This window comes from Miscanthus floridulus, chromosome 18 (assembly GCF_019320115.1).
Source record: "Miscanthus floridulus cultivar M001 chromosome 18, ASM1932011v1, whole genome shotgun sequence".
In the NCBI taxonomy this organism is placed as follows: domain Eukaryota; kingdom Viridiplantae; phylum Streptophyta; class Magnoliopsida; order Poales; family Poaceae; genus Miscanthus; species Miscanthus floridulus.
Window position 1 is genome coordinate 67,188,819 of NC_089597.1, and position 144,179 is coordinate 67,332,997.

Genomic DNA, 144,179 nt, shown 5'->3' on the forward strand with positions numbered 1-144,179 from the left:
GAGTTGCTTAGCAAAAACATGAGAACACAGCATGTCAATTAAGTGGTTACTAATCCTGGACTTAGAATATTTCTAAGTCTAAAAACAGCCACAGATTCAATCTTCGAGCCTCTGTTTGATAAACTTTGATGGTGATTTAGGATTGAGTCTTTGAACAAAGTTTGTTGTACACATCTTGCTCTACAACTTTGCTTAAAGGATCATGGACTGGTTCAGCTCAGTTAGGAATATACAAATCTCCAAAGATAGGTAGATGAAACTGAAATTTGGATTTCAGAGTTTTAGCAAAGTGTGACCGAATTAAGTGAACTTGCCATTTTGAAGAGAACCTTTGAATGACCAAATTAGCTCCAAATCTACTGAGACTTATTTTGTTGTTTCCTTCACAAAGTGTACTTTAACTCATATTAAGGAATCCAGTTGAGTTACCATATGAATTTAGAAGATAAAAATGGCAGAACATGTCAACTCGCTGTTGCCGATCAGGGACTTAGAAAGATTTTGAGAGCCCCAAAGGAGCACTGTATTCAAACTTGAGGCCACTATTTGAGTCACTTAAGAGTTGAATTAGGGCTCAGTCCAAAAATAAAGTTTGTTGTACTCTACTCAAACTTCAAATTTTATTAAAGGTCAAACTTCACCACTAGTACTAAAATCATTGGTTCATCTTGGTCAAAGCAGCATCATGATAAACCCTAAATTGTCCTTTTTGATCCATTGAAGTGTTTTATGGACATTTGCTCAACATGAACCCTTCATAACTTTTGTTACTAAGTTTAAGTAGAGTTGTTTGAGCAAGTTTACAAGGTTTGGTTGACACCACATGTTCTCATTCACATAATAGTTCAATTCAACCAAGAATATAACTTATCATTTCATGTGACTTCTTGGTTCTAAACTTCATGAAACTTTTCCAATAGTCAATGTAGATGGAAATAGATGTGAGGCACATGAAAGGAGCACTTTCAACATTACTCAGGCATACCTTTTAAAAAGGGGCCAACATAGAAGTAAAGGTGTGTTGTCCAAGTTTAAGTTGGGGCTCATTGTTAGAGAGTTGATCCCAACACCTTTCTCACCACTTACAAGTTTGAACTAGAGCTCTTGATTACCACTTACAAGTTTGGGGCTCATTCTTAGAGAGTGGAGATCAAACCCACTGCTTAACTGGTGACAAACACCTAGGGTGTTACATCAGCCATGACTCGCGTGGGTAGCAAACTATAATCCTTCTTTCTCCCTTTTTAGCATCAGAAAAACCACAGAAAACACCTTGAGTTCCATGTAGCCTCCCATTGCCATGGCCTCGCTCCTGGACACCCTCTTATCCTCATGTGAAATTTGCACCAACGTGAGATGCATTGTGCTAATGCCAAGTTCTCATGAGGATAAGAGGATGACCACGAGCTTTCTCATGAAGCTGTTGTGACCTAGGTGGGGCTTTTCAACCTCTTATCCTCATGATGAAAATTTTCCTCATGTGGTTGTGATGCTAGTTGCTATGTCATTTATATATAGTTTTTGCCATGTAGTGGTATTTAGGTTGCATTTTCTCCGTTGCATGAAAAGCCGAACAAACTAGGATAGGCATTATGGCCATCGGCCCTACATGACCATTTTGTCTACCAGCAGTAGTAACTTTAGTGTGTGTTATTTTCCAACTACCCACAACACAGTTGCATCACCATTACTTCGTATATACTTCCACTTCTTCATCTTCAAGGTTGGCGCATTGTTCCTCTCTCCCAATTTATGTGAACCATTGCATGCCTCGTGTTGCGCTGCCGCCACCTCTTGCACGACTGGTGCATTGTTCCTCTTGCAATTTATGTGAACCATTGCACACCTCGTGCTGCCCCGCCGCTAGATCCAAAGGCAAGGGTATGCTTTCGCACTTCACTGATGGATCTTTGTCGGATTATTTTCCTCTTTAGATCTCATTAGTAAGGAAGCTCTCATCCTACTGCACACTGACGATCACAGGTTCTTTGAAATGGAGGAGGCCCCCAACCAAAGGAACATAGTGGCTAGCCTCACAGATGATCTCCTTCTCAACATTCTCCGCTGCCTCCTGGCTCGTTCCATGTGCTGCTGTAAATGTGTCTGTCGTTCCTAGAAGTGCCTCATCTCTGACAATCGTAAGGTGCTGCCCCAGACTATGGCTGACTTCTTTTACGACACCGAAAATGGTAATCAAAACTTCACCAGCATCATCGGTGAATGCCCCATCTTGTCCTTCTTTGTGGCAGAACCTCCTAAGTTATAGGGCCCACATGCATCTGTCACTGTCCGACGACCTTTGACATCTATGCATATGTTTCCATTAACTTAAAAAGACTATCGGGTGTCCTCGGGGAACCCCGAATCATCCATAATTTCTGAGCAGGATCATGTTATAGAGTCATTGCAGTATTACAACATTTATTCAAATATATGTACATCAGAGTAAAATAGCGGAAGTCTTACGATAACTTAGTTTACAAACCAGTTGTTTCAAACCTTACAAACTAAGTTCGATAATTATTACAAACCATAGTAGTAGTGGAGTGGCATAATTAATATAGACATATCACACAAAATAAACATCCTGCCCAAGGATCACACATTTACTTCTCGTCGTCAGAACGAACGATAGTCATGTAGCACGATCCAAAATAGATCTGCTCATGAGGCTCACCTGCAACAAGGGGTCAACGAACCCTGAGTACAAAAGTACTCAACAAGACTTATCCGAAATATTAACTGATAAACTCAGTAATGCAGGCTCAGGGATTCAAGGTATAGCTTTAACAATGATCAAAGTTCTTTTGCATAAAAGCTCTTTTAACAACATTCTTTATATAGAAAACTTCTCAAGAATTATATACAAAGCTGACATGATCCGCACTGAGATCCTGAAACTTCATATCCAACACCTTCACAAGCCTTATTCAAGTTCCAGTTATTAATTCTACGATGATGAACAGTGAGTTGAGTCTCCTTAACCGAGGAGCAACGACGATTCGAACTGATTAAGAACCCAGCTGGGGATTCCAGACCACACGACATATGCAGGTCCCCAACCTACATATACCAACCTACCCTCAGATCCCCTAAAACAAGAACGGGTCCGCGCCATCCGAGAACACAGTACTCCACCATTCTAGCCCATGGCCACGTGGGTACATGCTATTCCCGCCATCTCTCCACTCCCAGTGCGTGAGTAGCCATTCTCGTAATAGAATTGCCAAGTTCAGGCTTACCGGAGTATGTGGTTAGTACTACAAATTCTCACCTCATGCAATTCAACAATGGATGTGCCTTAATCGACACAGGCAGAAAGACCCCGCTCACAAGACCTCCATGTCTGGTGACTCACACTCACCGAGTCCGCCCGATCTAGATTTATTACTCCACATTCCCATATCACATGCTAACATAATTAACCAATGTTCCATTTAAAACTTGTAGGTGGAAGGTAGTCACCCGACTTTCATCGTTCTACGCATAGCTAAGCAAAACTAGGCATATACGAGTTTAAAAACTGGTAATATGGTAAACATGGAATAACAAGGGTGGTAATGCACCAATTAGGCTTTTACTTAACTCCTAATCACTTAATGCAGTAACAGAAAGCAAAAGCAAAATTAATTTGTAAAACACAAGGTAGGGTTGTATGCATCCGGGGCTTGCCTTCGTTGACAGAAAAGTCCGGTTCCTGTGACGTTGCACAAGGATTCGATCCGACCTTAACAGATGGATTAACCTCCTCAACAGCTTGATTAACTACCATGTTTTCACCTTCGTTCACTACACGTAATAACAATGCCATGTTTAACTTGATGTGGAATACGAAACATGATGCTCGATGATGGATGCAAAATTAACAATTTGAATACAACTTTCCTTCGCGGTATAGTTGCAAGTCAAACAACTAACTATTTTTTTCATAACACATACATCAATTGCTAAGGACCATCATCAACTAAGGACCCAAGGTCATCACTCAATCCAAAATTTCAAACAAAACCTAAATCATTAAAGGTTACTATTTGCTTTTATGAATTAATTATTTAATTCAAAATTATGAAATAAATCAACTTATTCTGATTGAGCTAAAAATTTTTGTAAATGTTCAGTACATGTTAACTAAGTGGTAAAACAAATTTCATAATTTTTGGATAAATAAATAAGCCTAGAAAAAATCATGGAAATCCATTATTAATAAATTGAGCAATTTTTATCACATTCAAAAAATACTGAAAAACATTATTTCATATTTTTCTTAAATAATATACATCATAGAGAAGTCACACAAAAATTTTCATAATTTTTGGAGCTCTAAATAAATCTACACAAAAATAACAAAAACAGACACTATTCATTTAATTTTGAAAAATAGAAAATCCACTTAGAACGCTGAGTCACTGACACCCGGGTCCCACATGTCATCTTCAACCTCCGACGTTGACCACGGCAGTGACGGCTCTGACCGGCGAATTCTCGCCGCCGGTGAGACTAACGGTGATGGTGAAAGCACTACCACGTTCCCTACACCACTACGCTCCGATTGGTGGCACAAATGAGCCTCGACACTAACTGGACCAAGCACCATGGCGGCCATGGCGGACACGACGGCACGGCCATGCTACGTCGGTGACACCAGTGTGGTAGTGATTAAACAAAGGACACAGGAAGCATCAGGAGCTCACCCCGAACGCGTTGGAGCCAAAGACCGAGCCGGAGGAGCAACAGCAAGGGGGTTCGACGATCAGCGCGGGCACGGCGGAGCAAAACGTCGTCGCGATGGTGTACCGGCAACTACAGTGGTCAAAATGAACAACCAACTATGGAGTAAGCACCACAGTATCGAGATGAAGCCATAGGTACCTAGAGCAAGGACAGCAGCTCACCGGAGGGCGCTGACCACGGAGATGCGCTTGCGACGGGAAGGTCGTCGGCCACGAAGAAGAAAGACGTGGACATCGAGTTTCTGGTGGAGATAAACTGAATTGGTGGGGCGGTTGGATACGTAAGGTTAAGGCGAAGCTAGGACTAGCTTATCAGCGATGGTGGAGCACGACAACGACGGTACAGGCTCGCCGGAGTGGAGCAGCGGCGACGGAAAAAACAGAGGGCGAAGGAAGAACAACGACGACGGCGTCGGAGCTTTATAGGGTGGCCAAGGAAGCAAGGAGAAGCCACGACGATGCCTTTCCTGCGCCAGCATGAAGCCAAGGCCGCCACGCGCGCGCCTGGAAGCAAGCCGAAGCTCGCCGGCGGTGTAGCGCAAGCGGTGAACACTGTTCACAGTAATTACAAGTTTGCCATTCGCCAAAATTCACAAATTACTCTCAAATTTTCATAACAACTCAAAAATCTCCAAAAACAAAAGTTGTTCAAAATCAAAAGTTCTACAACTTTGCTTCTATAACCATCTCCTAATTCGGTCTAGATTTTGAACTAAACTTTTGAATTTGAATAGGGAAATTTAACAAATTACGCCTTTTTGAATTACTCAAAATTTTTCTAAACAACTTGAAAAACTCCAAAAACAAACTTTGTATAACATGCCAAGCTCTACACTTTTGCTTTTGGGCTCAACCTTAAAATATGCTTAGATTTTGAAATGGATTTTTCAGGGTAGGATTTAAATGTCGAAAAGCGGGGTTTTCTCGAAAAATTCAAAACCCAGACAAACTTTGAACTTGAGTCAAACAATACAATTCAACACTCATTACACAAATGTAAACTTGTTTTAGTAAATGCACATCAAAGTTTTCACCAAATGCCAAATGCTTTGCAATACATATGATGACATGTCAGATTTTAATATTTAAACACCCGAGGTGTTACATTCTTGCCCTTCCTCACTGATAATGTAGCTATCTCAAATTGTTGCAATGGCCTCATCCTTTGTTGGTGCCTTGGGGCTACTGTTGGATACCGCTATGTCGTGTGCAATCCAGCAACCCAGAAGTTTAAGGTACTACCGCCTAGCATCCATAGGGGTTGTGAGGCTCGCTTGGGGTTCGATCTGACAACCTCCTCTCACTTCCATGTGATTCAATATGTGGTGGAGGGTGAGTGCATAGGTGCAGAGATCTACTCATCTCAAACTGCAGCATGGATCTATAAGCAATCTCAATGGGGCCAGGGTACTAATGTGACATGTTTTAGATCAACAAGTGTGTTTCTTAATGGTTTTTACACATTATGGGGTACTTAGATGGGTACTCTCAGATACTTGCTATGGATATGGAGGGAAACACATGGAGGAGAATTCGTAGGCCTAGTGGTGCTCAACCCTCCATCCATCAAGCTCAGGGTCACTTGTGTGTATGTACTGTTGGTGGTCGTAATATGTCCCAGCTTTCAATCTGGAGCTTTGAAGAATATGGTACTAATGAATGGACATTGATGCATACTGTCAGCACACTGAAGGTGTTTGGAAAGACTGATATTTAATTTGGTTTCCTAGATTGTGATGTGGACTACACAGCGATTGCAGTTCACCTAGAATGGAATATGATTTTCTTTGTTGGGGAAGAAAGAACCATCATCACATATGACATGGACCGCATAAAAGTTCATGTCATCCCTGCCCTTGTCATTAGGTATCATAGATGTAGGGTCATGAAAGAGGACATGAGCAGACCATACTATCTTCACTTTGTTCCCTTGTTCTTGGAGTCATTAGGAGAGCAGTAAATTAAGTTGCATTTGATGTATCTCTCTGTGATGACATGTTTAAATGGACCAATATTGTTTGATTGTCTATGGATATGTTAATTTCCTCTATGATGGATGTTGTTATTATTGTAGCTAAATTAGTGTGCCACCTTTGTTGTATTTACAAATTGGATTATTTCTCTAGCGCAAAGAGTAAGGTGGTGTGACAGCTCCTATCATCGTTTCATATGGTGATTCAGTGTTAGTTTTACGTAGCCTAGAGGCCCGCATCCTCAGATAGGAGGTACTAGTTAAGAAGGATCACAAGACAATGAAGAAGGAAGAAGCACTATAGTAGAACACTTATATTGAACTATGGAGTAGTTTCCTATTCACTCTCGCAACAGAAAATCAAAAGCTAACTAATTCACTCTCGCATGTAAAGAGTGAATTAGTTTCCTATTCCAATTGCCTTTTCGAACAAAATAATTTCACGGCAAAGCCTATAGTCCTCGCTGCAAAACAGAGTCCTTTCTTCCCATCCTATTGGAACGTCGCAGTCATCGCCTACGCATGAAAGATCGCCGCGCAACTATGCCACCAACAGCTACAGCCACTTATTGCGCCACCCCGTCATTTCGTGGATCACATTCGCGGCCACCTTGCGGCACAGCTAACACCCCTTGTTGCTTAGCCGCCTTACTCATTGGTCCACTGCCATCACCCGCTGCCACCACCCATGATTCTTCCTTGCCCTTAACCCATCTTATGTACCGCCTCGTAGTGTTGTCATCATCGCCGGCATCGCCATTGTGCACATAGAGGAATATGGCGACCAGATAGGCCACCATATTATGCCCGCCATTGATGGCGCAGGTGAGATAGTCAAGGCATGGTTGAGGGCTATGGTTTTCCACGAATATGGTTTGTATCCCGGTGAGCAAGCAAGCCTCTAGGTTGCCGACTTGGGTCAGCCTAGCAATGAGGGTGAAGTAGTTGATGTGGTCATTCGATGACCTCGCCCTATGTCTGCACCGATCCACTTCCATGAGCCGACCGATGGTGGGGTCACCACAGATGCGGCACATGGATGAGCACATCACCCATAGGCTATGGAGGTCATCCATGGGCTGCTCCAAGATCACAGCGAGGTGGCCGGTGATCTCAATTTGCACCTCATTAGGGAGTGCCGTCAGCGACATGGGGTGCCACCTCGCCACCATGATTGCCGGTGTGGATGGAGGTATGGTGTGTGGATGGCAGCAAGCTAGAGGGCTAGAGAGGTCTAGTGGCGCAACGTACATTGATTGATGAGGAGTTTTTTATGGAATTTGATTGAGGAGTTATTTGTGATGAACTTATTTCCTGATTATTTAAAGAGTATTGTCCGGCCACGTAGTGCACCGTGCCACTTGATCTTGGACATTGGATGCAATCTCGATGGCATAGTGATGGGTCGAGATGGCGACTAGAGGGGGGGTGAATAGTCTTTTCTAAAACTTAATCGCGTCGGCTAACCGATACAAATGCGGAATTAAAACTATCGGTCTAGCCAAGACTATACCCCACTCTATATGTTCACTAGCACCTTGCAAAGATAACAATTATGCAACAAAGGTGCCCGGCTAGCTAGAGCTCTCCTAAACAATTCTAGGAGCAAGGTTATACAAACCTATGCCACTAGTACTTTAAGCAACAAGGGAGCTCCTACACATGCTAGTAAGCAAAAGCACAAAGCTAACTAAGCTCACTAGCAATGCTCAATAACAAGGCAACCAATGCCTAATTAGAGAGCACAAATACTTAGCTACACAAACTAAGCAATGTGACTAACAAGGTTACTAAAACCAAATTAGCCACACAAGGGAGCTACTTCTATGCTACACAAGCAAGAAGGTAATTAGCAAGCTACACAAGCTATCTAATTACAAGAGCAACTACACAAGCTTAATATGTATAAAAGTAATTGCAAGCTTGTGTAATGGGGATGCAAACCAACGGGAAGAACAAGGTTGACACGATGATTTTTCTCCCGAGGTTCACGTGTTTGCCAACACGCTAGTCCCCGTTGTGTCGACCGCTCACTTGGTGGTTCGGCGGCTAATTAGCATCACCCGCTAAGCCCGCACGTCGGGCGCCGCAAGAACCCACCCCTTGAGTGAGGGTAGCTCAATGACACGCTTTACTAGAGTTGCTCTTCGCGGCTCCCGCGGGGCGAGCACAATGCCCCTCACAAGCACTTCTCCGGAGCGCCGCACAAGCTTCTTGCGCGCTTCGACGGAGACCACCACCAAGCCGTCTAGGAGGTGGCAACCTCCAAGAGTAACAAGCACCACCGGCTTACAACTCGATCACCTAGTGCCACTCGATGCAACCTCACGATGCAATCGCACTAGAATCGCTCACTCACACAATCGAATGATCACTATCAAGTATGTGTGTGATGGAGGGCTCCCAAGCACTCTCAAGCATGGACACAAAGTCCCCCAAGGTGCTCCACACCAGCCATGGCCGAGGGCCACTTCTATTTATAGCCCCAAGGGCTAAACTAGCCGTTACCCCTTTACTGGGCAACGGTCGGGACGACCGGACGCTCCGGTCGTGTTGACCGGACGCTGGACCTCAGCGTCCGGTCGCCCACAGACGACCACGTGTCTCGGTTCCAACGGTCACTTGACCTGACCGGACGCTCCAGCTTCAACTGACCGGACGCTGAACCCCCAGCGTCCGGTCGTTTCCAGTAAGCTCCCGAGCATGACCGGACGCGTCCGGTCGAACGCGATCGGACGCAGCCAGCGTCCGGTCACACTCCAGCGACTGCTATACTCCACGTCAGTGCGACCGGACGCAGCCTGCCAGCGTCTGGTGCATTTAGATCCAGCGTCCGGTCAGTTGACCGACGCCAGCATCTTCTCCATTTTCTTCACCCTTGCTCAAGTGTGCTAACCACAAGAATTTGCATCCGACGCAATAGAAAATAGACATTCCATTTTCCCGAAAGCGCCGAATCCTGCCTCACAAGCTCGGCGGGAGGGAGAGAGGGACCCAAACCCATCTCACCCCTACAAACACCACCGCCTTTGTAAATGTGCCAACACCACCAAGTGTACACCACAATGTGTATGTGTGTTAGCATTTTCACAATCATTTCCCAACGGATGTTAGCCACTCAACTTGCCACGCCACTCGATCCTAGCGACAATGCAAAGTTAGATCACTCGAGTGGCACTAGATGACCGATATGCAAACAAGTTTGCCCCTCTTGATAGTACGACCATCTATCCTAAACCCGGTCATAAACTTCTCTACACACCTATGACCGGTGAAATGAAATGCCCTAGGTTATACCTTTGCCTTGCGCATTCCATTCCATCTCCTCCAATGTCGATGCAACACATGCACCAACACGATCAACAATGATATGATCCACTTCATATCATCACATGATCATATTGGTTCATCGATCTTGACTCTACTTGCTCTTCACCGTTGCCATCGTCCATCGGCGCCAAGTCTTGCTCAAGCTTCACCGCCACGCGGTCCATCACTCCAAAGCCTTCGACTTGCCCTTCACGCTTGCAACCGGTCCATCAAGCCAAGTCTTGTCTTGATCTTCTCCACCTTGATCACATGACTCAATGTCATGTCTCATGTGTATTTAAGCTCCTTCATCATCACATGTGTGAGCTTTGCAACATCTCCAAGCCATTTTCACCTTCATGGCATATGTTGCTCACACACATGTACCTGTGGACTAATCACCTGTGTATCTCACATAAACACAATTAGTCCACCTAGGTTGTCACTCAATTACCAAAACCAAACAAGGACCTTTCAATCTCCCCCTTTTTGGTAATTGATGACAACTCTACAAAGATATATAAATTAAGCTCTTTTGGATTCATGTTGCTTGCCCAAGCAATTTTACCATGTCAAAATGATTTTGGACAAGTACCACAAACCCGAAATGGTAGTATTAGCTCCCCCTACATATGTGCTAGAGTATTTCATTTGAAGCTTGCACATATGCATAGATGGAAATTGTGGGAGAGTAAATACTACAAAATGATGCTAAGGTGTATAGAATAAACCTTTGAAGCGTGTACCAATCGGAGTTGCACCTTTAAGTTCATCCTTAGCACCATGGTTAGCTAGATATCACTTGGAAATAAAAGCACTAGATACCTCATGAGATCAACATTAAAATCATGGTACTAGCATTACTTGAAAAGCATACCAAGTGTCTAGCTATCATCCTATGCATGCTAGTTATCAAATCATCATCCAAGTTCTATAACTAGCATACACCACACAAGCATGCATATTGAATTTGAAAACTTATGCATTGCATGCAAGCACATGAATATGCACATATCAAATGCAATCAATCAAAGTTCATGAGCTTGCTCCCCCTACTTGTGTGCTTCTCTTGTCCAAGACTTGTGATCCATTCTTTTCTCCAATGTTGCTCCCTCTTTGTCCATGTCCACCCTCTATGTCTTTTGTATCTCATCTCTTCCATTGTACATTCTCTCCCCCATTCAATCAAGCTTCATATCTTTGTACAATCTCTGCCCCTTTGTCATCAATTTCCATAAAAGGTGTGCTTCTCATTGATGCAAAGGTATGCTCTTTGGGGTAGATGGTTGAGATTACAATTTTACATTTTTGATGGACCTTATTTGAATATTGGAATGACACCGCATGTAGATACCATTTAGAATTTGTAACTTGTATTACTTGTATCTTATCATTCAATGCATGGGTCATCCATTTTATGCACTTAAGCTCTTGTAGGTGAGGGATGCATTCTTCATTTGATGATCACTTAAAGTTGAGGATCACTTGTGGAACCATCATCTACTATGTATAGATACTACTTGTAGGAAGTGAATACCATTTGAAAGAATCTTCTAGTATGGAACCACTTATTTGATTTATCAATAAAGACCATTTCTTGAACATTTGCTATCTTCATGAGTACCACTTATAAGATATCACTTGTGAGTTGATCTAGACATCATTTGTAGATTCTTGATAAAATACTTGGGTCTAGATACCATTTGAAACATATAAACTAGATATCCATTTGCATTGTTGTCTTGTGCTTGTACTCTGATCACTATCATGAGCTTCTATGATTGACTTGAGCTAAAATGATTTGCCTAAGCTTCCAAGTTCGGTTTGAACCAATGACAAGCTTCTTCACACCTCTTGCAAGGGTTATCTTGCCAATGTTGTACTTGTCACTTGTTAGCAATCCAATTTAAGTCAAGTACTTGGGTTTACTAGCTCATGAACCAATTCATATACTAACCACTAGATCAAGTAATCATTCAAGCAATAGTGGTAGGCTATGAATTTCAAACATTTCATTTGTAATGCATGATCCTATAAAGTATGTACTATATGCACTAACCGCATACTAGTAAGGGATGAAATGATCATGCACATTATAATGATACCTTTGCTATGTTGGAGTAGAGGATAGTCATATAGATTCCAATTCATTACTCCAATAGCAATGTAAAGTCCAATTATAAGCTTGGTGAAGACCAATGGATACCAATTTGAATCTCATTCTTCACCCATATGACATGAATACCACTTATGATCAAGTGCACTTTCTTGTTGTGGTTGACTTGCTTTATCTTTTGATCTTTGCTTGCATGAGAGCATCAATTTGAGAATACCACTTGAAATGTCATGACTAGCTCTCTTTTGGGTGTTGCTTGCTTTTCTTGATCAACCCTTTTGATTTCTTCAACTAAGCATCTTAAATGTTCCTCGGATCACCACTTCCATGTTAGCCTTCCAAGTACCACACTTGGTTTACCTACACATAGGCGGCAAGCCCCTACACTAGGGAGAAGTGACCTCTCTCCAAGAACCATTCTTGATACTCATTTGAAATGATTTGATTTATTGATCCAAGTGATGGACTTATCTTGATGAGTAAACTTGATTCCTTCTTTAAGTCCTTTTCTTTCTACTTGTTTAAGTCCTTTTCTTTCTACCAGATGATCTCCAATCACAACTAGAACTTAAACTTTATTTTCATCTTGAGTTTGATCTTGATCTTTTAATTTGAGTACCAAAAGTGTGCAAAGTACACTTCTCAATCAAATGGCCTTGTACTCTTTGTTTAACATGTTTCTAGATCATCTCAAAACCAAACTTAGGTACCTCAATCACTTGTAAACATGTTTCCAACTTGAGGACCTTTCAATCAAAGTGACTCTAGATCAATCCAATACTTGTCACTTTTATGGCAGATTCTGTACTCTCCAAAGAACTAAGCATATTTCTCAAAGTACAAATCCAAATACCACGAAATTTGGTGGAGATGTTCTTTACTAAGTTATCTATCAGCCATAAAAATTTTAGCTTCATTTGATCTCATATGGACTGCCAAATTTTAATTCTTCCACCACTGCTACATGCTGAAAACTGCTGCACTATAGCTGACAAGAACCACTCCAAAACCGAAGCATTTCTTATCTAATTTCCATGAAATTTATACAGCATCTCATACCATAAATCTAGAGCATGTACACCAATTTTCATGCCAATCCAATAAGTTTTCAATACTCAAACATGGCTATGATCACAGCTAGCTCAGATTTTGAATATAGGACAGATTTCAAGCAATTGAGCTATTCTTGACCAAATATGAATCAAACTTGATACTAACTTGTTTGAATACTTCCATAAGACATATATCCATTCAAACCACTTACTAAATGTCATCTCATGAATTTATCCAACACAAATCAATTCAAACTTGATTACTAAGCAATTATCCATTCAAACATCTCATAGCAAGCAACATTGCATATTTATCTAATTCAATCAACTCATATGCACCCAAATGAAATGATCAACTAGAGATATACCTTGGTTAGCTCATGATCATCCAACTAGCAAGCTTTATCTCAATTATTTGCAAGCCATCAAATATATCCAAGGAATTACCAACAACTTGAAATTTACACTTGTATGTTATAGCACATTTGGACTTCATTCAATTTGTCATGGCATTGGGATAATGATCATCACTTAGAAATACTTGGCTCAACTACATGATCAACAAGATGAATATCATTTGAACCAAGCCTCCAATGCCGATGGTACCTACAATCAATCATCCACTTTTTGATGGTACCCAAACAACTTTGGGTCCTCTCAAGTTAGGAGCAACATACTTAGGCAATGCCTTAGTATGAATAGCGGGATGCTTTGCAATTGCAACCAATGAGGTACCATTGCCATCCTTTCTAAGCATATCATGATTATCAATTGAAATAGGCTTAGAAATTTTACCTAGGGGACATGAATGTGCCATGTGTCCCCTTTCCCGGCATGAGTAGCACTTTCTCTTTGCTTGAGCCTTCTCTTCTTTGCTCATGTGGTGCTTCTCATTGCCTTGCCTCTCATGGATTGCTTGAGCCTTCTTCTCAAGCTTGTTAGGACACTTAGAGGCAAAGTGTCCCGTACTTCCACACTTGAAGCACTTGATGTGGGCATAGACTTTCTTCTCAACTTCATTCTTGCTCATCATCTTGGCATCTTGAGTTTGCATTGGATGCCTTGCCTTTCCACCCCTTCTTGTTTTCTTCTTCTTGATCATCAAATCATCACCATCATGTTGGTTGATCTTGATTTGCTCTTGGGGTGTCTTCTTTTGCTCAACTTGTGGCTTTGGTTGAGGCTTTACTTGTTGCTTCACCAATTCCTTGGTTGGGCACATTGAGGTGAGATGACCCCAAGTGCCGCACTTGAAGCACTTGACATGCTTTAGCCTCTCTTCTTCTTTCTTCAACTTGAGCTTCTCGATGTTAGGGCAACCATTTGCAAAGTGTCCCGCTTCATGACACCGGAAGCACATGGTATGAGAGAGCTTTCTTTGTTGTAGCTTCTTCATCTTTCTTTCTCTCTTCATTTCGCCCTTTGTCATCTTCTTCTTGAAGCCAAGGCCACACTTGTCACCATAGTTTCTTTGAGTTTTCAACATATGCTCAAAGGTGACTTTTGAGTTGTAGCACCTCTCTAACTTGTTGCTCAATTTCTTCACTTCATTTTTGAGCTCACTGTTCTCCTTCAAAAGGTTAGTCTCACAAGACATAGAAGTAGAACAAGCATCTATATGTGAAGAGCATGGCATATCTAATAAATCATCACAAGAGGTGGATACATGCTTCTTGACTACATCACAAGGGTTAGCAACAACATGTGATTGATCATTTGACCCATGTGATGAGCTCTCATTATTTTTAAGTTTCTTTGTAAATATTTTAATGAGAGAAGCTTGTTTTTCTAATAATTCATCATGAGATGCAAGTAGTGTCTCATGATTCAATTTAAGCTCATCAAGTGAAGATTTATATGCATCAAGTAATTTCTTATGATCTTCACAAGAGTTCTTTAGAAATGAGTTCTCATTTTCTAATTTTAATGTTTTAGCTTTCTCATTTTCTAAAGACATGGTCATGCTAGCAAGTCTACTAACAAGCTCATCATATGAATCAATATGATCAACCACATCATCATTTGATACCTTGGTGTCACCTTGTGACATGAGACAATGTGGTGTAGTGGATGGGCTAGTAGTAGCATCATCATGGTTTGAGCATGAACCATCATCACCATCAAGTGTGCATGGGGTAGCATCATCACTTGCAACACTTGTGGCATCATCATCAACCTTGTCAAGTGAGCTTGTAGTGGATTGATCATCATCATCCTCACTTGACAATGAGGTGGAGCAATCTTCCACAATCATCAAATTGTGGTTATGCTCAACACACTCATGTGCCTCCTCCTTGGGCTCATCATCATCATCATCGGAGACCGTCCCATACTTCTCATTGAGATAACTCCAAATCTCATGGGCGGTCTTCATGTCCATGATCTCTCCAAATATGCAATCATGCAAAGATCTATACATGATGTTAGTAGCATGGATGTCGAGATCTAGGCATTTCTCTTGTGCTTGAGTTAGATTATCTTCATCTAACACATGAGAAAAGCCTACATCTACCATCCACCACATTTGAGGGCATACATACTTAAAATTACATATCATCCAATTTTTCCATCGTGCAAAGTGTGTGCCATCAAAAATGTATGGACAATCATCTAGCCCATTAGACGCCATCCTCTCGGGTCGGTGAAGACCACAAATGAGAGACCGGGCTCTGATACCACTTGATGGGTCGAGATGGCGACTAGAGGGGGGGTGAATAGTCTTTTCTAAAACTTAATCGCGTCGGCTAACCGATACAAATGCGGAATTAAAACTATCGGTCTAGCCAAGACTATACCCCACTCTATATGTTCACTAGCACCTTGCAAAGATAACAATTATGCAACAAAGGTGCCCGGCTAGCTAGAGCTCTCCTAAACAATTCTAGGAGCAAGGTTATACAAACCTATGCCACTAGTACTTTAAGCAACAAGGGAGCTCCTACACATGCTAGTAAGCAAAAGCACAAAGCTAACTAAGCTCACTAGCAATGCTCAATAACAAGGCAACCAATGCCTAATTAGAGAGCACAAATACTTAGCTACACAAACTAAGCAATGTGACTAACAAGGTTACTAAAACCAAATTAGCCACACAAGGGAGCTACTTCTATGCTACACAAGCAAGAAGGTAATTAGCAAGCTACACAAGCTATCTAATTACAAGAGCAACTACACAAGCTTAATATGTATAAAAGTAATTGCAAGCTTGTGTAATGGGGATGCAAACCAACGGGAAGAACAAGGTTGACACGATGATTTTTCTCCCGAGGTTCACGTGTTTGCCAACACGCTAGTCCCCGTTGTGTCGACCGCTCACTTGGTGGTTCGGCGGCTAATTAGCATCACCCGCTAAGCCCGCACGTCGGGCGCCGCAAGAACCCACCCCTTGAGTGAGGGTAGCTCAATGACACGCTTTACTAGAGTTGCTCTTCGCGGCTCCCGCGGGGCGAGCACAATGCCCCTCACAAGCACTTCTCCGGAGCGCCGCACAAGCTTCTTGCGCGCTTCGACGGAGACCACCACCAAGCCGTCTAGGAGGTGGCAACCTCCAAGAGTAACAAGCACCACCGGCTTACAACTCGATCACCTAGTGCCACTCGATGCAACCTCACGATGCAATCGCACTAGAATCGCTCACTCACACAATCGAATGATCACTATCAAGTATGTGTGTGATGGAGGGCTCCCAAGCACTCTCAAGCATGGACACAAAGTCCCCCAAGGTGCTCCACACCAGCCATGGCCGAGGGCCACTTCTATTTATAGCCCCAAGGGCTAAACTAGCCGTTACCCCTTTCACTGGGCAACGGTCGGGACGACCGGACGCTCCGGTCGTGTTGACCGGACGCTGGACCTCAGCGTCCGGTCGCCCACAGACGACCACGTGTCCCGGTTCCAACGGTCACTTGACCTGACCGGATGCTCCAGCTTCAACTGACCGGACGCTGAACCCCCAGCGTCCGGTCGTTTCCAGTAAGCTCCCGAGCATGACCGGACGCGTCCGGTCGAACGCGATCGGACGCAGCCAGCGTCCGGTCACACTCCAGCGACTGCTATACTCCACGTCAGTGCGACCGGACGCAGCCTGCCAGCGTCCGGTGCATTTAGATCCAGCGTCCGGTCAGTTGACCGACGCCAGCATCTTCTCCATTTTCTTCACCCTTGCTCAAGTGTGCTAACCACAAGAATTTGCATCCGACGCAATAGAAAATAGACATTCCATTTTCCCGAAAGCGCCGAATCCTACCTCACAAGCTCGGCGGGAGGGAGAGAGGGACCCAAACCCATCTCACCCCTACAAACACCACCGCCTTTGTAAATGTGCCAACACCACCAAGTGTACACCACAATGTGTATGTGTGTTAGCATTTTCACAATCATTTCCCAACGGATGTTAGCCACTCAACTTGCCACGCCACTCGATCCTAGCGACAATGCAAAGTTAGATCACTCGAGTGGCACTAGATGACCGATATGCAAACAAGTTTGCCCCTCTTGATAGTACGACCATCTATCCTAAACCCGGTCATAAACTTCTCTACACACCTATGACCGGTGAAATGAAATGCCCTAGGTTATACCTTTGCCTTGCGCATTCCATTCCATCTCCTCCAATGTCGATGCAACACATGCACCAACACGATCAACAATGATATGATCCACTTCATATCATCACATGATCATATTGGTTCATCGATCTTGACTCTACTTGCTCTTCACCGTTGCCATCGTCCATCGGCGCCAAGTCTTGCTCAAGCTTCACCGCCACGCGGTCCATCACTCCAAAGCCTTCGACTTGCCCTTCACGCTTGCAACCGGTCCATCAAGCCAAGTCTTGTCTTGATCTTCTCCACCTTGATCACATGACTCAATGTCATGTCTCATGTGTATTTAAGCTCCTTCATCATCACATGTGTGAGCTTTGCAACATCTCCAAGCCATTTTCACCTTCATGGCATATGTTGCTCACACACATGTACCTGTGGACTAATCACCTGTGTATCTCACATAAACACAATTAGTCCACCTAGGTTGTCACTCAATTACCAAAACCAAACAAGGACCTTTCACATAGCCACAACATCATTGTTGGGTACGACATGTTCTTACATGTAAATTGCACTCCTTATTGATGACAATTGTGGTGGTTGCTTTTCCAATGTTTTTGTACATTTGGGTACGCTGCCAGGCCAAGCGATGTGAAATACGCACCTTGGGAACTCAATGCTGCCATGTAATTGGTCGCCATTGAATGGACACATTGGGTACACTACGATGTGAGGCGATGGGAAATATACACATAGGGAAGTCGACGTTGCCATGCGAATCGTCGCCATTGCTTCGTATAAGAAGGGGGTATGGTGTGTTGCTTTCTCCACTCTAAACTTGCAAAATTTTGTAGTTGATCTTTCTCTTTCTTTCTTCCACTTTCTCCGCAAGCATGGCAGGCCATAGTGACTCCGAGAGTGAAAACTCATATTTAGATGAGGCTAAATTCGAAGAGAAGGAGAGCAAGATCCTACTCGGCTTCTCTAATGGAGGCGATAGATTTCATGGTCGTGGTGAGGGCACCTTTGTGTGTCCTTTTTTGCTATGGCAAGAAAGTGCCATCATGGACTCTTCATGAGTTGTTGTAGCACTGTGAATGGGAAGTCTCGTAGAGGCTAGGGGATCTCTAGGCCTAGAGCATAGTACTTTAGCCAAGTATATCTTGAGCAACGACGCAATGGCCCGCGACTACGAGCTTGGTGGAGTTGGGGACTACAGTGGTAATGAGGTGGTGAAGGCTCGCAGGGACCAGTGCCACATGGCCAATAGGGCCGACAACAAAGCGCACAAGGAGAAGGTACTAAAGAAATAACTCTGTGTCATGATGTTTTTTTGTGATCAACCTTCTTTCAAATTTTTAAGTTATGTAGTTCCTATCATCAATTGAAACTAACTATATTTTAATTAACACAGCAGACTGAGCGCCGCATGGGAAAGGGCTCCTACTACAAGCCTAGCAGAAGGCCCGATGGAGGGTCATCCTGCATCCCGCTGAAGCTAGTCTTGTAGTAGGATTTTTATTTTATGTACTGAATTTTTAGCGTAGAATATGTATATTTTATTTACATGAAATATGAAATGTTCTTAACTTATGTATTTTTTGGGATCTTCCTTATCTTTGTTGTGATGTTTATTTTGTGTGATGGGGAAGTGGTCTTCTATGATCGGCAGTGTGATGGTACCCCTGTGCACCTTAGATTTTAAGATCGTATGACACATCCGTCGTTAGGTGATATTCGTAACACGCAACCACCACCATCGATAGGCTTCACCGCCACTTCTAGATGGTCTGGATGGCACCGCTATCAGTCAATTTCCAAGCTCACCCAAGTCTCCCGCATGCCTTTACAAAGTTTCATTCAAATTTGCATTCCCGTAGCTCCTACTTTAGCTTACAAAGACCGCTTCCCCACCATATCTGCCTCCTCCTCAATGCTACTATTCCCCATCACCACCACTCACCACCGACAATCTAGTGCTCCGCGCTATGGCACCGGTATGCCTCATTGGCCCTGCATAGATCCACCAGTGACAAAGGTTGTACTCACCGCCATGCCCACTTGAGCTCACTGTTGCAAGATCCAAACGCAAGGGTAATGCTTTTGCACTTTCCCTTATCCATGTTTCTTGGATTTTTATTCTCCTCTTCACTCATGTAAGTAGGAAGAAAGCTTCCATCTAATTAGTGTGTTTGCCGCTCCAATAGATCCTCATCAAGATGGAGGAGGTCCCTAACAATATGAACGAAGTGGGCATCCTCACAGACCATGTCTTGGTCCTCATCCTCCGACGCCTCACCGCTCACTCCTTGTGTAGTTGCAAGTGTGTCTACCACTCCTAGAACCACCTCATCTTAGATATCAAGTACCATAAGGAGTTGCCCCAGATTGTTGCTAGATTCTTCTATCGCACCTAGAAAGGCAAACGCCACTTCATCGGTATCACCGGTGAACACCCCTCCTTGTCCTTCTTGCCCTTCCCTATTCATGATGTCATCATCTCAGCTTGCTGTAGCGGCCTCATCCTCTGCTGGGGTTTTGGGTGTCACTATGTTGTCTGCAATCCAGTGACTAACAAATGGTTGCTACTGCCGGATAACCTCGTTCTTGTGGTGAGGCTTGCTTGGGGTTCGATCTGACAGTCTCCTCGCACTTCCATGTGTTTGAATATGGGAAGATGAGGGAGGGTGAGTCCATAGGTGTGAGCATCTACTCATCTAAGAGTGTAGCTTGGATTCTTTAAAGAATCTGAATGGGGCGACGGTATTATAGTATCCACGTATGCGAGAAGTGTGTTTCTTAATGGTTTTATGCACTGGCTCAAGTTCTCCCAGATCGTTTGATGAGGACATGACACCCATGCATATGACCATGTTTGGTGCATGGTATGGAGGGGTAGGAGCCCTAGCAAGGGTGTCCAAGTCAAGAAGGAGGTCCAAGGCTAATTCGGTTCGAATCCCCGAGATGGAGGCCCAAAGCAACTCAAGTTCGAGTCTGCCTCGACCTCCAGGACCAGTCTGCCTTAAACTGGTCACCCAGGACGCATCCGGACTCCGTTTTCGACGATCCACATATGGTTGGAAAGTTCATTTGATAAGGAAGCCAATCCAAGTGGTATCACAGCAAAATATCTTCGAAATCAACGGGAATCATCAAAACAAGTCAGCATCTAGAATCTGCCAAGGTGCTGCGACACCGTCTTTTGGTCCGTTGGACCGTGTATCGTGTTTGGGCCCATTAGGGGGCATGTCCAGGGGGTAACACCCAAGACTCTATAAATAGGAGTCATTGCTCTCCTTAGAGTTTGGATTTTGTTTATTTCTTGATTTCCTCGTGAAACAGACATCGTTTTGCTGCAACTGTGCCACCAAGGCTACTTGCTATGAATTAGGGCCCCAATTCTTGATCTTGTTTGTCTGTGGCGATTAGTCCTTTCGAATAAAGACTTGAACTCCTTCTTGTTTTCATAAGCCTCATATTTATTTGCAATTTTAGATTGCGTTCATCTTGTTCTTGCTTGTGTTCTCGATTTGCTTGTAGGAAAGCCTTCTCGGCGAGGTCAATCGCGTTCGCGTGGTTGATAACCAACGGAGCAGTGGTGTAATAGTTGCGGGGTCCGACTCAGTCTTGGTTTGAAGCCTAGATCATGACGTTGAGTCTCCATCAATCGACGCTATCATACCTATCGGAAGATCGGGCCTAGTCTACATCAAGTGGTATCAGAGACCTTGTTGCTCGTTAGGTATAACTTTGTTTTTCCCTTTAGATTGTTACTGTTTTTGCATTACCTATTGTCCAGAAAAGCTAAAAAATATACACCACCACATATTCCCTGTCCTATAGCCTTGTTGTGCCTTTGTAATTTTTTTAATTTTAGTTTGCTTTATTGAACTGTTGTCCCTCATCGTGTCTTAGTGTTCGTTGTGTTCTGATCTTGTTCTTGGTCTAGTGTCAAGTCTTGTCTTCCATTGTGGTGATAGTTTATTCCTTTTTGCCAAATCTTTATCCTGATCCTTATTTCCACATTTAAAAAGGATATCTCATTGGATCTCCATAGTTGTAGCTGCATTAATTGGCAGTTATAGTCTCCTTTGGAAATAATATGCACACAAGATTTTCTACTGTTGGTTAATTGTGATCCTTGTTGGGCATCTCTTTGGTTTTTCCTTGCACTAATCCAAAAGGAAAGTTCCTATCAGGGTGTCCACTGCCTAGGCAGTCCTACTGCTGATATTGCTTTGCTGGCCGAGAGTTTAGATCACGCTACAGTGCAGCATCTTGATATTTTTATTTACAATTATTTTTGCAAGCACTTTTCTGAGTAAAAAAGAAAGAGTTAAAGACAAAGAGGTGCAAAAACCAAAAGAAGAAAAAAAGCCACACCTAAAAAAAGAGAGAAAAAAATAAAGAAGGAAAGAAAAAGAAAGTGAAAAAAAGTTTAGAAGTGCTTGCATCCTTTTGAGTACTTGTGCTGAGTTGTATTGTATTGCTTGCTTGAACTAGGTCCAGGACGAGTTTAGGCCAGCGACATAGACTAGCTTGGGACTACTTTTCAATCTTGCAATTTCTGAATTAAATTATTGCTATTCCTTGCGACTATATTGTGCCTATCCAAGCTCCACTTTCTTCTAATCAAGTACAGGTTCGCCTTGCAACTGTTACACTCAAGCTACAATGGTATCACAGTCACCGACCGATTGCACCGCCTGTTGCTTTGGTAAGAACACTTGTAAGACCGTGGTAAGATGCTTGAGAGTTGAGTGCCTTGTTTTTCCTTGTCCACAACCTAAGTAGTTGGTAGGGATAATACTTTTTGTGTTGTCTTTTGCTATCTTCTAACAATGACAGGTTGTTCATAATCACCGACTTATGATGGTATAGGTGCTTGATGAGTATATGGAGTGGGAAATTGCCATAGACAACATATTTGCTACTCGCTTTATGTGTCCAAGGAGGAAGGTAAAAAATGCAGCTAGTGTTTTGCGATATTCTGCTTTATCTTGGTGGGAGTCTTTAGATCCTTCTGATAAACCTCAAACTTGGAATGATATGAAACTCCTTATGCGAGAAACCTTTGTTAATCCACCTCCTGTTTTGGCTTCATATGCTAAGGTGCACCATTTAGAGGAAGAGTCTATTGTTATTCCTCTTGCTATGACTAACCTTCTGCAGGATAATGTACATAAGCGAGAGGATGACATGGAAGAAAATGAGGAGCTCACAACCTCATATGCAAATTCAGAACCATCACTACACAATGCACCAATTACTCCTGCTGAAAATACAGGTAATACCCATGGTGCTACACTCACGGAAGGTGAGAATTATTTTAATGTACTAAATTCTTCCACAAACCATGCTATCATAGAGCAATTGTTAGTGGAAGCCTCTCTTTATTTATCTTTGTCTCATGATAATTTGCTTGATGTTCCTTGTGATAAAGATGAATTGGTTGATGATGCTTTAGTTTTACATGTTTTGGAACCAGTCACTTATGCTGAAAATAAACATATTATTCATATTGCTACTAAAACTGATGAGTTCAAACTATTGTCTTCTTTACATACTTTGGGTTACATTGAATTTGATGTTTTGTGTAACCTAGATTGTTTGGAGGAGAACCTTTTTAAATATACTGATTTGCCTTGGTTTTCTAAACACACATGTCATGTTATTGGCAAATATAACAACAAGGGACAATATATGATACATCGAGTATACATTCGTAGTAATATGAATTCTCCTTTTGTTGTACAAGATTATGATCGTTTAGAGGGCGGCCATAATAATACAAACATTTTCTCATGTTCCTCAAAGAAACAAGTTCACTTCCAAAAAGGGGAGCATTGTTGGTTGCTACCTATGTCTGCTAGACCATCTATTCCTGCATTGTCTTTGGTTAGTTCTAATCTTTTGCAGGATAGTGTTGACATACATCGTGTGCATTCGGATCATGGAGTCTTCATGCTTGCTGAAATTTTTATGCGAGATGACATGCTAGAAACTTGGAAACATGGTCACGTTCCTTCTCAATATTATTTCAGTTCCCTTTGTCTTCGCAACACCGTTCTCCTTTATGTTGTGCAGGATCAGTTTCAAGCACAATCGACGCCGAGGGCGGTTTTTGTCAAGAATGGGAGGATGTTGAGGACATGACACCCATGCATATGACCATGTTTGCTACATGGTATGGAGGGGTAGGAGGCCAGCAAGGGTGTCCAAGTCAAGAAGGAGGTCCGAGGCTAATTCGGTTCGAATCCCCAAGGTGGAGGCCCAAAGCAACTCAAGTTCGAGTCTGCCTCGACCTCTAGGACCAGTCTGCCTTAAATTGGTCACTTAGGACGCATCCAGACTCCGTTTTTGACAATCCACATATGGTTGGAAAGCTAATTTGATAAGGAAGCCAATCCAAGTGGTCTCACATCAAAAGACCTTCGGAATCAACAGGAATCGTCAAAACAATTTAGCATATAGAATCTGCTAGGGTGCTGTGACACCGTCTTTTGGTCCGTTGGACCGTGTATCGTGTTTGGGCCCATTAGGAGGCGCATCCAGGGGGGTGATGCCCAAGACTCTATAAATAGTAGCTGTCGCTCTCCTTAGGGTTTGGGTTTTGTTTAGTTCTTGATTTCCACATGAAACAGACATCGTTTTGCTGCAACTGTGCCGCCAAGGCTGCTTGCTGTGAACCAGGGCCCTAGTTCTTGATCTTGTTTGTCTATGGCGATTAGTTCTTTCGAATAAAGACTTGAACTCCTTCTTGTTTTCATAAGCCTCATATTTATTTGCAATTTCAGATTGCGTTCATCCTGTTCTTGCTTGTGTTCTCGATTCGCTTGCAAGAAAGCCTTCTCGGCGAGGTCAATCGCGTTTGCATGGTTGATAACCAACGGAGCAGTGGTGTAACAGTTGCAGGGGTCCGAATTAGTCTTGGTTCAAAGCCTAGATCATGAACATCGAGTCTCCACCAATCAACGCTATTATACCTATCGAAAGATCGGGTCTAGTCTACATCATCGCTGTTGTTGATATGGATGGAAAGACATGGGCAAAAATACAGAAGCCACGTGGTGATACAATCTCCATCCATGAAGCCCAAGGTCAGTTGTGTTTATGTACAACTGATATTTACACTATGACTCTGTTGGCACAAAATTTTTGTCCCATGCCGGGGCACACGAGCAAGCCAGAAGGGTCCGCTCGATGGAGCTAGAGATCCGCCTAGCTTCAACGCAGGGATTATCGATCATGCGTACTCCTCCGAGACATGCCAGTCAATTTGACCCTGCAATTGACAAGGAGAGAAAGCTAATCAGTAATTTGAGGTGGAACATGCTGGTGTTGCCAGACAGTCCCAAATGTGCAGCTCTGAGAGCCGATGTGGAAGGAGATCGACTAAATAGCCGATTCCAGCATACTCATAAGAATAAATCAGTTAAAGCTCATGGAGTTATGGAAAAAAATCGGTTATCATTCAGGATGAATATCGTTATTTAGACAAATATGAGTCAATGGCAACAGGATGTCAACACTAATCAGTTTATGCTAAGCCAATGACTGCAAGTAATCGAATCCCTTTTTTACATGAAAAATTCAGCCCATCATCATTTAACCATTTAATAGAGATAAATCTATGAACATATTAGATCTCATCTATCACTATGACCAATGGGGCATGAGGCAAAATCATGCAGGCCATAGAAATAGCAATAAATTCGATGACCCTAACCTATTACTAATATCAGTGGGGCATGAGGCAGAATCATGCAGGCTGTAATACAATAATAAGATCATGGGGCTAACACATCTTTTAATTTATCATTACTTTAACGGTCTCATGACGTGAACTGCATATGTAAAAACACTCGATATCGGCTAAAATAGCTGATTCAGGCATAGCGCACAATTAAGTTCATGCCCTATCAGGAACAGATCTACCAAATAACGATCCCCACTCCACGGGGCTAACAGTGGGGTGTGAGGCAGAATCACACAGGCCGTGATAACGGGCCATGGAACGGTTTTCGCTAGCCAATAGATCTATTCAATACCAGACATGCCTTAACTGCACACTATGCACGATCAAGATTGACATAAACCAGCCGATAAAACATAACTCATCGTTTAAGGTGCAGATTAGATCGGTTCAGATTAATAAACGATGGGTTAAACAGGATATAAGGCCGATCAAAATCAATCCCAATCGGGCAAAGTGATATTGCTGTAATTAAATAAATAATGAAAGCAATAAGCAATATCGGTAACTTAATGGATCTATCCGAAGGACGCCACCCTTAGATAGAGCCGATAACTTGACCTTAATCTAGTTCGAGCAGGGGAGGTCGACCGGATCGATGTAGCCTTACTTGAACTAAACAAGAGTCGATAACTAGTTTATACCAGAGTCGCAGTGGAGGTCGACCGGATCGATACAGCCGTACGAACAGAAGTATAAGCCATGACGGTACTTACAGACAAGCCGGAGGTCGGCCGGACCGATGTAGTCCTGCTTGCTGAAGAACTCACCGAGATCTACTCTACTCCTACTCCTAAGGGGTGGCCGGAGCCAAAAAAAGTAAGTAACTTGTATTTGATTGATTGTGTGTCTTCTTACAATAGCTAGGGTCCAATATTTGTATCCAGAGACTAAACATGAATCCTACTCTAGCACTGACTCATCACAATCTTCGGTATAGAAGAAAACATTCCTAATTTAAGATAACTTGGACCCTAATCTTTCCCTTTTGTAGAGTCCGATATGTAGTTTCCTGGTGCCAATTGCAGCTCATCATCGTTATCTACTAACGTCATCCTAAAGAGATCCGATACCAGAGTTGTATCTAAATTAGCTGATATCGATCCTTATGCAATCGATTCCTTGATTGGCACAATCTTGGAAGCCTTCGAATTCCCATGATCTTCTCCCAAATTTTGGTGTAAACACATGCCCCCCAATTTTGGGATAAAAGTGATTTTATTTCAAAACTCCTATTTATCCGTTTACCACACCGCAACCTTTCTATTCCGTGATTTACGCATGATTCCTGACTTCTCGGCCCGAGTTTTACATAATATCCCAACAGTACCTCTTCTAACTCACACGACCTGTTTTCTATTCCCCTTTTCCTTGAGCAAATCTTAATATCCGACGCCATCATCGCCAAGGCCTCAAACCCAAGCAAATCCTATATCTTATCAAGTCGTTATTCAAGCGTTCTTCGTCAGACTCAAATCTACTTCGGCTTTAATGGCGACCAGCGACCACGTCTCTGAGGAATGCCTTCCAAGTTTCCCATTCTCCAAGTACCGGTCGCTACCCTGTATTTCCTTTTCACTTAAATTTATTTCATTTGATTTCTAGTAAATGAGGAATGAAATCTTGATTCCATAAGATGTTGCTTCCAATGTTTATTTTCTTGGGCCTATGGGTGATCCTGATCCATCTGTCAAGAAACTAAGCAAATCCCCTTCAAACAGTCTGCAATGGATTTGTCCTCTTAGAATACCAAAACTCCCTTCAGAAATTGGCCCAAAATGCCTAAGGGGTGGAGAAATTGGTTTCGTAGGGTGTCTGAGAAAAAGGGTGGAGATTGGGAGCTTTATGATTTGAATCAATGCTTGACACTCTCATTGTCCGGGATGGAGAGGAATGATTCACTCTTGATTTCCGCATCTTATTTCTGGTCCAATGCCCTTAATTCCTTTGTATTTGGTCACGGTCCAATGACCATCACTTTGGCTGATATTTATATGTTGACCGGCCTTAGAATTACTGGATCAATGCAGCCTTATGAGTACCTAAGCGCTAGATCCAAGAAATTAGCCAAGATATCAGACTGCACAGGATGGGCCAGTTACATTCTAAACCATATTGGAGATGAATCGAATGTTAGTGAAAGGGAATATGTAGCTTTTCTGAACATGTGGCTTGAGAGATTCATCTTCTGTGGGTCATATTGTGGCCTGACTTACAATCATAAACTCATGGCTAAGCATCTAGCAGTAGGCAAGGACATCCCTCTCAGAAAGTATCTGTTAGGAGCCGCTTATCATCTGATGTACCAGGTAGTTGCCCAATTACTAAAGAATGAACCAGTGCATGCTATTAGTGGCCCCTAGTGGTTGATACAATTGTGGCTTAATCATGTACACGCACAAGATTGTAAGGCTTGATCTTAAAAACTTGAGTTTCCCTTCCTCCAACTTTGATGAGGAATATAGAGGCAAAGAAGGAAGAACCCATCAGTGTACAAGCTATGGTGAGGCTGCATCAGCCATAACAATCAATATTGACATTGGTCATCTCTTCAAAAAGTTTTATAGTGGGTTTGATATAGACATCCTAACTTGGTTGCCGTACGATGAGGATGAAAACAACGAGTTGATCTTCCCATTTAAATTTCGATTCGAATCTGGCTGCTCGGATGAGACGGCAGCTGCAGTCTTCAATTCCTTTATCAAGCCCTGCTTCCTTTCAGCCAACTTTTGTCATGGTCGTGGCAAAATGGCCATAGGTTCCTTCCTCCCAGGCAACCTTCCAACCTATGAATTCTACAACCCCTCTTTTGTAGCTCGTTCAGTTTGGCTTTGGTCAATTGCCTCCTCAACTTTTCTTCAAGGATATACTGAAGCCAAGAGAGGATACTAGTGAAGTATTAGAAGTGATGTAGACTAGGCCCGATATTTCAAAAGGTATGATAGCGTCGATTGGTGGAGACTCGACGTTCATGATCTAGGCTTCGAACCAAGACTAATTCGGACCCCCGCAACTATTACACCACTGCTCTATTGGTTATCAACCATGCGAACGCGATTGACCTCGCCGAGAAGGCTTTTCTGCAAGTGAATCGAGAACACAAGCAAGAATGGGATGAACACAATCTGAAATTGCAAATAATTATGAGGCTTATGATAACTAGAAGGAGTTCAAGTCTTTATTCGAAAGGACTAATTCGCCACAGGTGAACAAGATCAAGAACTGGGGCCCTGGTTCACAGCAAGTAGCCTTGGTGGCACAGTTGCAGCAAAACGATGTCTGTTTCATGAGGAAATCAAGAACTAGACAAAACCCAAACCCTAAGGAAGAGCGACGGCTGCTATTTATAGAGTATTGGGCGTCACCCCCCTAGGACATGCCATCTAATGGGCCCAAACACGATACACGGTCCAATGGACCAAAAGACGGTGTCGTAGCACCCTGGCAGATTCTAGATGCTGACTTGTTTCGATGATTCCTGTTGATTCCAAAGAGATTTTTACAGTGAGACCACTTGAATTGGCTTCCTTATCAAATTAGCTTTCCATCCATATATGGATCATTGAAAACAGAGTCCGGATACATCCTGGGTGACTAGTTTAAGGTAGACTGGTCCTAGAACCCGAGATGGACTCGAACTTGATTTGTGCCTCCACCTTGGTGACTTGAACCGAATGAGCTTCAGGCCTCCTTCTCGGTTAGGACACCCTCGCTGATCTCCTTGGTCTCCATATGGTTCTCCAAGCATGGTCATATGTATAGAGGTCATGTCCTCATCAGGAAGCCTCTAGAGTTTTTCAACTGGGGTCAGATTTTCCTTCCCTTTGCTTGCATGACTAGATCAGAGTCAGCTTCTTTTCCACTCTCTTTGACTCCTAGTGGTAAGAATGGCACTCTCATCTTTTCTATGGGTTGGTTCACCCTTTGTGTATAGCTTTGGATGGGGGATTTGCTTCTGACAGAGAGGTAACCTGCCATTTCTTTTCAAGAAAATTGCTCGACAAATTCCTCTGCCAACTATTCTAATCGACCTTTTTAGGATGCTGAATTTGATCCTCCAAGCTTGGATAGGAAGTGGCAGTCCTATAGATTACCAGCCACCATGCCTAGTTTCAAGAATGGGATCGGATGTGCCTTCACTGAAGAAATTGGTGAAAACTCACGCTGCCTTCACTATTATAACATATCATTCTTCAAAGCACAAGGCGGCTCAAGGGACAACCTAGAAAACCACTACTAGGGAAGAGGCTCCACAGAACGAGACCATCAGCTGCTTAGGTAAACAATTCATTTCCTTCCCAAAATGATATTCAATTGCTGACCCCTTTCCTTCATAGTTATCAACCATTGCATTCCAATCGGTCCTGGGTGCGGAGCTGTTGTCCTAGGCGTTCGGTTTGGCATCAACTAGACCCTCATCAACCAATCCCCAAGAAGAGCCAATTTTGGTTGAAACAATAGATGCTTCAAAAACGGCAGAAGACGTGAGTCCTCCCATCTCATCCTTGATGCTGCCGAAGCATTTCTTCAAAAATTCCTTATTCAACTTTTATTCCTCATCTGATTTCTTACCATGCTAGGTACTTCTTGAGGAAGCACCGACACAAGAGCAGGAATCTGACAGTCCCCTCATTGAAAATGATCCTGCCGTCACTGATGTTCAAACTATCGACTCCCTAATCCTCCACACAACTGATGGTAGGAAAGTTACGTGCTCAATTTATTTCTCTATAATAAATATGAACTAAAATTCTTTCTGATGTTTGCATATGTCAATGTTGAGAGTCCAGAGCCAATGCAACCAGATATTACTGGTGCATCATCAGCCATTCCTCCTCTTTAGATAGAAGCTACTATAGAAAAGGTACTGTATCTTTTTCATCATTCATTTTGTCATAAACTGATTCAAACCTCCTAACCAAGATTTTTTATACATAGGCACTTGATCTTCTAGCCCTAACCTACTCTTTTAATCTTGAGGAGTATCTCAATGAAGATGAAATCAGCTCGTCAGACACCTCATCTAAGGAAGCTTTGTCAGAAGAGACCAGAAATCAGCTAAGAGACAAATTGTCAATGTTTGAGAGGAATATAGCCAATTTGGTCCAAGACACTGATTCAATGAGGAGAGTCTTCTTATCTATTAAGGGTAACCCATCCCCAGTTCTTTCTAGAGTCTTGTCACCTTTATCTACTTTTGAAGATCAGGCCCAGAAGGTGAAAAAGGCTTAGAGTAATCTATCTGACCGTGAAACTTTATTGGCCAAGGGGAACTCCAATAGGCAAGAGGACAAAGAGTTGACATAGTTGATTGGTCATTTGAGGAACTCCTCCCTCAGTATCAACCTAGAATTGTCTCAATTGGAAGTCAGGCATGCGAAACTTGAGAAGAAGCTAGAAAATGTGAAGGCTGCCATTGATCATCATAATTCCATCCTGGCTCAAATACCTAACGCCATTAAACAAAAGAAATAAGAATTATTGGCCAAAGTTAGAGAAGGCAGAGCCATCCAGAGTAGCCTCGAGAACATTCCTAGATCAGTCGAAGAGGATAAACAACAGATCGCAGAAGTTGACGCTATCCAGCTAGAAGTGTTGAAAGCAATCCAAGATGTTCTAGACTTGTAATTCGTGTAGCAACATATGCCTTGTGTAGAATTAATGACAACCATACTTTCCATCACCTTATTGTACTTCTTACTCTCAGCTAAAGAGCCAATTTGAAAATAGTTGATTCTAGACTTCCAACCTTAATCCAATTAAGTCTGAAAACACGGCCTTTTTATTACAAAAAACCCTCGATCTTTCATCCTTAGTCACCTAGCGCTGTATTCTCTTCGGTATTAGTGGGGTGGCGATTCACCTTCTATTAATTGCAGTTGCCTTTTGCATGTCTCAAGGTGTTCACCTCCTCGCTTCGTGTCTTCAAATACCAACCAAGGGCTCCAGCCTCGAACACATCTACACTTGCAACCGTTCCTGTTCCTTTGCACCTCTCCGCCCTCGCAGACACTGCAGCGGTTTTTTCTCTTCTTCTTGTAGACCCAAACAAACCCTATGGCCGGCAAGGACAATTACAGTAAATGCGCAGCGGAGGAGATTCTAAAGGAAGCCATGCCAGTGAACTAGCGCCTACGACGCATGAGGTGAGATTGATATCATCTGTTGGTGACGATGAACTGTTCTGATTTGTCTATAGATTCATTTTGAATGATAGTCTTTGTCCTCTTCCTAGGGCTGGTGAGCCCTCTGATGCTGCATCTTCTACGCTGGCCTCGTCGTCGGATTCATCCGACTCCTACAACGGCGATGATGCCCAGTGTTTTCTCCGAGAGTGGAGGGTAGCTTAGAACCACTATTTCGAGGCGACTCAAGAAAATGGCTAGCTCGAGATCCATCTTGGGGTCTCTCAGGCTACCCTTCATGTGGCCAAGGAGGAGGCTAGTGTCGTTCAAGCGCGGCTGGCTGAGTCCGACACCACAGTGGTGGGTAAGATGAACTTCAGGAACGCCTTTATTCTGATTTTCACTGTCTTTATCTTGATAGCTCTTCTATTTTCTATGATTGTCAGCCCTAACAGTGCAGTTGGAGTCTCTCCAACTGGCGGCAAATGCAGCCGCGTATGCCATCAATGCTTGGGGTCCTCTCATCAATGCTCACCTCCAAGACATTCTAGCCCGCGTTCAGGAAATCACCCTCCACGGCATTCGTCACGGTGCGTCGGTGGCGCTGACCGCGGTGCAAGTCTAGACCGGGTATGAGCTCCATGCCATGGAGACTGACTTCTTGATGGGTGACGGCCCTAAGGAGCATGAGGATTTGCTTAAGGAGTTTGTCGTCGTGGCAGAGGCCATTATGGACATCACATCTGCTCAAGATGTGGTGAATAAGGTCTTCGATTAGCTTGTATCTAGGGCAAACTAATGAATGAAACCTTCTATTCTTTCATGAATGTGTCTCAGTGCAATGCCCCTGTATGTGTCATGAATGTCTTTATTTTTGTTTTTGCTCTATAGGCGATACATATCGTATCGGCTTTTTCACATCTTTAGGCTTATTTTTGAACTAGAGGCGATACCCTTCTATTACCGGCTATTAGAGCCGATGACTAAACGAATCGGCTATCAAGTGTTGATCAAATGTGAGGATAATGTCCCTTCAAATATTTCTCATTGATCGCTATTGATAGGTTGCTTCAACACTTTTTAGACCAAAGGTTAAACGATCGATCGATCTAGGCCAAGCATGTCATTAAGCGAAACAAAACTTCCTTTAATAGATCTATCAACTCTAAATTGCATTTATGTTTTGACTTAGCGTTCACATACATCGGCCAAAGCCTATCTCTAGGACCAATGCTTATTCTTCTTTAATCCAATGGCCGACGCAAAGCTATGACTATCCACTAAAATAAACTCTCAGAGCCGATTGCTTGAACCAACTATTGGCCTTCATTATTAATTCTAATGAAGCCTCCTTCCCATATCTTGCTAGAAAGGCATTTCGAAGTCGCCTAGTTCGCAGAAGACAAGATCGGCTATTGCGATACTCATAGATTCATCAGCGTGAACCAGCTCAACATCATCTCCTATGCCATTGAATCAGACACTGATGCATGGTCGATGGTACACAACAGTTTCACATGAATCCAGTCATGACCAAGGAGCAAATTGTATGACCCTTTTCCATCAATGATGAAGAACGTGGTAAGCAGAGTCTTACTCCCGATTATTAGTTCGACATTCATTGCCCCCGCGGGTTTCTAGACACATTATCCCTAAAGTCCTTAAGCATCATGTCGATCTCAATCAGATCTCCTAGTCCCTTGCCAAGTTTACGAAAAGTGGTGTAAGGCATAAGATTGACAGAAGCACCTCCATCCACCAACATCTTGTTCATTGGCTTTCCATCAACCAAACCTTTTACATATAAAGCCTTTAAGTGCCGATGCTTGATTGGTTTATCAAATATAGCCTGTTGTATAACTGTCAGCTTGGCAACTATCTCTTCATACTTTGATTCATCAAAATCTGAGTAAACTTCTTGATCTGCTGGAGCTCTGAACTCTGATGGCAATAGGAAAGCCATTTGAATATTAGCTGATGGTTCCCTTTTATCGGCTGTTTGCTTAGCACACCATACTTGAAGTTTACCTGGATGCCTGAGCCTGTTCCAACTCTCTATTCCTTAGGCGTTGCACCCTTCTCTTCTGGCTTCTTGTCAAACCTCCTGGACACTATTGGCCTTCCTGCCAAACATATTATCCTTCATTACTTTATTCTTCATAATTAGCCCAGTTTTGATCAATAACTCTTTTTCCAAGCTAATTATGAACACTTCCATTTTTTAAGTGTCTATCCATGTTATTATGATGATATGTATCTTGAGCATGGATAGACCGGCAGGTTGGCTTGAGATTGCCTAAACTCCCAATATTGATTGCTGCACTATGGATAGTTATTCCTAGTAGGCAACTTCAAACCTTCGTTCTAGCAATGTCTGAAGAAAGGACAATTCCAATGTGATTCAGCTTGCTTTCTTTCATACCTCTCTTTTTCCTATTGACGCTGGTATTCTTGCTCTTCTAACTAATGCTGATAATCTTTTCCTTCTGTCGTTGCCATTTATTCAACAGAATTAGAGATGTAACCCATGGCTTTGTCGCCCCATCTTTTGACACTTCTCCCTGCTCATATCGGCTCTTTTGCTTGTCGCGATGTCTTCTAATTTCTCTGTATTCATTAGCCGATATTTGCATCTTGGGATCAATTGTTCCAGCTTCTCTCAATTTGGTTGATGTTAGGACCTTAGTCTTTCCTTTGAGCAGCCTAGCATCAACCATGTTTTGATCTCCTAGGAAAGGATTATCATCAACTTTCATTTTCTGAGGACGTATCAAATTTGAGTCTTCCTTGCTGAATAGCCCTCTGTATATGCTGTCGAAAATTCTATATTCATTAGTGGAATGAGAAGTAGCGTTATAGAACTTGCAGGACTTCTTATTCTTCAACTAATCAGGGGGCAACATAACATGATTATCGGGCAACTTGATCTGTCCCTTCTCAAGCAAGAAATCGAAGAGCTTGTCTGATTTTATGACGTCAAAGTCATAGCTCTCCTCGACTCCTATTCCCCAAGGATTTGACACCATTACTGTCTTTTTGCCCCAATTTTGTTCAGTCCGCGCAACCTCTTCTTCCTCATCTTCATAGCCGTCATCGACCGAATATGGATCATAAGGTTCGGCCACTGTGGTACTCTTCTAGAATCAGGTATCTCTACGCATACTCTGGAATTGGCTATTGAGCTGCTACCACTCGTTGAGCCAATTGATCCAAGTTGTCAAATTCTTGTCTCCAGCTAGCTTTTCTTTCCATGTTGGCAGCATCCCTTGAATGGCCTAAAGCGGCTAGTTGATCATCAGCCAAATTTAATGAGAAGCATAAATTTCTAGTCTCTCAGAACCTCTGAAGAAACTCAGTACCCGATTCGTTAGTTTTCTGCCTTATAGTTGTCAAACCTGGTAATCTTCTTTTCTCTAGTCCCTAGTATAAAAATATGTATGAAATTTCTTTTCCTGGTCAGCCTAATTGGCAATGGAGTTGACTGGCAGTGATGAAAACCAAGTGAAGGCTGGCCCTGACAGGGACAAGGAGAAGAAAGGAACTCGATGGGCCTCTTCAACGGAAGCTTCACCCAACTGCGTAAGATACCAACTGACATGTTCTATTATGCTTGTGCTGTCTTAGCTAGTGAACTTAGCAAACTCTAGGAGCATGTAATTTGTAGGAAGAGCGACTAAATCATACCATTCTAGATATGGGCATTTGTACGAGAAGGTTAGCCCTTTTGGCTTCAGACCGAACTGATTCTTCATCATCTCGGTCACCTTTAGCAACAACTCGTCAGCATGTGAATTTGGATTTCTCTACTACTTGCTGACCCATCTGTGGATTGAAATCCGTGTGCCTTGATACCCTGGATTCAGGAATCATGTGAATGGTATTATAATCTATGCCATAATGATACCTCTGTGGAATCTCTATCTGCTGGGTCCTTTGCTAGTTTGCTGCTTAAAGTCTCTGGTTATAGACATTAGGATCTATATCTCTATGGATCCTTTGAATTGATGGTGTTATTTTTTGAGCCAACGACGGTATCTGGCCCTAATGTGCCAAAATTAATCACCTGGTTCTAACCTTGCCCCATTGGCCAGTTGCACATGTTGCACTCACGATCTAGGATTATACTATATCTAATTTGTAGTAACACCTTGAGCTTGTTCAGATGAACTCTGAACTACCTGGACATCATCATTACTAGTTGGTGCTGCCTCTTGACGGCTGGTACCGATTTGATTAGTCTCTTGAGTCGACGGATGTGGAATGTTGTAATAAACCTGGTCCAACCTGATCAACTAGAAACCATGAAACAACTCTTTCATGGTATTATGGAATGTGTTCAAGAAAATTTCATTATAGTTTCGATATGGCATCATAAACAGACTTGTTTATAGCTTCCATGAAGAAACGCCTATATTTAGTCTCATCTGCATCTGTCTGCCCATGCAACAGAACTTTGGGTAGTGGATATTTCTAAACAATTGTATTGTCACGTATTTTGGTGTAGGACAACAAACACTTGTTCTGAAATTCTTCTATAGCTTTGTCGATGACATCTTTATCTCCATTAGGTAGGTCTTCATAAGGTACCATAACGATGTTGGTGTTGTTGCAAGCCGCCATGACGATTGTGGCAGTCCCACCGGGTGGGCCAGAACGTGTGTCGATATGAAATTTTTGTCCCGTGTCAGGGCACACGAGCAAGCCAGAAGGGTCTGCTCGATAGAGCTAGAGATCCACCTAGCTTCAACACAGGGATTATTGATCCTACGCACTCCTCCTGAGAATGTGTCAGTTAATTTGATCCTATAATTGATAAAGGAGAGAAAGCTAATTAGTAATTTAAGGCGGAATATGCCGGTGTTGCCAGATAGTCCCAAATGTGTGGCTCTGAGAGCCAATGTGGAAGGAGATCGACTAAATAGCCGATTCCAGCATACTTATACGAATAAATCAGTTAAAGCTCATAGGTGTTATGGAAGAAAAATCGGTTATCATTCAGGATGAATATCATTATTTAGACAAATATGAGTCAATGGCAACAGGATGTCAACACTAATCAGTTTATGCTAAGACAATGACTGCAAGTAACCGAATCCCTTTTTTACATGAAAAATTCAGCCCAGCATTATTTAACCATTTAATAGAGATAAATCTATTAACATATTAGATCTCATCTATCACTATGACCAGTGGGGCATGAGGCAGAATCATGCAGGCCGTAGAAATAGCAATAAATTTGATGACCCTAACCTATTGCTAATATCAGTGGGGCATGAGGCAGAATCATGCAGGCCATAATACAATAATAAGATCATGGGGCTAACACATCTTTCAATCTATCTTTACTTCAACGGTCTCGTGACTGTGAACTACATATGTGAAAACACTCGATATTGGCTAAAATAGTCCGATTCAGGCATAGCGCACAATTAAGGTCATGCCCTATCAGGAACAGATCTACCAAATACCTAGAGCCTAAACATGAATCCTACTCTAGCATGACTCATCACAATCTTCGGTATAGAAGAAAATATTCCTAATTTAAGATAACTTGGACCATAATCTTTCCCTTTTGTAGAGTTCGATATGTAGTTTATTGGCTTTAATCTCAGCTCATCATCGTTATCTACTGACGTCATCCAAAGAGATCCTGATTCTAGAGTCGTATCTGAATCAGCTGATATTGATCCTTATGCAATCGATTCCTTGATTAGGCACAATCCTTAGGAAGCCTTCGAATTCCGTGGGTTCTTCTCCCAAATTTTGGTGTAAACAGACTTAGCTTTCAATCTGGATCCTTGAAGACTATGGTAGTAATAGATGGACATTGAAGCATATGGTTACTGGAGATATTTGGACAGAACAATATTTAATTTGGTTACAAGGTTTGTGATGCGAAGTACAGAGTGATTGCAATTCACCTTAAATGGAATTTGATTTTTCCTTGTTGGGAAGGATAGAACATTGTTTGCATATGACATAAACCATAGAAAAGTTTATGTCCTCCCTACACAGGTCATCCGCTGTCCTAGACCTACCTAGAGTCTATGTATCAACGAACCACTACTATCTTCCTTATGTTCCCTTGTTCATGAAGTCATTAGCAGAGCAGTAAAGGTGCATTTGCTTGTATTTTGTTTGTTTAGGTAGGTAGTTGTTTTGATTCTATATATAGGCCAATTTGGGCTTGGTAACTAAAGGAATGGTGTGTTTCAATATCATTAATTATGTTGCTTTGTGCAGGTGGAGTCTGAGTGCTTTTGAACAATTTTGCTGCATTGGCTAAGGGAGGAAGAAGAGGGGTTCCATGGTGCATTGGTTACCAATCTAAAGGATACACTAATTATATTTATTTTTGCCTAGCAAGCAGGAGTGCCACATGGGAGGAGCACTAGCTATGTCAGTTTTGTTATATAATCCTATAGAGATTAGTACCTTTAGTTTGCAATCTATGTACGGCTTGTGTTAGGACATCAGTTGAGAAAGATATTATGGTAAGCGTACATTGTTATTGTAAGAACTTGGTTTATGGATGAAATAATTATATTTGTATGCTTTGTGTTTAGTAAGCAATTAAGGGCCATTTATTGTTTTGTTATCACCAGCGTCAGTTGGTGGTGCAAACGTCCAACACCTGTCGCTATACGTATTATGCGGCAGAAATCAAAAGTGTATCACCGCTGAATCAGTTTAGTAACCTGACACTGACTAAACGATCATCAAAGGAGGATCGTGGTCCAAGGCGAATAGTGATCATGACCTTTGTACTGACGGTTCATACGTTGAAGCGATGGTGATGTTTACCTCTACAGATGTCTCAGGCCATCGAAGCAACAACTGAACTTGCACCAGTAGATAGTCGGGTCGAAGTACAAGGTGACTGGTGCTTGTGACCACTACACAAGCGGATGATGTGCCCACATGACGGTGATGATAGCCTCCAAATAGGTGGATCATTTGCAAATGTGGTGGTGTTAGTGTATACCCACATAGACGGATCGTGCTCCAATGTGACTGGAAGTAAGGACCTTATCACGAACGGATCATAAGCCAATATGATGGTGTAGTATACACCATAGCCAGGTCTTAGATGCCAACGGTGATGGCTATGACCATCACTGCTGACTAGCTTACTACCGAGTTCCAAAATTGGGCTACGATGGGGGTTACGGCGTGGCTATGAAAGGTCTGAGTGTAGTAGTGAACGCAATCGACCCCTAGCTGGTCGCATGCTCAAAGTTTCACTACCTACCTAGAAGCTCTCTCTCAAACTTTGCCTTTCGAAAAGGTCTAAAGAACAATTTGTAGGCGTGGTTGCAAGTGGTTCAAACTGGTAGGAAGGCCTCTATTTAAAGGCCTAAGGGCAGGACTATGCAGCCTGAGACCCCACGCCGCATGGTGAACTACTGAGAGGTCACAACTAGTGTTCAGATGCCCACGTGAGGTCGGGGTAATTGAGATCCTCCTATAGGCAGAGCCAGTATAGCATCGATGAGACCACTTGGCCCTACATGGATCACGTACCCCGACATGCAGCACACTTGATATGGCTAGGCCCTAGTAGAATAGTCACGTACCACACCGTTAGGGTGGCTTGACGAGACAGGACATAAATAGCCACCTAACGCATTGAACACACCAGCCCACAAGGGGTCAAGCTCTGAGCTCAGACCAGCTGTGACTTTGAACTCACACCCGATACGCGTAGATATTAGCTGCCTTCATGATCACTTCGTGATCATAAAGACTGCTTGGGGGCTATTATCGGAGTTATGATACCCCGGATATCTCAAGACATCGATTATTCAGCCGCTCAGGCGGCCCATGACAAACTAGCTAGTACAAGCCCAAATGACCATGGCCCAACTAAGCCATGCAGGCCTAGGGCCAGGTGCTGAGACAAAGAGTTGGCCATGACCTCTTTCCTCTCCTTTCACCGCACGTTGTCCAGCTTCGCACTGACCTCTCCTCTGTCCTAGCCCGTGGGAGGGATGGAGAAGGGTCAAGCTCCACCAAGTACTCCTGCTCTAACTAGGGTAGGCACGCCCCACTCACTCCACTAGGATTGAGGGGATAGCTATCCCCTCGGTCTAGATGAATGCCATCCCTACGCCACATCGCGCAGCACCGATAGGAGGTGATGACAAGTACGGTGAACCACCATCCAAATATGGCTTGATCAGATGGGCGTACGGCCCCACCCACCACGGGATGGGGCTCATGACTACAACCTTGACTTCCAAGGTCAGCTAAGCCAACGAAGGCCACAACCCCAGAGCTCGAGGTCGTGGCCACCGGCTCCATGACCAGCAAGACTAACCGATGACCCGGGGATGGCTACCAACTCCTGTACAATGCCTCGAGAGATCAGGAGATGATGACGAAGGCCACGGCGAGACCACAGTCGCACAGGACGGCTAGGCAAGCCACTAATGTGCCAATAGTACCAGTCACTGACCTGCACTATAGCACCATGCCACCCCATGCCACGACGTGGGCATAAGACCATGATAACAACCATGCCCGGACGTGCACTACACCATGACAAGATGGCCTTCCTTGCCGGCCAAGTGAGCTAGTTTCCCTCTCCTTAGGCTCACGACCGCTCAGTCAGGAAAACCTAGTCTCTTTGTATGTGGCCTGGCCCTAGACTTTAATAAGGGCGGCCAGGGCACACCTCCAAGGATCATATCCATCTTCTTCAACACTCCTTCCTCATTCACCCTTCTTGCATACCCCATTGTAAGAACTTTAGAGCATTCAACCGTGGAACACGCACTCGATCTTTCTCTATGATTAGGACGGTAGGGCTTCGGCCTGAACCAGTATAATTCCTTGTGTCTTTGGATGCTACCATTAGTCTTCCTAGAGCAGCGTGACATTCATACAAATTCACTAGTTGGTTGATGAAACACCAACAAGGTTATTTAGCTTAGAATTTAACATTTTTCAACTTTTCAAAGTTTAGATTATCTTGAATTCATAGGGTAAGAGATATAAATTGACTCCACAGATCTCCATTTTGTGTTCCTGCTCTATAACTTATAGCAAACTCTATGGCTCTCTCCCTGTAGCAGAAGTGCAGCACATAAGAATCTCCCCCTTGTGGCCAACAGTTGTATACAAGTATATTTCATATGTGATTATGTTAACATTTGTGCCTAAATTGTGATTATTAGCATACATTTAAATTCTAAGGATCCAAACAAAGACTTAAGTTTTTTATGAATGCATAGTATAGACATATACAGACGCCCACATACATGCACATATACTCACACCTGAACATATACTACTCATCCCTATAAACATATGTATACTTAGCAGCACCTCCAAGAGTACCCAAAAGAGACTCAATCTAGGAATTTTGGCAAGATTGAAAAAACTAATCTCCAACAACTTCCAAACCCACCTCCCAATCTTTAGAAACTTGGAAAAAAACACCCCCACGCGTGTAAAGTTATGTGCGTGTATCGTCGCCCCTAATCTGAGGTGGAAGGACGTGGAGAAGAAAAAAAGTAGGACAGAGTTCCTGATGCAAATGTATAAGAAAGAAATAAAGTATAAAAGTGGTTAGTGTGATTTAGAAATAGTTTATGATTTCTAATGGAAAATTACCTTCTATCTGTTAGGCGTGAGATTTTGGAAACTATTGGAGTTGTAACTTTCTATGTCTTCCAATATATTTTGCAAAGGTTGGAAAACCTACTTTTGGGGAGTATTTTTTTATACTGTTGGAGATGCTCTTACTCTTATAAACATACACACATAAGATACATTTATGAGGAAATTCGAAAGATAAAGGTGACGCTTAAAAACTTAGAGATTGATATGGAAAACTAGTTTATCTTGGTTGGAACTCTTTATACAACCACTTATTTCCATTGTAAGTGCCTTAGCTTTTGATTTGGGCCCAAATAGTTAGGTTCTGTGTAGTCATACACCTCGCCCATCCTGATCAATAGGCCTAAAGATTGTTATAAATAAAGGCCTGAAGGGGTGATTTTAGGGTATGTATATATATAGGGTCCTACTATTGGGAGCTCGGGGCTTCCAATAGCTAATGGAGAGCCCCAACCAGCCATCCCACCCAGCCCCCCACGAAGCTAACACGTGCATAGGTGGGGGACCCCGTGGGGACCCAACCGATCGGACGCATAAAATCTTAGGTCAAGCTGTGTAGAAAGGTTTTTATCGCGATGATGCATAAAATTTAGTGGTTGCATCAATTAAAATTAATTCGTTACTGCATATAAACCTCTCCATGAGCTGGAAGTTCCACCTAACAAAAACTGACACACCTGACGCATGCTTGCATGCATGTAACCCAATCCAATCTCTTCCATCTTTTATTATAATTTCTCAAAGAAGCATCCGATTCAGAAATAGTTTTCACAATTGAACTTCTGACATTTTTGTGCACGATTCAAGATCCATTGTGAATATATTTTTTTTTAAAATAAAATTCATAAATTTGAAATTTGAATCATGGCACGTGATGGCCAATTGGATGCATAGAAACAATGGTCAAGATGTGCAAAAAAGTTTTTTGCGCCCACGTTGCATAGAAATTAGTAGTTGGATGAATAAAAATTAATTTTGGTACCACGTAAAACCTCTCCGCAAGATAGACATTCCACCTGACATAACTGTGATTGCCTCTACCAACATCATGCTTCTCATTATGGAGGTGTATAATTAACATGGGAACAATACATGGAACATGGAGACCACAAGCGTAAAACATGGAGATGATCTCATCTTCTCCAAAATTTGAAATTTGAATCATGGCACGTGATGGCCGATTGAATGCATAGAATCAATGGTTAAGATGAGCAGAAAAGTTTTTGGGGGCCGATGTTGCATAGAAATTAGTGGTTGTATTAATAAAAAATAATTTTGTTACCGCATACAAACCTCTCTACGAGATGGACATTCCACCTAACACAACAGTGATTGCCTCCACCAACATCATGTTTCTCACTATGAGGTTGTATAATTAACATAGGAACAATGTATAGAGCATGGAGACCACAAGCGTAAAACATGGAGACGATCTCGTCTTCTCCAAAATTTAAAATTTGAATCATGGCACGTGATGGACGATTGGATGTATAGAATCAATGGTCAAGATGCGTAGAATTTTTTTGCGCCGATGTTGCATAGAAATTAGTGACTAGATGAATAAAAATTAATTTTGTTACCGCGCAAAAACCTCTCTATGAGATGGACATTCCACCTGACACAACCATGATTGCCTCCATCAACATCATGCTTTCCATGTGGGGGTGTATAATTAACATAGGAACACTGCATAGAACGCTCACAAAACCCTCTCCTCAGGGTATTATTGGTTTGAAAACCATAACTGCACGCACCCACACCATGCTTTCCACTAGGGGATGTATAACTAACATAGGAACAATGCATAGAACCCTTACAAAACCTCCCCTCTGGGTATTATTGTTTCAAAAGCCGTGACTGCACCAACCCACACAATGCTCCCCTCTGGGAGTGTTCAATTAGTAGAGAAATAATGCATACAAACTTGTAGAACCCTTCCCATGGGGTGGGCAATTATAACAAACATTGTAACGGCCCCAACACACACCATGCTTTTTACTAGAGGATGTTTATTTAGTACAAGAACAATGCATAGAAACACACAAAACCCTTTCTACTAGGGGAGGGGCGTATTATAATCAACACCGTAACAGCCTATACCCACACCATGCTTTCCAACAGGGGATGTTTATTTAATAGAGAAACAATGCATAGAAACCTTACACCATGCTTCTCTCTAGAGGATGTTTAATTAATAAAGAAACAATACACAGAAACATACAAAACACTAAATACTATGTGTGAACTATCCATATTGGTCCCAACTCACAACATGCATACAAACTCATTCAACAAAATATTGAAACCCAACTGAGGTTACATAGAAACCAATAGTTTTGCTCACGTGGACGTCACAAGCCATGTCCTATGTCTGAGCCACCATTGACCTCTCACAACAATTGGAGAGGAATACTTCCAACCATCCTACATCACAACAAAGGTATATAAACATCTTTGAATAGGTGCAAAAAAACTTACAACGACCTCGTCAAGGTGCGTAGAAAAGTTTGTTGCACCGACGTTGTATAAAATATAGTGGTTGGATGAAGACAAATTATTTTTGTTGCTAGTTTGCGTCTCTATTTTTATTGTATGCATAGAAACCAATTGTTTGATGCATAATAATCCATTCAGCTAGAGTCAAATATAAAAGTGTTCATGCATAATAACCCACTAGGGGGTGTTTAATTAATAAAAGAATAATGCATAGAAATCCACAAAACCCTTCCCATTTGGCGGGACAATTATTACAAACATCTTAACGGCCCCAACCCATCAACTACATAAGATCACACTATGCCACCGCAACGAGCAAAGGAAGTCAGTGGACGTCACAAGCCATTTCCTATGTCCGAGCCACCGTTTACCTCTCACTACCAAATTCATTCCAGCCATCCTACATCACAACAAAGGCATAGAAATATATTTTAGTAGGCACAGAAACCTTACAACACCAAAAGAGGAATATAAACATATTTTAGCATGCGCAGAAACCTTACAGCGGCAAAAGAAAGGCATAGAAAAATATTTTAACAGGATAAAAAACCTTACAGGGGTAATAAATGCATAGAATCATCTTTTAGCAGGCACAGAAACCTATGGGTAAAATTAATATTTGGTACATTAATGTAAAAATCATGGCAAAAAACTAGAAGAAATTATAGCTTGCTAGATGAAACCAACAGATCATACAATCAAAAGTACATGAAAACAAACTAGTAAGAGTCATTATTGAAAATTGTATAAAAATCTATAACACCAAAGTATAGAAATGTCATCCAGTGATGTATAGAAGTCTTCCAAGAATGCATGAATAATTATTAATACAATGTATAGAAATGTGTTCCGACATTAAATATAAATATGCTCCAACAATGTATAAAATTATGTTCCAACAATGTATAAAATGTGCTCCATCATTGTATAGAATTCCAGATGATTTCTTACACTGGTGCCTCAAGAAGCATAGAAATAAAAAAATCAACATACACGAAAACAAACTGCGAGAATGATTATTTTTCTAGTATTTTTAGAAACATGTACTGACCATTATAAATAAATATTTTATTTAGTCAAATTGCCAAATCATAATTGCTATGCATAAAAACTTACGTATGCAAGCACATAAACAATTTGTCTCTAAATGGATGCATCAATATTGCATAGAAAACCATGCTTGCATTGGTAGCTCTTCATTTGCCGCAACCCCATGTTCCTGCAAAGCTACGACCAAATCGAATTAAAACATGGCATAACAACTATGGCTTAAGAAGCAACTACTTCCTCTCGACTGCATAGAAACCATTCTTGTTCATGCAAAAACCAATGGTTGCTTGCTTACATGGTTGGTTCAAGGTGCATAGAAATAAAAAAAATAAAATGCACATAAACCTTGTTGCGACCGAGGTGAGAGGCAAGGTTGGATCCGCAAGGGGAAAGGGCCGTCATCGCCATCGGTGAGGGAGAGGGGAGGGGCGTCATGGCAGGAGGTGCTGCCAGGTGGAAGGCAGGGGCTGTCACGGTCGCTGTAGATGCCACCAAGGGGGGAAGTACATGGTCACCAGAAGATCCTCAGCAATTAGTGATGCCATATCACCTGCAGCCAATAATAATGTATAGAAATATGCTCCAATAATGCATAGAATTTTTTTCCAATAATGTATAAAAAGAATCATGAATAACTAATGATATGCAGTGAAAGATTGCAGCAAGACGATGGCCTTCTTGCCCTAGACGCAACGCCTTGCTGCAGCGGGCCAAAACTTAGCACCTTGGCTATGAATCCCACGTATTGCACTCAAATCTTAGCAACTAGCAGATGGGCTATGCATTTCAACAAACACCTTGGCTTCAGTCATGGATAGAGCCATTCATTCAAACTTTCAACAGCAAGTGAATTCATCGAACACTAGCAGGGCATAAAAAATCAATTTCTGGATACCTGCTAGTATCTCCATCCTGTTGGTCGGAGTAGCTTGCTAGTCACTCGAGCTAGAGAAGCTTGACGGCAATGAGCACCTGTAGCTTCATCTTTGATGGCAACTGTTGCTCCCGCCTGCCGACCAGATCTGTGGGGGCTCGGCCTCCTGCCTATGGGATCTGAGGAGGGCCTACTAGGCGACGAGCATCGGAGTCGAAGGAGGGCCTATTGGGCGACCTGTACGTGTCGGAGTCGGCAGAGGGCCTGCTTGGCGACGTGCGTCGGAAGCCCAAAATCGGAGGGCGAGTTGCCGCACATCGAGCCTACTCTGCGACGCGGCCGCGTGGGCCAAGCTTCCTACTATGATGCCTCACGCCTCCTCGCACCTTCTATAGCAGAGCCGCACCGCCGGCACTGTGGCCGCTCTCCAGCCAAGCCACCACCGCCACCTAAGACCCGCAGTGGCCCACGTATTTGGCCGCACCGACTCCAGGGGCCGCGCGGCTGTCTACGCCGACGCCGAGGGCCATGCATCTGGTGCCGTGGTGGGGAGGGGCCGCCACGAGCCATGGAGGGGAGGGGGCGCCCTGGACCTGAATGGTTCACCGAGCTCGTAGTCATCCTCATCGCGTCCCGTCGCGTCCACACGGCCGAGCTCGTAGCTGCCCCACCGTGCTCCCGACATCACCGTCCCCGTCCACCGCGCGCCGTTGTCGCTGTTCGTGTAGCCGTAGCGCGCCCGCGTCGCCGCGCACCCCCGCTCCCATGCCCCTTAGCCCGCGCCGCCGTGTGCTTGTTCCCTGTCGGGGTCGGAGGGAGCCACCGCCGCCTCCATGGCTCTTGCCGGGGGTGATTGGGAGCTCAGTTGCCGCCTCCATGGATCTCGTCGTGTGGGTGGATGGGCTGCTCGTCGCCAGGAGAGGAGAGCCGAGGCGCTGCCGCTCCCCGTCGCTAGATCCGGCGGTGCGCGCTCTAGGGGGCGGCCGCAGCGGTCCAGGGGGCAGCGAGGGGCTGCAATATAGGGGGCGGCGGCTGTCTAGGGGTGGCAGCCAGGTGGATTGGTGGGGATTAGGGTTTAGGAGAATATATATAGGGCCTGGGAAGGTGGACCTGGTGGGCCGGTGGGTGGGCTAGCGGGCTGGTGGGCTAGCTGTGGCTGGTTGGGTGGGAACCTGGTTTGGTGGAACCAGCAAACACAGGTTTGGTCTGGGGAAGCCCTTAGCTCCCAATATATATATATATATATATATATATATATATATATATATATATATATATATATACAACTAAAACATTCATAACTATTCCGTTTTCAAAGGTGCGACACCAAAGCCGCTTCATGCGATCAGATTAGAAAGGCAACGCGCACTCGCTCCATGCGATCAGCTCAATCTTCATAACTGCCGCAGCAAATCAGAAAGGCAAAAAAAGAAAGAAAATCAAACGTTGCTAGCAAACAAAAGAATAATAAAAAGGAAAGAAAATCAACCATGAATTGCATCAACGATTTCCACAAGAGATTACAGAAACGAAATCGACTCCGAGTCTGAACGTCTGACGCGAACGGACGTGCGGGCGTGGAGGCCGTAGACTGCCGGGGCCAGGGGTTGCCATTGCCGCTGGAACAAACGCCGCAGGACGAGGAGGCCAGCGAGGGCAGGGGCATGAGGCCAGCGCGGGGATGGAGTGGTGTCTGTTGCGGTACGCGGAGGAGTATCCCATGCGCGAGATGGCGTCCCGGTCCCGTGCGGTTAGGAGATGCCAGAGAAGCGTCCCACGACAGCCGATGGGGATATATGATACAGGAGAGAGAGAATAAGAAAAAAAGAAAAAAAGGAATAAAAAGAAAAAAGAAAAAGACATTATAGACATTTTATATGAAATCTAGAGACTTAACAAGCTGGATCTACGGAGGTAAATAACAATGATCACAGAGGTCGCTCGTCCGTATGAGGTTTAGTCAAAAAAAAAAATTATAGCTCCGGTGCAACGCACGGGTATGTATCAGGCATGGTGTACTGTTTGTATAGTGGAGAATCTATAAATGGCATTGACGTTGGGACCTCAGGGAAAAAGGAAAACTATTTTTCTTTAGGTTCTGTTGGGAATGCGAGAATTTTTTTTGTTTCTATGTTTTTATGAAATTAAACTGATTCACGTGAAATTCTCTATAAAGTTCCTGCGTTGCGAACCGGAGATAGCTTGGCTCCGTTCGCTCGGAGGAATTTGAAAGAATCTGAATGAATTTGGAGGAAATTTATGAGAGAAAAATATTGTTCTAGATAAAAAAAAACAGATCAAGACAGATTTAAGACCACGGAAACGGGCCCTTGTACAGAAGCTCCATAATTGCAGCGAGGCAGCGACGCCCTGTCACGCGGCGGCCACAGAAAATCAGCGGGCCCCAAAAAGGAAGACAACAGACCTCCACTCCACCTTCTCCTCTTCGCTTTTGTCAATTGTCATCCCCAGCCCGTTACGCTGCTGCAGCCGCTGCTCCTGCTCCGCTTCGTCTTCCTTCTCCCGTCTCCGCTTCGCAATCGCCGGCGTTCCTCAACCCTAGCTTCCTCGCCGCTACTGGCCCACGGCAGCTTCCTCCTCCTCCGAGATCCGAACGGCTCACTGTTCCCGCCTCGTTGCCCGCACCCAGATCCGCAGGTGCTCCTCCCCTGCCGCGGCGGCGATCTGCCAACGCCGCGCCGGTGCCGCCACTACTTGCTGGTGGCGATCCGCTGCCCGGAGCGCCTCTCCGCACCGTGTCCAGGTAACGCTGTTCGCCTGGGGATCGCGTGCTGTGGTGTCGTAGGCTCGTAGCGCAGTGGTGAAGCTCTCGGGTACCGCGATCTTAGGCTTAGGTACCGTGAAATGGGATCGACCGTCGACGCAATCGCTGGTTCAGCAAGTGATTGCTTGCTGCCGCGAGACGTTTGGATTGCTTCTTTGCGCAAGTATAAACCGAGTTTAGAGCTTAACTAAGTTGTGTGCGTGGCACCTGCTAGGCATTACTAGTACACGGACCCAAGCTTCATTTATTGAGCTTTGCACTTCACTAACCTGCACGTTTGGAGATACTAGCTACTAAGCTAGGATATTGATTAATGTGGTTGCTGATATTGGGGGATTTTTACTTAAAATTTTCTTTAGGTTGTAACTAGGCACTATGGCCGAGTATTGGAAGATCAGCACATATATGCTTTGGATTTTCTTTTCTTTTCTTTTGAGAACTGTGGGGCGTATTTGATGCCTTGTTAGGAGTCTTGCTTCAAAACAAGATCTAGGCTACATTATCTATTTGTACAGTTGCTTATCTCTTTTAGAGCATTTTAGCACAAAAGAGTTGAATCTGGATATATGGCGCTATGCTGTTTATGATGTGTGTGCCTTTTAATGCAGCTATGACTTTTCTCTATACTAGGTGGCTAGGTGCTCCACAATGTTGATGCTTTCCTATTCCCTGCTTTGCAGCTTATAATATTCTGCCACATCGCTCTAGGTGAAGCAAGATTGGGTAGCTCTCCGGTGCCTACTTCATTCTTGAGTTTGTCAATATAAGCCACTGAAGCAAAGGATGCATGAGATTAACCCAATGAAATAAATGCTCCTACATGCGTCCAAGCATTTACCTATCAAACTTCACAATGCTGGATGCTATTCTCAGGCACACCTATATGGTGATCTTGCCATTTACTGCCATGTTTCTATGTTATGGAAATTTGAAGAGCGCTGATGTTACCTGTAGTGTTCTCTAAAATTTGGAACATGGAGCATGCACTGATCAGTAGAAGGTTCCCAACTGATCCCAATGAGTATAAGTTATATGAGGAAATTGGAGAAGGCGTTAGTGCCACAGTATACCGAGCTCTTTGTGTCCCAGTTGACATTTTGGTTGCCATCAAAGTGCTTGACCTTGAGAAATGTAACAATGACCTGGTAAGTTATGTTCTATGGCAAATTTCATTTGATTCAGTTATGCTTATTAACGTTTCAATGCAAAATGTTTATTTTTTGGAGAAATAAGTGTAAATTCTTGTTTCTCTAGCATAGATTGAGAAGTAGATTAGCCACAAGGGCAGTTATGCCACCGTAAGTTTCTTTTTCGTTCATGCTGAGCATTGATGGTTTGTTTTATCATGTGGGTAGGCTTAGACCTTGGTCTTTTGGATGTTAGTTGTTTGTACAGAGATTCTAGAATTCACAGTAGGTTAGAAGACACATTACAATTTTCAAATAGACTATAAGCTTTGTATAAGATACTTGGTTTTGATATCAAAGAGACGTTCTTTAAGGTTTTTAAGCTGGTGTTTGCTAAAAATCCCAGCTATTGCAGATTGGAGTTTGCATGAATGAGTGTGGTGGATTGAGTGTTATTAATTGAAGGTGGGAGCGATAAGAGGAGTAGATATGTCATGGGTGGAAGAATTGATTGTCATCCTGTTGTGTTAGGAAAGCTAAAAGAACATTTTCTTAGTAATGGAGTATTAGAGCTTGTCCATGCACTTTCACTACATGCATCTTATACCTTGTATATACCAGAAGGCGCTGAAAGCATATTCATATTTCTTGAAGTGCGCTGTTGAGAGTTGACATCGAAGGCTATACAATTGTTTCTACCTTAATAATTTTAAGGCAAATTCTTGGTGATACTACATAAACATACATGGGTTTGATAATAACATTATGTGTCCGAAATGTGGGATCCTCACTTTGAAAGCTATTCTCCAATTTTACATGTGTTCAGCGTTAGTAAGATAACATGGTCAAAGACTTTTTATTGATTTGTGCGGTAGTTGTCAGGATCAGATTATTCTTGCATGCAAAGTACAAATGGCACCTTGCAAACATTTGTCAGTCTTTTGCTGATCAAAACTGCCACACGAACTTTAAACATCATTCCTGGCAACACCATGACTCTTTGTAATATTGATGGAAATGCAATACATACTGTCTCGTTTTGTGCTGTAGGTTCAGATATGTTCCTTTGTGCATGTGTTTTTTTGTGTACCATAACTTGTAAGCTATATTCATCTTTTATCCTCTGACGAAGACAGTTACTTCTTATTTTCTCTGTGAGCTTGATAATATCAAACTAATGTTGAGCTGTTTTCATATTTTGGGATTTATGTTTCTGATCCTTTTGGAATTACCAATCTTTAGGATGGGATAAGACGGGAAGTGCAAACTATGAGTTTGATTGATCACCCAAATCTTCTTCGTGCATATTGCTCATTTACAAATGGGCACCAGCTTTGGGTTGTCATGCCTTACATGGCTGCTGGATCTGCTCTTCACATTATGAAAACTTCTTTTCCAGAAGGGTTTGATGAGCCAGTCATTGCTACTCTTTTGCGGGAAGTTCTGAAAGCGCTTGTCTACCTACATTCTCAAGGACATATTCACAGAGATGTCAAGGTAATACATATATATGTATCTTCAAATCTCTAGTTATGTATTAGAGCAGAAGCATTACATTCAGAATTTGGATAAACTTTTCCGAAATTTAGCTACATACCATCAGTGTCTTCTGCTTTAAAGAGATGCCACTTGAGAAACTCCTTTAATGTTCTACGCCACTAGTAAAACATCATTTAGTTTTTTTTATTTTGATTTGAATTTATTTGTATTTCCAATAGGACATTACCCTTTGTGTTCAAGGCATGCACTAGTCACCACTAGTAAAACATCACTTGGTTTTTTTATTTTGATTTGAATTTATTTGTATTTCAAATAGGACATTACCCTTGTGTTCAAGGCATGCACCAGTCCATTAATTAGAGGGCTGGATCTGATGGACTGTATCAAAACCTCTTTTTTATTCCATTGTCCTTTCTAGAGGTGACTGCATATCCTTGTTGCAAGTGCTCTAATTTTGCCTGCAAAGATTTTGACTCTTGTGTTTATAATAGAGCAGATCATTGCATGTGTGGGAAGATTGGAGATGGTAGTATAATGATGATAGAGCTGGCTTCAACCAGTTCTAATACGGCTGTTGTTATGACCGGAAAGACATATGGTAGGAAGATGAAGAGAGGGGGAGCGTGAGGCCGCACGGCATCGCTCGTGGCCACGACCCCAGAAAACCAACCGGCTCAAAGGCTGAAGGGGCTGAGATTAGGGACTCAGTTAGAGAGTTGGTTGTGTATCCATTAGATTGTAATATAGGCTAATCAGGGAATCAGTTGGAAATCAAGCAGGACAAGTGGACAACTCATAGGAGTTGCCCCCTGTGTCTTGTGCCCGTGTTGTGCTCTGCGCTCGCTTTTCCCTGAAGCTTGACAGCCCGTGCATTATGGCAGTTGTGGAAGCACTGGCCTGCTCCTTCCCACGCCTACTCCCTGTGGGGGTATTAACCCCTATACCCTTACGGCTAAGCTTGGGCCGGCCCGGATCGATGGGTCCGGTCCACCCGAAAGACGACGTGCGGCCTAGCCAACCTGATCGGAGTCCCGCACAAGGAGTCAAGGCGGATTTGGCGATCAAGCAGGATCCTGGTCGGTTAGAATAGGAATCCTTATCCGGCCACATATGGCAATTGTAATTGACTAGGATTGGTTTCCAGATCTGTAACCCTGCCCCCCGGACTATATAAGGCGGGCAGGGGATCCCTCTAAAAAACATCTCTCATTGACATACAGCAATACAAATCAGACGCAGGACGTAGGTATTACGCCTTCTTGGCGGCCGAACCTGGATAAAACCTCGTGTCTGTCTTGCGTCACCATCTTGTTTGTGGCTTGCGCATCTGTCTGCCGACAATCTACTACCTTGGGCATACCCCTAGGTAGACTGCCGACTATATTTCGTCGACAGTGGAGCGCCAGGTAGGGGGTGTGCGTACTGCTCTCCAAGCAAACAGGATGGTCATCATCTCCGGCTCCATGGCTACGCCGAACGGCCTCACGTTCACCGTCGGCCAGATCACCTAGACCACCGGCTCCGACGACTTCATCGCCATGACCACGGAGGAGGCGTGGATTCAGTCCGCGCCGACCACTACTTCACCTGCATCGGCTACGGCTCCGACCACGACGGATACGGCTCCGACCACTACGGATACGACTCCGACCACGATGGATCTGGCTCCGACCACGGTACATCTGGCTCCGACCACGCCTACGTCACCTTCAGCCACGCCGACAACCCGTCATCCGCTTCCCCGCTACAAAGGGAAGCAGATCGACAACACCGACCTGCTCGACTCCATCGATCGGGTCGGCACCAAACTCGCTGAAACCCTAGCTCTGGTAAGTACGATTCAAAGTCAACCTAATGAGCAGGTAATCGCTCCCCACAACAGATCTACCCGACCAGCTCGGACCAGTCATCCTACGTGACTTGGAACAGATCTCGTGGTCATATCTACTCCTGAGGGGCGCTCCGTTCGTCGCCAGACGGCCTCCGCAACGGGCCTCCGACTCTCCGAGTACGAAGCCTCGACGGAGAACCACCAGGTCCAGCCCTACGGCCTGCGAAACGCTGCCTCCAGCTACGCGTACAACTTACAACGCCGCTCGGATCTGCGTTTTATGCACCGACCTCGGCCGAAGCCACGCAACTTCGTCAACATGATTCGGATTGAAGATTATCGTGAAGGATCCGTCCACACGGTCCAAGAGGGTGACTCCAGCTCCTCGTCTGGCATCGCATCTGATGCCTCCGTCCACACCAAGCTCCAGCATCACGGAGATGAAGGCGTCGAATACGATCTGGATATCCCGGATCACGCCCCGGGGTTCCCGCAATTCCCGTCTTTCCCGCCAAGGCGAGGGGGTTTGATCAACGTTGTCAGCAATGACGAACCACCGGCAGTTGGCGAAACAGAACAAGAAAGGACTGCACGCGAGGCACGCAACATTGACCGGTTTAATCGCCGGCAAATTGAAGCCGAAGCAGACCAGGAGGCACGGCGCATAAGGGTCCAGCCACGTGACCTCAACGATGCTTTCGACAGGGTGGGAGACAAACAAGTCTTCAGGACTCCAAGTGCTAACGTAGCCGTCGCCATGGCGACAATGCAACGGCTACCGAACACCCCGGAAACCCAAGCAGTTCGCGATGAAATACAAGCCTATCTGACGGCCGCTATGGCCCAGACCGCGGAGATCGCAAACCAAGCTCGGGCTCCATCCGTATCAGTCGAGTCAAGCCACAGCCGCCAGCACCCAAGTCGTTCACAGCCACTCAACCAACGTGGCTCGCGCAACAACGATGGCCATGACGGTGGTCGGGATGACAATCGCCGTCGGGAGGACAACCGTCGCGACGTCCGGGACGATAATCACCGAGACAACCGCGACAACCGCCGCTGATAACCGCGGTCGCAGGGCTAATACAGATGGCAATCGAGATCGCCGCGATGGCAATAACGATCTCCGCCATTACCTCGGTGAACGCGACCTGCGCGCTCGCATCAACCAGAGAGCCGACGATCGAGCATCCCACGAAAGCTATCGCCGTATGGAGTATGACACTGCCCACGGTCCGCCGGGTTTGAAGCAGTTTACTCCACACCTTCGCCAAGTCATATGGCCCAAGAATTTCAAGCTTGAGAAACTTCAGAAGTATGACGGCAAAGAAAACCCCGAATTATGGGTCATGCTCTACGAAACCGCGTGCAGATCAGCCATGGCTGACGAGCACGTCATGTCTAACTACTTCCCAGTCGCTGTTGGCCATGCAGGTCACCAATGGCTGGTCAGCTTGCCGGCGAACTACTTTGATTCTTGGCAGGAGCTTAAGCAAGTCTTCATCGACAATTTCATCGCTACTTGTGAACAACCGGGCAACAAGTACGATCTGCAACGGATCCGAGATCGGAAAGATGAGCCACTGCGCGAGTACGTTCGGCGTTTCTCGGAGATGCGCATCAAGGTCCCGTCAATCTCCGACAACGAGGCAATTGAGGCTTTCATCACTGGCCTCCGCTTCCACGACGCCCTAAGAGACAAGCTCCTCCGGAAGAGACCTGAATCAGTCACAGCGCTCTTGGCCACCGCTAAGAAATATGCGGACGCCGACGACGCTAAAAAGATAATTGTTGAAGAAGCAGCAAGGGTTCCACGCTTCGACCACCCTCCACACCGCGACGATTACCGCGGCAATCGTGGTCGGAACGACAATTTTGACCGCCGCAACCAGCGCAATGACTCCCGCGACCACCGTGACCAACGTAATCAGCGGCGCAACCGCCGTGACGATTACAGGAGCAAGCGTGCCCGGGAAGACGACGGCGAGGTCAATACCTGTGAAAAAGGGCGGCGGACGTCGTAACTACGAAGACGACTACGCCAAAGCATTGAAGGGACCCTGCCAGCTCCATCCTAAGTCGAACCAATGGAAGTTAAACCCAAAGAAGTGCGTCTTTGGTGTTCCTTCTGGTATATTGCTAGGCAACGTCGTCAGCTACGACGGCATATGCCCTAATCCGGAGAAAGTCAAAGCTGTCTTAGACATGAAGCCCCCCAAAAAGGTAAAGGATGTCCAGAAGCTTACCGGATGCATGGCTGCTCTCAGCCGTTTCATATCAAGATTAGGAGAAAAAGGGCTACCGTTCTTCAAACTGCTTAAAGCATCCGAGAAGTTCGAGTGGTCGGAGGAAGCAGACGCTGCCTTCACGCAGCTAAAACAATACCTCACATCACCTCCGGTCCTTACTGCTCCCAGAGAAGACGAAACTCTCCTACTTTACATTGCGGCAACCAATCGGGTGGTCTCCACTACCATGGTGGTCGAGCGCGACGAGCCGGGCCACGCCTACAAGGTACAGCGGCCAATTTATTTCATCAGTGAGGTCCTCAACGAATCCAAGACCAGGTACCCACAGATTCAGAAACTGCTCTACGCCATACTGATAACATCCCGAAAGTTGAGACATTACTTCGACGGATATCGTGTGGTGGTCATGACCGAGTATCCTTTGGGGGACATCATTCGCAATAAGGATGCGAACGGGCGCATCGTCAAATGGGCAATGGAGCTATGCCCCTTCTCCTTGGAATTTGCAAGCCGTACTACAATCAAGTCCCTAGGCACTCGTTGATTTCATCGTCGAGTGGACAGACTTAAGCACGCCTGCCTCTCCGGGATCCGACGAATATTGGACGATGTACTTCGACGGCTCTCTCAACATTGACGGTGCGGGAGCAGGAGTTCTTTTCGTGTCACCATCCAAGGAGCAGCTCCGGTACGTTCTCAGGATTTATTTTCCAGCATCTAATAACGCCGCCGAGTATGAAGCATGCCTGCATGGTTTACGCATTGCGGTTGAGCTTGGTGTTAAACGTCTCTATGTCTACGGAGACTCGGCTCTGGTCATCAACCAACTCAACAAGGACTGGGACACGACCAGCGAAAAGATGGACGCATACTGCAGATCGATAAGAAAGCTGGAAGGCAGGTTCTATGGCATCGAGTACATACACGTGGTCCGGGACAAGAACCAAGCAGCGGATGCGCTGTCAAAGTTAGGATCATCCCGAGCCAAAATCCCGCATGGCGTATTCGTCCAAGACCTGCTCACGCCTTCCATCGCAGAGGAAGATTCCACGGTCGACAAGGCTCCGGACCAGCAATTGGTGGCTACGGTTCCGGCGCCGAGCACAACCTGAGCCGCCTCCGACCACTCATGAGCTTGACTGGAGAGTACCTTTCATCAAGTACTTAACAGATGGCAGCGGTTATACTGATCGGACAGAAAACGAGCGCCTGATGCGTCGCAGTAAGCAGTACCTGCTCGTCGATGGCAAGTTATGGCGCAAAAACGCAAAGGAGGAAATCTTGATGAAGTGTATAACCCAGGAAGAAGGCGAACATCTCCTGGACCAAATCCACTCTGGCTCCTGCTGGCAACCACGCGGCCTCAAGAACACTGGTCGGTAAGGCTTTCCGAGCAGGGTTCTATTGGCCGCCAGCAGTAGCCGACGCAGAGAAGCTAGTCCGCCACTGTGAGGGTTGTCAGTTCTTCGCCAAGAGAATCCACGTACCAGCACATGAGATACAGACGATACCAGCCTCTTGGCCCTTCGCATGCTGGGGACTGGATATGATCGGACCCTTCAAACCGGCTCCTGGGAAATTTACATGCGTTTTTGTGCTGATTGACAAATTTTCTAAGTGGATAGAATACATGCCTTTGGTACAGGCATCTTCAGAAAAGGCTGTCACGTTCCTCGACCAGGTCATCCACCGTTTCGGCATACCCAACAGCATCATCACTGATCTGGGTACTCAGTTCACCGGGAACGCTTTTTGGTACTTCTGCGATGAAAGGAGCATAGTAGTAAAATACGTCTCGGTGGCGCACCCTAGAGCTAATGGACAAGTCGAGCGGGCAAATGGAATGATCTTGGACGTATTGAAGAAGAGGATGTACAGAGAAAACGACAAAGCTCCCGGAAGATGGCTCAAGGAGTTACCAGCCGTGGTCTGGGGCCTCCGAACTCAGCCCAGTCGTAACACAGGCGTCTCACCATACTTTATGGTTTACGGCGCTGAGGCAGTCCTCCCTACCAGATATAGCTTTCAGATCAGCACGGGTAGAGAACTTCGACGAGGGCAAGGTCAATGAAGTACGGGAGATAGAAGTTAACAGCGCAGAAGAAAAAAAGGCTCGATTCTTGTGTACGTACGGCCAAGTACCTTGCTGTTTTGCGCAGGTATTACAACAAGAACGTTAAAGAGCGTTTCTTCGTGGTCGGGGACCTGGTCCTGAAGTGGAAAACGAACCAGGCTGGCGTCCATAAACTCGCAACCCCATGGGAGGGACCCTTCATGATCAAGGAAGTCACACGACCAACGTCTTACAGGTTAGCTCACCTGGACGGTACAGACGTACCAAACTCGTGGCACATCGACAAGCTTAGACAGTTTCTATGCTTAACTACTGAGATATGTCCTCCTCTTGTACTTTCAATAAAGCAATTATGATTTCTTCGACCACTCTAATGTGTCACTTCGAATTTTATGATTATTCTAACTTAGCCAGTAAAAGCCGACCACCACTCCTTCTACGGTTTTCGGAGCAGGCCTTGTCTCTGGTTCCTCCCAACACGTGCATGGGATCCGCTCTCTACGTTACGGGTGATCGGCAGGTCCCCCTTGGTTTGACTTGTCCGCGTCTATGTGTGCACAGGTCACCGTACCTCACACTCCGACCACATGACAAACTAAGGCCGCACAAACTATCCAGGATGATATGTCGAGCAAAATGGTACAACTAAACAGAACGTTAACATGTTCTCACTTAGTTACACCAACATAAAGTTTCAAGCTTAAATACGTTTTATACAAAGCAAACAAGCTTATAAGGATATACAGTTACGTTATTACAAGCTTGCCTGAAGAGGCTAAAGTTTACAATAACACAACTATGTTCTCCTTCTACAGCTCTAAGCCTATTACATTGGCAAGTCGGGGCGCGTGGCACTTACTGCTCGCCGATTCCGACATCCTACTCGAGTCTCGGGGACTCTTGTGCTAGTCGAGCTGAAGGGGATGGCCCCGTCGATGCCTGGCTTGGTCGAGACCGCAGGCTTCGTTGGTTGGCTTACAACTGATGGCATTTCCAGCTGACTCGTCAATGGCGTACCCTGTACAGGTGTTGCCCCACCTCCACACAGGTTAATGTCGCCAATTATCTTCGACGACAAGTCCAGCTGAGCCGTCCGAAGCTCCTTCGCCTTGTCTGGGTCTACCTCCTTCGGGTACCCAGCCTCCAGGCGCTTGAGATCGATCAGGGGGTAGTGAGCACGTACCATGCTTAGTACATGGGCACCCGTGTACTCACCCGCCTCCTTCACGAACTCTTGGAACTATCCCCACGCTTGACTGCATCTCTCGACCAGTCCGAGCTGGGGCGTCTTTGGCTCTTCCTCTGTGAGCGCCGGGTCGATAAGGTCGAGGACGGGGACAATGCCAGTTGCCACTTCTTGGCACCGGTTCTTCCACGTGTCCCGCTCCTCAGTGACCTCGAGGCATCGTGCTTTCCAGCCGTCACGCTCTTTGATCACGGCCTCCAGATGTCTCTTGGCATTGACTTTTAAAACTGAACACCGTACAAGACATCAAATGTTATGGCACGACAAGACAAGGCGGGCAACAGAATGAGAAAGGTGGTCTAGAATACTTACTTTTCAGTTCCTCCTTCATTTTGGTGGTGTGGTCCTGGAGTTGGGACTGGCTGCGTGCCAGTTTCTCGTTGTCTTCCTTCAGACGACCACACTCTGCGGTCACGCGGCTATTCCCCTCTTGGAGGCGGGTTACTTCAGCTTCTAAGCCTGCATTACAGCTGTCACTACCAACAACACAACAATACGTGTTACACACTTGCTGTGATAAAGTGACAACTTACTTATTCTTTCCCGCTCTTTGTTATTAAGCTGGCCGACCAGGTCCTGGTTTTGTGCCTCTAGCTCTGCACTCTTCTGGTCGGCGGCTTCAAGTTGGCGGCGCAAGTGTTCCACCTCGGCCACCAGTTCTTTATTATTCGCGGTGATCCCCTCAATCTGGTCGAAGCACCTCTTTCGGTACTTCGCGGTCTTCATCAAGTCCTGCACATAAATAAGCTAAGTCAGACAGATCGACTACATAATAGGGTCAAGTGGTCAAGCCAAACATACCTGGACTTCTGTCACCAGACGCTTTGCCGCCCGTTCGACTCTTAGGGTCTCTTCGACCTCTGGGATTTCTTCGTGCATAACCCATTCGTCGTTCCGCCAACGCGACACATATACATGTTGTCGCTTATCTTGGGGACGGCCCAGGACCTCTTCTATTTCGTCCTCTTCGGCCTCCTGTTCGGGGGGCGGCGCTGGTCTGGAGTCTGCAGTCTCCGCGACCACCATGGCTTTTCCACGAGCCGTTGCATCTGCACGAGTGCTCTGTGCCACTTCCGGCTGCTGCTCCTCGGCTTGATCCGGCTCCCTTGGCGCCAAGGTATCTGCCTCAGCAGGGTTTGTGCTCGGAGCACTTGTACTCTGCTCGGCTGTCTTCTCGACCAGCCGCTCGGGGACTAATGTCTGGTCGTCCGCCTGCTGAGGTCCCGGCGGAGTTCCTTCTACAGGCTCCTCCACTGCTGGCTGCTGGGCAGTTTTTCCCGCCATTGTTGGCGAAGTTGTGTCACACCCGGCTAGCTGGTCGGGGTTCTCGGTGGACGCCGACCTAATGTATCAGAGAAAAGTTTAGAAGATAATAGTATTCAATACAAATTACAAGCTTACATCAAAGTTATAGATACTTACAACTTCGAAGCGCGGAATGATGTGGCGAAGGAGCGTCTCCTCGACCGCCCCTGCTCCGCGTGCTCGGCAGGTTCCACCGGAACTTTTTCCACCACCGGCACAGGCGTCGGGGTTTGATGCTCGATATTTTCCCTCGCTTGTCCTCTGTGTTGCAGTGGTCGGTGATGCGATCACTGCCGGTACAGAGGAGCCAACCTGCTCCGTCGACCCCATTTGTCTCCTCTTTCGAGGGACGAGCCGGAAGATGTCCGCATCCTCTGTTTCGTCGTCCGAAAGGGGGAAGATGGCCTTGGCGTCGTTTGTTGGCAGCTGGACGCTTGCCAGCGGCTCTGGTCGATGCATCCTCCACAGCCTCGAGTGCCGCCCAGTGGACGTCCGTCGGTCCTGGCGCTGGTCTGGGCGGCTGGGCCGGCAACTTGCGGGTAATCCACACCGGGGGGTGGAGACACGAACACTGCTGTCCCGGTCACGACCATTAATCTGAGACACATAACTGGAGACAACAGTCAATTTCTTGTTACAACATGAATTCTACAGTTAAAAGGAAGCATCATTTACCTTTGGTGGAGGTCGGGTCAGCTTGAAGGCATGCTCGATGTCGTTCAGCCTGACATAATTGGGATCGGCCAGGTTGAATAGCTCCCCAATCCTGGCCTTGATTTCTGTCTTGTCGAACGCCTCTTTCCTGGTCCTTGTTGGATCTGCGCTCCCCTGGTACTCGAAGCCAGGATGAACCCTCTTCTGGCAGGGCTGGATCCTTCGGCTGATGAAGTTCCCGACCACACTTGGGCCATCTAGCTTTCCCCACGGGATCATCCCGAGCAGTTCGGCGATCTGCTCCAAGTTCTCGGGCTTCTCTGTCCAGCTATTCTTCTTCTCCGGAATCAGCCCCACGTCGCACAGGGTGATGGTGTTCGGCTCTTCACGGATGTAGAACCATTTCTTGTACCACTCGTCCAGTGAGGTGTTCCAGGGGCAGTGCAAGTATTGGGCTTTCATACCGTCGCGCAGATTCAGGTAGACGCCTCCGGCTATCTTCGAGTCCACCGCTCCCTTTCTTCCGAAGACAGAACAGGTGGCGAAAGAGGTCGAAATGGGGCTGGAAGCCACCATAAGCCTCAGCAGAGATGGATGAAGGTGGAGACAAGAAGAATCGAGTTGGGATGCAGATTGCAAATCCCAATCTCGTAATACAAGCAGAGACCCTGAAGGAAAGGGTGCACTGGAATCCCAAAACCCCGTTTGAAGAAGTCTTCGAAAACCACAATCTCACCTGGTTGTGGATCGGGGAAGCTTTCTCCTTCCGGCGCACGCTATCCCGCGAGTGCCTTGTTGTGGAGCACTCTCATGGCGACGAGGTCTTCGATGGTCTGCTCATTGCTCCGCGACTTCCACCACTCCTTCGCCATGACTCCGCCTTTCTTCTGGGCGTCTCTTCTTTGCCATTAGTCTGTCCTTACTAAGGGGGTGGATGCGGTGGCGAGGGGATTGGCGATGATTTTTGGAAGGAATAGGGTTCGGCGAGAAGAAGAAGAAGGTTGCGGCGGCGAATGACAATGGGGAACGGTGTGAGTAACTTACCAGATCTACATTATAAATAACAAAGAGCTCCGTCGTTTCGTCCGCCCGAGATTATTGGGAGACGTGTGCACGCGCCGCAGACGGTTGTTCACACAACCTCGAGATCTACGCCAATAAACAGCGCCACTTCGTTATCAGTGTACGCGCCTCTTCGTTGATAGTGAAAGAGGGCCCACACTGACGCACCTCCATACAGGTGCCAAGCGACTGTTTGCCAGAAAGGAGTAAGAAGACAGAATGATGTACTATACCCATCTGCTTTTTTGACCAGGCGTGTCAGACTGGACTTGGCAGAGAAAGGAGATAAATAAATACACCAAATAAATACATCAATGGTGTTCGTATTTTCGATGCTTGTTTTGTGCTCAAGGATGGATCAGACTCCTACAATGCTCGGGGACCGCCCAGACCACTGCCGTGCTCGGGGACTGCTCAGACCACTCCCGTGCTCGGGGACTGCCCAGACCACTCCCGTGCTCGGGGACTACCCAGACCACTCCCGTGCTCGGGAACTGCCCAGACCACTGACGTGCTCGGGACTACTACGACCACTACCGTGTTCGGGGATTGCTCCGACCACTGACGTGCTCGGGGACTGATCCGACCACCACCGTGCTCAGGGACTGCTACGGCAACTGATGTGCTCGGGGACTGTCCCGACCACTGCTTGGAGAATTGTTCTCCTCGACTACATGTGATTTGTACTCACATACAGTCGTGAGACATTTATTTAGACCTTGCTACAAGGCTCATATTTCGCCTTTTCAGCAAGCTCGGGGACTACGCCGGTACTATGCACCTGCCGGTGCATCTTATATCGCCTGTACAACGATTGGATTTTTGACTTAGGTGGAAATTCTTTTTTAGACCCTGGCACCACGTATCTGTGTCACCTACTACCAGGCTCGGGGACTAAGTGGGCAAACTTCACCTTGTGGTGAATGTGTTTTAATTGACCCCTGTGCTTTGAATGATTGTAAGGATTATCAATGTGCTCGGGGACTGTCCCGACCACTGCTCGGAGAATGTTTCTCCTCGGCTACATGTGAGTTGTACTCACGTACAGTTGAGAGACATTTATTTAGACCTTGCTATAAAGGTTCATACATCGCCTTCCAGCAAGCTCGGGGACTACGTCGGTACGATGCACCTGCCGGTGCATCTCGTTTTTGTTTGTACGACAATTGGGTTTCTCAACTTAACTGGGAATTCTTTTTAGACCCTGGCACCACGTGCCTACGTCACCTACTACCAGGCTCGGGGACTAAGTGGGCACACTTCATCCTTGCGGTGAATGTGTTGGTTTTTTCGACCCCTACACTTCTGACGATTCAAGGACGCTATGCTTCAAGACCACTTACATTTCTTTCCAGAAATACAAGTGGGCACACTTCTCAGGACGGAAATCTTTTTCTTTTTTCTTAAGAGCACCATACATTCTTTGGACAACTTCTTCGGCGATGACTGGTGGTCAGAAATGTCAAGAACTCAAGCCTTACTTGTCGGAGAAGGTTAAAATGGCGTGTCTCAGCATAATACATGGTGCTCGGGGACTAGCTGTGGGGGTATTAACCCCTATACCCTTACGGCTAAGCTTGGGCCGGCCCGGATCGATGGGTCCTGGTCCACCCGAAAGACGACGTGCGGCCTAGCCAACCTGATCGGAGTCCCGCACAAGGAGTCAAGGCGGATTTGGCGATCAAGCAGGATCCTGGTCGGTTAGAATATGAATCCTTATCCGGCCACATATGGCAATTGTAACTGACTAGGATTGGTTTCCAGATCTGTAACCCTGCCCCCTGGACTATATAAGGCGGGCAGGGGATCCCTCTAAAAAACATCTCATTGACATACAGCAATACAAATCAGACGCAGGACATAGGTATTACGCCTTCTTGGCGGCCGAACCTGGATAAAACCTCGTGTCTGTCTTGCGTCACCATCTTGTTTGTGGCTTGCGCATCTGTCTGCCGACAATCTACTACCTTGGGCATACCCCTAGGTAGACTGCCGACCATATTTCGTCGACACTCCCTGCGATCACGTGCATGAGGACTCATCGGCTTCTTCTCCAGCCACAACATATGCGACGCATCGACCCTTATGACTGCGGGGATGTTAGCTTGTCAGCTTCTTCTCCAGTCTCACCGTCTGCCACGCTCCCGCTGTGACTGTGGGGGGATGTTAGAGTAAATAGGAATAATACCACATTGTGTACCCACATGAGGTGTTAGTCCTATGTACCCTATATAATCAGTCCATGAGGCCCAATGCAATACAACCAATATTTTTACCAATTCTATTCTTCTACAGCTCCAACAGTTGTTGCCAAGGGATCACTCCTTCACCCCAAAAGAAAAACAAAGAAACTTAAGAGGGTGGAAGGATTTAGGAGTTACGACTCCATCCCTACACTTTGTATGTTGATCTGTCACTTAGTTTTTTTGCAAAATTAAATATAACTGGTTGGGAGACAGTCGCTTAAAATTTATGAGAAAATCATCTGAAAGTTTAGAGTTGGCACCATTTCCATTAGCCGATGCAAGGGACATTTATTTAGTCAGTAGGGCAAGTTTTATTGTGGCATGATCCTCTTGATTATGTTCTCTCCAGTGTTTCTAAAACTTGCATACACAAACTTCCCTTATCAGCATCCACACCCATGATATATTTTTTCTCCAATGTGGTGTGATGCACGATAGAGGCTCTGCCACAAGTATAGCTATCATACTGCCGTGGAATGGCTTTGCATGGATGTAGTGAGGAAGCCAATAAAAACCTCCTGAGACTTTTAGTGGAGGAAGGAAGGAGGGAGAGATACGAGTTCTGCTCTTTGGACATGCTTAGTTGAGGGGTTTGGGAACCATGCATGTTCCTAAGCATCATCGTAAGGGTTTCAATTCATTGGTCGTCCTGTTGGCACGGTAGATTTGGAAGCATAGAAATTGTTGTCTTTGAGGGATCTCGGCCCAATTTAGTTCCATCATGCGGGATATTAGAGATGAGGCCAAGACTCATTGGTCATGCATCATCGTAAGGGTTTCAAGTCATTGGTCATCCTTGGTTTTATTTAGTTTTTGTGTTTTCTTCTGTTGTACTGGTCATGCCCTTCTTAATATGATGATACGCAGCTCTCCTGCATGTTCGAGAAAAAAAACCAATGGCTTATACATATCGTGGTAGATGGTGCTTGTATGGTGCATTTCATTGCTGTAGTGTTTGAGAATTTCATATTGTAGCCTTAGGGGCTAGGGCTAGCCACACCTTAGAGAGAGGAAGGGGTTGGCAGCAGCAGCCGGCTGCAGATGTCTGGGCACAGGGAAGGAGGCATGCCCGCTGGCGGTGTGGGGAGGCTAGAGAGCTTTAGGGTTTTACCCCTAGATTACTTAATAGTTACATTTCCCCTTATATTTATAGGGAGGACCCAACCTGACTTGACTTACCTTAGAAGCAATCAAATTTTCTGGATTCTTCCTAAACCCAGATCGCCAAGGGATGCTAGACTGGCTGGTCAATTACTCCGGGTGGCACCCTCGCGGCCTGGGTTCGATCCCCCACGGGGGCGAATTGCAGTGCTAGAGGTAAAAAAAACCCCCCTCGTCTGCTCCGCGTTACTCAAAGCACATGTTTATGGCACCTGCCCACTCACAGGGTAACGGGCCCTGTGTGCGGGCGGGGTACGAGGTTCGGTGGTTTCTCGGACTGGGTGAGGAGTCCTCTACTTAATGCGAAATGCTCGGGGGTGTATGCTATTCCCCCGCAGTCCGAGTTTTTTTTCCTAAACACAGACCTAAATGGGCTTCCAGTATGGTAGCTACAGTACATAGAGGCATGATGCTTGAGATTTTTTTTGGTTCCTTTATTGAGTGGTTGTATCTATACTGTATTCCTCTCGAGTCACATAAAGTGACATTTTACTGTTTCGGAGAGAGTGCAGTCAACAAATTTTAAGCTAATCCATGTCCATAGTATCTTCTGATACATCTAGTGTTGTAAATTAATTAGCACTCATAGATTCATTTAACAACACTTTATTAATATTATAATTTTATTTTAATTGCAAACATATATATTAATAGACATCAGTGGTTAAAGATGTTTTCGTGCACCTTGCGTTTTGTCGATTGGAGGTGAAAGCGTATTAGATTTGGTATAATGCGTGTGATATATTGCATTGAGCCTCTCGGGTGATATATATAGAGACTTGGGGGGCAAGACTTCTCTCTCCATACATAAGGCAATACCATGTTACAACACTAACTACCAAATATACTCTTAGCATCCCCCGCAGTTGTAGTGGTACCATCGTAGTTGATTAGACTAGAGAATCCCCACGCAGTCGTAACATAGATGCTGCTCCATTCCTATGGATTTGGTAGTCCAAATGTTGCAACAAGTTTAGGGTGTTCACCTGGATATTGTTGATGGACGGACTCAATACCAGAAATATTCTCAAGAGGAAGAAGCACAAACTTGAAGGAAAGAACTACAATTGTGTCTTGTGCAATCAGAATGTCGAAGAAACAGCTCTTCATCTTTTCTTCACATGCCCTTTTAGTCAGGCTTGTTGACAGCACCTCGGTGTTCAGTGGAACCTTGCGGTTTATTTCTTCCATATGCTGTTGCACGCGAAGCAGGGGTTCTCACACCCTTTTTCATGGAAGTATTTGTCATCAGTGCTTGACAAATTTGGAAGCAAAGGAACAACTTCATTTTTAGTAGAGGCCAACCATCCTTCCTTGCTTGGAGAACAGGTTTCGTTGATGAAGCTCGCTTACAAGCTCACAGGATATCTGAAAACAAGCATGCTCCCTTCCTTTCTTGGATAGAGCTGTGTGCATAGTTTGGCCCAGCTTGCCTCAGACTACCTATTTCCTTCTTTGTTGCTGTTTTTTGTTCTGTTTCTGCTGTACAGTTGGTTCCTTTTGATTTAATAAAATCCTAACAGTGGGGGCTCCCCCTGCTGTTTATTTTTTCGCGTAAAAAAAGAGTAGAAACTGACAAGTAGCTCATGCCGATGATAACCTTTCCAAAGTAGCCGAGGTTGAGGTGGGCGTGGTCGAAGCCATGATGGGGACATATCCAAAGCAACAACTGACACACAGAGTACACACAATCACTAGCTTCCCGCTGACGAACCGCAACAGGACGATGAGCCAACCGAATGGCGAAGGTAGAAAGGGCTGCTCGGACATGTCAACAAATGATCACATGTCATCTTTTAGCGAAATTGGCGGCGATGTCCCAGAGGTGGTGGCAGTAGGCACAGACTAGGATCAAGAGCTAGAATGACGAGGACTAGCGCCAGCCTAGAGAGATGGCGACCACAAAGATGGCTTTGGCCACGTGCTGCCTAGGATGGCACACAATGAAAACCTCGTCCTTGGGAGAGTCGACGAACGAATGTTGAGGGATTGGTAGACAGGGTGACACAATCACAATCTCTGACCGGGGAAAAGAAAAACATAGCTTATCGAAAAGATCTCGCACGTTACAGTTGATTCAGATGGTGGCCACGGGCCCAGCTGCGATGGCCTGATGTCCACTTGTGCTGGCGCGACGGCCGGCCACCACGGTGCACTGGCTTGATGTACCCAACGGTCTTCTCCTCAGCCATGTGCTTGCGCTCAAGGGCAGCGGTAGCAGCAGCGTTGGGGGAGGGAGTGGAGGCACATTGAGCGCAGATAGGGAGGGGATGATGGTTCCTGATGATGGCGAATGGTTAGGAGTTGGTGGGGTGGGGTGGGGGGGGGGGGGGGGGGGGGCAGAGGACCGACGACGAAGAGCTGTATGGCTGCCCATTGACAATGCCCATGGTAAGCGTTCTTCTGATAATCTATTGCTGCTCGGCGCTAGGGTGGCGGCTCAGTTAGATCCACGGTCAAAAACCTTCTACCAAGGTGCTGCCCCTGGCGAAGATTGAACTACCCTGGGGTAGGCGTGGTGACTGCAGCTGAAGCCTCGGCTCAGGATCAAAACCTAAACTTGTTATACCAGGAAAGCATAGTAGATTGGCTATAATGCGTGGGATATATTGCATTGAGCCTCTCGGGCGGTATATATAGAGTAGAGACTTTGGCAACACAACTCTCTGGATACATACAGCAATACTGGATTACAATCCTACCAAATATACTGTAACAGGAGGTAGTACTTGATACTTTAAAATATTTTGAGAATAATCTATTACTGATGAGCCTAAGAATCCCTTCTCCCTGGTATGCTGATCTGGACGCCAACAGGATGAACACCCATGTCAGATTCAAACGCTTATACTGATTCAAACACTTGAACCCATGGCAGGGTACAAAGCTATTCTCTAAACAGAACTTAGTGGCATATCGCATAATTTTAATGCAAGAAAACACTAAGGGAACAGTGCTCAATGAAAAACACTAAGGGGAAAAATGAAGACTTAGGATACTAGTCATCTCATGTCTTAACTGTTTGTGCTAACTAAAATACCACGGCTGGGTATTCTGACGTGGCTAGATCATGCTATATGTTTCAGTTATCTGTCTTTGATCATCATTGGGTGCATGTTCTAAATTATTTTCGACATTACTAATCAATTTCAGGCTGGAAACATCTTAATAGATACAAATGGAGCTGTTAAGCTAGCAGACTTTGGAGTGTCAGCATGTATGTTCGATACTGGAAATAGGCAAAGAGCAAGAAATACATTTGTAGGGACGCCTTGCTGGTGAATATTTTATACCTATTAATTTGCATATCATTATGTTTAGTGTGTAATGTTATTTTCATTCTTTGCTTGAATGAACCTTCTATTGATGTTACATTATCCCTTGCATCTTCAGGATGGCTCCTGAAGTCATGCAACAACTGCATGGTTATGATTACAAGTAAGTACATGGCTAGAGCCTGTAAATGTGGATAATGTTCTTGCTTTCTAGTCTGTATATATGTTTCCCTTTTCTCTTATTTTTTTATGTTTTGTAAACAGAGCTGACATTTGGTCCTTTGGAATAACGGCATTAGAACTAGCACATGGTCATGCTCCATTTTCAAAGTACCCTCCAATGAAGGTCAGCACAAAGTACATTTATTTTGCATTAATTTTTCTCCCAAACTTCAGAATGATATTGATACCTTTCCTCTATGTAGGTGTTGCTTATGACCTTGCAAAATGCACCACCAGGTCTAGATTATGAGAGGGACAAGCGGTTTTCAAAGGTGTGTTCTATTATTGAATTTCTTTTGTGTAATGTGTAGATTCTATATGAATACACCTCTTTTATTTGTAGTCTTTCAAGGATTTGGTTGCTACATGTTTAGTCAAGGATCCACGCAAGCGTCCTCCTTCTGAAAAGCTTCTGAAGCATTCTTTCTTTAAGCATGCTCGCTCATCTGAATATCTGGCACGGAGTATTCTTGATGGCCTCCCTCCGTTGGGTGAACGTTTTAGGGAACTGAAGGTGCAAATAAATGTTTATCAGGTGTCATGACATTGCTGTAACCAATCTGACCTTTGTTTTACTTCCTTTGTAGAGCAAAGAGGCTGAGTTGCTTCTCAATAACAAGCTTGGTCAAGAGAGCAAGGAGCAGCTATCACAGGTTAGAGTTTGCTCTTTTGTTCTGTGATATCGTACATCTTCACAATTACTAGAAATTAGTGTTTTGTACCCTCGGCTGGAAGCTCCCATGGTCTTAGGTTTGAGTTAAAATAGTAGGATGGGATCTATTGTTTATCTGAGGATTGCCTACTTGATAGAAACATTTTTTGTATCCTATAGCGCGTCTCCTATTTATTTTGAATTGAAGGAAATTAAACAAATTTTCCATTTTAAAATGTGGCAATCAGTTTAAACAATGTTTATGTGAAATTTTGGAAGATGATCTCATCTGAGTTTTTAGAGCTGCAAGAGAAATATTTTGTAAAATTGTTTGGTGCTTGGAACTGTGATGTTAGCAACGATCTTATGTCTATCAGATTTCAGTATCTTTTCAATTACAAACTAAATGAACATTTCACGGTTGAAAATTGAACTATGCATTCACATGTTGTCTTTGCTGTCACTGACAAAGTTTTTGTGACAGTTTTCTCTGTTGAAATTTGAACTATGCATGCACGTGTTGTGTTTGCTGTCACTGACAGAAGCAGTTATTTGTCCTTTCAGAAAGAGTACATAAGAGGCATCAGTGGCTGGAACTTCAATCTAGAGGACTTGAAAAATGCAGCTGCCCTTGTAAGAATCCAATTTTGGGTGCCAGATTGTACTAGCTATTAACGGTTGACATAAATCAGTCGAAAGAAAAAACTGATTGCTAAAAATCTGTGTTTTCTAATTTGAGTGTGTATTATTTGACAGATAGACAGTTCAAATGGCACTTGTTATTTAGATGTCAGGGAGAACAAAGTTAAGGATGACTCACAAGATGCTTACAATGCCCCAGAACATATTTACCAGGAAAGGCTCAACCATGTTGCTTCTAGAAGGCCTGAAGAGGTACTCTGTTTTTGTCATCATAGTTACCCAACCGAGACTCCATAAACTAGCTTCATATGTTACATTAATTGCCTCATGGCTCCAACTTAGCAGGATGAGATACAAGAAGTCGAAGCTTTGAATGATGCTCTCTCCTCTTCGTTTCCAAGCCGCCCCCTTGAGGCACTAAAGTAAGCTCTTCTCACTACAACTTTATCATCATGTTGACCCTTACTCTCAGCATGCTTTTATAAATTACGTTGTGTTGTCTGTGTATACAACCTGTTATTGTCTGAACATTGGATTAAATCATGTTTACCAACCTGGAAGTTAGGGGGAATATATTTTTTTTGATGCTATGAATTTCCTTCAAAAGTCAGGGATGATCCTGCCTATGTTACTGTTTGTCTTGTCTGTGTATGCAATTGGTTGGTGTGTTTCTTCTAGACGAAACAAGTCATCATTATTGTCTTTTCCAACGCTGTAGAATAATTTTCTTGGCATATTTTGTTTGGGGTGTATTGTGAAGCATCTAGGTGCAGATATATTGATGTCTGAAGCTATCATACATGATTTAATGATGTTGAGCAGTAAATCTCAATGTTAAATCCTTCTCGAACAGAATTCAGAATGTTGACTTTTACATTCACTTTTTTCCTTTGCTCTATACTATTATGCTATCTTTACCATGTTCGAGTTCTGTATTATAAAGTTAGTAGTGAATTATGATGGATCTTTACCATGTTCGAGTTCTGAATTATAAAGTTAGTAGAAGTTCTGTATTATACAGATCTTGCTTTGATGTTTGTGGTGCTGATGATCTGGACCCTACTGCTACTGATTCAAGAGCGCAACCAAGTGTCGGAACTTTACCTTTCGAGCAGTTGCAAAAAATTGAGCATTGTAGAAGTGCCAACTGCAATGGTGAAAGCTTGGAAAGAAGCGTTTCTGTACGTACGAATCTGGTCACTAGTGTATACCACAGGCATTCAAGTGGTTCTCTTATACCTGAGCAAGTTCTTTCTCCCTACTTGAGCAGTGATTTGGAAAGGTATTTTGTTTTTTCTAAAGTTTATCTTTTTCCATGGCCAGTATCAGTTTTTCCTAGTCTATGATACAGTATATAATAATAGGATTTTGGAGTGAAAGTGCTACTGTGCTCAGCCTTAGGTGTGAGGGCGAGTTTCACTTTGTTTAATGTATTTTCCATCATTCCATGTCAACTTGTATTTTTCCAAGTGATTCCTTATCTAAAATGTAGAATAGTCAATAGTGGGTGTTTTGGCCTTGGGTGGATTATATTCACTTCCCCATAAAGGATTCTAACTCTGTATTATATCACTGCAAAAAGCACCTGTTCTGAAAAGCACTACTGGGCTACATCTAGGTGTACTCAGTAGCTTTTGGAGCAGTGGTTGCTGGTGGTACATGCTTTTATGTGGTGGTGGCAAAAGAAAATAAAGAATGAAAATAGTGACAAAAAGGGTGTTGCTAGCACTGGAAGGCTAGTCAATGTGCCTAGCCTAGTCCTTGAAACACCATATGTTATTTGCATATCTGTTGAACTGCTTGGTGTGAGCTAGGTTTTTTATGAACATGTGCATTGAAGGTAATTGATGTGGCTACATATCTTAAGTTTCTTTGTAATGAATAATGATCTCTAGGCTTGAGTCTTTCTGTGCAGATCCCTTAAAACTCTCAACCCCTGACCTAGTCCAAAGACCCTTTTAAACTTCCACTTGATATTGCAAAATAAAACTGTTCAATATTTATTTTGGCAACTAAGTTGTTAGAGCATAGTCTATACTCTATAGGAATATCTAGAGAACCTAGAAATTAAGAACATAACAAAGAAGCATGGGTCTATCCATACATTTTTTCGCATCAATGTTCCCTATTATGCATATTGTTCTCCGTATATATTTCTGCCATTCAAAATGACTATTCTAGGCTGGTAACACTTGTACTTTTGTCATGAAAGGGATGGATTTCGTCAGAAAAATCCAAGCAGCAGGAACCGTAGTGGCCCTTTATTGTTCCGCCAAATGAAGGATTCACGCACACATCAATCTGGTATGATTGATACTTACACAACCCCTTGCTGTCTCATATGTGTGTGGCGGTGTGAATGTAGCAAGCATGATCTGACACCTAACCAGTTCTGCGGTGGTTAATTTTGGATTTAACTGAAAGCTGGGTTATGATCTTGCTTTTACTTGCTACTTATGCTCGAATTTGGCTTAGCACATCCATTTTTGAGAGCAGTTGCACCAGAGGAGTCATCAGAAGGGAAAATTATCCGTCGAAGGGGGCGCTTCCAGGTTACATCAGATAGTATTTCTCAAAAGGTACTGAATTATTTAGTTGAAATGTCTCAGTTGACCAGCATAGTAAACTTTTATTGTATTTCCCTTTTCGTCTTTATTGGATTCTAGTGAAGATAACATTCTTTTACAGTCAAGAACATGTGTAGCTTGGAGTCTTCGATTAATTCTGACTGATATGAATTGTAATCACTCAAGTTCTGAAAATAAATGCATTAAATTAAATAATTTAGCAGCTTAACATCCAGCTATTGCACTTCTGTATTTCCCAAACTCTGGAAGATTCTTTATATGTTGAATGAGTTGTTCAAAGCAATAGTCTCTTTTCTACCTTGTGAGAGCACATACACCTTTAAATTGTCCTTTACCAGAAGAAAAAAGTATGGAAGTAGTTTTAAAACTAGTTTTCCGTTTTAGGTAGCTGCATCAGCCTGCAGCAGCAGCAACAGGATAAATCTACCAATTGAAGAAGCACGTTCAAATCCCAAGTTGCCTGCAATTCTTCCAACTTTGCAATTCTTGATGCAGCAAAATACTATGCAAAAGGTATTACTATGTTTATCATTTAATTTTAGAAAGGAAGAATTTTTGGCATATTAACAATCCTTTATTTTGGCAGGAAGTACTCAGTAGGCTGATTTCTTCAATTGAGGAAACATCTGGTATGCATGAATACAGTAGTTTATTTTGAACTTGAGTGAAAAGCTTCGATCAATGCTGATATTATGGTTTTGCATGGGGCTATTGTCAAACAGATGATTCTGAAGCAAGCACAAGCTGTTCATATCAGGTGTGTAACATTTTAGTGTGGCTTGTAGTCTTCTTTTGTTTTCATGTTTACCTGACATCTGAACTTTAGAAAGAGCTGAACTGAGTGCTTGAGTCCAAATACCTGTGGTGTGTCTCAGTTGTTATGCAAACATGAAGTTGTCTTGTATGGTACAATAAGTGTTTGATCTATCTGCAGTCTTCTGGTGGACCTGCCAGAGAAAAGGATTTGCATTCATATGTTCTCCAATTGCAGCGAAGGTATGAAAAATTTGTGATGATGGTTCAGCATATTTTCAGACAATTGACAAATTTGTGGAAATTTCCAGTGTCACTGAACTTGATGAGGAAGTGCAAAGATTAAAGCTCCAAAACAATCAGGTATTGATCTTCCTGCAATATATTTTTAATACTTGCATTTCTTTCAGTAAGTTCTGCAAAAACTGAACCAAGAGAATTTGTCTGATATTTTGAAAATGAATGTAGTCTAATTAAGGCGTTTGAGCTTTGATTCTTAATTCTCAATTTACCAATGTATGTGTGGAGAATTTGTCTAAACATAACATGGTTTCCTGCATGACACTTGACAGCTTGAGCAGCAGATCAATGTATTGTCAAGAAAAGATGAAAGGTCGCAAACACAGCATAACCGACAATGATGATATGCCCCTTCTGCCACACTGTATAATTCGGTTCCCCAATTTTGAACTTTGTTAGAAAATTATTTGTATTCTGTCTGCAGTCAGGGTTGTATCATTGTAAGCTGTAAGTATTTAGCGAAGGGTGAAATCATAGTAATTTTGATTTGTACAGCTTTGTTTGGTTAACCAGGAAGAAATAGTTCTCTTTGGTTTTTAGGCAATGTGCTGATAATATTGTTTTGCGTGGAAGTTTGTGAAAGTTTACTTTGAGCATGGAACATTGTGTTGCGTGAAGTGGGTCGGAGTAGTACCTGCGCTGGCAGTGGTGTTGGATCCGAGCATAGGGAACAATGTCAGGATCTGGAACTATGCTTGCTAATTTTATTCTCTATTTATTTCCAGAAAGTGAAGCTGTGATCCTTTGGGACTTGCTGTAAATGTATTTCTCGCTTATCAGGATTAGTTCAGTTTATCAGGATATTGAGGAATGTTGTGGCAGTTGGGGGATTTTGTATGGCCATTGTACTGTGCTGTCAAATCAAATAGATTCTTTTCATTCTTGTAGGTAGCATTAATGTTTGTTGAGACTTTTACCTACGCACCACTAAGAAGACCATGTTCTATATCTGCGGCTAAAAATGTGGTAGCCCCTAACAAACCGTTGCTGATTTTTTTTTTGACTTTCACCTATATATCACAACTGTTTTTTTTTTTTTGGACAACAAGCAAGGTTTATTAACAGCAACGAACTGTTAGGAGCTGCAGGTGCTCCCAGTTTACAACAGACAGTGCATCCCCGAGGGGGCACAAGTTACAGAGAGAGTTGAAGAGTTGGAGAACATGGTTACATATGCTTTGCCTAGCTAAAAGATGGGCAGTTGAGTTTAGGTTTCTCCCAATCTTGTAGATGTTTTGTTGACGCCCTCTGTTCCAGTTGATGAATTTATGGGTGAATTCTCCAATCTGGTGGTGAAGAGAAATCTGTGCCATTGAAGAAGGTTACCAATTATTGGATGTCTGAGGTGTAATTTGGACCTTGTAGATTCAAGAGTCAAGAAGCCATCGCAGCCAAAACAAGAGCAGCCGCTTCTGCCATGATTACAGAACTGGTGTCGCGCTTTGCTCCCTGTATGTATACCGTTTGGGTTGGGTGGACCTAGGTGTTGATGACGAAAACGGTTGGGTGTGGGCCTGGGTGTTGATGATGAAAACTCCGAGACTAGCATGTCTGAGAGACTGTTGTGTGTTGTCTGGAGGAGTAGCATCATTTTAGCACCTAGGCCCTGGCAGGAGTGCTGGCAGGGTGATCCTGTAGAAAGGTGCCCTTGCCTCGTGTAGGCATAGGGGGCGTTTGTGTTAGGGATATGGGCTAGTATTTGTAATAGATATGAGCTTCGGATATGGGCCTGCGTGTCTCTACTGGTTGGTTGGGCTTGGCCCATACATGGAGCGGTATATATTTACCTTCGACTGTGGAGAGAAGGGTACGAAGAACAGAAATACTATACAACACACATGTGTTTTAGTAAAAAAAAAACACATGTATTTTTTTATCTCTCTTCCTCTCTCTTTCTCACCGGTGACCACCGGCGCCGGCGACGACGGTGAGCTCGCCCCGGCGCCTGCGCGCCTCCCCACGCCCGCGTCGGCCATGGCAGTGGCGGCGGCGGTGGCACCCGCGCCCGGCGCGCCTCCCTGCGCCCGCGCCGGCCATGGCGGTGGTGGCGGCGGATCTGTGATTTGTTCTTCCATAGAAAAAAAATTATAATATGTGATTTATGATCTGTGCAGGCTGGAGGTAGAAGAAGGATTGAGGCTGTTGATCTTAATCCTACGGTGTAAAAAAAAATCATGTGTTAAAACTACATAACTACTCCTCTCGTGTTCATCTTCTTCCTCCCAATTCCTCTGCTTTGCTGCTATTTCCTCTCCAATGCTTCCCTATCTATCCCCGCTACCCTGCTGCTAACATCTGGTATTCAGAGCCAATCCTGGAATTCCACCGAAATCATTCACTAACCGATTCCGATTGCAATTGAGCACTATGGGTCTCGATTTTCAGTTGATCCTGGCCGAGCTTTGCGAGTTTCGCAAGGAGTTGGCATCCACGAAGGAAGATGTCTCCTCGACCGTGCAGCTCCTCCAGGCCGACCAGGGCCACGCCACGGGCCCCACCATCAACGACCGCCCCACCATCGTCGATGCCATCACCGACGTCAGCCTCGGCGCGGACGACAACACCAAAGGCAGCGGCTTCTCCGTCCCCAAGCTCGACTCCGAGGCCGCCCCGCCCGTGTAGAGCCGCGTTCCCGTCGACACCACCCTCTTCTCGGTCGACCAGGACGAGATCCCCAACAACCTCGCCGTGCAGCCGGGCTCGTTCCGCTGCGTCCGCTCCAACTCCGATGACGCGGAATTCTCGCCTCGCACCTGTGCTGTTCTGGTGCCTTCCTCCGTGCTCTGCTCTGCCCTGCTCCCCATGCAAGGACCACCGCGCACCGGAGCCCTTCCCAGGGCGGCGCCGTAGCGTCCCTGGCCCCGCCAGCTGCCGTAGCTAGCGCGCATCAACGCGATGAAGCACTCCTCGTACCCCGCCGAGGACGACGGCGCCGACGACCTCGCACCGGTCGACCCCGGTCCCGAGTTTGGGTCACAGACCAACTTCCGCATCCGCGGGGGTGCGGAGGACATCGCCATCTACCAAGGCTTCCAGCCCCCTGACAGCGGCGTCGTGCTCACCTGCTTCCTCCGCGGTGACGCGCTCCACCGCTTCGAGTACGGCGTCCCCACCGTGGCGTTCCTCGCTGAGCTCCTCGGGGGCACTTGTACCACCGGCCGCCCGGACCCTCCGGACGCCACCATGCACCGCGCCAAGTACCTCCTCCACGACAACGACTTCGCCGACGAGCTTGGTCGCGAGGAGGCGGACTTGGACGTGAAGCTGCTGGGCCCCGCAAGGTACTGCGCCACCAGCGACCAGTTGGTGATCGAGTGCAAGGCCCTTCTGGACGCTCGACTGGTGTTTGAAGAAATGCCAAGCAAGTACACCACCACCGTGCACTCTGTTCATTCTTTGCAGCATTCCATTCTTATTTTCCTTGGTGTGCCTAGTATGCCACCCTTGCCCATGAGCGTGCTGGGATCTGAGTCCATTGCCTCAGCCAAGCTGTGCATCCAACAGTTCAAGGACCTTGTGGTGGCGAAGCGGTGGCTTGTGCTGGAGATGGGTATGAGTTGGCCAGAAACAACTGCCCAGTCAATTATTGTGGGCTGGCCGAGGAAAATGTTTTGCACCTTGTTATTCGGCTGTCTAAGCTCTGTGTGATCAACAGTGAGACTGCCACTGGAGAGAAGTTTCTATTTCAGGAGGAGGCTCCTAGCTACCTTGCCCAACAGGTGTCTGATGAATTGCCTCATCCTGATGCAGAGCTGTTTCTCGCTTCCATTCAGATGCAGTGCTATACAGGCAGCACAGGCCATGGCCTCCACCTTCAGAACTCCGTTTGGTGAGCTGTGAGGCTAGGCTGCGTCCTCTACCATGGTCGTCGTTCAACATGGTTGAGAGGTATTCTGTCTTGTGTCACTTGGGTCGACTCTGGAAACCCCCATGGTTTCCATCACTTCGACAACTGATCATGTGTGTACCAACTACTGCTCATCAGAAGCTTTTGACATGTATGATGGTGCTATCAGTGAATATGACTAGCTGTGTACTGATTCCAGAGCAAGTGCAGCGGAAATATGGTGGCAATTGTCAGTGTTTCTTGCTTGAAGTGACAGGACAGAAATCTCGAGTTGTAGGAGGAAAAGCCAAGGATCGTTGGCCGACTAAGCAAGATTTGTTACAGCAAAAATTGTTTTATGGTCCTAGCTCAGATCTTAGAGGGGCTTGGCATCAATCAGTATCTCTCAGGTTCTTGCAAGTCTCATGGATGTCATCTGTTTGGACATGCAGTTCAGTGGTTTGGTGCTATCACCCGCATTTGCCAGTCTCTGTTAGTGGTACTAATGATTCTGATGGTGTCCATCTAACCGCCCTGATGTTTCTGATGGTGCCTGACAGTCTCTCCTATGACATATCGTGTGGAGTTCAGCATACTAATTCTCTACAGCTGGACTACAATCTGACCTCAGTACATGTGTTGGACACACATTTGGCAGCTCCTTGTTTACTCGGAGCTGGACTAAATTGGCCTACAGTCTGCTGCATTGTGTTCCAACCTTGCTTCGTTGCCAGCAAACTGACTGTTCTTGATTGGATGCTCATGGCCGCAATTCAACTGGAGATCGTGTGTGATGGAGCTCAGTTGCGACCAACACCATGGCCCTCTTTCAGTACAGTCCATGAAGCTACTGCAGGGTGGTGTTTTAATTTGCTCGTGCTGCCACAATATGGCTACCTTCATCTTGGTGGAATTCTGGGTACCAAAGTGAGGTGCCGTGGCATAGTTTCCTCTCATCCCATTCGGACCCCTCGGCCACCACCATCTCCAGTTCTGTTGGTGTGCTTCATTTATATCCTCAAGCGGCAAGTTCATGCAAGCACTCTACTGTCCTTCGTGGATTGGTGATCAAGTGGCCTCAAGTGTTGGTGCTCACGGTAATTGCAAATGACCTACTGACACCATGGGATCCAGGAGCCAAACATGTGCTGTTTTTCTGCAGTAAGCCATTTCGAGTTCTAGAGCTGCAGCATAAGTGGTATCGTCTTGTGTCGATTCCTGGGAATATTTCATGCTTGGAGACCACACGTGTTGGGATTCTGGTGGTGACATGGCTGCTACTCTCCGAAATCAGCATACCAGCTGCCAAGTTGCTAACATTGATAATGCCAAAACATAAGATAATACTCACTGGACAGAGTTTATGGCTGATGAAGCTTCCTTTCTATCACCTGCTGGTTGAGGACCCTTGATGGCTTTGGTCGCTCAAGGAGACTAATTGCTCATTCCTCTACCAGGAACACTCGGTGCTTATCCAAAGATGGGAGTTTTTAACATCTTGGGGGCAAGCTGTTGCTTAAGCGGGGGAGAATGATAGGGATATGCGCTAGTATTAGTAATAGATATGGGCCTTCGGACATGGGCCTGCGTGCCTCTATTGGTTGGTTGGGCTTGGCCCGTGTATGGAGTGGTATATATTTACCTTTGGCTGTGGAGAGAGAGGTACGAAGAGTATTGTAATCAACCATCAGATATATCCTAATCTGTTCTAGCTAATTCTCTCGTGTTCATCTTCTTCCTCCCAATTCCCCTGCTCTGCTGCTAGTTCCTCTCTAATCTATGATATTTGATGCTTCCCTACCTCTCCCGGCTACCCTGCTGCTAACAGTTTGGTATGGATTCTCCCACAGCTCCTGGAGCCATTTTACCTCTTTCTCTACCAAACGGGTGAAAAGCAAAGTGCTCCTCGCGTGAAGCTCCGAGAAACCCGTTGAGACAAGCAGCTCACGCACGGTGAAGCTCAAAATAGCGGCTTCCCACCGCTCCCTCTGACACCAAGCGGGCCCGGACCCTTTTACCCCGGCGCGGGTGCGACGACGTCAGGCTGCGGTTGCGGGCGCACCGGCGATACAGAACGCTGGCGCGATGGCGATGCAGACCGTGTGGGCACGACGGCGATGTGGAATGCGGGCGAGATGATGGAGACGCAAAACGCGAGCGAGACAGAGATGCAGATCGCGGGCGCGGGTAACAACGGTGAGGCAGAGCGCGGGCTCGAACTCCTCCGTGCGCGCGGTCGAAGCCGCCTCCGTGCTCCATGCGTGGGAAGGTGCGGGAAGAAGGTTTCACAAGAGAAGGAGAGAGAATACGAGGCGTGCTTGCCCAGTTGCGTGTCTTGCCCTCTTGCATGTGGTGAAGAGACAGGAGGAGGGAGAATAGGAAGGAGGCTTTTACACGTGTATCATTAAAAAAGTATGTAATTATATATAGGTCATTAAAAAAGATAACCGCACACATATGTCACCGTTCTGAACTTTTTTTTTTTTGCTCTCTAAGCCATTTCATCCGCATTCTGTTTATTTTTCACCATTTGGGAGTCCTGACAAGTGGGTCCGGTCAGTCAAAAAGTCCATAATACCCCTCATCCCTATCCTCTCTCTCTCAAACTCAACCTCATCTCTCTTCTCCGCGCGCGCCCCCGTGCCCGCGGCGGTCGGAGCTCACCTCCTCGCGTCATCTCCACGCGCGCTGCGACAGATCCATGGCGAGGACCGGCTGCGGCAGCTCCACACGTGCCTCCTCCGGGCTCTCGCTGCCGCCGTTGGGGACGAGGGCGCCTCCCTGCACACCGGGGCCCTCGCCATCGCCGTCGGGGCTCGTGTCGGTGTGTGTGGGGGAGCTCCGCCCTCGGCTGCTGCAGCTCCCCTCTGCTCACATTGTCCATCCCCGCCATCTCCTTCTTCTTGGCCGCGGCGGCGCGGGAGGCGCGCCTGACCTCGCCCGGGCGCGGAGCGCGCGGCGGCACAGCGCGGCGGGCACACCCACGGCCGCGAGCACGACGAGCTCCACCACCGCGAAGGGGAAGCAGCAGCACACCGCCTGCGCCGCGACGACGAGCAGGAGCACGGGGAGCGCGGAACGGAGGCGCAAGAGAAAGAGAGAAAAAGAGAGTTTGGGTGGCTGACAAACGGACCCCACCGTAGGTAAAATGGTCATTTCATCCTGTCGGTTTGATACCGTTAAGTAGAAAAACAGACGGAATGGCTTGGAGAGCAAAGAAGTTCAGAACGGTGGCATATGTGGGCGGTCGACTTTTTTAATGGCCTGTGTGTAATTACAAACTTTTTTAATGGCACACATGTAAAAGCCTCAATAGGAAAGATGAGAAAAATAAGACTGAAAAAGATAAGAAAGGAAAAAAAGAGAGGACGTTACGGAGTATGGACAAGGCCAAAGCCGTCCATGCGACGACCGTGTGCGAGGGAGGCAGCAGAAAAAAAGGAAAAAGGGCATTATAGTCATTTCATCATTTTTATGAATCATGTGAATCTGTTTTGCTAAACGGTTTAAAAATCTGATTCAGTTCCTCAACTGAATCTGCTTCATAGATGAAGCTATAACTAAAGTTGTTTTTGTTAGAACCGGAGCTCTAACAAACATGCCCATGGAGTAGCGTTGCCTCCATTTGGAATATTCATACCTCGCTGTTGTGGCGTCGCTGCTGCTGTATTGTCGTTTGAGTTTGAGGTGTTTCCTGTTGCGCCTGTATACCCGTGTCTTCCTCACATCTTGATTGTTGCGCTGGTTGCGCAGCATTTGTACCGTCTGTGCTTCACCTGTAGTGGAGTGAGGGGGGAGTGGTGTTGATTACCTGCGCCTCAGTTGGAAGGGTTGTGCTTTGTTCAGTTGTTCTCAGTGTTGGCGTGGATGAGTCCTGTTCGTCATCTACACTCAGAAGTGAAGCGGCTGCATGGATGTCTGCTGCTATAGCATGATGTGCTTGCCATGTTGACCAATTTTTATGGTTAAATCTCTTATCATTTCTAGCTTTCCAGATGTATCACAAAGTTGTTAGGTCCTATTTGGAAGAGCTCCCCCAACTTTATCAAACATAGCTCTACTCCACAAAATGTTTAGTAAACGGTCTAGCTCCACAAAATTCAGATCCATCCAAATAATGGATCTGAGGGCCAGTATTCATCAAAATGGTAGAGCTGCAGGAGGGCTGCTTCACCGAACTCGAATCGGTGGGGTTGAGGAAAAATTACCGACCACTGCCTCTAGCTACACAAACATACTGCGTTCTGTTTCTTTCCCGTCTCTCTCTTCTTCTCCCGTCGGACCACGTGCTTGCCCCTCTCCTCCACCGTGGCAGGTGACCATGCGCCCCTCCCCGGCCATCGCGGCCGACGAGCCTCCCCGGCCATCGTCCGCCCTTCCTAGCCCCGCGCGCTCACCCTTCCCGGCCAGGCTCTGGCCATGTGGGATCCGCGTGTGCAGGCAAGCCGCCATGGCCGGCCGTGCCCGCCTCCGGCGAGGACACACCAACCATGGCTGGTCGCGCGCCCCCGCGAGGCCGCGCTGGCCCCCTGCGAGGCCATCTTCCCCTCTTCTCCCGTTGCGACGCGATCATCTTCTCGTTCAACGGTGGCCGACCTCGCTCCTCGCCCCCACCCTGCATGCCCCGCGGCCAGAGTTCCCCTCCCGGCCGCCGTCGTGCTCGGTCCTAGTAGGCCTCACCTGTCGTCGCTACGTGCCTCGCCTGCCGTTGCCCCGCCCTCGGAGGCCGTGCCTGCCATGGCCAGCTGTGCCCGTCGTGGTTACGCCCGCGGTGGTCGTGCCCGCCTGTGGCTGTGCTTGCCAGGGCCACGTCGGCCGGTGCCACGCCGGTGCTACCGTTCACCATGGACGAAGAAGAAGACCACGAGTTTTCTCTAGACACTGACACGTGGGGCCTATCCAAGAGCAAATCTGTTCACTCCGACCAAAATGCCCTTGTGTGGATCTGAAGTTGGTTGCGTAGCCAAATAGTTTCATTGTAGATCTGAGATCCACTGGTGGAGCTGCTCCACGGTGAATCCTAGATCTAGATTCACTTTATGAGTGCAGGCGATGTCCCATACAGGCCCTTAAATTTAGTTGAAAGTGGTCATCAGAAGTAGAGGATTGCAGAATGGAAGCTAGAATGTGTTGCGCACCATCTTGTTCATTAAGTAGAAGGGAAGTGCGCAGAGGTGGGTTACTTGAAAACCAAACTGCCCAGGCAAAGTCGCAGTGAAAGAACAGGTGAGCATCATTTTCATTCTGTCCACATGAATAGCAGTGCTTACCAATGTGCAATCCTCCATACAAAGGTCAGCATCATATTGGAGTATCTTCTAGCCCTCTCTCCAGTCATGAGCACCCTCCTAATTAGCCTCCATACAAAGGTTTTGATGTAGGGTGGTAGAGACGTGTTTTTCCATGCCGTTTGTAGGATTTGAGTGGCATGCACCGAGATGCTGCGCGATCCTTGTTGCGGTAGTTGAACCTGTAGCTGTGAGCTTAGAGATCTAGACATTTTTTGTAGTGCAATTTCCTTTTTTGGTTGGCGTCGACCTAAGGATGTCTTCTTCTCGATTTTCAATTGTTTGTACCTGCATAATAGCTTGAACAGCCTACTGGTTGAAAATGTTGGATAGAAGATTAAGGTTCTAGCTATGGGTATTGGGTTGCCAGAGGTCAGCCACAACAGTAGGCAAGGGAATATGGGTGACAGGAAGAAGCAAATGGTCATGGATTGTCTCCAAATTGAACACCAAGGGCTTGACCAGATGGAAATGTTGCCAAAATGAATTTGGTAAATGCAGTTCTGGAATAGGTCATCCTTGACCTGAAGAATTGAGGACTAGAAAACAGAGCGTGACCCTTGGTATTTTGCTGTCTAGAAACAATTATTTGGGAAATATTTGGCTTTACGGATGCTAGTGAGGAAGTTGTTTTTATTGGTGGCCATGTTCCAAGCAGCATAGGTGATAAGGCTTTTATTGACGGTGTATAGGTCCCTTATGCCCAGGACTCCATTCTCTTTTGGTTGGCAGATGTCTTCCTCGGAACAAAAGGCAATGGGAGAAGTGGGATTATCGTCTTGGACACTAGCCCACCAAAACCTTCTAATGATGGTGTTTATGTTTTCGATAAAGGTCTTAAGAAAAGGATAGTAGACATGTAGTAGACAAGAATGGAGGCAAGGGCAAAGTTGATATAGGTGAGTCTGCCAGCATGGTTTAGCCTGTTTGCTTTGACTATGGTCAATTTGGCTCTGAATTTATTTTTGATAAACTCATAGGCTTTGGTTTTGTCTCTATGACTGAAAATCATCGGGATACCCAGGTGCGTGTTGTTGGGAAGCAGGTCAGCTACAGGGAATAAATTTGATATCAGTTTTGATCGGTTAAGATTTGGGGTTTGGCCTAAAAGAGTACAGAAGTCCTGCAGAATGGTCTTGGTTAGGGGCGGAGCTCAGTGAAGACGAAACTAGGCTTCAGCACCTTCTTGCCCCAAGTAAATTTTTCAAGGCCCAATAGTTTTTGACAGAATTCCTTATGAGCTATTAAAAAAGATCGCAATCCCCTGTGAGCCACTGGAAAAGTTCAGCGGTCTTCAGCGTCACTGCTCCAATTTTTTTTTGCCCTCCATGCCACTGCCGTCAGATTGAGCTCTAACGGTGTCGAACTGCAGGTGTGAAAAGTCGAAAATACCCTTAAATTTAAATATGTCATTAATTTTTTTTGAGCATCTTAACAACTTCAAATGAAAAAAACGCAAAACTAGAAAGTTGTAGATCTCGTCGAGATATATATTTTTCATATAAAATTTATCTTCTTTTAATACCGCAAAAAAGATATGATTAATATATCTTAGAAAAAATAATCATATCAAATTATCTTCTTTTTTGCGGTATTAAAAGAAAATAATTTTTATTTGAAAATTATAGATCTCAACGAGATCTACAACTTTCTAGTTTTGAGTTTTTTCATTTGAAGTCGTTAAGATACTTAAAAAAATTAATGACATATTTAGACTTAAAGGTATTTTTGACTTTTCACACTGCAGTTTGACACCGTTAGAGTCCAATCTGACGGTAGTGACATAGAGGGTAAAAAAAAAAGTTCAGAACAGTAACGCTGAACTTTTCCAATAACACATATAAGATTTCGATCTTTTTTTTAATAGCTCACAAGAAATTTCCCGTAGTTTTTTTTTGGTCTGCTGCCTACTCCACATGCCAGCCAAGCCCACTCACATATGCACAGGAAGCTAGGAACGGAGGCACGACCTTGTCGAAAAAAGGTACAGAGGCAGGGAAGGACGGAGCGACGATGACCAAATGACTCCACGCTCCGCTTCATAGCGTACTCGCATCGCATCTCCCGATCTCCGTCTCTTCGCCTCCGGCCATCTGGCGGTCTAGCCCTCCGCCACTCCACTCGGTGCTCGAGCTTCAGGCTCCAGTTGCTCAGCCAGCAGCTCCCAGCGGTGGAGCTCCATTCACCTCCTGTCGCGCCGCTACGGTGCTCGAGTCCTCGGTGTGGGCGAGACGACGAGATCCCGATTCCCGACGGCCATCCGCCGCAGCCGCGTCCAGCTTCTAGAATGTAGGGGCGCTCAACGCTGCCCCTTGTTGGCTTGCTACAGGTTAAATTGCCCCCCCACCACCCCCCCCCCCCCCCCCCCCCCCCCCCCCCCCCCGTATAATTTAGTTCACCTTCCGCCACTGTCTTGATGACAATAGCTTCAGCAACCGGAGATTGGCCACAGATAATGAGGTCATCTGTAAAGAGGAGTGAATGAATGGGTGGGCATCCAGGCACCAAGGAAACCCCCTGGACTGGCTATTCTACAAGGCTTGTTCTAACCTTATGGATAGCTCACTGATAGCAATAACAAACAGGTAAGAGGACATAGGGCAGCCTTATCTGATTCCTCTCTCCGGGTGGAAAGGTTGGGTGGGTTCACCATAATTGAGAAGGCTGGCGTGGAAATGCACGAGTGAATGAGATTAATAAGGTGAGAGTGGTAACCCTGTTATCTAAGAGCAGCATCAATGATATTCCATTCTATATGATCGAAAGCTTTGGCTAGGTCTAACTTAAGCATGAAGGCTGGTTGTTTCCTAGTTTTTAGTCTAAAAGAGTGCACAAGCTCTTGCTAAGATGACATTGAAGAAATATGTCTCCCTTGGATGAAAGGCGTCTGGTTGGGGTGAACAGTATTAGGGAGATGTGGTTTTAGTCTAGCAGACAGCAACTTGGTGCTGGTGTTTGTTAACGCACACAGAAAAATCTACAAGTGCACGAATACCAATGTTGCTTTCACCTGGGAGTATTCTAGAGTATCGATTTCCACGAGGAACGCGAAGTGTTCTAGTAAGAATCAAGATCGTCTCAGGGTAAAAATTGAAAATTGTTTTTGTGGGTAGATAGGGATTTTCTATGTCTTATACTAGATGACTATGGATCAGGCTTACTATACTTTACTTACTTTGGAGCAACAGTACCTTTCCGACTCTCGAAGTAGGTGAGAAAAGGGTAGTCAGGGGAAGGCTGCCTAAGCTCTACGAAACACCAATTCTAAGGTGGTGGATTACAACGGCCTGACAGAGCTGTCACCTCTGGGGCTACCACAACTAACCGTAGGATTGGGTGCAAACTCAGGTAAACTCTAGCCAAGACACCACGTCTACACTAGGGTTTACTACTCTAATCACAATTTATAATTAGAGCACTCAATGCAAGCGGAGTTCCCATAATAAAATATAGTAAAGATTAAATTCAATTAACTAGAGAACTTCAAAATACCAATAGAAGAACCTTGATGAATCAGATCTGTAGAGGTACAAAGTCGAGAAGAATCTGATAGATCTGGCTCCTCCTCAGATCTCTCTACTCTCCTCTCTCCCTATTTTCTATAATTCAACTAGATGAGAATCATCTAGAGGGACACTACTACAATTAGGGTATAAAATAATGAAGCACTGAAGCATAGGGTGTGTAGATGTGTGTCTTCTGGAGGGGGTCTGGGCGTCCTTATATTGGTCGAGGTGGAGTAGGGGCAAGGAATTGCCACGTCAACTCCCTCCATCACCGTTGGATGAATCGACTTAAAACCGCCTTAAAATCAACGGTGTAGATGTTAGGAATGCATACGAGGCAGCGGAGGGCGAACAGCCTCCCTAGTGGGCCGGCCAGCCCACTATTGTGGCCATTTGGCCCAAGCTTCGGTGTGGTGTCCTCTGGAACCTTCTAGAGTTGTCTTTCGTAGTTTTCGCAGGTTGAATCACTTGTTGTTATCGGTTTGCTTGTTTTGAGTGTATGACAGTGGTCCTAAGGCTGTTTTCTAGGTAAATTCTCCTACATACAAATATTCACCAAAGCTCGTGGAATCCATTAGTTTAGACCTCTATCCTATGTTTGGTGATTGAATTATATATATATGCAGGCTATGTTGATGGTTTATGATTGTCATTTATAACCGTCAACACTTGGCAATGACTTTATAGATAAAATTACAAAGGCTAATAGGTCTAAAGTATTGAGGAGCGGTTGGGCTGGCTTTTTTGGGGGAATGAGAGCAAGAAGAGTATGATTTAAGGTTGGTTGCAAATGAGCAGAAAAGAAGAATGAAGAAATTACCTTGTGGATATCTTTAGCAATCCATGCCCAAGCAACCTTGTAGGATGCTACATTGAGGCCATCAGGTCTCAGAGCCACATTACTTCTTATTTCCTTGATAATGGCATGAAATTCCTATGAATTAGGGATCAATTCATTGTGAATGTCATTTATAGTTACCTGTTGTGGAATGCCTGGTGGCGTACTTTGTGCTACTTCATCATTGCACCGGGAGGTGAAAATGGATTTAAAGTAGTTTGTGAGGGTAGTGGATAGTTGCTGGGGTGTGGTCGATATTGAGCCATATTAGGTTAAGTCCCACATTGGTAATTGATGGCGGGGGAGTACAATATACAAGGTGGGGGGTAGCCCTCACCTATTAGGCTAGTTTTTTGGGTTGAGTTAGGCCTAAGACCTTGGTATGTTGTGGGATCCAGTGGACCTAGGCCCGATAGGCGTTGGCTCGTGGGTATAGCGAGCTGGGTTGGATTCCACTGCACACTCTAACAAGTGGTATCAGAGCCCATGGTTGAAAAAACCTAGAAAATCTCAGGGGTCACATGGTGACGGGGGAGCCCGTTAATGTCTCGGAGGTAACGCGGGTTGTGTGATATGGAGCGTTGGACTGGGGGCCTAGATAACGTCTTCCAGAGATTGCATGAGGTTGTGTGATGTGAAGAGTTGGGTCCGATGTGTGATGGGGGAGATTGTTAGGTTTAGTCCCACATCGGTAATTGATGGTGGGGGAGCACAACATACAAAGCGGGGGTAGCCCTCACCTATTAGGCTAGTCTTTTGGGTTGAGTTAGGCCGAAGACCTTGGTATGTTGTGGGCTCCGGTGGACCTGGGCCCAATGGGCGCCGACTCGTGGGTATAGCGAGCTGGGCCAGATTTCGCTGCACACTCTAACAAGCCATCCGGGTTTGTGAAATAAGTGATCCTATTTCTCTCTGTTCTTTTGGGAATTGCTTGCTGAAAGAAGACATTTTTGTCTCCCTTTAGAGCCCAAGCCTTTTTGAAGTGCTGCTTGTGATAAACTTCTTGTTTGGTGAGAATGAGATGGTGCTGGTGGGAAAGCTCTTTCTTATGGATTGGTTTGGAGGTTGGGGGGCTTTGTTTGTTGTTGGAGAAGTTGTTCTATGGTTTCAAGTTGATCATAGAGTTTGGGTTTGCGTTTCCTCTAGGTTTTGAGATCTATAGCTAGGTACTTTGTTTTTTGGTGGAAAGGTGGTGAGCAGATCGGCTCCAACTTTGCTGAGCAACCTGTTGAAAGTCATGTTCAAGAGCCCAACAATTTTCAAATTTAAAAGCTTTGTTAGTTCTGATGCGTTTCGATTGGAGTACTACTACGATTGGAGCATGGTCACTTCTCATCATAGGCAGGTGATACACCGTTGTTGTTGGGTAATCTTGGCACCATTCTACATTTGCTAGAAAACGATCTAAACGTTTGTAAGTGGGATTAGTATTAAATCGGTTGTTGGTTCAAGTGTAAGTGGGGCCGTTGTATCCCAAATCAAAGAACCCACATTGTTTAACCAAACAACAAAGTTCAGAGATATGCCTAACATCAGCTAGTCTAGGACCCAACTTCTCCATAGCGTTCATAATTTTATTCATATCTCCCATACAAAGCATAGACATTTTTGGACATTTTACTACAAAATTTTGCACCTGCAGCCAATTTTAGCAGTGGCCTAGTGATGGGGATCACCATACAAATAGACTAGACCAAACTTCTTGAGATTCTGCTTATTTACACATAAAGCCAAGATGAAGTTTCGAGAGGAGTCAACTACATTCAGTTCTACCTGATCATTCCAAAGCAACCATAGGCCTCCTAAAAGGCCCTGTGTTGGAACTACAAAAGCATCATTAATGTTAAAATGATTAATCAAAGTGGTCTTTGTAATTTTATTGTTTCTGGTTTCTGAAATGAAAGTTTCCTGAGCTGTTGTCGATGTGATTAGGTGGGCCAAGTGCGCCATTTAAGAGCTACTAGGGCTCCTGCATGAGCTCCGATAGTTCCAGGCAGTAGATCCATGGTGTCCGTGGCGCCTTGAGGATTGGCACCAGAGCCTCTTTGTCATTTTCTTGAGCAAGGTGAGGGTGGCTATCAACCCTCTAAGTAAGCAGCTTGAGTGCATCGTGTGTCAACACTTCGTTGGCTACTGGAACGAAGTGGAGCCTGAATTTCCTGAGCAAAGGTGATGTAGTCATTTTTGCAGTGACTAGTGCATTAATTTGCTGTTGGACCTGTTGTCTCAGAATCTCTAAGATGTGCGTCATCTAGGGCCCATACACCTCGAAGGAACATGTTCTTGACTACGAGCATGTTTTGGAGAAAGCATGTTGCTATGATGAATGTTGCATTCTCTAACATTGTGGAAGAAACCAGCAGAGAAAGTACATATCTTGTGATTCTTTTCTTGGTGAACAAAAATTGTGATTGTGTTGTCTAGGGCTATCTTAATAGGGATCTTTTGTTTTGTTGGTTTGGTGACATTGAACTTAGCCATTGCTGAAATACAATCTTCCTCTTGTGGAAATGTTTTAAATCTAACAATGTACCCACATGTTCTAACATATATTGAACTAGACCCATGTCTCTATCCTCTATCAGAATTCCAAAAGCTTAACCGAGACATATAGGGTTTTGGAATGATAGGCTTCCATTTCTTTTTCTAGATCTACCCATTCCATCAGCAAAGTTTGTCTTCCTATATTCCAAAGCTGTCTCCCCCAAGCAAACGGAATACTCACCGAGATGCGAGATGTGCTACACCAGCACAAATGCACGGGAGGGGGGTGGGGGGGGGGGGGGCAAGCAACGCTAGTGATAGCCTATAGCCAGCTAGGCAACTTGGCAGCTACCGGCTTGGGTGTAGTCCCGCAGGGTGCCTGCTGGTCGTGGTCGGCCACAGAGGAGGAAGCATGTAGGAGGGTAGTGACGGCCGTCGGGGACTTGGGATCAGGGAGGACGGGTGCAACCTGGAGGGGGTAGTCCTTGTAGTCCCTTGGAGGTCCCCCACCTTCATCAAAAGGTTGTATTGTGAGGCCACATCATCTTTAGACCGCATCTCTTGGTTTCTTTCTGTATGTGCGGTGTGCTGCAAAGACTGCATGGACCTCTCAAGGTCCACTTTAGGTGGTTTGGGCGATGTGGTCGATGGGTTTGGCATAGGTGTTGGTGAATCTAGTGGTGTGGGAAGCATTGGTGGGGGGGGGGGGTCTCCCATGAGGCTTTCGACCATCTTGTTCCATGATAGCAGAGGAGAATAGAAGCTTTGTTAGGAGTGAAGGAAGAGTGAATCAAGGGGGTTCACCATCAAGGTAAAACATGGTGGATTGGTGGGGAAAGGAGTTTAGTCGTAAACAATTGTTGTTCTTCAGCAGTGGGATAGGATGTGTGCCGATTATGGATGAACTCCAATCGTTGAGCGGTGAGCAGATGTCAAACAATGGGATAAAATCGGTGGAACAATTGAAGATTTGAAAGAGGCATGTGTCGATTTGGGTTGGATCTTGAGGCAGATGGAAGATGGATTCAGCTCTGAGAGGAGCAAGAGAGAAGGGGCTATGAACCGACAGTCCACCTACTACTGAGACCTTCCCGCATGCAGCCGTTGTTCCGGAGAGATTGTCCTGCCTCCAAGGCTCCAACTATGGAAGGAAGCAAAGGGAAGGTGTATCACCACTGTTAGATTTGGGGGTTAATGTCAGCTAACTGATGGATGGAAAGATGATTTTTCCTTTGCCTTGCCCTTGCAAAGGGATTGTGTAAATATGCTTTTGGGGAATAAGTGAATTCTCAATATACATGTCAAAAAAAATTTCCACCCCAATTAATGGACCCCAAAACAAGCGGGGCATGGATTACACAATAGATAAGGAGATGATGTAGAATAGGTACATCGGCACACTACTTTGCACACCAGGTCTAAGGTCCTATTTGGTATAGCTCAACTTCACCAGTGAATCGGTTTTTTTGGCTTCAGCTTTATGAGCAGCTTTACCGATAAAACTAAACCTGTTTTGGTGAACCATTTGGCAAAACAACTCTACATGTCGATTTTCTTAAAACATGCTCTTATAGAACCCCACAAAGGGCCCCCCAAGTGTGAGGTGAAGCGGTGAAAAGCTACCATTTTTAGCTTCATCACATCCCATTCCAACGCAAGAGCATGATTTAAGGAGCTTTATAGGTGAAGTTGTTTGTAAAAGATTTGTTTTGTAAAAAACAGCTTCAAACAGCTCATGAAGCTAGAGGTGAAGCTGTTCAAACATGCCCTAAATCATTATTTAGAAAGTTATTTGAATGGAAATGACTTTTTATATATTTTCACCCTCTTACTGCTTCTCTATATCTTGTGTGCATTTTAGAGTGTCAGTTTTGCTATTTATCTTTAGCCGTGTATTTCTAGAGATCTAAACTACGATGCGCGGATACTTCAGTAGGGGTCCGTATCCCGTATCCGACACGTATTGGATATGGATACGTCTTGGATACGGCTCGAATACATATCCAGGCCGTACTGAAAATATTGGATACGTATTCACTCAGATACGTGTATCGGACACGTATGGACCAAATTAGATACGGCCTGTGAAGGCCCAACATCGTGCGTGAACGTAGCAGCCAGCACTTCCTCGGTTCCTCCCCATCGTCTTGATGACACCTCGATTGCTTGCAGCCGCACTTGGCACTCCACTCAGGCTGTGTGGCAAGACGCTCGACGCTCAGGTTGTCAGGCAAGACACAGTAGTACAGTACAATAGTTTTATTTATTATATATATGTTCTCTGATTTTTTTCTTGTCTAATATTTCATTAATACGAGTAGATGAACCCACGTGATGATTGCTGAGTTATTAATATATGAAATTACTGGTTTTATAAATATACTAGCCGTATCCGTGTGTCACTAATTTTTAGCAAAATGCGTATTCACGTATCCGATACATATCATATCTGATACTCGTATCCGTATCCATAGATTGGTGAATAGGTTGATGTATAACGATGACATGTTTATGAAGGGGAGGAGGTAGTTGAGGGCAATGTTGGTCTAAGGAATTAAAACGGAACTTTTATGAGACTTGTCCCACTTGTGGTAGGGCAGTAGTGGTGGGGTGGTGGCTAGTAGGAAGCTTGAGTGGAAGAAAAATAGCATGTGTTGTTGGTAGTCGTCGGTGCAAAGCTCTAGCAAAGACCCTACACTGCTTGTCATAGGGTGATAGGGTGGCATCATGTGGGATGGTATTGAGGGGGAAGGGAGCTTAGGGGAGGAAGAATTAAGGCTGCCGCCGTTGTTAGAGATAGAGGAGAATAAACCTTGACATCAAATTGAATGTTGGTGTTTGTAGAACACACGAACACTCAAATGTTCTTTTTTATATATAATGAAAACATGAGGCTTGGTTCTTGAAGGGGAGGAATTAGACCAACTTATTATAAAATAACTCTAAGCTACTAGACTGATTTTACATAACAAAAGCAACTCAAAACTCAATTATAGAAATAAAAGCCCATCTGAAATACGCATAGCCACATTCTCCAACTTCTGGTAGTGTCGACACACAACCATCTCCTTCTGCTACTCACACCATTGCAATTGGGTTCAACACTCTGAATAGAACCTGCAAAAGAGTTGTGTCGACATTTGTTAAAAACAATACCATTTCATGTTAACCAAATGGACCACCATATCTCCGCTGCTTCTGTTAATAGAAAGGATCTGAAAGTTATATTCACATTAGACTAACAACTATTAAATAAGTTAAGATCTTTTAGGGGTGATTTTAACCGTAGCACCATATGAACATAACCCTTTGTAGGAAATTAATATACTTTTTAGAACAGAAGCTTCATTCATTAAGGTGAACTATTACAATCGAATTGTAGACAATTCTGCAAGAAGCTAGGGAGCGAGATTGCCAAACAAAATCATGAAAAGAAGCAAAGAGTCTTGGGCACATAAATGAGCTGCGTGGTTCATTTCTCGTCTTGTATACACCAGTCTGAAGGATGTGAAGCTCGCCACCAACTCTTCCACCTCGTTTAGAATTATCGCAATTTCTTAGCGATGTGCACCCTTGTTCTTCAGCACCTGGCAATCTGTCTCGGCTATAATATGGTCTTGAGTGCCTGTTGTAATTAGGAGGAACCCCTTCTCTAAGAGCCTCTGCTTCAGCTAGTAAGGCTGAACCAACTAAGCTCAAGCGACGTGCAGAGGCCACTCGCAGTTGGCCTGAGCTCCCGCGCACCACTGCTCCAACTGCTCCCACACATGAGTCCTGCACAAAGGCCCCATCTATGTTGTCTTTCAGAAAACCTTCACCCGGTTTCTCCATCTCTCATGTTGCTGTGCCAATCGTCTCCCATCTTTTGGAGTTTGGGAGCCAGCTGATAGGTGGAAGCATGCCTCCGGCACCCATTCCATCGCTAGCCTTGGTTCGTTCGGAGATTTTCCATGTAGCCGATCATTCCTGGAGTTCCAGAGCGACCACATACCACATGTACACATTCAAATGAGTGATGATGAATGGTTTCTTTCTTCCAACATTCAAATGTTTATCTTCGTTCCAATCCTCTTTGAAAAATCTGGTGGTATCTTTAGTCGCTGTACTAATTATGAAACTTTGATCCCATTTTTTATTAGAAATTTATACATATAAGTAACTGAGAAAAAAATCATGTTATGTAGACGCCAAACAAACACATTGGTACCAAAGCTTTAGATTATCATTTAGCCACTCTTGCAATTACATTATTCCGTTTTATCAATTTGTTTCCCATTAATGCTCTCCTAAAGGAAGCAGTGAGTGGTGTTGTGGACCCTGCCATCTTCGCATGTTTCCTACATGATGTTATATAATGTTATGTATTGAGTTTTCAGAGGATAACTATCCAAATCAAGCATCTTCTCGTAATCTGATTTGGTATTCATCTTATAATCTAAAAGCTCCTAGACTCAAAAACTACCCATGAGACTCATCCAAAAATGAGAATTCTCTGCCTTCTTACAAACTTATGAAGTGGTTTTATCTTTAATATATGTTTTTCTTAAAAACTCTTGCCAAGCCCCCTTTTTATTATATAACTTGAAAGATCGTTTGCTCGAAAGACATTTATTTTGTATATCTAGATTCTAAATACTTAGAGAGTGGATTATGTATGCAATTAGCATTTTGCTGGATTAATTTATTTTGGAGCAGTTTCACATATTTTCCACTTTATAAACAAGTGGAGATGTATATGACCAAATTGGCCCGCGAAGAAACAATGGTCTGGATTTACAACTGCTCGTACCTCTAGAGAGGAGCTCCTGAACCAATTATAGTAAGGGTTATAATAATTTGGCGCTATTTTCCCTTCTATCTTCCAGCTTTCACATTTTACCCATTGAGGCTAGCTAAGAAGGGAAATGCCTAAATATATAATACTTGTTCCTTAATTAGGTTGGATCTTTTTGTTGCTCTAGACTCTCATGGATCCTCCTAATCTTAGGCATTTGATGACAAGAACGCATCTTCCGTACCTCTTGATGAGTTGCAATTTTTTTCCTTATATTTTCTTACTTCATCAACAACAAAATCACTTCTCTGGAGTTTCAGGCTACCAAGTAAAATCTGGAGTTTGTGTTGGCTCACTGTGAAGATAGGCAAATCTCCCGACAAGAGCATATGTGAAGGTATTCAAGAAGATGTTAGATGCCGACCTGTACTAGAAGAGAATGGGGAGAAAGAAATTTGATGATTGCAGTGCACATCGAGGAGCAAAGGAATCAAAAGAAGGATCTCAAGTTCATCAGGACAAGCTGCTTGATGTTTTTGGCGTCAGAGATACATAATTTGGATCTTCAACTAATAAAGGAGGCATATCTAAGAAAAAGAGCATGTCCGACATAGCACCGTCGCCGAGTTCGTCATCATCGAGTGAAGGAAATGGAGGTGGCAACAATTCCAACGCTCCTCCACCCCGCGGTTCAAGTTCAAGCTCACCCCCTAAATCGAGGAATGGCTGGTCTAGCCCACCACCATCTCCAACCTCGGGAGGCTCAAGAACAACGCCACCATCAGATTCGCAAGATTCATCGTCGTATAGCCCTCCTTCACCCTTAGGAAGCCCTCCGCCATCACGATCGTCACCTCCACCGCCCTCACAACCGTCACCAAGTCCACCACCTTCGCCATCTTCTTGGAGCGGTGGCAATTCAAAGTCTTCACCACCACCAAATCCACCTTCAGAACCTTCATTACCACCCCCGTCGTCGCCTCCGCAACGGTCAGAAGGCTCCTCACCTTCGCCTCCACTGCCTTCGTTCTCTAATCAGGCCCCTCCCACACCATCAGGTGGATCGCCATCGTCGTCGAGACAATCTCCTCCTCAGTCATCTCCATCACCGCCACATCAGAGCGATGTTGATCAATCAAATTCCCAACCTTCGAATTCTCCACGTAGTCCGCCACCATCTTCTTCTTCTGCATCGCCTGCGCCGCCGACGAACCAATCGGTGGTCATAATTCCTGTCCCTGTGTCGTCGAATAATAGCCCGCCGGGAGCACTGCCACCACCCGGGTTAGTGTCCACCGCGCCTGGTGCCACTGTGATGTCTAATAACAGCGTCCCGGGTTCTGCATCGTCATCCCAAGAAGCCAATACTAGCGCATCCAATGGTGGCGGTGGGAGCACATCAACAAGAGTAGGCAGTAGCCATGTTGTTGCAGCCATTGCCGGTGCAGCAATCACGGGCTTGATGTTTGCTATGCTGGCTGTTTTCTTGGTTTCCAAGAGGTGGAAGAAGAAAAAGGGCGGACTAGTTTATCACAACGGTAACCATTTGCTCAGTTCATCATCATACGATCCACGTACTAGTTCACTTATTTGTGACCATGCATGCAAAATTATTCGCAAAGGCCGGGCTGCACTACATGCAGATGGCAACTATAACTTGGCGTCAGGTCAGTTGGTGGGCTCCTACAACCCGTCGGACACACAGCCGCCGGGCACATCGGCGGGCCCGGAAATTGGTGGGGGAGGGTACTACCAGTCTGGTAGCATGGAGCCGCCGGGTTCCAAGTCGTCCTTCAGCTACGAGGAGCTGACGAGCATCACCAGCAACTTCTCCCGCGACAACGTGATCGGCGAGGGCGGGTTCGGGTGCGTCTACAAGGGGTGGCTGCCCGACGGCAAGTGCGTTGCCGTGAAGCAGCTCAAGGCCGGCAGCGGGCAGGGCGAGCGCGAGTTCCAGGCGGAGGTGGAGATCATCAGCCGCGTGCACCACCGCCACCTCGTCTCCCTCGTCGGCTATTGCGTCGCGCAGCACCACCGCATGCTCATCTACGAGTTCGTGCCCAATGGCACCCTGGAGCACCATCTCCACGGTACTACTAGTACATACATATATATACAATGACAACGTGACGATGAATTCTCGATCTAGCTTTACTTCTATTGTTCTAATATTAATGCAAATCCAAGGTTTCGATCGGCATCTTCGTTTGATGTAGGTCGTGGCGTGTCGGTGATGGACTGGCTGACGAGGCTCAAGATAGCCATCGGCACGGCAAAGGGATTGGCGTACCTGCATGAAGATTGTATGTTTTCTTGTAACGATCTACTCCTTCCGTTCCAAATTATAAGTCGCTTTGACTTTTTTTTGGTATATCTATTTTGCTATGTATCTTGATATAATAATATGTCAAGATACATAGTAAAATGGATGAACCAAAAAAGCTAAAGCGATTTATAATTTGGAACTGAGGGAGTAGTAGTTAACAATCGACAATGATGACAGTTGACACTTTGCGGCAACTAATAATCCACTATTCATTTCATTTATGCACATGTATGCTAATTTTTCTAGGTCACCCAAGGATAATCCACCGGGATATAAAGTCCACCAACATCCTGCTTGATTATTCGTTCGAAGCACAGGCATGACTGACGAGGATTCATATACTCCCTATCCCAAAATAAGTCTTTATTATATCTAGTGTTTCAATGAGCCAACCAATTTTAACTTTAACTAAATTTATAAAAAATAGTATAATAAACATTTATATCACCAAATAGACTTAATACTGTGAAAATATATGATACAATTAATCAAATTATGTTTATCTGGCATCCTAAATATTAGTGATTTTTTAGTATATATTTAGTAAAAGTTATGATTGATTTCTCGAAATACGAGATGAAGACTTATTTTAGGACGGAGAATCATGTTATTAGAATGCATGTTATATTAGCTGCTGCTGTCTGAGCTCTCACGTATGACCCGTTGATATGTCGTGTGTAGGTTGCAGATTTTGGGCTGGCTAAGCTCTCCAACGACACGAACACGCATGTCTCCACTCGTATCATGGGAACATTTGGGTGCGTCCACTCTTGTCCAATATTCTATCAATCTTTCTTCCCATAAATCATCCATAAAACCAAACCATACTAGGCTGACACTCCATTTACTTTCTCCGTTCTAAAAAATATATATAAATCTAGGTTTTCGAGAAGTCAAGGAATCTGAAGTTTAACTAGATTTATAAAAATATCAATATTTAGAATTTTAAATATATTTATTATAAAACCATATTTAATATTTAATAATACTTATTACACATTATAAATGTCAGTATATTTTTTATATACATGTATAGTTAAACTTGATAGTGTTTGAAGTGAAATTTATATTTTTTTAAAGGAGAGAGTAAATGTTTTGATTACACGCCGAGAATGCAATGCAACGCAGGTACCTTGCTCCCGAGTATGCGTCGAGCGGAAAGCTGACGGACCGGTCTGACGTGTTCTCCTTCGGTGTCGTGCTGCTGGAGCTCATCACCGGACGGAGGCCAGTCGACCAGACGCGCCAACTGGGGGAGGAGAGCCTCGTCGAATGGGTACGACGACCTACAGTCCTACACTGAATGAAGCACCCATTCACCATCAGTGCCTTCAACTTCTTAAGCTTTAATTATTTACTTGTAGCCACTAATAATATTCTCACCGACGCTTGCTTGCTTGTGCTGGTGCTGCCAGGCACGACCCGTCCTCGTCGACGCCATCGAAACAGGTGACCTCGATGAGCTGGTCGACCCCCGGCTGGAAGGCGCCTACAACAGGGGCCAGATGATCGTCATGGTGGAGGCCGCGGCCGCGTGTGTCCGCCACTCGGCTCCCAAGCGACCGCGGATGGTGCAGGTAAATCTGCAAAACCGTTACGTTTTACGATGCAATAGTGAGAATGAGATGTTTGCATTTTCGTGCTATTTGTATCTCATGTTATCCCATCCGCCTCGTCAGGTGATGAGGGCACTGCACGACGAAGGGAGCATGTCGGACCTAAGCAACGGGGTGAAGGTGGGGCAGAGCCGGAATTTCGACTACCCTGGCCAGCAGGCGGCCACCATCCAGCAGCTCCGCATCACCGCCTTTGCCTCCGAGGAGTACACCGGGGAGTTTGAGCAGTCCGGGGAGTACCGCGGTGCCTACTCTGAGGCGCAACCGATAAACCAGAGATCGCGGTGACAGTCCAAAAAAACTAATCCATGATTTTGTAATTCGTAGTGGTGGAAAGGCTATCTCCTGTCTCTGAGCTCAAATTCTGTACACTTGCCCTCCCATGTATCAGAAGGCATAGCAGTGCTTGTAGACTACAGTAAGAAGAACAAGTTCTTTCAAGAACATACCTGAAAATGAGTCGCACAAGATTTCAACTTTTATGAAGAAAGATTTTAGTACTTTTCTCGCCCCCCTCCCCCATGTTCCTCTCACCAGCCACCAGGGCGGCAGGGCCCAAGTGTTCCTCTCACCAGCCACCACCGTAGCTGGCTGCTGCAGGCTTGGTGAATGCAATGATGGCGGTGGCAAGGCCTTTCCTCGGTGACCTCTGGTGCAAGGTGGCTACAGCATCGACGACCTGGTAGGAGGCAATGAGGGGCGGCGGCTGGATCCGACCGGGCGAGGGCTCCGAAACCTAGTCTGGGGGGAGCCGAGGGGCCTCTCGGCTACGGTGGCTTGCATGGACATGGAGGGTCTTTTGGCATTTTCTTCCCCATCTTTTGTGCCACGATCGATGGCGAGGGTCATGAAGGCGGTGGCGTAGCTTCGAGGTTGCGGCGGCCGATGTTATAGCGGCTAGATCTATCGTCTCTCAGGCAAGGCCTGCATGCGTTGTAGCACTATGTCATAACTGCAAAAAGAAGACACCATTATCAGTGACATGACATTGAGACATGCCTATGATAGTATCACATGCATGTCTAGTTATTACATGTCTCCGAGATTCAGTCACCCATGTGTTGGCAGTCCTTAACGACCATATCCGACCGCTAAATAAGATCCAAAATAGGAGAAATAAATAAACTTATGACACATATGCTTTTACTATTGACATAGTTCCACTTGTATTGCAAGATTACTATTTTGCAGGACTTACACTGTAATACAATGGAATTATAGTCGAGATGCACCATCAGAGAAAGCGTAATGTAGATCCTACACCAAAAGAATAAGAGGACGGCCCATCCAACCACAGAATCTGGGTCAAACACCGGTGCAGGAGTGGCCCAAGCCCACTTAGGAACCGACCACGCGAAGGCGGTGGCCAACGGGCCGGCCTAGGGTGTGGCCGCACCGCCCCCAAGCCTACTCGGCCCCACCTCGCTCTGGCGGTTCCATCAATGCACCTAGGGTCGGTTTGGGGCAGTTTCCTAATTTATCTCCCGCCAAACCGACCTCTAGCTAGTATAAGAAGAGGGGTGGAGTTCATTCTCAATACACACACCATTTGGAGTCTACACACCTCACTACCACCTCTTGTACTTTTTACTTTTTAGTAGTCTTTTGTGAGCTAGCAAAGCTATCATGGAGAACTTGGCTCCTTGGAAGAAGAGAGAAATCTTGGTATGAATACTATGAGGAATTTGTCGGTGCGGGACCCACGGGATATCCCGCAAGGAAGAGAGAAGACCTAGTCTAATTAGGATTCTTCTCCTGTAATCTTAGTAGTAGTATTACTCTATAATCCTACTAGGAACTCCCATTGTAAACCGACTAGGACTCTGACCTCCTGACTATATAAAGGAGGGCAGGGCTCCTTAGATCGGGGGTTCTAGAAAATAATTGTACAACACAACACTTCATAATCAATCCAACGCAAAGGCTAACACCGACTGGACGTAGGGCTATTACTCGATCCACGATCGAGGGCCTGAACTAGGATAAATCGACTGTCTCTTGCGTTAACCATCGAGTTCTGCATACGCTGAAACCCGAACATACTGCCCCGGGTACCCCCATGGTAGGCTATCGGTGGTCAAACATCGACAGCTGCCGCGCCAGGTAGGGGCTTTCGACGACTTTGCATCCGAGAGCTCGATGGACCTCGACAACATGATCTTCTCGAAGGGATTGACCTTCATCTTCGGTTCATGGATCTACGAGGAAGGCGACGATGGCAAGCTCCAAGGCCGTCTGCTCGAAGATTTAGATCATCATCAAGACTATCCTATTTCGATGATAACGACAGATCAGCTTGCCGGAAGATTCGCATAGCTCGTAATATCCAATCCGACTCAGTTTTCGCAAATTCACGCATCCGATTCAAACTCAAGTTCTGCTTCCGAAACGAAGTCTTATCCGAGTTCTTTCGGAAGACCGAGTTCTTTTCTGACAAAGCTCCGGAACATGACGTCAACCTGTCAAGAATACTACTCGGAGTACACCCAGAATACTTCAAAGAAGTCGGGTCCTTTTCCTTTTGGACTCCACAATGTGGCAACATCTTATCAGACATGGCACGAAGGATCCACTTATCCCATGCTTAGAATGCCGCTGAAGGGAGCCTAGGAAGGTCTCGTTTTAACCATAACTTCTCAAGACTGCATCATTCACTGGCCAGGTACCGTTCCTAAGGATGACGACACCCAACTAGTTGATGATACGACAACAGCAATTCTACCCTACCAAGAAGGAGATTTCATCTATGACTTTGAAACCTCAACTGAAGTTATCAACAGCTCTGGCACTACAGAAATCAACGACGATGACAGAACAACTCACGCTAGAGAAGTATTCATGATTCGCCGTCCTCGATCACCATTGATCCCCCCAGAAACACCCGACGTAAGGTCTTTAGATGAATCCGAGTCCAACATATCACCATTTATCCAGGGGCATGATGGTGAGACTGAGAATCAGAGGCAAGCGAGAGAGAGAAAGAACAAATTGAAACAAGGACGTCAACGTCGTGTGAAACAACAAAAAGACACTTGGATCAAATATGAATCAGACCTAGCCGAGTACAATAGAAGAAAATCAGAATGAGAGGTCGAAGAAGGACGAGCAGCGAATACACCCTACGATAAGATCCGAGAAGCATTAGAAGAACTCAGGGTGACCTCATATCCCAATGAAAAACAAGAACAGCTCCGAGATTTTCTCCGATCAACAGTCTTTAGGACAAACGACGAAAGGGCAACATCTCGTGAATAGGAAGATCAAAATCAAAGGAAGTCCGCTTTCGAAAGACTTGGACCAAGTGGAAGTCACAACGGAGAGAGCCAAAAAAATCACAGTCAAAATAACCGAGTCGAGCAACCAAGAAAGGCCAGGAGCAGAGCACCTACTCGGACAGCCACACAGAACTACTCTCACCAAGACGACAGTTGGCAAGAAGGGGGCACAGAATCAGAATATATGGAAGCCAGAACGCACGATAGATTCCCCTGTTTTGCAAACAGACTTGCTTCAATACGACTACCTCACAAGTTCAAACCGTCCAACCACTCCAAGTACGATGGCAAGACCGAACCAAAGCAATGGCTCAGGATTTACTCACAATCGATTGAATTAGTAGGAGGAGACGATGACATCAAAACCTTGTTCTTTCCCATGGCCCTAGAAACCATGCCGCTTCAATGGTTTGACAAATTGAATCCAGGATCAATCAGAAATTGGGAAGACTTGCAAAGAGGTTTCTGTGAAAATTTCATGGGAATTATTACACATCCAATCACCCACGCAGAATTGAAAGGACTCAAGCAGAAAGGAGGTGAAAGTCTTAGAAATTACTATCTACGATTTGGTGAGCTACGAGCTCAAGTACATGACATCACACAACGAGAAGTAATCGAAGCTTTCTCTCACGGAATCGTGGCTAGGTGGCAATTTCAAGATTTCTGCAAAGAAAACCCAAGAAACAATGAAGAATTTAGACAGACAGTGGAAAAATGATTACCGCGGAGGAAAAAACAAGAGAAAGATTCCCGGATAGAAACAACAAAGACAACCCGGACAGGCAAAATCCTCGAAGCAACAGACATCAGGAGAGAAAGCGAGGTCTAGACAACACAGTAGCAATGGCTGACAAATCAAAGAAATTTACCAAGCCCAGAAGATATGATGACATTGAGAACATGCGTTGCCCCTTGCACCCCAACGGAAAGCACACCATCGGAAATTGCTACACCATCAACGAAAGATACACTAGAAAAGATAGTAAGGGAAACAATAAAGAAGACAATTAGAAAAAAGGAGACAACCATGAAGATAAGGGATTCCAAAAATCCAGAGGGACAGTGGCAGTAATCTTTGCCAAGGTTCCAGACTCTAGAAGCAAACATTAAGAAAAACTAGCGTTACGAACAATCATGGCAGCAGAACCTGCTACACCAAGATATCTCAACTGGTCAGAGTGCCCAATCCAATTTTCAAGAGAAGACCAATAGACCAGTGTAGGAAACGCAGGCCATTACCCATTGGTTCTAGATCCAACCATTGCCGGTATGACTATGAAAATACTAATCGACGGAGGAGCCGGACTCAACATCATTTTTTTAGAAACTCTGAGGAAGATGTGACTACAACTCGCCGGGATGATCACACCAACAAGCACACCTTTTTATGGCATAGTACCCGGCAAGGCAGCAATGCCACTTGGACAAATCACTCTACCAGTTACTTTTGGGACTCCCTCGAACTATCGCACAGAGTTCATCAAGTTTGAAGTCGTAGATTTCGATTCATCATATCACGCAATCCTCGGGCGCCCAGCACTAGCGAAATTCATGGCAATACTGCATTATCCATACCTATTGCTTAAGATGCTAGGGCCTAATAGTGTCCTTTCTCTTCGGAGTGATTTAAAGCGTGCATTTGACTGTGACGTACAGGCAATCCAAATTGCAGCAAAGGCACAGACAAACGATGGAAGAAAAGAAATAGCCACTATTGCCGCAGAAATAAGCCAAGAAGAACTAGAGATACCGGCTAAAAGACCAAGCATCCTAGCACCACCAAAAGAAGCCGACGTCAAGCAAATCGACCTAGGCACCGGTGATCCCTCAAAAACAGCAACCATCAGTGCCCACCTATCAGCAAAATAGGAACTCGCGCTCACCAACTTTCTATGGGACAACAAGGATATCTTCGCTTGGAAGCCGGCCGACATGCTAGGGGTCCCAAGAGAGTTGGCTGAGCACGGAATTGATGTCAATGAAGGCTCCAAGCCTATGAAGCAACAACTACGATGATTCTCTCTCGATAAGAAGGTAGCAATTAAAAAGGAAATTACAAAACTAATGGCAGCTGGATTCATCAGGGAAATTCTCCACCTAGATTGGCTAGCAAATCCAGTTGTGGTACAGAAAAAGAATATGGACGAGTGGCGCATGTGTGTTGACTACACAGATCTCAACAAACACTGCCCAAAGGATCCGTTTGGGCTACCACGCATTGATCAGATAGTTGATTCAACAACAGGATCTGCACTATTATCCTTTCTTGATTGCTATTCTGGATATCACCAGATCGCATTAAAAGAATAGGACCAAAGCAAGACATCTTTCATCACTCCGTTCGAAGCCTACTGCTATAGGACCATGTCATTTGGACTTAAGAATGCTGGAGCCACTTACCAAAGAGCCATCCAAACATGCCTTAGTGACCAGATCGGTGAAAACATAGAAGCATACGTGGATGACGTGGTTGTAAAAACAAAGAACCCGGATACACTGATTGAAGACTTAAAACAAACCTTTGAGAATCTGAAAAGGTGGAGGTGGAAATTGAACCCAAACAAGTGTGTATTCGGAGTTCCTTCAGGACAACTACTCGGATTCTTGGTTAGTCATCGCGGAATTGAAGCAAGCGCTAAGCAAATTCAAGCCATAACAGAGATGGGCCCTCCTCAAAATGTCAAAGATGTACAAAAACTAATAGGTTGCATAGCGGCACTCAACCGTTTCATATCAAGACTCGGCGAAAAAGGGTTGCCTTTCTTTAAACTATTAAAGAAGACAGACAAGTTCGAATGGACGGAAGAAGCCAATGAAGCTTTCAAGAAACTGAAGGCATACCTCACCTCCTCACCAGTCCTCACACCTCCAAAGAAAGACGAAGACATGATGCTATACATTGCAGCAACTTCTACTGTAGTCAGCACGGTGGTAGTAGTGGAAAGGGAAGAAGAAGGGCGCATGTATAAAGTACAACGCCCAGTATACTACATCAGCGAAGTACTGTCAGAATAAAAAATCTGGTACCCGCATGTGCAAAAACTACTCTACGCCCTACTGATCACTTCACGCAAGCTTCGTCACTATTTTGAAAGCCACAAGATTACCGTAGTGATAGATTTCCCACTAGGAGACATACACAACAAAGACGCAACAGGACGCATATCCAAGTGGGCGGTTGAACTCGGTGCTCTCAACATCGATTTCACCCCGCAGAAAGCAATTAAATCTCAAGCCCTTGCTGATTTTGTTGCCGAATGGACAGAAATTCAACCCATGTCAAACGCCATCCTTGATCATTGGAAGATGTACTTTGATGGATCACTCAAGCTAGGCGGAGCCGGTGCAGGCGTCCTCCTAATTTCTCCGGACGGAAAACAACTAAAGTATGTCCTTCAGATATTATGGCAAGTTACCAACAATGAAGCAGAATATGAAGCTCTCATACATGGGCTAAGAGTGGCTATTACCCTCGGAATCAAGCGACTACTTGTATACGGTGATTTGGCAGTAGTCATCAACCAAGTCAATAAAGATTGGGATTGCACCAAAGAAAACATGGGTGCTTACTGTGCTGAAATCCAAAAACTCGAAAAACATTTCCAAGGATTAGAAATTCTACATGTCCTGCGGGATTCCAACATTGCAGCAGATGTTCTTGCCAAGCTTGGATCCGACAGGGCAAAGGTCCTACCCAGCGTATTCATAGAGGAGTTATCAGCTCCTTCTATCAAACAACCCGGTGAGACAACCACAGAACTCACAGCCAAAGGCAACCAGATTATGGTGATCAACACTTCATGGACACAAGTTTTTACTGATTACATCAAAGAGAATAAGTTGCCAGCGGAAAAACAGGAAGCCACACAAGTCGTTCATAGAAGCAAGAATTACGTCCTAGTAGGAGACAAGCTATATAGAAGAGCAGCATCATCAGGAGTACTCCTAAAATGCGTCTCATTTGAAGAAGGCAAATAAATCCTAGACGAAATACACTCAGGTTGCTATGGAAATCATGCCGCTTCAAGAACACTAGTCGGCAAAGCATTTCGCACTGGTTTCTACTGGCCAAACGCTTTGAAAGACGCAGAAGAACTTGTCAGAAGATGTAAAAGTTGTCAGATGTTCGCAAGACAGGCTCATGTGCCAGCCCACAACCTCATCTGTATCCCATCCGCTTAGCCTTTCTCCTACTAGGGGCTGGATCAAGTAGGACCTCTCAAGAAAGCAAAGGGCGGTTTCGAGTACATCTTTGTAGCAATTGACAAGTTCACCAAGTGGATCGAATACAAACCACTCGCAAAATATAGCGTAGCCAAAACAGTCGAGTTCATCCAAGACATTATGCACCGCTTCGGTATGCCCAATTGAATCATCACAGATTTGGGTTCTCCCTTCACAGCTACAGAATTCAAAAGTTGGGCACAGGATTGTGGCTTCAGCATAGATTACGCATCAGTCGCACATCCAGAAGCCAACGAATAGGTAGAAAGGGCTAATGGACTCATACTAGCCAGATTGAAACTAAGACTGTACGAAGAACTAGTAGACTATGGATCAAAATGGATTGAAGAATTACCCAAGGTTGTATGGGGGCTACAGACTCAAATAAGCAGAGCCACCGAATACTCACCTTTCTTCCTGGTATATGGATCATGAGCCGTACTACCCGCAGACTTGATCTGGACGTCACCAAGGATAGAGCAATACGACGAAGGAGAAGCAGAACACACCCGAAGATTAGAACTCGACAGCACATAAGAAGTCAGAGTAAACGCTACCCTACAATCAGCAAGATATCTCCAAGGACTAAGGTGCCACTACAACAAGAATACCCAGTCTCAATCATTACAAGTCGGAGACCTAGTACTAAGAAGAATACAAAAAACCGACGGACGCCACAAACTACTCAGTCCATGGGAAGGTCCTTTTATCGTCACAAAAGTCATCGGACCAGGTACATACAAGCTCATAACTGAAGACGGAAAAGAAGTCAACAATACATGGCACATCAGTCAGCTACGAAGATTCTACGCATAAAAACAACTCAAGGGAAAATATGTATACAAGACACAAGAGATCAATGTTCATGATCAACAAAGATACCGCTATGTATCATTGTAACACATCAATATTCATGATCAATAAAGATGATTATCTCTCGACAAACATATGTCTCATGGCTCTCTCTGAGTTATTTCTTAAATGCAAAATGACTAAAAATGTGCCTGAGCATCCCGGCTAAGAGCAAAATAGCTGTAAAGACGCTTGAGCCCGCCGATGAGGGTAGCTAACAAGCTAACACCCAAAATAAAATGCAAAATGGCTGAAAATACGCCTGAGCATCCCGGCTGAGAGTAAAATAGCTGAAAAGATGCTTGAGCCCGCCGATGAGGGTAGCTAACAAGCTAACACCCGAAATAAAATGCAAAATGGCTGAAAATACGCCTGAGCATCCCGGCCGAGAGTAAAATAGCTGAAAAGACGCTTGAGCCTGCCGATGAGGGTAGCTAACAAGCTAACACCCGAAATAAAATGTAAAATGGCCGAAAACATGCCTGAGAATCCCGGCCGAGAGCAAAATAGCTAAAAAGATGCTTGAGCCCGCCGATGAGGGTAGCTAACAAGCTAGAACCCGAAATAAAAGCAGAACGACTGAAACTAAGCCTGGGCATAGACCAGAGCAATTTCAAAAGCAAGACCCTCCAGCTACTTGTTCCAAATAGCAAGAGGCTCGGGGGCTACACTGGAGATACCCAAGAACACAAAGACCTACATATAATGAGTTGTTTACATGGCACAGAAGAAGGCCAGACAAGCACTCAACAGATCAGGAAAGATTGCCAACAAAAAGACCTACATATAACGAGTCGTTTACATGACATGGAAGAAGGCTAGACAAACACTCGACAGATGAAGAAAGGTTGTCAACACAAAGATCTATATATATAACGAGTTGTTTACATGGGACAGAAAAGCACTCGACAAATCAAGAAAGTTTGTCAAAATAACGCGCTGAGTTGTTTACAAGGCAAAGACGAAAGCAAGACAAAGTACTCGGCAAGTCAAGTAACTCTGACGAATTGGACAAATCATCTAAGGAATAAACAAGGCATCTAGGCAGAGAAGACATCAACAAAAAAATCTTCATTCAAAAGAAGCATAATGTCATATTACAAGGCACGGGCATAAGGGTCAAATACGCCAAGCCTCATCATCAGGAGAAGGGAGAACAATATTAAGATTATCTACTATCCTACTAGCTAAGTCTTCAACTTCAGGCTCCATCCTCTCAACGACATCAATGTATTCTTGACTATCAGCTTCCTCGGCTATCTTGGACAAAGGAGCCACTGGAGCAAGAACCCAGACCTAGGCCAGGACATTCTTGGTACACAGTTGAGCGCACCTCTTCACAAACTCTTGGAAATGAGTCGGAATTCGAGGAATCAACTGAGCCCAAGATTGCCCATCATCCGCTGAAGTTCGAAGAATGTTGGCTACTAAACAAAAGGATTTCCATAAAGCTTTCCAGTTTTCAGTAGCCGTCGCCATCTTGCTAGACAAGTCTTCAATAGTTTTCTGGGCCTACACAAGATCTCTATCAGCTCCACGCCAAATCAACTTAGCAAGCGCGAGTTCCTCTTCAGCATGAGTAATTACCTCCTCAGCCTTGTTGTGACTTGTATGAACAAGAGTCTTCATTTCTTCAACGCCCTCCGAGAGCTTCTGCTTTTCAACCCGGAGAGCTGGACAAGACAACAAACAACAAGTCAGTAGAAAGGAGAATTTGAATGCAGAAGGAAACAAAAAGAACCCACAATACCGTTGCACTCTTTCTTCACGGCCTCCAAATTCTTTTGAGCATCCTGGAAAGCAGCATCCCTCTGCTTCTCAGTCTCAACAACCCGGGCACAAAGAGATTTTTCCTCCTCCTCATGCGTTTGACGCTCAGCCTCCATCTCGGCCCGGAGGAGGTCAAGATCAGCTTTCAGGGTGCTCACTTCTGAAGACAACTTTTTCTCGTTTTCAGACGAGAAAAAGAAGCCAGTATGATCATGAGAGAAGAACTGAGCAAAAAGAGACAAAGAAAAACAAGGAATGAGGATAGAAGAAAAGCAAACATCCAAAGAAGGAACGGCGAAAAAACCTACCTGGAGCTTTTCTCCAAAAGAAGTCACAAGGGACGATAAGCTTCCCTAGGCAGTAGTTAACTCCGATAGCCGATGAGTGGCATCAAACTGCTGCACCACATCATCAGCAAAAGGCGGTCCACTGGAGGCAAGAGAAGGAGAAGGAGAAGCCGGCTGAGGCAAAGAAGACACGACCAGAGCAATCTCCTAGGAAGCCAAGGCCGATCCCTTAGAAGGACCCGCTGCAACGGCCACGGTCACCTCCGAGGCAACCGAGTCAATAGTGGCATCATCACTAGAAAGCCTTGTCGCCCCCACAACTGCTTCACTAATAGTGTGCTGCGAGTCCTGAAGCTCAGTACTCGGTGGCACAACAGAGGGTTGAGAAGAAGTCGACGGGGAGACAAGAGAAGACGAAGGCCTAAAAGTTGATAAAAGAACTCGCTAATGAGAACAAGAGAAAAGGAGAACAGAAGCAAAGAGACGAAACCAGAATCCACTCACCCAGCTATCTTCTTCTTCGCAAAACAAAAAGAAGACCTCGTAGGGGGAACCACAGCGGCAAAAATGTCCCCGCCACTTGGCGGCAGCAGCGGTATAGCCAGTACCAGAGCCCTAGAAGAACTCGATATCGGAGCTACAGAAGAACCCGGTACTAGAGCTATCGAAGAACTCAACATCGGAGCTACAGAAGAAACTGGCACAGGAGCCTCAGAAGAACCCATACCTGACGTCCGATTACTACAAAAAGATCAAGACTAAAGTCAAAACAAAGAGGAAGGATTCAGCGGCAGGAAAATATGAAAAAAACTCACCACCGCATGATAAGGGGTACATCATCTCCTCTTCCTCCTCGGTCTTGACCAAGGCCACCAGGGCACTCGCTGAAAAAAGAACAAAAGTACTCGGTTCAAGATAAAAACAAGAAAAAAAAGGGATAGAGAGTATTAATATGCTCACCTAAGAGCATGCTAGCTACAACTGGAGTACCTGGACGAGTACTTGGCTTGTGAGACTTCTTGGAAGCAGGTAGACCAGATGAAGAACCATCTGTTCGCCCCCTCTTTGAGACACTATGAGGACCTCAAGGGACTAGACAAGGAACATATTCTTCATATACATCAACAAATACGAAAGAAACTCTAGGAAACACTGTGGAGATTGGGAACTTACTAGTTGCAGAAGCCCCAACAAGTTTTTTCCCAGTATTCGCCACGGCAGGGAGGACATCAAGAGGGATCGGGTCAACAAAGTTGTGCCCAAATTCCTACGAAAAAGAATAAAACAACAAGACAAGGAAACGTTAAGCAAAAATGGATAAAGCAAAAATACAGAAAGTACCCGAACAAGGAGAAAATGACTTACAACCGGAGGCGGGTTATTGGTAGAGAACTCAGAGACAGTAAGCGGGACAACGCTTGCTCCTTTCAGCATCTTCTGGAGATGCTCGAGTACCTCCTCGTCGGTCAACTCAAGGGCTGAGACCATGCGTGAAGGATCCTCAGCCCCAGAGTACTCGAAGCCAAGGTGCTCTCGCTCCTTCAAAGGCCGAACTCGGTCAAGCCCTGCTGTTTCAGCATACTAATCCTATCAAGGAATGGCTGGATTGCCTGAACCTCAGCAGACGTCATAGGGTTCTTATCCCATCGGTCATTAACCAAGGGACCAGATCTAGAGTGAACAACAATAGAAGGAATAAGATTGGCGGCATAAAACCAGTCGGCACGCCAATCCCTCACAGAATCAACCAGGTCATAGTCAAATAACTTGCTCTTAAGACCTTGGTGAAATTGAATCTCGTAGCCACCAAGAACACTGGTGTCTTCATGACGGGGCTGGGGTTTCAGACGAAAGAAGTAGCAAAAGAGAGAATGAGAAGGGGGAATTCCAAGGAAAGCTTCACAAAGATGAACAAAGACAGAAAGGTGAAGGACTACATTAGGAGCAAGATGATTCAGGCAAATCCCAAAATAGTTGAGAAATTGATGAAAAAAGGCAGAGGTAGGAAGACAAAGTCCAACACGAATGAAAGAGACGAAAATAACGATCTCACCAGGACCTGGAGCAGGGACCTGATGCTCGCCTGGAACTCTCCACTTAGCAAAGGCCTTGCTCTAGATCAAACCATCACTGACAAGTTTCCGAAGCTGATCTTCGGTCATCATCGGAGCCGTCCAAGCCTTCTGGGCAGCCCTCATGGCCACGAACTCTTGGTTCTCTATCACGGAAAGTGATGATTCCTCATCCATGAAGTTTGACTGGGACTTGCTCGCGGTTTTCTTCTTACCCATGTACTAACGGAGGCAAAAGAGCAACTAGGGGAAGAGAAAGTTTGGACAGCGGCGCTAAGACGGCAGCGGCAATGGTGATGGTGGTTTTCTGAGGGCTAGGGTTTCAAGGCAAGAGAAGGGCAGTAAAGAAAAAGAAGATGAAGGGTCTTTAAATAGATTTTATAGCGATAAAAACGGTCCATCAGGCCCGTTAAAGCACCGTGTGAGAACGCAACGGTCCATTTACTGACACAGCTAAAATGACGGAGGGCACAAATCCACACAATGGTACAATTCAACGGGCAAATTTTAGACTTATCCATCCAGCACTACCGTGGAGTTATCAGATTATTGCAAAAACAACCCGTCAACCATGAAGAAAAGAAGGGCTACTTCACAAGGAACATAAGAACTCGATTCTTATGGAAAGAACTCGGGAATCTCATGAACAACCGGAACTACAACAGAAGAATAAATGTGAACTCAGAAGACAAGATTCTTTCCATTACAAGTGACTTCAAAAATAGAAGATTACAAATCTTACAAGACCCAACGTACTCGGTACCACGAAAAGCAAAGTAACAAAGAGGAACACGGACACGGCTAGGCTCTAGAATGACTACGTGTCCCAAATTGCTACTCGGAAGGACAAACCGCCATCGGCTACACTGTTTTCTTCAAAGGACGGACGCAGTGCATCCAAGGCAGAAATCAGCAACACGGCAGGACAACATGGAGCAGAGAAGGCCGGTAGGCATCTGTCTACCCAAGACCGATGTGATGCTGGATATGGTGTTGATCTGCACCGGACAGTCTCAAGACAGGCGATAAGGATCAACCCAGAACTACCAGATGAAGGAACGAAGCCCACATCACAAGACTTCCTCCAACTACCGCCGCATACATCCTAGTACGTTGCTGCTGCGGGATTAGCCTACCTCTAATCCCAATCACAAGACTTCCTCCAGCTACGACAAGACACATAGGAACTACAAAACATGCCCAGGGGCTGCTCTACTTCACAAACTACCATGTTCATGACCACGAAGGTTTCAACAGAATGTTCAATGGATGAAAATAAGCACTCCAGGAGGGTATTTATAGATCAAAGGAGCGGTGCACATGGACTAGGAGTACCAACAAAATAAGCATAACAAAGGACACAGTGAAAAGACAGGACTCAATAATGGAAGACTCAGGCGAGAGGGAACAATACTCGAAGACGAGCATATTCGGAAAAATATACCAACACATTACAACCCGTGAACAAAAGGTATTTACACTCAACCACCACCATACAACTACATCTAACAACAGGAGACTACCAGAGAATACGCCAAGACCCTGCATCCGAGTTCTTCCTAAACAAAACAACCCAGATATATGCTCGGGGGCTGCAAAAGGAGAGGTATATAGTTCTGTCAAACAACTTAGATTCAAGACCCTCCAACTTTTTGTTCCAAATAGCAAGAGGCTTAGGGGCTACACTCAATGAGTGCACTTTTTTCTTCAAAAAAGCGCACGTCACTTAGAACACTTCTTTAAAACAGACGACTTCAAGGCCACAAGATAAAAAGAACCCGGACATAGCTATATCTGAGCTCTTTCTGACAAAAAGAACTCGAACACAGCTAAATCAGAGCTCTTTTCAACAAGGAAGCCGAGGAACCTTTCAATGTTAAATCAGGAAGATTTCAAGAAAAGACCCTCAAGCTCCTTGTGCCAAACAGCAAGAGGCTCGGGGGCTACATCCAAATGGGGGTACTTTTTTCTTAAAAAAGGTACACACCACGCAAAGATCTCACGAAGCGCTACATGGTTTCGCTCAAGAGAGCACTCGGACGACGCTTGTTCCTGCTTGACAAGGCTTCCAGAACTCAACCATAAAGTGCTTGGGGGCTTGTCGGTGTGGGACCCACGGGATATCCCATAAGGAAGAGAGAAGACCTAGTCTAATTAGGATTCTTCTCCTATAATCTTAGTAGCAGTATTACTCTGTAATCCTACTAGGAACTCCCATTATAAACCGACTAGGACTCTGACCTCCTGACTATATAAAGGAGGGCAGGGCTCCTTAGATCGAGGGTTCTAGACAATAATTGTACAACACAACACTTCATAATCAATCCAATGCAAAGGCTAACACCGACTGGACATAGGGCTATTACTCGATCCACGATCGAGGGCCTAAACCAGGATAAATCAACTATCTCTTGCGTTAACCATCGAGTTCTGCATACGCTGAAACCTGAACATACTGCCCTGGGTACCTCCGTGGTAGGCTATTGGTGGTCAAACATCGACAGAATTCTTCCAAAGTCTTGCTATCATTTTATCAATATAGTTGTGCTATTGAACTAGAGTATAGTTTTTATGTTATAAGCTTGAGATATGAACTAGCATATAGTTTCTATGTTATGAACTTAACATGTAAAACATTATGCTTAATCATTCATACAACTTATATGATTAGAATTAGAACTAAGTTGAGGTGCTGATTTGTCCTTCCTTCGGGTTTGCCCATGTCCTGTGCTTGTCGATCTATAGGGTCGGAGTCCTCGGGGGATGCGGGTAGTTTCTTTGTACACGGGCGCAGTGCTCTGGTACACGGGAACCTTCGAATATGACGGTGCTCTACGGTTGTGGGGTAGGCGGCAGGTGGTGATAGCCCTATCCGTCCCTTATAATCCCTCACATTCTGGTATTCGTGTAGGAGTTCATAAAGTCTCTCGCGCTTGCTGGCAGACCAGTGCTCAGAGATCTCCCCGTCCATCTTACACTTAGGTCTAGCTCTAACTATGTAATTTATATGATCATCAACTATTCATTGCACGACTATATTAGAACAAGCTTGTTGCACTTAGGAATATTCTTTTATTCTTTGTTTCTCTTTTATTCTTGAGGTTGGCCCAAGTTTGTGTCCACTATCCTCAAATTACCATGTTTACCCCTGTTATAAACTTTGGTTCACTATGCAAGCATGTAATCTTGTTCATATCCATGCTAGACTCTTTACACCATGCCTTCCTTTGGGAAAATATAAATAACGATACTCTGAATACTTCCGGGTGAAATGCTACAACGATAGATCTGTGTGCTTGCGGATATTATTTCTGTAATCGTTAAGAACTATCATGTTGGTGTTCCTTGGCGGTATTGCTAAGATTTAAACAAATCTTGGTGATGGTGCTAACAAATACCAACAAGCATTTTTGGCCCTGTTGCTAGGGATGGATTCCCTCTCCATACTTGGTGATTGTGTAAAGAAATGCTAACAAGCATTTCTGGCACCATTGCCAGGAAGGCATAGGTTAAAAAGAATCTAGTAGGACATGATCATGATCATATGCATGAATGGTAGCCATAATTTATGCAGGCTAACTTTGCTTATTTTCTCCTGTTGTGGATGAAAATAGGATAGTGTATGACTGGTTACAACCTGCCGGGCAACTACATAGATAATCCGAAGGCACTTCTAAGGAAGACCTAGTCTCGTATCGCTTCTTCTTCTATCACTACACCGACAGTTGAACTAGTCACCCCCGTACTATCCACTACTACCGCTATGGCCTAGAAGTCATGCCGCGAGTTCTCTATCCCTACCATTGCCAACGTGCCTGTTGGGCCCGCTATCAACATGGGTGACAAGAATTTTGAACTCTGCACCGGGCTAATCACGATGGTGCAGGCAAATTCATTTTGTGGATTGCCTAGCGAGGATGCAAACGCCCACCTTCAGCACTTCCTAGAGTTGTGCGACACCATTATTATCAAGGATGTCACACCGGATGTCATCAGACTCTGTCTGTTTCCCTTCTCCCTTGTGGGGAAGGCAAAGCAGTGGTTCTACCAAGACAAGGTAGCAGTTAGCACGTGGGAGAAATGCTCTACGACATTCCTCGTGAAATTCTTCCCCATGGCCAAAACCAATGCCCTGAGAGGGAGAATTTCCAACTTATAGTAGAATTCCATGGAGTCCATTCCTGAGGCGTGGGAGAGGCTGCAAGAATACAACCAAGCCTGCTAGCACCACAGGATAGAAAATTGGCTTGTGCTCCAGAACTTCTACTATGGGCTAGCGCCCATGTCGAAGGGGCACATAGATGCCACTGCTGGAGGCACCTTTCTCTCCCTCACCATGATGGAGCTATGGCTCTCATCAAGAAAATTGTGTCAAATCAGAGCTAGGAGGAGGAAAGGTCAAAGAAATAACAAAAAGGCATGCATACCGTGAAGGAGGTGGATATGCATGCCGCAAAAATGGACTTGCAATTGAAAAGACTGGACGAACGGGCCCACGAGAAGGAAGCCATGAAGGCCACCATCCAGGCTGTGGACTCACATATGACATGTGAGGTCTGTGGAGAAGTCGGACATTCAGGGAACAACTACCTCGAAACCCGTGAAGACGCCGCATATATCAACAATGGGTTTCGATAAAATAATAACGGGTGAAACAATCAATCCCACCCGCAAGGAGGTAATTCGACTTTCAATTCAAACCAACCCTCCTTGAAAGACCTAGTTTTAGGTCAAGCTAAAATAAATGAAAATCTTACTAAAAAGTTAATGTTTAATGATAAAATGCTTGAAAATATAAATTCTAAAATTGAAAGTTTGTCTTCCTCTATTAAGAATCAATTGAGCTTTAATAAAATGATTGAAACACAATTAGCTCAAACTACTGCTGCTATCCCTATCAATAATGAAGGAAAAATCCCGGGGCAGCCCGAGAATTCCTTTGAAAAAGTTAATGCGGTAACCACGAGGGGTGGTAAGTCCACTCATGATCCACGGAACCCTAACAATAAAGCAGGAAAGGCACAATATCAATAGGAGGAAGGATCTTCTTCGTCTCCAAAAACACAAAAAGATCAAGAAGAGGAGGGAACGACACCACAAGACTTTGTTGACACAAGCTATTTGTCGTTCCCCATAAGAAACAGAAAGCAAGCCATGGATGAGCAATTCGCTCGCTTTGTTGAGATGATAGAGAAGATAGACGTGAGTGTACCATTAATGGATGTCTTGTACCTTCTTACGCAAAATATATCAAAGACATCATCAACAACATGTGACCATTGCCATCCACGGAGGTCAGAAAGCTGACGGAAGAGTGTAGCGTAGCTATACTCAACTGTCTACCTGAAAAGAAGGACCCTAGGTGCCTCATAATCACATGGTCAATTGGGGCCCAGCGGTTTGATCATGCCTTGTGTGACCTAGGGGCTAGCGTCAGCGTGATGCCCAAGGTCATATTGGACAAGTGGAACCTTATGCATCTAGCGCCAACGCCGATGATGCTCTAGCTGGCCGATTCTACGGTCTACTATCCGGTAGGGATTGCCGAAGATATCTCGGTGAAAATCTAGGGTTACTTTGTCCCAGTCGACTTCGTGGTACTAGACATGGAAACAATAAAGGAATCACTCCTCATCCTTGGGTGACCTTTCCTTAGTACCGCAGGAACACAAATTGATGTTGGAGCCAGAGAAATCCGCTTCAACATCAATGACAAGGAAGAAAAGTTTGACTTTTGGCCTAGACATGAGCAATGCTCCATGATAAGAATCAAATACAGGCCGGATCCACAAGGCATTAAAGAGGTTGAGATTCAACATCAATTGATGGATAGCCTGGTCAAGAAAAACAAAGAAATTAAAAAGAGGCCAGAGCAGAAAAAGAACAACCCAAAACAAAAAGAAGAAACCCCAAAGGTTGTTCCCACACCTCCCAAGAAGAATATTAAGGTGTGGAAACAAAAGGACGAAGCTCCAAAGACCACCCCACACCACGAAAGAAGATCAACATGGTGTGGAGAGTGAAAGTACCGACATCTGCATCCACTTCTCCTAGATCAGATGTCGCTTCATCGAGCAAGAAGTGAAAGGAGAAAAGTCCTGCTCATTGGACTTTAAACGATGAGCCCTTACCGAAGGTAAATCGGTAGTTATCTTTTACAATTATAATTTGCTAAATAAAAGTTACTTAGAATCCCTATATAGTAAAACTATAGATTACGCATTAATTAATTATGCTAAAATAATAATAATTAGTTCACCTTTCATCTATCAAATAAAAATTGTTTATCCTTCCATGTTCTATACAAGTATGCTTTGGTTTGGAGTATGATTAGTGATCAATCATACTTTCATAAGCCTTTCAAATTAAGCATGGTGCTTAGATTGATTAGCCTACCTTGATCAAATGTTTAGTTTGATCATTGTACCAAAACTACTAAAGTATAGACATGGGTGGAATAAACAAAGATATAAACCTACTAGTAAAATCATATAAAAATATATGCAAATAACCTGCCTCGGAGTCATCACCAAGCAACATCCCGGACCATCGGCTTGGAGCTAGCTTGGGAGAGGACCCCCGCAGAGGTACTTTGTATCTTTTCGCATTTTTAAATTTTCATATTTATTTTTTGCATTTATTTATTTATTAAGCATTCAAAAAAATCTAAAAATTACAAAATACCAAAAAAATAAATAAATAAAATATGATAAAAACAACAAAAATATGAATTCCACTCTTCATATGTGTTTTAAGAATGTTTAGTTTCTTCTAAGTTGAAATGATGAATAGTTGCTCTGTCTATAATTCATCTATGCCTAGGCTATAACTTAGTATTCCCCAAGATTTAAATTTGTTAGTTAAAATTGTCTCATCCTAAAAACGTGAAAACTTGTGGGTTACAAATGCATGCTCCTTTTTCTAAGTTGTTGCGAGTTATGATATGGTATAAATAGAATTTGCTATGATTTTATTCTAAGAGAAACTAGACATCTGGAGTTTTCAATCTCAAAATGCTAAAATGAAAAGTTTCTCAATGATTATGATTACCTACCAAGGCCATATGACACAAAATTCAAATACAAAACCTTAGTCATATGCTACTTGTTGTTGTATTGAGCTTTGTCAAATTGTTTGTGACCCTTATTGAGATTCTCGTCATGCACCCATGATAAAGATTCACGTACACTCACAAATAAACTGCTAACTCTTACACTAAAAGTTATACAAAAACATGTTTTTTTCACCCACCAAAATTATTACTCCATCTATTTATCATGAGTCTCTTTTTAAAGTTCCATATGCCAAATGGAAAACTATGGGCTATGCTAAAAAAAGAAAATAAAAGAAAAAATATATGCATGACAAAAAGCATGAGAGAAAAAAATGCATGCCAAAGAGCATGAAGAAAAGAAAAGAAAAAGAAAGAAAGAAATAAGATAGCCCATACTTTCAAATAAAAGACATTCCTACAAAAAGTGAAAGATCCATGATCAAAGGAGTAGAAAAATATCTTAGAAATAGGAAGTTTATAAAAATTCCACACACTTGCACGTCTTGATCAAAGTGTATGACTTGCATCTCCTTGGATCTGGTTTTTGACTTAGAAAATATGTGATGCAAGTTTGCCTCAATTTCATTCCTACCCAAAAACTCTACCAAAAAGCCTTTAGTGGTAGGATGAAAAGAAGGCAAAATATCAAATGCCTTGGTGAGGTTTTATACACATTGAGCGATCAAGTGAATCATTTGAGGAACTTACATTTTTTTAGCAAAAACTTATAAAAACCTCCGGATAGTAGGTTGATCAAGGAATGAATGACTGGTAATTCTGTTATAACCATTCTATCTTGCATCCGCCTTAGAACTTGGAAAAGCTATACGCCCCACAGGGATCAGGGTATAGGGTGGATAAAAATGCTGACTTATTTAAATTGCAGAAGAATACTTTGTTATAGGCTTGGCACTTATGAAATATATTCGACATAGTAGCAACTCCTGATTGACAACCAATGACTTAGCTTTTTCTCAGGATGAGCAAAGGTTAAGCTTGGTAGATTTTGTTGGCGGTCCTTAACAACCATATCCGACCACCAAATAAGATCTAAATAGGAGAAATAAACAAACTTATAACACATATGCTTTTACTATTGACATAGTTCTACTTGTATTGCAAGATTACTATTTTGTAGGACTTACACTGGAATACAATGGAATTATAGTCGAGATACGCCATCAAAGAAAGCGTAATGCATATCCTACACCAAAGAATAAGAGGACAACCCATCCAACCACATAATCTGGGCCAAGCACCGATGTAGGAGTGGCCTAGGCCCACTTAGGAATTGACCACATGAAGGCGGTGGCGAACGGGCCGTCCCAGGCTACGGCCGCACCTAGGGTTCAGGCGCACCGCCCCTAAGCCCGCTCGGCCCACCTCACTCTGGCTATTCCATCAATGCACCTAGGGTTGGTTTGGGGCAGTTTCCTAATTTATCTACCGCCAAACCGACCTCTAGCTAGTATAAGAAGAGGGCTGGAGTTCATTCTCAACACACACACCATTTGGAGTCTACACACCTCACTACCACCTCTCGTACTTTTTACTTTTAGTAGTCTTTTGTGAGCTAGCAAAGCTATCAAGGAGAGCTTGGCTCCTTGGAAGAAGAGTGAAATTTTGGTGTGAATACTATGAGGAATTCTTCCAAAGTCTTGCTCTCATTTTATCAATATAGTTGTGCCATTGAGCAAGAGTATAGTTTTCATGTTATAATCTTTACATATAAACTAGCATATAGTTTCTATGTTATGAACTTAACATGTAAAACATTATGCTTAATCATTCATACAACTTATATGATTAGAATTAAAACTAAGTTGAGGTGGCGGTTCATCATTCCTTCAGGTTTGCCCATGTCCTATGCTTGTCGATCCATAGGGTCAGTTCTGGGGTGATGTGGGTAGTTTCTTTGTACACAAGCATGGTGCTCATGTACACGACAACCTTTGGATATGATGGTGCTCCACGGTTGAGGGTGTTGACACAAAAATTTTTTAAGAAGAAAGGACCCCGAGGTCTAAATCAGCCAAAGGAAGGCCGAGATATTAAGCAAGGATCGGCTAACCTAGTCGCCATCAAGATGACATCATCAAAGGAATGGGCCCTATCGGCAGGATCTGCAAGATATGAAGCAAGAAGACACATCGGGTGTCGTGGGGTCAAAACCGCAGCAAGCATGTTGTTTGAGTCGGTGTCAGAGTATGGGGTCTCTGGTGACTCGGCTGGACTCGAGAACACAAGAATCATGCATAGAAGACGCAACGGTTTATCCTAGTTTGAGATAATTCGATCCCTACGTCCAGCAGCTGATGATCCTTATACTCAAGAGGACCCAAAATCTAGGGGGTTACAACAGAGTGTAAAGGAAGAAGATTTGGTAGGGGGTTAACTCGGTGCTAATCCTAAGGTTGCCTCGCCGTCGGTGGAGTCTTCCCCTCATTAGAGAGGAAGGAGGCTGTTGATGGTTGAAAGCATCTAGGCCCCTAGTTGGGTTTCGGTGATTAATGACAATACAAGATTACTATGACTAACATATGTTTTGCAGAGATAATTAAGTTAGGTCATGGTAATGGAGATCGATTGGGCAATCAAGGTGGTCATGCCCCTACGATGGAAATCATTTTGGTTTTCAAAGGATGGACAACAAGGTTAAGGATGGACTAGTTCTAAGTGTCGATTGGAGTTGAAGAGACACTTAGAGTAGTTTAGGACTTTGTTTTCCTTTGGCCGTACTATTAAGGGGGGTATGAACAGGTACCTTGACCTAGGTGAGTCTAGTGAGTTAGGTGTGGTGCATAGTTGTTAAAACTAGCGCTAGGTAGCTCCTACATATGCCTAAGATCCAATGGAGCAAACTTCATTCATGTATGATCGAGAGTTGGAAGTGAATGGAGGGTCAAATACTGATCGTACACTGGCTTCGGTGTGACCGAACGCTAGTGCAGAGTTCGGTCAGTTCATTTGACTGAGGTAAAATCATTTGGTGTGACCAGACGATGGAATGTCAAGTGACCGGACATTGAGAGCTAGCGTCTGGTCGTTTCTAGTAAGGTTCCAGAGAGGGAAAATCATGACTGGACGCGTCTGGTCACACTGTAAACACTAGAGTTCGGGGTGTACTGACCGGAACGTTTGGTCACCCCACAGAGGCACATAACGGTTCATTTTTTAGCCCATGTTATAAATAGAAGCTCCACTCATGTGTGGAGTTACTTTTGCTCATTCCAACAGCTGAGAAACACCTTAGAGAGTGCTAAGAAGAGCAAGGTCCTAGTGAGGTGATTGAGATTTGAGAATCCCAAAGAGAGCCCTCATTAGTGAAGATCAAGAGTAGCAAAGTGTGCATCCACCTTCTCATTAGGCTTGTCATGGTCAAGTGAGAGTTCGTGCTTGTTACTCTTGGTGATCGCCATCACCTAGATGGCTTGGTGGTGATTGGGAGTTTGGTGATCACCCGGCGAAGCTTGTGGGTGACCCAACTTAAGTTGTGAGCGGTTGTGGGTGATTCACCGTGATGGAGTGTCGAAGAATCAACCCGTAGAGAGCACTTGATCCTTGCGCGGATCAAGGGGGAGCTACACCCTTGCACAGGTGCTCCAACAAGAACTAGTGGGGAGTGGCGACTCTCCGATACCTCTGCAAAACATCGCCGTGTTCCTTTCCTATCTATTTACCTTGAGCATTTACTTTGAGCAATTCATTTCATGTCTTTACATTCTTAGAATTGCCATGCTAGAGTAGGATTGGAACTTAGGTTGCAAGTCTTTTGTGTGGTAGAACAATTAGGAACACTTTTTAGGCATAAGGGGTTAATTGGGCTAACCATAGGATTTAATTATTGCAAAGAAATTTAGAATTAGCCCAATTCACCCCCTCTTGGGCATCTTGATCCTTTCAATTGGTATCAAAGGCTCATGCTCACTTATTTAGGCTTAACCGCCTAGAGCAAGATGTCTCACGGGGATGGACCTCCTCCTATCTTTGAGGGAGATGACTTTCCTTATTGGAAAATTCGCATGGAGGCGTATCTAGAGGCTCTTGATGTTGGTATACTTAGAGCCGCCTCACAAGGCTTCCCAAAACCTCGGGATGCTACTAATGTACAAGGCGATGAGGTGAACTATGAGAAGTGGAATGCAAAGGCTTGAAACACTATCTTTAGAGGCCTTTGCAAAGATGTGTTCAATCGTGTAAGGAACCACAAAGATGCCCATGCACTATGGTCGGACGTTTGTACGCTCCATGAGGGAACTAAGAGTGAGCGTGAGGAATGCTATCATCTTGTCATTAAAAAGTTCAACTCTTTTGAAATGCTTCCTAAAGAATGTGCTAATGAAATGTATTCACGCTTGAATGTTCTTGTAGAGGAAGTCAATGGGCTTGGACTTACTCAAATGCAACCATCCGATGTTGTAAGAAAGATCTTGAGTGTCCTCCCCATTGAAAAATATGGGCATATTGTGACCGTGCTACATCAAGGTGATCTTTCCACCGCTACACCGACACAAATCTTGGGAAAGATCATTGCTCATGAGATGTACATGCACATCATGCCACAAGATGGCTCATCCTCTACCAAGAAGAAAGATAAAGACTTAGCATTCAAAGCTAGCCAAGAGAAGGGCAAAGCAAGACTTGAGTATGAGAGCTCAAGTGAAGATGAAGTTGATGATGAAAGTCTTGCTCTCATGGTGAAGAAGACCGCCAAGATGCTAGTGGCATCAAGTTTGATGGCAAGAAGAAGAAGTTCTTCACAAGCTCTAGAAGGAAGCCAATCTCTGAGATGGATTGCTACAATTGTGGAGAACTTGGTCATCTAGCTCACCAATGCAGAAAGCCCAAGAAAGACAAGTTCAAGAACAAGAACAAGGGTAAGAAAGATGACTTAAGCAATGAAGATGAAGATGAGAAGAAAAAGAACAAGCCATACAAGAAGAGAGATGACAAGAAGAAGGATTTCCACAAGAAGAAGAGTGGAAAGGCTTACATCGTCGGTGATTGGCTCACGGATACTGATTTATCTAGTGGATTATCCGATAATGAAAGTGACAATGAGAAGGTGGCCGCCATTGCTATTGACTCTTCATCTTCACCGCCACCACCACCATCATCCTCTACACACCTATGCCTTATGGCTAAAGGTGAACGAAAGGTATCACATGATGATGATAGTAGTGGTGATGATCATGCTCATAATGGTGATAGTGATAGTGATAGCGATGATGAATATGAGTCACGTACTTATGATGATCTTGCTAAATTACTAAAGAAATACACTAAGATCATTATAAAGACTAGACCTAAAAATGAAAAGCTTGAGATTAAGAATGATTCTCTTTTAGCTAAATGTGAGATAGCCGAAAAGGCTAGTGTTGAGCTTAGAGAAGCAAATGATGCTATGTCATCCAAACTCAAAGGAGCTCAAATCTTCTAGAAAGAGCTCAAAGATAAACATGATAAACTTGAGTGGGTGCACAAAGAGCTCATCACTAGCCATAACAAGCTAAAGGATGAATATACCACTCTTAAGGTTAATCATGATACCCATGTTATTGCTCAAGAATTTTTACCCAATGAGCCACATGATGCCACTAATGATGTTGTTAAGATTGATATAGCTACATCATGTGATGATCTAATTGATGTGAGCATTGAGCAAGGATCTAGTGGCAAAGGCAAGCAAGTGGTTGAGTGCAATGACTATGATGAGTATGTCAAGCTCAAGCATGACAATGAAAAGCTAAAGAAAGAGTTTGAAGAGTTAAAAACCCACAACACCATTGTGCTAAAAACTCTTGATCATGAGGGCAACTTGATTCTTGAGAATGAGAAGCTAAAAGAAGAAAACAAGAAACTCAAGGAAGAAAGAAACAAGGTTGCACTCAAGGAAGATAAAATTAGTGATGCACTCAAGGAAGAGAACAAGAAGCTCAAGTTGGAAAAGAGCATCTCAAGATTGGATTGAGCAAGTTCACTAGAGGCAAATATCTTCAAAGTGAGCTCCTAATGAACACCGTCATGAAGATGGATAGAAGTGGCATTGGGTACATGGCAAACAAAGAGAAGAAGACTCAAGCTCAACAACAACAACCAAAGACAAAGCCAAAGAGATGCTTTGAGTGTGGACAAGAAGGCCACTTTGCTCATGAGTGCCAAACTCCACCACCACAACCCTTGCCCAAGCATGCTAGACCCTTTGCCTTCAATGCTCACTACATGCTTAGAAAGGATTCTAGTGGAAAGATGAAAGTGATGTTCTTAGGACCTCCAATAAGAATAGGCCTAAGAAAATTTGGGTTGCAAAGTCACTTGTTGAGAAGGTGAAGGGCCCTCAACAAGTTTGGGTTTGTAAAGCTTGATCTCTTGTGTGTAGGTGAACTACAAGACCGGTGGAAGTCATTGGGTCATTGATAGTGGTTGCACACAACATATAACCGGTGATCCTCGTATGTTCACCTCACTAGATGAAGAAGTAGATGGGCAAGAAAGAATCACATTTAGAGATAACTCAAAGGGCAAGGTCAAAGGATTGGGCAAAGTGGCAATATCAAATGATCATTCCATCTCCAATGTGCTATATGTTGCTTCATTGAGTTTCAACTTGCTATCCGTTGGACAATTGTGTGATCTTGGCTTCCAATGCTTGTTTACCGAGAAGGAGGTTGTTGTATCCAAGAAGGATGATGATCATGTGATATTCAAAGGATTTAGATACAACAATCTATATCTAGTGGACTTCACCTCCGAAGATGCAAACTTGAAGATATGCCTATTCACCAAAACAACACTTGGGTGGCTATGGCATAGTGGACTTCACCTCCGAAGATGCAAACTTGAAGACATGCCTATTCACAAAAACAACACTTGGGTGGCTATGACATAGAAGACTTACCTATTCACCAAAACAACACTTGGGTGGCTATGGCATAGAAGACTTGCTCATGTTGGGATGAGCTCACTCAAGAAGCTTATGAAGAATGATTTGGTGAGAGGGTTGAAGGATGTGAAGTTTGAAAAGGACAAACTTGAAGACATGTCTATTCACCAAAACAACACTTGGGTGGCTATGGCATAGAAGACTTGCTCATGTTGGTCTAAGCTCACTCAAGAAGCTTATGAAGAATGATTTGGTGAGAGGGTTGAAGGATGTGAAGTTTGAAAAGGACAAGCTTTGTAGTGCATGTCAAGCTGGCAAGCAAGTTGCAAATACCCATCCAACAAAAGCTTTCATGTCAACCATAAGAGTGCTAGAACTCCTTCACATGGATTTATTTGGACCAACAACATACAAGAGTTTGGGAGGAAATCTTTATTGTCTTGTGATTGTTGATGATTATTCAAGGTATACATGGGTATTCTTCCTTCATGACAAATCCGAAGTTGCATCTTGCTTCAAGAAGTTTGCCAAGAGAGCACAAAATGAATTTGAAGTGAAGCTCAAGAAGATAAGAAGTGACAATGGGAAAGAGTTTGACAACACAAACATAGAAGATTATTGTGATGAAGTTGGAATCAAACATGAAGTCTCCGCAACATATACTCAACAAAACGGTGTAGTTGAGAGGAAGAACCGGACATTGATCACTCTTGCAAGAACAATGCTTGATGAGTACAACACCCCCAAAGCTCTTTGGGTGGAAGCAATCAACACCGCATGCTATGCATCCAACCGCCTATTCCTTCAAAAGTTCCTTGGCAAGACACCTTATGAGTTGCTCAATGGGAAGAAGCCGGACGTCTCCTTCTTTAGGGTGTTTGGTTGCAAATGCTACATCTACAAGAAGCGGCAACACCTAGGGAAGTTCCAAAGATGTTGTGATATTGGTTTTCTTGTTGGTTACTCATCAAAGTCCAAAGCATATAGAGTATTTAATCATGCCACCGGCTTGGTTGAAGAAACATATGATGTGGAATTTAATGAATCTAACGGCTCCCAAGGAGCACATGAGAATCTTGATGATGTAGGTAATGAACCATTGAGGGAGGCTATGAAGAACATTCTGGTTGGAGACATCAAGCCTAAAGATGATGAAGATGATGTACAAGTGATTGATCCATCTTCCTCATCAAATGTGCCACAAGATGATGAAAAAGATGGGAGAGTAGAAAATGAAGATACTCATGTCTCCCATGAACAAATGGTGGTACAACCTCAAGATGTTGATGCTCCACAACCTCCCCCTCAAGTGGTCAATAGAAGAAATACACCCCTACTTCAAGATCATCCACAAGATCTTATCATAGGAAGTCCATCAAAGGGTGTAATGACTCAATCTCAAAAACTTACTTCATTTATTGCTCATCACTCTTTTGTCTCTTGCTTTGAGCCTACTAAGGTAGAAGAAGCTCTTCAACATCTGGATTGGATAAATGCCATGCATGAAGAGTTGAACAACTTCACTCGCAATGAAGTTTGGACTCTTGAAGAGCAGCCAAAAGGTGCAAGAGTCATTGGAACAAAGTGAGTGTTCTGAAACAAGCAAGATGATCAAGGTGTTGTTGTGAGGAACAAGGCAAGACTAGTTGCAAAAGGGTTCTCTCAAGTTGAAGGTTTGGATTTTGGAGATACCTTTGCACCGGTTGCAAGATTAGAAGCCATCCGTATTCTCCTTGCATATGCATCACATCATGAAATAAAATTTTATCAAATGGATGTGAAAAGTGCATTTTTAAATGGCTTTATTAATGAACTAGTCTATGTTGATCAACCTCCCGGGTTTGAAGACCCTAGATATCCTAATCATGTTTATAGGTTGTCCAAGGCACTATATGGGCTTAAGCAAGCCCCAAGAGCTTGGTATGAGCGTCTTCAGGACTTCCTCATTGAGAAGGGCTTCATCATTGGGAAGGTCGACACCACACTATTCACCAAGAAGATTGATGGGCATATCTTCATTTGTCAAGTGTATGTTGATGATATTATCTTTGGATCATCAAATGAAAATTCATGCAAAGAATTTGGTGAATTGATGTCAAAGGAGTTCGAGATGTCAATGATTGGAGAGCTTACATTCTTTCTTGGTTTTCAAGTCAAGCAAATGAGAGAAGGGATTTTCATCTCTCAAGAGAAATATACTAATGATCTTCTCATGAGATTCAAGATGGATGAATGTAAGCCAATCAAGACTCCAATGCCAACAAATGGACATCTCGACCTAGATGAGGGAGGTAACTCGGTTGATCAAACTCTCTACCGCTCTATGATTGGTAGCTTGTTGTATTTGACCGCATCTAGGCCCGACATCATGTTTAGTGTGTGTATGTGTGCTAGGTTTCAAGCTAATCCTAAGGAAACTCATTTAATTGCCGTAAAAAGAATCCTTAGGTATCTTAAGCACACACCAAGCATTGGCCTTTGGTATCCCAAAGGAGCTAGATTTGAATTAATTGGCTATTTCAATTCGAATTATTCCGGTTGCAAAGTTGATAGAAAAAGAACATCCGGAGGGTGCCATTTGCTTGGTAGATCACTTATGTCTTGGTCCTCCAAGAAACAAAATAGTGTGGCTTTGTCCACCGCCGAAGCGGAATACATTATCGTGGGTGCTTGTTGTGCACAAATACTTTACATGAAACAAACTTTGCTAGACTATGGTGTAGTTCTAGAGAAAGTACCTCTTTTGTGCGACAATGAAAGTGCGGTAAAACTTGCAAATAATCCAGTTCAACACTCACGCACCAAGCACATAGATATCCGTCATCACTTTCTTAGAGATCATGTTGCTAAAAATGATATATCACTAGAAGGTGTAAGAACCGAGGATCAATTGGTGGATATCTTTACAAAACCGCTAGATGAGGCAACGTTTTGTCATTTGCGGAATGAGCTCAATGTGCTTGATTTTAGTAACTTCACTAAAAGTTGAGCTTGTGTTGTCCCTTGCATTGCATTGTAATATACAACATGTTTAATGCTTTATATTGCATAAAGGGCTTGTCTAACATGGTTAAGATAACCGCCAAAAAGCATGTGAAGAAGCTTAACCTTGGATCAAACTTGACAAGCAACTAGATTTACATTCAAGTATTGCATATGCATGAATGTTGTTTTGTCATTTATCTTCAAATCGCCCTGTTTTCGCCTATTTTCTTAAAAAGAATTATAGCCTAAGGCAAAATATTTTGAAAAACTTGAGGGTTTGAGAGAGGTCACTCACATCAGTCCCAATTGGTGTTTATTTAGATGTTATTGGAGTTGGGACTTGATTGGGAACAGGCAGCGCGAAGGACTTTGAAGATTGGCTGAAGAAGGAGTGACTGGATGCTGCACCGGACTCTGATGTCCAGCGTCCGGTTAATCATGAAGACATCAAGACTAGGTGACCGAACTCTAGCAATGTCCGGTCGGTGTCCACCGGACGTGTTTGGTCGTGATTCTAGAGGAATTGGACCTCTCTGGAATTGATCGGACGCTAGGTGGTAGCGTCCAGTCGCTACCACCAGAGCGTCCGATCAGTAGAAATCGTGCGGCATCAGATCTCTTTCCCCGTTTCCTTTTCTAACTCATGGGGCCACCTTATTTAATCAAGTGCCAGTGCTTTGACCTAAACCACTGCTGACATCGCCGTTCACCCATGCCCTAACCCGAGCGTCACCGATTTTGCCTCCATCGTAGCAGTCCCGCGCCGCGCTGCCTAGCTCCACCACCGCCTCTCCCACGCGCCTCCCAGCCATGCCATGCTCCAGAGCTCACCACGCCCACTACACCGCCCCACGCAAGCTCTGCCCTCGTGCACCGAGCTTCATCGCCGCGCTCACTGCCGTGCCCTAATGCCACCGTAGCTCCTCGTGCCGTAGCTACGCCCACGTCAAGCCGAGCTTGCCGAGGTCCAGTCCAGCGCCGCCGTGCTTCCACGCCGTCAAGCTCATCCACTATGCCAGCACTGCCGATTCAGCATTGGTAAGGCCCTACCGTCGTGTCCTAGCAAGCCATATCGCAACCTTGCCACGACCTAGCTACATCACAACATTGACTTCAATTGCATTTAGGGCTATTGATTCACCGCTCACCCTAACCCTAGTCGATTCGTTGGTTCCCCGCGGGTCGCTCCTCTTCTTTTCGGATCACTGGTTCATCAGGTAGCAAGCCAGTCGGTTCAATTTTGTATCTAAATTGCTTGCTTCCTAGGGTTTCGCATCTATTAGATATATTGTATTTATTTGTATATCCTATCTATTCCATCGTGTAGCGAGTCGGTGCTATTGAGATCGTGTGGCAGTTGTCAGTTAACTCAGGGCCAAGCTTGCGAGTACGGATCGAGGCCAAGCCTCGAAAGTGTCAGTGGTAGTTATTCTTGTCAGCGACAGTTGATCTTTGTTAGTTGCAGTAGCTCTCATTAGATGGCTCGCACGAAGAATGTCGGAGGTGGTCCAGGTGATGAGGATCGGAGGCCCCTGCCTGGCCAGCCTATAGATCCTAAAGGCAAAGCAACAAAGAAGCTAGCGACCCAGAAGTGAAATTATCCTGATGTAGAGACAGCTAGAGCAGCTGTAGTTGCTGAGGCCGCAGAGCGTGCCGAGAGAGGAGGTACTCGCAGTAGAGTTGTTATTGTAGATCATCTGTCTCCAGAGGCACAGGGTCGACTTGAGCATATTGAGCGTCTTCATGGTGGTCCACCTAGGACTATCATGATGGTAGGACGATGTCTAGCTATTGAGGAGCCTCAGCCTCAGGGGGAGTCCCAGCAGGAGCCACAGCAGTAGCCCCCGCTAGCAGAGCCGACAGAGCAGGCTCAGGAGGGAGAGTAGGCAAAGGAGATAGAGCAGGCACCTCAGCCATAGTTATGCCGCTCTAGTCGCATTTGTGTCCCAGTTTCACCGAGGCCAGTCACTTAGAGGAGGGGTTCTCGTCCACTGCCTCGACCACAAGGTCCGCCTCTAGTGACCCATCTTGACTTGAGGGCCGCCATGGCCAAACAGGTGCAATAGTTGAGGTTTGTTGACTTTGAGGTATGGTTTCCACCCAGGAGGGATGAGAGAGCATCAGAGGGATTCTATACACCCCTGCAGGAGGACTTCTACAATGCTTATCTCAACAGTGGGGCAATTTTTAGATCTCAGAGGTTGTGCCACATTGACTCTATAGTTGCAGTAGCTGGAGAGCACATTCGCCCCTACCTTACATATCTGTCGGGGCTATCAGGTTTGATTGGACAGACTAGACTATATGTTCCATCTTGGGTTCGGCAGTTCTATGCTTCCCTCTGGATTGACCCCCACCATAGGTTCATTCACTTTGCATTTGGTGGCAGAGACTATCGGTTGACTAGCACTAGGGTCAGGGAGATTCTCAGGCTTCAGGAGCAGCCAGTCAGACTTCACGAGGTGTGCTATGGTCAGACAACACCCCTAGACGCCCTCATGGTGGCAATGTGCCCCCTACGGACTTGGTTCGCCACTGCTTCACTGAGCCCTTTGGAGAGGGATCATACAGGAACCCCAGTGACCTAAATCCCACTGCTCGCATCCTTAAGGCTGTTATGAGGAGGACACTGCTTCCCAGGATGGGATATAGAGAGGGCTTGACACGTATACAGTTGTGGCTCATCAACTCTCTGATGCAGCAGATAGTCTTTGATATCTAGGATCTCATTCTATCAGAGATGGAGGACACCATAGCTGAGGGCTTCAGAGGACACAGGCAGCTACCTTATTCTCACTGGATCACATGGCTTATCCATAGGGTAGTCACAGTGAGGCCACCAGAGATGCTTGTTGAGTACAGTGGTGCCACCACAGAGTTTCATGCCTATAACATGACACAGATGATTAGGCACAGTACACCTACAGCACCTAGTCTGCCATGTCGACATCCTGAGGTGCCAGAGACTACAGCCCAGTAGATGATATTATCAGGGGCATAGCAGCTACTAAGGAGGAGGAGCTTGCTCAGCAGGAGGGTGTAATCATGAGCGACCCCAGTGATAGTTCTGATGATGACTACCAGCCCATTCCTCGGATGCCTCCACAACGACATGATCATGAGGCCAATAGTTCTAGCTCAGTGCCACCTACCCCGCAGATAGACCCCGCTCTCCTTGCTATACTTGAGCGGATGAGGTAGGACCAGGCACGCCAGGCTTAGGAGACAGCTGCTATGTTTGCATAGTTCTAGACTTGGCAGGATGAGTTCCAGCAGCAGCAACAGGTGATCCAGCAGCATCAGCTAGCTATTCAGCAGCAGACTCAGGCTCTGCAGTAGCGGCAGGCCATGCATCAGTAGTAGATACTCATGCAGCAGCAGCTCCTTGGATTTATGCAGCATGTAGTGACAGCGATTGGGGCCCCACCGCCATAGCCTTTGCCCTAGCTTGTTCAGCCTGCCACCACTTCCATGACTCCAGCGTTATAGTCTAGTGGGCTTTAGAGTCAGGGACAGCCACCAGCACAGTATGCTTCTCCTATAGAGTAGGTGTCCTAGTGGTTCGCTTCGTCGGTGGTAGCCCCACAGTTCACTCCATTTCAGACGGGCTTCACACCAGCACAGACATCGTCGCTACTTGAGCTAGATACTTTAGTCTCTAGGAGTCTAGGAGCCTCCTTTAGTGAGTTGATAGGGCAGCCTACACCGCCACATTTGTATGCCCCAGGTCCTTCTACAGCAGCTCCCGTAGCCGTGACTACACAGAGGCTTCCTTCCTCAGTTGCATCCTTAGATCCTACTACAGGCATACCAGCAGAGTCACAGGCAGCACCTGTCCTAGCTTAGACCCAGACCGCATCAGCGACACTGCCAGCTACAGAGGGTCAGATAGCCCAGAGCTCTGGATCAGATGATGATGGCACCCAGTTCCACCTTGCCCCTTGTACCTCAGCGCCCGGCTCGTCCGCTGTAGCCCCACCGACCGACCCATAGGTTTTGGTGTTTGACGCCAAAGGGGGAGAGGGTTAGAGTATGTTAGGCTTAGGGGGAGCTACTTATCTAGGGGGAGCTTAGTTATTATATTAGCTTATATATTACATTTGGAGTTTTTATGTGTGATACACTATTATGCATTCATCGTGTGTTTACCTTTTATGCATTGAACTATATATATGTGATAGTGTTATCTACGTGATCGTGATATATGACATGTGTGCTCTCTACTTTAAATTCTTTGTATGTCATATCACTTGTGTGTTGCTCATTTGCCTTTGCTTCCGCATTATACTCCGATGCAAATGAGCTTTATTACTTGTACTCATGCTTATTTCATATCTTTTGAGTACATCATGTTGGCTTGGTTCATATAAGCTTGCCTAACCCTTTTGTTCTTATTGACAAGAGCTTATATGATCCAAGCATGTTAAAAACCTCAACTCTTTCACATACTCGAGGTGGTATTGTCATCAATCACCAAAAAGGGGGAGATTGAAAGCATCTAGGCCCCTAGTTGGGTTTCGATGATTAATGACAATACAAGATTACTATGACTAACGTGTGTTTTGCAGAGATAATTAAGTTAGGTCATGGTAATGGAGATCGACTGAGCAATCAAGGTTGTCATGCCCCTACGATGGAAATCATTTTGGTTTTCAAAGGATGGACGACAAGGTTAAGGATGGACTAGTTCTAAGTGTCAATTGAAGTTGAAGAGACACTTAGAGTAGTTTAGTACTTTGTTTTTTCCTTTGGCCATACTATTAAGGGGGGTATGAACGGGTAGCTTGACCTAGGTGAGTCTAGTGAGTTAGGTGTGGTGCATAGTTGTTAAAACTAGCGCTAGGTAGCTCCTACATATGCCTAAGATCCAATGGAGCAAACTTCATTCACGTATGATCGAGAGTTGGAAGTGAATGGAGGGTCAAATACTGACCATTGCAGAGTCCGGTCAGTTCATTTGACTGAGGTAAAATCGTTTGGTGTGACCGGACGATGGAAGGTCAAGTGACCAGACGCTGAGAGCCAGCGTCTGGTAGTTTCTAGTAAGGTTCTAGAGAGGGAAAATCATGACCGGACACGTCTGGTCATACTGTAAACACTGGAGTTCGGGGTGTACTGACCGGAGCGTCCGGTCAACATGACCAGAGCGCCTGGTCACCCCGTAGAGGTACATAATGGTTCGTTTTTCAGCCCATGTTATAAATAGAAGCTCCACTCATGTGTGGAGTTACTTTTGCTCATTCCAACAGCTAAGAAACACCTTAGAGAGTGCCAAGAAGAGCAAGGTTCTAGTGAGGTGATTAAGATTTGAGAATCCCAAAGAGAGCCCTCATTACTAAAGATCAAGAGTAGCAAAGTGTGCATCCACCTTCTTATTAGGCTTGTCGTAGTCAACTGAGAGTTTGTGCTTGTTACTCTTAGTGATCGCCATCATCTAGATGGCTTGGTGGTGATTGGGAGTTTGGTGATCACCTGGCGGAGCTTGTGGGTGACCTAACTCAAGTTATGAGTGGTTGTGGGTGATTCACCGTGACGTAGTGTTGAAGAATCAACCCGTAGAGGGCACTTGATCCTTGCACGGATCAAGGGGGAGCTACACCCTTGCGCAGGGTGCTCCAACGAGTACTAGTGGGGAGTGGCGACTCTCTGATACCTCGGCAAAACATCACCGCGTTCCTTTCCTATCTATTTACCTTGAGCATTTACTTTGAGCATTTACTTTGAGCAATTCATTTCATGTCTTTACATTCTTAGAATTGCCATGCTAGAGTAGGATTGGAACTTAGGTTGCAAGTCTTTTGTGTGGTAGAACAATTAGGAACACTTTTTAGGCACAAGGGGTTAATTGGGCTAACCATAGGATTTAATTATTGCAAAAAAATTTAGAATTAGCCCAATTCACCCCCTCTTGGGCATCTTGATCCTTTCAATGGTCATTAAACTTTGAATTTAGTCATCAACTTTTGCATAGATTGACATGAGTTTTGGTGCTCTCACTTGTCTTGCAGGAATATTTATTTTTTCACCTAATAAAAGTATCCCAAATGATGAATTGGATGCACCATTACGAAGAGCTCATTGACATGATCGAAACGGATATATTATTTGCTATATTCAGAGCCTGGAATAAAAAGATATTAATCTCGCAAATAAAGAAGAAGTCCAAGTCATGAGGTGGGGCCCATGCAATAGTGCCATGCAGCCAATGGCTAGCGGCCAATTAGTAGGCGCGTTGACGCATGTGGTGGGCTGAGCCCCATGCCGCGGGTGTCCACGGGTGCAGCAGGGGACACGGCGGGCTCCATGCTACAGCCGCTGTCAACAGGAGGGGGATAGGCGACCGCTCCCTCCATTCGCATGCGGGCACGTGGTGGCTGAAGGCCACGCCTTGGGCGCATGACCGGGAGCGCGCCGTCGGCCGCTAGGCTGAACATGTGGCACCACAGGATAGGCCACCCGGCTGGCTCTACGCAGCGCGCGTGCAAGGGAGCAGCTAGGCCACCCGAACCAGCCAGTTTAGTTGCCTAGAAATCCATTTTTCTCCCAAGAAACACAGATAGAGCATGGTTTTGTTGGTTTGGCTCCGGTTCGGGCATCTAGAGTCTGATTCTTCTTCGGTTTTCTACATAGGTCGGTTGGGGACATCCTTGGTGATGAAGTAAAGTCATCCACCGTCCAAACAAGGTTGGTTTGATGCGACGGTTGCTAATAAACGGAGGTGCGGATCGATGACGTGGCGATTCCTTTCCCCCTACTCCACCTCGGCCTATATAAGGATGCCTAGCCCCCTTTAGGAAATACACATCAACATACCTTAATTGTAGGAGTGTCCCTTGTTGACGGTAGTCTACATTCATCACAAACCATCAATATACCTTGCATAAATGACTAAAATAGATCACCAACATAGACTTAGGGGTTTAAACTGATAAATTTGACGAGTTTTGGTGAATCTGTATTTCCAATAGGATTTAATCATAAAACCATCAATGGGGACCTATTCATCAAAGGAAATTATGGAATTCCACCTTGTGATTAACATGGGAAAGTTCCAGAAGACTCTAGGAGGCTCTCCATCAAAGCGGGACATGTGTCTCTGACACATGGGGCCAGCTGGCCCCACCTGGAGGCCACCTGGCCTCTATGGTCCCCACCTATCATCCTCTTTGTTATGTTAGTTTTCCACCGCCTTCTAGGATGTATTTCAGTCGTTATTTCAAGTCGGTTTGATTCAAGGCCTGAGGATTGATGCTTTGGGCTATATATACCTACTTGCACCTCCCCCCTAGAAACCCTAATTCATTACCATGTTCAGATCCTAAGAGCTAAGAAGCCAGAAACCCTAATTCATATGTCCACCAGGATTAGAGCTAGCAATCAAGAGAAGATTAGTCCTCGATAGGATCTAGTCTTGCATTAGAGATAGAGAGATAGAGTGAGAGGGAAGTGTTCTTCTGGTGCTTGCTTCTAAGATTTCTCTGGTAATCGACTTCTAATTCAAGTAAGCATCTTGTTCATAATATTCTTTAGATTTGCGACTCTCTTTTGAGTACTTTAATCCTTGTAGCTCCTGGGTTAAAGTAGTATTCATAGTATAAGCATGGTGCTTAGACTCAGTTACTCGTGGATGTACCCTATTTTTTTGGATCGGTGGTAGGTCGCAAGGGTGACTCTTATAGCCTCATTGAATCCTCTATAGTCCACCTCCCGTTAGTAGGCCTAGCAGGACTTTATTACTATAGGAAACATACTCTGCTTGTATTTTCTCTAGTAATATCCCCAGAATTGAATAATAGAAGACAATGCTTACCAAAGTTAGAACTAGAAGACCTTAGCAGTCTCCTCTATGCTCCTATTATCTAGCATTGATTGTGAAGTTGGGTTAAGTTAGAATCAGTTATTCTCACCCCCGTTCCTTTTGGTTCGATATAAAACTAGGTTACTCTCGGTGAAGTGCTACAATGGTATAATATCTGTGCGCTTGCAGATTATTCTGTGTGCATTAATTTATACCAACATCCCTCTAGATGATTCTCATCTAGTTGAATTATAGAAAATAGGGAGAGAGGAGAGGAGAGAGATTCGAGGAGAAGCTAGATCTATTGGATTCTTCTCGACTTTGTACCTCTACGGATCTAATTCCTCTATGAGTTACATCCAGGTTCTTCTATTGGTATTTTTAAGTTCTCTAGTTAATTGAATTCAATCTTTACTATATTTTATTTATGGGAACTCCGCTTGCATTGAGTGCTCTAATTATAAATTGTGATTGGAGTAGTAAACCATAGTGTAGACATGGTGTCTAGGATAGAGTTTACCTGAGTTTGCGCCCAATCCTACGGTTAGTTATGGTAGCCCCAGAGGTGATAGCTCTATTAGGCCATTGTAATCCACCACGTTAGAATTGGTGTTTCGTAGAGCTTAGGCAGCCATCCCCCGACTACCCTTTTCTTACCTACTTCGAGAGTCGGAAAGGTATTGTTGCTCCAAAGTAAGTAAAGTATAGTAAGCCTGATCCTTAGTTCTCTAGTATAAGCCATAGAAAATCCCTCTCTACCCACAAAAACACTTTTCTATCTTTAGCTTTAGATGACCTTGATTCTTACTAGAACACTTCATGTTTCCTATGGATAAATACAATACTCTAGAATACTCCTGGGTGAAAGCTACATCGGTATCCATGCGCTTGCGGATTTTTTTGTGTGCGTCAACAAATACCAATAAGTTTTCTAGCGCCATTGCCGGGGATCGGTAGCTGTGCTAGTTTAGAATCAAGTCGTCCATATATCCCTTTACCTCTTTCAACCACCCCTACCACATGGATTCAACTCCTATCATTCAACTTTTGGCTCCGAAGGGCGAATTATTGGAACCTCCACCATCATCGCACCCCATTCTTACAGATGGCTATGAGCTTCGTCCTGCTTTCATAGCCATGGTTCAGGAGCAATCCTTCTCTGGAATTGAAGACGAAAATCCTTATACCCACCTTTGTGAATTTGAGCAACTGTGTTCTTGCCTGACTATTGCTAGCATGACACAAGAGTCCATTAAATGGAAATTGTTTTTGATCTCCCTTTTGTGTAGAGTGAAACAATGATATGCTCATATTGTTGGGGGAGTAAATGAAAATTGGGATGAACTTTGAGACAAATTTTGTCTTGCTTTCTTCCCTCTTTCTCGAATTGCCACTCTACAAATAGAAGTTCTTACCTTTCAACAGAAGGAGAAGGAGACACTAGGAGCAGCTTGAGCTAGGTTCATAAGCCTTATTAACTCTGGTCCAAACCTTTCTTTGCCTGACCATGTTCTTTTACATCACTTCCATCTTGGTCTTACCAAGGAAGTTGCTGTCCACCTCGACATATCTTCAGGAGGTTTGTTCTCGCACAAAACAATTAGTGAAGGGAAAGCCATTCTAGAGAAAATCCTTGAAAACACCCCCTACACTGGTGCTTTTGATGAGTTTCCTAGAGAAGAAGAAGTCGAGCCAAGCCCCAACCAACAAGAGGAGGCACATGCAACTGAATCTGAAATTCCTTCAAATCCTTCTCATGATTTGGTTGCCAAAGAACCTCCCACTATGGGAACACAAAACACGTTAGAGGATGATGAACCTCATCCTTCTATGTTCCCCTTTGAAATCGAGGAAGATCTTTTTGATGATTTTGGGAATGCCTCGGATTTACCAGTTCAAGTGAAGCCTCTATGCACTTTGCACCATTTGAGGATGACGATGGTCCACACAATGATTCCTTCTTAATGGAACACATCAAAGGACTCTCGGTCATCATGAGTCATGAGTGGTTGGTAGAAATGGAGTTATCCACTGAGGTTGCCCGAATCATTGCCCCCTCAGGTGTTCTAACTTGCATCCTAAAGAAAACAACCATAGAGGCTCACTATAGTCCTACCGTTGGGATGAATGTCATTTCAAAGGCTTTGGCTGAAAAACTTTGCCCCAACAAGTCCTTGATCCCATCTCATAAGCTTTTGAGAATTCCTTCTGGAGTTACTCTTGAAAGCTATGGGGTCATAAGGTCTATTCATTTATGCATAAGAGGCTCCAAGTACCATCTAGATTTTCACATCTATGACATCTTAGACACGTCCCTCTTGATTGGTATACCTTTAGGGACACTCTTTCGAGAGAGACCAAAACAAGGTCTCTTGAATTTAAAGCTAGGAAATTCTCCTATCATTGTTTCACTTGCATGCTCAAATAACGCGATAGTAGAACCCAAGCCCGAACAAGACCCTATCGAGGATGTCTTAATGGCATCTCTAGAAGACATGGCACAACCAGCTCTCAATGATGACCATTTCATTCAAGAAGAGGAAGAGCTAGCAGAGCCTATCAAGCTAGACCAAGTGGAGGTGCCATCACAACCCTCAATTGAGCTAAAACTGCTTCCTTCTGGCATGAGATATGTCTTTCTCAATAACAATCAAGAAACTCCTATCATCATAAGCGACCAGCTTTCCTAAGAAGAAACCCATAAACTTATTGCTATTCTAGAAAGACATAAATCGGCCATAGGCTACTCAGTCCATGATCTCATAGGGATTAGTCCCGCTCTTTGCACTAATCGTATCCCTATTGATCCTGATTCTTCACCATCGAGGGAACTACAACAGAGGCTTAACAACACTATGCGTGAAGTTGTTAAGAAAGAGGTCCTTAAGCTTTTGTATGCTAGGATTATCTATATTATGCCAAGAACTCGTTGTGCTCCAAATGGGTAGAAGCATTACCATGTCAAGCCACTAACTCCAAACACACTAAGATGTTCCATGAAGTAATATTCCCATGATTTGGAACACCTTGATTGGTCATTAGTGATGGAGGGCCACATTTCATCAACAAGACTTTCTGATAGTTCTTGGCAGAATATGGAGTCAAGCACAACATTGCAACTCCATACCATCCCCAAACAAGCGGTCAAGCTAAAACATCAAATAAGCAAATCTAGAACATTTTGCAAAAGACCATGGATGAGATGGGTAAGAAGTGGAAGTACAAGCTTCATGATGCACTATGGGCATATTGAACAGCATATAAAACACCCATAGGTATGTCACCTTATCAGCTTGTATATAGAAAAACATGCCATTTGCCTATTGAATTGGAATTCAGGACCCATTGGGCGATCAAGAAATGGAACATGGATCTTCATCTAGCTGGCAAGAATCATCAGATACAAATATCTGAGCTGGAAGAATGGAGAGAAAAGGCTCATCATAGCTCCAAGATTTACAAAGAGAGAACCAAAAGATGGCATGATAAGAGAATCAAGCACAAGGAGTTCAAGCCTGGAGATAAGGTTCTACTATTTAACTCAAGAGTAAAGCTCTTCGGTCATGGAAAACTTCGAAGCAAATGAGAAGGACCATTCAAGGTGATTGAAGCCTCATCACATGGCGTCGTCACACTCCAAGATGATATAGGTAACACCTTCAAGGTAAATGGTCAATGTTTGAAAGTTTTTCTTGAACCTAAAGAAATTGACTTTATTGAATTTTTGTAATTTAATGATTGAAAGCTCTAGTTTGGTTTTGGTGAATTGATGAAACCCTAAGTGCTAACCTAGTTTATCAAGTGATCATGACATAGGTAGCACACTTCAAGTAGAAGAAGCTAATGAAGATCATAGCATGACAATGGTGATGGCATGGCGATGATCAAGGGCTTAAACTTGAAATAAAGAAGGAGAAAAATAAAAAGCTCAAGGCAAAGGTATAAACCATAGGAGCTATTTTGTTTTGGTGATCAAGACACTTAGAGAGTGTGATCACATTTAGGTTTGATAGCCGTACTATTAAGAGGGGTGAAACTCATATCAGAATGCGGTTATCAAAGTGCCACTAGATGCTCTAACTCATTGCATATGCATTTAGGATCTAGTGGAGTGCTAACACCCTTGATAATATTTGTGAAAATATGCTAACACATGTGCACAAGGTGTGTGCAGGGTTGAGATGGGTTTGGGTCCCTCTCTCCCTCCCGCCGAGCTTGCTCGGCGGGATTCGGCGCTTTCGGGAAAATGAAATGCCTATTTTCTATTGCGCCGGATGCAAATTCTTGGTGGTTGGCACATTGGAGCAAGGGTGGAGAAGATAGAAGTGAGAACAGAGCTAATGCTAGCGTCGGTCTAGTGACCGGACGCTGAATCCAAAAGCATCAGACACTGACTGCCTGCGTCCAGTCGCGTTGACTGTCGGTACAGTGGCTAGGGTTTACCACCGGACGCTGGGCTGTGTCCGGTCGAGGTGGACCAGACGTGTCCAGTCGAGGAAAACTAGGTTTCGACCCTTACTGTACTCGACCGGATGCTGAGGTTCCAGCGTCCGGTCAGTTTTAACCGGACGCGTCCGGTCAAGGAAAACTAGGTTTCGACCCTTACTGTGCTCGACCGGACGCTGAGGTTCCAGCGTCCGGTCAGTTTTAACCAGAGCATCCGGTCAGCGTCATAGCCGTTGGAATCTGACGAATAGCGTTTGAAGGCAATGACACATGGCATCCATCTGTGGACCAGACGCTGAGCCCAGGGTCCGGTCAAGTGGATTGGAGCATCCGGTCAGAGCACAGAGTACCTAGTGAAGGGGTACAACGGCTCTATTTCGTGGGGGCTTCTATTTAAGCCCCATGGCCGGCTGTGGCTCACATCTTTGGCCATTTTCATTGAGATAGCAACCTTGTGAGCTAAGCTGAAGCCCTCCCACCCATCTACATCATAGATTCATCATCATAGTGAGATTGGGAGTGATCCAAGTGCATTGCTTGAGTGTTTGCATCTAGAGGCACTTGGTGTTCGTGTTTTGCTATGGATTTCGCTTGTTACTCTTGGTGGTTGCTACCACCTAGATGGCTTGGAGTAGCGAGGATCGTCGAGTGGAGGTGGTGATTGTCTCCGGCTCCGATCGCAGTGATTGTGAGGGGTTCTTGACCTTTCCCCGGCGGAGCGCTAAAAGGTACTCTAGTGGATTGCTCGTGGCTTGTGTGATCCTCATCTTGTGTTGGTTGTGCGGCACCCTATTGAGGGTTTGGCGTGTGAAGCCAATTAGCGTGTGAACCTCCAAGTGAGTGAATTGCCACAACGAGGACTAGCTTGCCGGCAAGCAAGTGAACCTCGGTAAAAATCATTGTGTTCATCATTGATTCCGAGGTGATTGGCCTTCATTGTTATTCATCTTTGTGATTGATTGGTTCTTCATCTACACGGTGGTATAACTATCCTAACCACTCTCTTTACTTTACTGCAAACTAGTTGACAAGCTCTTTAGTGTAGCTAGTTGTGAGAGCTTGTTTGCTTGGTTGGTGTGGCTCTTTAGTTAGTCTTTGAGAGCACACTAACATAGGATAGTGTCTTTGATATTGTGTGAATAGACACTATCTAAACTAGAATTATGGTAGGTGGCTTGCATTTTAAGTAGGCTAGCGCAACACTCGCTTCGCCTCATAATTGTCTAACCACTTTGTTAAGTGTTGTTGTAGAAATTTTATTAGGCTATTCACCCCCCTCTAGCCATTAGGACCTTTCAATGATCCAATCTAGAAAGTTCATTCTTGTTCTTATTTCCTTCTAGGTCCTAGGCTAATTGAATAGTTCAATAAAATTTTGACTCTCTTGTGTCTCTCACCAGAAGAGTCCCTTGTGTTTTCACCATTCTTTGTCTATGAATAAAAGCCAGGTATAGTTTTGAAGAAGTGTGGGGGTCATGCAACACTCCCAATGTGAAGAAAAGCATTGAAGCACATCATGAACTAGTGAAGGAGTCATACACAACTTATGGAATTTGGTTTGATTCTCTTTCACTTGTTCATATGCTTACTCCCTGCTTGCACTTGTTTAAACATGCAAATTAAAAAGAACCAAGTTTCACACTTAAAATTTAAATTTTGAAAGTGAATATGAATATAGCTCTTTAAGATTTTCCTACATAATGTTTATTCCTTACATATACTTGTTGCTTGTGGGAAAAATATCATATAGGAAAATCATATTGACTAAGTTGTTGTGGAGTGTGATATAATTTTGGCTTAGAAATCCTTCTGGTTCTAGTCAAGGTGCTTGGAGAATTTGTTTTTGATAAAAATATTATAATACCATAGTGTCACATACTCCTCAATGATGATAAATTCCTACCAGAGCCATATATATACTTTTAGGATACAAACCTTCTACATAAGCTACTTGCTTTGTGTTGAGTTTTGTCAAGTCTTGTTGGCCCTTGTTGAGAGATTTATCATGCTCCCAAGATCAAGATCACGTACACGCCTCATATATGTGCTGCTTCTACACTAGAAGTACGTAAAAACATGTTTTTCATCCACCTCAAAATGTGTCACTCCTACACTAGGGGGTGAACACAAAAATATGCTTGATAGGTTCATCCACCAAATAAATGCTCGAAGTTCTTGTGAATATCTCTCTTGAAAAGTTTCATTGCAGAAAAGAGACAGGGGGCTATGCAAAAGAAAAAAATGAAGAGAAAAAAAGAGAAAGAAAGGAAAAAAAATGGACACAAAAGTTTCTGAGATATTGAAATCAATGGGTACTTAGATGCCCACCTAAAAAAAGAGAAAAACAAAAAATAGCCCCTGCTCTTGCAAATATGTCAAGTTTCAACAAGACATATGTTTTCAAGGAGCAAAGTAGAATTAGGTTAGCCACCAAATATTTCACACACATGCACATGTTGATCTAAGAGTATGACATTTCCCTCCTTGGATCTAGGATTTGACTTTACAATATATGCAAGGTAAGTATGCTACATATTTTATTCCTACCTAAACTCAACATAAGTTTTTTAGTAGTAGAAAGGAGAAGAAGACAATGATAATTTATGCCTTGGTGAGGTATCATACACCATTGAGTGATTGAGAGTACCATTTGAGGAGTATAAAGTGAACTATGCTTTTCTTGTGAAAACTTTTAAAACTCCAAGTTACTGAGATGAGAATTTGGGAAGATGACTTCGCTTCAAGAGCTGTTCCACTTTTCAACTGCTCAAGGAGATATGTTAGCCACCCAACATTTCCCATAGGTACGAGGTATGTTTTGGAATAATCTGTATGCTAGTTCCATGTCTTGAATAGTTATGTTTATGTTTACTCTATTCTAACCTTTACTCGAGGACGAGCAAAGAGCAAGTGTGGGGGAACTTGTTGATGGTCATTAAACTTCAAATTTAATCATAAACTTTTGCATAGATTGACATGAAATGAATCACAAACTATAGTTATAGGGTTGATTTTAACAAGTTCCATGAGTTTTGGTGCTCTCACTTGTCTTGCAGGAATATTTAATTTTTCACCTAATAAAAGTATCCCAAATGATGAATTGGAGTGCACCATTGCGAAGAGCTCATCGAGATGATCAAAATGGATATATTATTTGCTATATTCGGAGCCCAAAATAAAAAGATATTAATCTCACAAATAAAGAAGAAGTCCAAGTCATCATGGTGGGGCCCACACAATAGTGCCATGCAGCCAATGGCCAGCGGCCACTTAGCAAGCGCATTGACGCGTGTGGCGGGCTGAGCCCCACGCCGTGGGCATCCATGGGCGTAGTAGGGGACACGACGGGCTCCACGCTGCAGCCGCTGTAGGAAGGGAGGGGACAGGCGACCGCTCCCTCCATTCGCAGGCGGGCACGTGGCGGGTGAAGGCCACGCCTCAGACGCCCAAGCAGGGAGCGCGCCATTGACCGCCAGGCCAGACATGTGGTGCCATAGGATAGGTCGCTTGGCTGGCTCTACGCAGCGCGCTGCAAGGGACCAGCTGTGCCCCTCGAACCAGCTGGTTTAGTTGCCCAGAAATCTATTTTCCTCCCTAGAAATGCAGAGAGAGCATGGTTTTGTCGGTTTGGCTCAGGTTCGGGCATCTACAGTCCGGTTCTCTAGTTTTCTACATAGGTCGGTTGGGGACTTCCTTGGTGATGAAGTAAAGTCATCCACCATCCATACAAGGTCAGTTTGATCCGACTGGTTGCTAATAAATGGAGGCATGGATCAATGATGTGGCGATTCCTTGGCCCCTACTCCACCTCGGCCTATATAAGGAAAGCCTAGACCCCCCTTTAGGAGATACACATCTACACACCCTACTGCTCTAGAGCTTCATTATTTCATTGCCTAATTGTAGGAGTGTTCCTCTAGATGATTCTCATCTAGTTGAATTATAGAAAATAGGGAGAGAGGAGAGGAGAGAGATCTAAGGAGAAGCCAGATCTATTGGATTCTTCTCGACTTTGTACCTCTATGGATCTGACTCATCTCTGAGTTACATCTAGGTTCTTCTATTGGTATTTTTAAGTTCTCTATTTAATTGAATTCAATCTTTACTATATTTTATTTATGGGAACTCCAGCTTGCTTTGAGTGCTCTATTTATAAATTGTGATTAGAGTAGTAAACCCTAGTGTAGACACTGGTGTCTAGGCTAGAGTTTACCTGAGTTTGTGCCCAATCCTATGGTTAGTTGTGGTAGCCTAGAGGTGATAGCTCTGTCAGGCCGTTGTAATCCACCATGATAGAATTGGTGTTTCGTAGAGATTAGGCAACCTTCCCCCAACTACCCTTTTTCTCACCTACTTCGAGAGTCGAAATGGTACTATTGCTCCAAAGTAAGTAAAGTATAGGAAGCCCTGATCCTTAGTTCTCTAGTATAAGCCATATAAAATCCCTCTCTACCCACAAAAACTCTATCTTTACCTTTCGACAACCTTGATTCTTACTAGAACACTTCACATTCCCGGTGGATAAATACGATACTCTAGAATACTCTTG

The 144,179-nt window shown here is 44.6% G+C and overlaps 3 protein-coding genes across 11 annotated transcripts; all 3 read left to right on the forward strand.

Moving 5' to 3' along the window:
- The first annotated feature begins 48,097 nt into the window (after positions 1-48,097).
- On the forward strand, positions 48,098-74,121 carry LOC136520682 (serine/threonine-protein kinase BLUS1-like). Of its 6 annotated transcripts, none has more exons than XM_066514303.1 (21): positions 48,098-48,415; positions 49,067-49,581; positions 50,806-51,060; positions 68,045-68,169; positions 68,285-68,329; positions 68,431-68,512; positions 68,592-68,660; positions 68,732-68,902; positions 68,976-69,041; positions 69,605-69,673; positions 69,797-69,934; positions 70,028-70,104; positions 70,686-70,964; positions 71,895-71,986; positions 72,179-72,261; positions 72,655-72,783; positions 72,857-72,899; positions 72,993-73,027; positions 73,205-73,266; positions 73,335-73,386; positions 73,596-74,121. In XM_066514303.1, the coding sequence occupies exons 2-21, from the start codon at positions 49,378-49,380 to the stop codon at positions 73,662-73,664; spliced, it is 2,145 nt and encodes a 714-aa protein (XP_066370400.1). In that variant the 5' UTR covers positions 48,098-48,415; positions 49,067-49,377; the 3' UTR covers positions 73,665-74,121. The 6 variants fall into 6 exon arrangements, with proteins under 6 accessions (XP_066370400.1, XP_066370399.1, XP_066370402.1 ...); XM_066514302.1 differs by having other exon boundaries at positions 49,117-49,581; XM_066514305.1 differs by having other exon boundaries at positions 49,117-49,581; positions 70,689-70,964.
- Positions 74,122-75,550: 1,429 nt separating this feature from the next.
- Positions 75,551-79,506, forward strand: LOC136520932 (uncharacterized). Its single transcript, XM_066514621.1, has 2 exons — positions 75,551-77,283; positions 77,370-79,506. Exon 1 carries the CDS (start codon positions 76,219-76,221, stop codon positions 76,969-76,971), a length of 753 nt encoding a protein of 250 aa, XP_066370718.1. The 5' UTR covers positions 75,551-76,218; the 3' UTR covers positions 76,972-77,283; positions 77,370-79,506.
- A 4,957-nt stretch (positions 79,507-84,463) lies between these two features.
- LOC136521323 (proline-rich receptor-like protein kinase PERK12) lies at positions 84,464-98,432 on the forward strand. Of its 4 annotated transcripts, none has more exons than XM_066515039.1 (8): positions 84,464-84,766; positions 94,360-96,129; positions 96,256-96,342; positions 96,612-96,682; positions 97,047-97,123; positions 97,494-97,641; positions 97,781-97,942; positions 98,045-98,432. In XM_066515039.1, exons 2-8 carry the CDS (start codon positions 94,641-94,643, stop codon positions 98,267-98,269), a joined length of 2,259 nt encoding a protein of 752 aa, XP_066371136.1. In that variant the 5' UTR covers positions 84,464-84,766; positions 94,360-94,640; the 3' UTR covers positions 98,270-98,432. The 4 variants fall into 4 exon arrangements, with proteins under 4 accessions (XP_066371136.1, XP_066371137.1, XP_066371138.1 ...); XM_066515040.1 differs by lacking the exon at positions 84,464-84,766 and having other exon boundaries at positions 94,270-95,577; positions 95,662-96,129; XM_066515041.1 differs by lacking the exon at positions 84,464-84,766 and having other exon boundaries at positions 94,270-95,577; positions 95,683-96,129.
- The last annotated feature ends 45,747 nt before the right edge of the window (positions 98,433-144,179 follow it).

Bases quoted from the DNA above. Each gene is read 5' to 3' on its own strand.
- LOC136520682 (XM_066514303.1), top strand. From the start codon at position 49,378: ATGTTACCTGTAGTGTTCTCTAAAATTTGGAACATGGAGCATGCACTG. The intron at 68,330-68,430 runs GTAAGTACATGG...TTTTGTAAACAG, and splicing joins CTGCATGGTTATGATTACAA to AGCTGACATTTGGTCCTTTG. The intron at 68,903-68,975 runs GTGCAAATAAAT...CTTCCTTTGTAG, and splicing joins AACGTTTTAGGGAACTGAAG to AGCAAAGAGGCTGAGTTGCT.
- LOC136520932 (XM_066514621.1), top strand. From the start codon at position 76,219: ATGAAGCACTCCTCGTACCCCGCCGAGGACGACGGCGCCGACGACCTC.
- LOC136521323 (XM_066515039.1), top strand. From the start codon at position 94,641: ATGTCCGACATAGCACCGTCGCCGAGTTCGTCATCATCGAGTGAAGGA. The intron at 96,343-96,611 runs GTATGTTTTCTT...TAATTTTTCTAG, and splicing joins GGCGTACCTGCATGAAGATT to GTCACCCAAGGATAATCCAC. The intron at 97,124-97,493 runs GTGCGTCCACTC...AATGCAACGCAG, and splicing joins CGTATCATGGGAACATTTGG to GTACCTTGCTCCCGAGTATG.